At 34.1% G+C, this 144,179-nt stretch overlaps 5 protein-coding genes and 1 pseudogene across 14 annotated transcripts; 5 read left to right on the top strand and 1 right to left on the bottom strand.

Moving 5' to 3' along the window:
• The first annotated feature begins 9,329 nt into the window (after positions 1 to 9,329).
• On the top strand, positions 9,330 to 18,411 carry LOC143253522 (cell adhesion molecule DSCAM-like; annotated as a pseudogene). Its single transcript, XR_013029682.1, has 15 exons — positions 9,330 to 9,736; positions 10,811 to 11,095; positions 11,369 to 11,487; positions 11,789 to 11,959; positions 12,329 to 12,473; positions 12,574 to 12,722; positions 12,952 to 13,080; positions 13,414 to 13,584; positions 14,072 to 14,142; positions 14,232 to 14,478; positions 14,622 to 14,717; positions 15,150 to 15,335; positions 15,504 to 15,647; positions 15,862 to 16,007; positions 16,822 to 18,411. The product of XR_013029682.1 is annotated as a cell adhesion molecule DSCAM-like (transcript).
• Positions 18,412 to 28,162: 9,751 nt separating this feature from the next.
• On the top strand, positions 28,163 to 41,960 carry LOC143253519 (cell adhesion molecule DSCAM-like). Of its 3 annotated transcripts, XR_013029680.1 has the most exons (16): positions 28,163 to 28,501; positions 29,092 to 29,376; positions 29,649 to 29,768; positions 30,503 to 30,673; positions 31,034 to 31,178; positions 31,279 to 31,427; positions 31,659 to 31,787; positions 33,662 to 33,832; positions 34,139 to 34,209; positions 34,299 to 34,545; positions 34,689 to 34,784; positions 35,217 to 35,402; positions 35,571 to 35,714; positions 36,045 to 36,193; positions 37,167 to 37,278; positions 41,828 to 41,960. XR_013029680.1 is itself a non-coding variant. In XM_076507531.1 (15 exons), exons 1-15 carry the CDS (start codon positions 28,438 to 28,440, stop codon positions 37,215 to 37,217), a joined length of 2,178 nt encoding a protein of 725 aa, XP_076363646.1. In that variant the 5' UTR covers positions 28,163 to 28,437; the 3' UTR covers positions 37,218 to 41,265. The 3 variants fall into 3 exon arrangements, 1 of the variants encoding a protein (XP_076363646.1); XR_013029681.1 differs by lacking the exon at positions 41,828 to 41,960 and having other exon boundaries at positions 36,013 to 36,193; positions 37,167 to 41,265; XM_076507531.1 differs by lacking the exon at positions 41,828 to 41,960 and having other exon boundaries at positions 37,167 to 41,265.
• LOC143251703 (cell adhesion molecule DSCAML1-like) lies at positions 41,834 to 63,199 on the top strand. Its single transcript, XM_076502952.1, has 29 exons — positions 41,834 to 41,960; positions 44,287 to 44,571; positions 44,840 to 44,959; positions 45,266 to 45,436; positions 45,809 to 45,953; positions 46,054 to 46,202; positions 46,451 to 46,579; positions 46,910 to 47,080; positions 48,301 to 48,371; positions 48,461 to 48,707; positions 48,852 to 48,947; positions 49,366 to 49,551; positions 49,737 to 49,880; positions 50,209 to 50,357; positions 51,782 to 51,923; positions 53,755 to 54,039; positions 55,307 to 55,426; positions 55,733 to 55,903; positions 56,270 to 56,414; positions 56,515 to 56,663; positions 56,913 to 57,041; positions 58,288 to 58,458; positions 60,350 to 60,420; positions 60,598 to 60,844; positions 60,990 to 61,085; positions 61,504 to 61,689; positions 61,876 to 62,019; positions 62,348 to 62,496; positions 62,822 to 63,199. The coding sequence occupies exons 1-29, from the start codon at positions 41,897 to 41,899 to the stop codon at positions 62,870 to 62,872; spliced, it is 4,383 nt and encodes a 1,460-aa protein (XP_076359067.1). The 5' UTR covers positions 41,834 to 41,896; the 3' UTR covers positions 62,873 to 63,199.
• Positions 63,200 to 63,345: 146 nt separating this feature from the next.
• On the top strand, positions 63,346 to 106,316 carry LOC143253520 (cell adhesion molecule Dscam1-like). Of its 5 annotated transcripts, none has more exons than XM_076507535.1 (19): positions 63,346 to 65,277; positions 66,242 to 66,368; positions 66,842 to 66,997; positions 67,768 to 67,888; positions 82,560 to 82,721; positions 83,228 to 83,512; positions 83,977 to 84,096; positions 84,195 to 84,365; positions 86,384 to 86,528; positions 86,837 to 86,985; positions 91,527 to 91,655; positions 91,849 to 92,019; positions 92,261 to 92,331; positions 98,690 to 98,927; positions 99,251 to 99,346; positions 99,710 to 99,895; positions 100,485 to 100,628; positions 102,109 to 102,245; positions 102,497 to 106,316. In XM_076507535.1, the coding sequence occupies exons 5-19, from the start codon at positions 82,661 to 82,663 to the stop codon at positions 102,545 to 102,547; spliced, it is 2,154 nt and encodes a 717-aa protein (XP_076363650.1). In that variant the 5' UTR covers positions 63,346 to 65,277; positions 66,242 to 66,368; positions 66,842 to 66,997; positions 67,768 to 67,888; positions 82,560 to 82,660; the 3' UTR covers positions 102,548 to 106,316. The 5 variants fall into 5 exon arrangements, with proteins under 5 accessions (XP_076363650.1, XP_076363648.1, XP_076363649.1 ...); XM_076507533.1 differs by having other exon boundaries at positions 82,555 to 82,721; XM_076507534.1 differs by lacking the exon at positions 67,768 to 67,888.
• LOC143253521 (synaptophysin-like protein 2) lies at positions 104,657 to 124,394 on the bottom strand. 3 transcript variants are annotated; one of them, XM_076507540.1, is made up of 7 exons: positions 124,276 to 124,394; positions 122,010 to 122,083; positions 121,515 to 121,581; positions 114,797 to 114,918; positions 113,697 to 113,892; positions 111,237 to 111,425; positions 104,657 to 105,933 (listed from the first exon to the last, which is right to left on the bottom strand). In XM_076507540.1, the coding sequence occupies exons 3-7, from the start codon at positions 121,575 to 121,577 to the stop codon at positions 105,904 to 105,906; spliced, it is 600 nt and encodes a 199-aa protein (XP_076363655.1). In that variant the 5' UTR covers positions 121,578 to 121,581; positions 122,010 to 122,083; positions 124,276 to 124,394; the 3' UTR covers positions 104,657 to 105,903. The 3 variants fall into 3 exon arrangements, with proteins under 3 accessions (XP_076363655.1, XP_076363653.1, XP_076363654.1); XM_076507538.1 differs by having other exon boundaries at positions 104,657 to 106,315; positions 124,276 to 124,393; XM_076507539.1 differs by lacking the exon at positions 124,276 to 124,394 and adding an exon at positions 123,850 to 124,094 and having other exon boundaries at positions 104,657 to 106,315.
• Positions 124,395 to 128,190: 3,796 nt separating this feature from the next.
• On the top strand, positions 128,191 to 132,881 carry LOC143253518 (zinc finger protein 639-like). Its single transcript, XM_076507530.1, has 2 exons — positions 128,191 to 128,401; positions 130,447 to 132,881. The coding sequence occupies exon 2, from the start codon at positions 130,975 to 130,977 to the stop codon at positions 132,226 to 132,228; it is 1,254 nt and encodes a 417-aa protein (XP_076363645.1). The 5' UTR covers positions 128,191 to 128,401; positions 130,447 to 130,974; the 3' UTR covers positions 132,229 to 132,881.
• The last annotated feature ends 11,298 nt before the right edge of the window (positions 132,882 to 144,179 follow it).

Below are 144,179 nucleotides of genomic sequence, written 5' to 3'. Positions count from 1 at the left end.
TAAGACTCTTGTATAATGCACTACATTATTTTAATAAAAAAAATAATTTATTGTATGATCTCGACAGATACTACGTACATGATAAGCATAGTCCTAAGTGCCTCTCTCCTATGAATATATATTTAAGAAATATAGATCAAGCTGGCGACCATGCACTAGACGCTTAAAACTAGTATAATATTCGTGTGTTTTTTTCGAGAAATATATATAGAAGAAAATTAATATATATATATATAAAGATAAAATGAAAAAGGGGACAAAAAAATAAAAAATTATAAAAAAGGGCAAATCAAGACAATATATGGACACTGCCTTGAAAAGGGCCGGAGTACTGTGGAATACTCTGGCCCAAAAGCACTACAACAACACCATAATAGTAGCCGACATGAAAGTTAGGGATGGAGGAAGAGGTCTTGTGTACCTGATCCTCCTGGGTATTTAAAAATTCAACATACCCAAATACCCACAAAGAATAAGCGAAATAAATAAAATACCATAAATACGAACCTGAATAATTACCGTATCATAGAAAGTTCTTCACAGTATATTGTTAATTTTTATATACAAATATGCAGATCATAACAGAGAGACTCTTGCATAATTCTCTAACTTACTTTAAGAAAAAACTGGCAAAAAACAAACCAAAAACAATCTATTATGTGAACTTAATCGCGACTACATAAATGATGGAATTAGGCCTAAGTACTTCTCTGCTGTTAATATATACTTTAGAAATAAACACGTAATAAGGCTATTTATCACAAAATTATAACAACCACACAAGTTTTGGACTAATGTGATAAGAAATACAATAAGGTTTTTATATGTAAAATGTTTTTATGTTAGTCAAAAACTAGTGAAATGTGTTGTATGTCTATACCGAACCGTTCGTTTAAGTAAGACGTTTCAAAACTAACATTGGATATCTTACACGCAACACAAGATGTTAATATGGAAACCTACATGAACATTTGTCCTAAAAGGGGTCGGAACAAGTGTAGTTTACTCTAACAATGTTGCAGTGATAATGATTATTCAACAGTACAGACAGAAGGAAGATGTCAAAGCGAACCTGACCCTTCCTGAACTTTTAGACCAGACTTTCAAGAATAGGAATACAAGAAGTATATGTAAACAACAATTTGGAAACAAATAAATTATGCAAGAAGTCTAAAGTTCCAAAACAACGGAACCATAGCATACAACATTATCAAAATATACAAAACATACATAGAACACGTATTACCAGTATGGTTAAATAAAATACTGAAACAGTTAAATAAATCACGCACAATACAAAACTCTTTATTTATAATAGCACACGTAACACATCATCCAAATTCATTACATGTTCATTACATGAAAGCTATCTCTGATAGACTCTGGTTCATAACAAGTACATTACACGGAAACTATCGCCGATAGACTTGTATAATTCCCTAAATTAATTTATGAAAAGTTGTCATAAAATAAACTAGTGAGTTTACATTGTAACTAATACATACTTGATGTAAATAGATCCAAACACCTGTCGCCATTTTACTTTTATTTTAGAAATAAAGAGTTAATCAGGTCTTTTAGCACTAGACTGAACAAACCACATTAGTTTTAGACCAAGTTGAAACATTTAAAATATTTTTCAAATGAGATTATAACTAGTGAAAAGTGTGTGTAACATACTAAACTGTTCATTAAGTATGGAACTTTGTAATATCGAACATAAGTAATGGTGTACACCACACATGAATGTAACTAACGACCCATACGTGAACATTGCTCTGAAAGCGTTCAGTATAAGTATGGTTTGCTTTGGCCCTCATGTTCTTTCTACAACAACCATACTACCTATCAGAGGAGCGAGGAAAAGGTCGATGCACTTGACCCTCTCAAGTTCATGTGGATCTGAATCTGTGTGAAACAGAAAAAAGAAGAAACGAGGGGGAACTGATCCTTCCAGGTCTATAATACTTAAATTCTGATAAAGATCACAAACAGTGGACACAAACAGATGTATTAAAAGGAAATAACTACGTGTCGAGTAATAATATGAAGTGATAAGTGACGTTTACCAAGTAAATGTTATGTATCTGTGTAACTTGGTAAACAGCACAAAACTCTGTTGAATAAAATTTAGGGAGACAGGCTTGAAGACGATAATATGAACTGTGAAATTAATTTTACCACTTGTGCACAAATTGCCACGTTTCAATAAATTAAGAAAAGGCAAGATGGCTCTATTCACCTGATCCTAGTACGTCATCCACTATGACATTACTAACAGTTGAAGAAAATAATGAGAGTCAAAGTGATTTTATTTCCAAGTGTTCTGATCAGACTGTCAATGTGTAACTTTCACCACAATGTAATTTGGCTTATTGTAACCGTAAAAAGTTCCTAACGAAAACTAAACAAGTTACAAAAGTGAAGGAAGAATGGTAAAGTTAAATTGATCACGTTGGAAACAATTATATATATTATATTAATAATTGTTCCTTGTCTATGTTGACTGATTAAAAAATAATAATATTTATTCTAAAATATTTACATTTTAGCTTTATCCTAACATTGTTAGTTTTATACTTGAGCTATATTTAATCGTTCCTTGTTTACAGCCACTACAATGTGTTTGGTACTGTTCAAGTAATAGTTTAGATGCACTGCTGGCCAAAATCTTGAGACCAATGAACATAAAGAAAAATATGCATTTTGTGTTGTTAGAATCAACCACTTATTTGATTAGAGCTTCGAAAGATGAAAATAAGAAAAGGGAAAATAAAACTAAAAACAAAATCTTCTTCCACTTTTCTACGTCCCATGTTTGGTGCTTCTTAGTAAAGTTTAACAAAGTTGTTTCGTGGTGTGGAAGAAGACGTGGCCTTTGAAGACGTTTACGGTTTTTAAAGCCTTTTTCTCGTAGATGCCGTCTTATTGTTCTTGAGCTGCATTCTGCGTCCGTAGGGTCTGGTTCGACGATCGGCCGGTGTCTTGCCAGACAACCCGTCAAATCCTCCTGCTCAACGCCGGCGTAATTTTCTTGGGCCGACAACTTGATATTCTCGTTTCGTATCCCTCAGGATCCTTTAAGAAGTTTGCAACGGCAGTTTTACTTCGCCCAATCTCACAAGCGTTGGCACAAATCTGAGAGACCTTCCTTTTGCAGCTCGACAAATCTGCCACGTTCAAACTCTGTCAACTTTTTAGCCTTTGCCATGTTTTTATCCAGTGTAACACAGGAAATGTCAGTGAGAGATGTTGACAGCGGTAATGCTTGAACACAAATGACTAAATTTCGTTTCGTGTTTACCGATCAACGCTTCGTTTCAGTATAGTCTTGAACGTTTGAGCAACTAGTATTTAGGCTAATTTCATAGTGTTCACATTTTCCCTATTAAATGCGAAAAAAGTTTTTCATTTTTATTTTCCCTTTTCTTATTTTCATCTTTCAAGCTCTACTCAAATAAGTGTTTGAGTCTAACAATGCAAAATGCATATGTTTTCTTTCTGTTCATTAGCCTTAAGATTCCAGCCAGCAGTGTATATGAAAGTTAAAACCAAGACAGAATGATTTTTATACATTAATAATGTAATGTTTTAGATTTTCTTACGTGAAATCATTAGGTGGCGTTGTTTCATCTGTTTAGTAAAAGACATTTTGTTGCTTTGCAAATCGTATAACCAATAATTTCTTGATGAAAGTAATGTACGTAGTATTGGATTAGAAATTCTATTGTATTTATAGTATCCATAAGAAGTTCCTAACAAGAATTAAACAAGTTAAGGAAGCAGAGAAAAAACGATAGAGCTTAGACTGAACGTAAGATCTACAGTAACAGTTATGCTTAACACGGGTATCTTTCTGCAACAAAGAGTGTGGACTCACGGGAAGGTGGATGAATGTGGAAATGACGGGAAGTTCGATCTGTCTAGATGCTTCATTGTTTCTCACAGTAATATTGGCAGTTGTTAAGTTTTTAAATATCCATGTTTTAGTTTTATAAAATTTCAGGTTTTATAATATTTGTGATTTAACAGTGTTCTTTCTTTTCTTAATAAAAGTTATGCGTTTCTATTATAATAATCAATATTTTGTTATATTTTTAACCAAGAAATGTAATTATTTATTTATTTAGTTAATATTGTTTTTGCTTAACGACACATATAAAACAGTAAATAACGATGGTGTCATCAAGTGGGTACAAGGAACTAGTTCGCACAGATAGGTACTCTGCATCTGGTTCACACAGGGACGAAATAACAGCTTGTCACACAGATAGGAACTAGCAGCTTGTTCCCAGTGATTAAATTAAACTTTATTTCTTACAAATATTATCTTTAGAATAAGAACAGTTTTAAACTATAAAGTACAGCGTCAACTTGTTCCTGGTCCATGGCCCACCGCTAATACAGCGGTATGTCTTCGGATTTACAACGCTACAATCAGGGGCTCGATTCCCCTCGGTGGGCTCAGCAGATAGCCCGATGTGGCTTTGCTATAAGAAAACACACACACTCCTGATCCATGAAACTAATACAACTTCAACTTCTCCAAAACACTCACGTTCGCTCATTTGAAATGCTAAAGGATTTTAACACAAAAGGAAGGATTTCAATACTCGTGATGCAAACAACACAGATAACTTATTGTGAAACATTGTTTCCAATAAGAAATATGCAGACATATTCATGTTAGATTTTAATTGAAATCTGTGACAACGTCTATACAAGATAAATCATAATTCAGACGCTCTGGAAAAGTTTACTAGTGTTATGTCAAACATTCTTCTACAATGAGTTGGATATCACTTATCAGTACTTCATCATTTCTTCTTTCACACAACAGGCGATCTTACACCCTGATGAGTTTTCTCTTAACATTGAGATGGGTTCGAGAGTACAACACGTGTGTTATCTCATGAAAGATGGGAAACCTCTACCGAACAACGAACGAATTACTGTCACCAATTCAAATTCTATCTTAAGTAATATTAGAGTCCAGAGGGTTATTCCAGTAGACGTAGTCAACTACATCTATACAAACACCACTGTAGCAGGATCTGGTACTTTTACATCTGCTCTTATCGTAAGAAGTGATGTTACCTAATTTAACATACTGTAATTAAGCAAGTTTTGACTGTTTTACAGCTGCTCTGATTGTCAGAGATAATATTTACTCATGTAACATGCTGTAGTTAAGTAACACCAGACGGTTTTGCAGCTGCTCATATGTTATCAGTGTTAACGTTTTCTGGAGAGACATATTCTAATTTTGTTAACAGGTTTGTATTTGTCTTTTGATCGTAAGTATAGTAAGTGGTTATATAGTTAATTATTCTTCATCTACGTATAACTTACAACAATATTATGGTTACTAAAATAACTTATGTTTTCATTAATGTTACCAAAATGTTGTCCAAGTCATCATAAACTTAGTTTTCTCCTGAACAGCGCCACCTTTCTGGAATCAACGACCAGAGAACATTGTCCAGGCTATCTTGGTACACGAACGTTGATTGGTTGTTCTGTCGGGGGATATCCTGCTTTTAGAGTCACCTGGAAAATAAAAAGTTAGTTATTACAAAATATTGTTCTTATATTTAAGTTTACATTTTACATTTCTGTAACAATAAATAATTACTAAATTACATTTAGCGATAATTAAATTATAACATAATACTAACGTGCCGATTTTTAACTTCTTTGGAATGGGTGTTGGAAAACGTTTGACTTCAATTAACCTTTTCTTCAATTTTACTTTAAAATTGTTCATTAAATGTTATCTATGTGGCATTACAAAATAACTTACAGAACCCAATATTCTTCAGGTACTTCAGGCTCCTTGACCCCTGTCTCCAAGAGCTACAAGGTGAAATTGTTGGACAGCGGAATACTGTTTACTAACGACGTTAAGGAGACAGATTAAGGAATGTACCTGTGTCAGGCTGATAACAGAGGAGGAGAAACGTTGGAGAATGTTACATATAAAAACTCTATTTTTCTCCTGTTATTAGCCACAGAATGATTCCAATATTTTAAAATATCGTGATTAGAAACTTTTTTACATAGCTTACGGGTGCAGGTCATCCTACGAACTTCCTTTAACCATGTAGGGAACACAGAAGTCACGTGACAGTAGGAACCTTAAAAATGGGTACGTCATTCTCTGCAACGTTTCAGGATAAAAGTGAGGTGAAGTGGTTAAGAAAGATTTCTATTATAATTTGATTATAAACCACACATAATCTTAAGGAACTATGTGTTATAACTGTTAGGGTTACTTCATTTCTGTGACAATAAATAATTAGTAAAACGTATTTAGCGGTAATTATTAAACAGCATAATGCCGACGTGTCCTGATATTTAAAACAAATATTTTATCTTCTTTGGTGCAAGTATTAGAAATAGTTTCTGTTCAATTAACCTATTATTCCAATTTTTAATAATCGTTCCTGCTGGAATTTTAAAGTAACAGGTGGCTTTGCACAATAACTTAGAAAAACTACCAATATTCTTCAGGTTCTCTGACTCCTGTTTCCAAAACCTTCAAGATGAAAGTGTTGGACAACGGAACACTGTAGATTAACGAAAGAAGACAGATTCAGGAACTTACCTGTGTCAGGCTGAAAACGGTGTGGGAGAGAAGTTGGAGAAAGCTGTCCGTCTGTCTGTCCACGGTAACACTTATTGTTTAGTAATTCTCTGAGTATTCAAAGATTATTAAGTGTAATGGAAATACCTTGTTAAAATAACTGTTAAGTATCATTATTTGATACCGGTAATAACTTTATTTACATTATTAGAAATTATCTTGAAGTTTGAAATAACTAATAAAAGTAACCTCAGATCTTTATATCGTATCGAGCATTTTTGTCGTGAATGTTTTGGTAACAAAATATCCTTCATTACTAACAGAATAAAAAATATCTGTTGTAGGGATGAGCATTTATATTACCAAACTTTGTTTCTAAGTTTGTTTAAAATTATGAATGTTTTATACTTAAGTTATAACTGAATTAGGTGTTATGTGTGTTTGTCTATAGTGCCTCCATCTATTGAGAGCTATAGTGAAGCTGTAACTGTGCAGCAAGAATATACAACAAGAAGTGTATGATGTATTGTAAGAGGAAAACGGTCTCTTCTAGCTAGATGGTTGAAAAACAATCACGTGTTAGAACCTTGATCGAACCGGTATGATTATTTAACATTTATTGTTTGACGTAAATGTCAAAACTTAATAAAGGTTTGAATTTAACGTTCTCTCTATGGCTACATCCATGAAAATTACAGCAAAGAAACAGCAGTTGGGGTTAACTCTACTCTCGGTATCAGAAATATTCAAACTCAAGATGCTGCCCTTTATACATGTTATGTAGAGAACTGGTACGGAAACGATAGCTAGAATATTAAGATGATTGTGAATGCTAAGCCTTATTTTATATAGTGTTTGTGCATCACTTATTGTGGTATAAAAATGTAAAACATTCTAAACAACATAAGCCAGAAACCCTAATTTAGTAGTATAAATTTTGTATTTATATTTTGAAATGTTGAAAACCTAGTCATTCTTTTTTTTTTTCAGTCTTAAGTATTATGGTTGTTTTTGTATATAATACCCTTAATGATATATATATATATAACACGTTTAAAGATTTAAACCAACAGAGCTACAGGTATGGACTCAAGATAGGCTTAAACAGTTAGGTTTTGGTTAGTGAATGTAGATCGTGTTATATATTAATTATTTTAAGAAGCATTAATTATCTCTTTCTCTCAGTAAACTTAAATCCACAGATGTTTTCTGCTTAGAGAAGTAAAGCCAACTTAGAAAACAGGTTATATTTCATAATTCCTGTTGCTGTTTACGTTGAGGTTCTGCTTTGTGTTGTGGTTGTTGCTTGGGCTTGTCTGAAAAAGGAACGCATTGTGGAAAGTAAGCGAATCACACGTTACGTTATTTTACGTTATATGTTTACAGCCTTCTAACCAGTAGAGGCCGCTCTCTGCTAACGATACATTGTACATTATTCGTTTCTCATCGCTGCCCAGTTATAACTTCGCCACATCTCTCAATAGATAGAGATACCGTCGTGAAACTAACATAACATCACATGCAAACACAACTTATGTATAAATTATTCATGTATCGAAATGGACACAAAGAACACAAAGAAGGTGAGTATCGGACGGAAAGTTCATACTTGGAGTTAAAGATTCAGTCCACACTGACGTCAGAAGACCATAGTTTCAGGAAATGACGTCATCTAAGGTATCATCTAAGTGTTAAGGGTGACCTGTTTTAGTTAGATACAGTTTCCCACAAGGGTGGAAATTATAAAGTTAAGTATCAGTTCTTCATAAGATTCAAAATATGTGACAGTACAAGAATATTTAAATACATGAACATTAAAAATACAATATGACGTTGTTTTATTACTGTTTACTATATTCACCAGAATATACAAACAATGTATTTTATAATTTAAAAATCTTTAAACTGAACGATATTATGGATATTTTTATTTTAGAAAAGTGAAACTGAGTGACAAATTCATTGTATTTATTTTTACATGAGAAATAAGAGCTAATTGTGAAAATGGATTGAGGCGTCATTTGTAATAACTGCAGGATAATTTAATACAAATTATCAAAATTGTCATTTAAGCGCATCAATTGCTGCTTTAATAAATCATTTAAATATCGCCATTACTGTTCTAATAAACCATTCAAAATTGGCCATTATTGTTTTAACAAATTATTCAAACATGGTAATTACTGATTTAATAAATTATTCACACTTCTCCATTAACATCAACGATCTAAAAACCTGGTGTCGAACGTGCGAACGAAGAACTGATCATGAACAGTTAGTTTTGACATAAACTTTAAAGCGGGACGAAGAATTACAAAGTAAACCTGACGCCACCTCCTCCAAAGGTTACGACCTAAATGCCGACGCTGATTCATTGTCTTTAAAAATGTTACTTTCAAGTGTTCCCATTAAACTTTCCGTGTCCAACTTTCACTAGATGTAGCAGAATGTTCCACTTAAGGAAATCACTTGTTTAAAGTTTATTTTTATTAATTCTTTCTTTTCTATGTAATAATATATATTTTCATTGAAACAACAAGAATGCTTCAATATTTACATGATGCTAAAAACTTAATCTCGTTCTGTCTTTATCCTAATTTTATTATGTTATTATATTTGATATGCATGTATAATAATAAACGTGGGTATATTCAGTTTTTATTGTCTAAAATTTTTTTATTGTTATCGTAAAGTGTTAGGAAATAGTTGTATATCTACTTGTATATATTTAAACCAAAATACTACATATTTTTTTACATTAATGATGTAATATTTTTAGTTCTACAAAAGCACATCCGTAAGATGGCGTTGTTTCTTGTGTTTAGTGGAAGATATTTTGTCGCAGTGCAAATCCTATAAACAATAATTCCTTGATAAAACTAATGCTCGTAGTGTTATTTTAGAAATTCTGTATGATTTATTGTATACACAAGAAGTTCCTAACAAGAAATAAACAAGTTAAGAAAGCAAAGAAAGAACGGTACAGCTTAGACTGAACGTAAGATCTACGGTAATAGCGACGCTTAACACTGGTATCTTCCTACAACAAAGACTGTGGCCTCACGGGAAGGTGGGTGAGTGTAGAAATGGCGGGAATTTGGAACTCGCTAGCTGTTCTCTTTCTCTTTCTCAGATCGGCGTTCGCAGTTGGTAAGTGAACAATTATGTTACTTTGTCTTACTAGCGGAAAAATGTAAAATCAAATAATTTTATGAATTTATCCAATTACTTTAGATACTTTAAAAGAGATGGCTGAAATACAAAGTGACAGACTATATCCGCAAAGTTGGTAATAAATTTCTATTGAGAATTGTAAGTCATTGAACATATGTAATCCAAAAATAAAAATCGTGCACACAACCTTAGAGGGATGATGGAGGAAAAGTATGTTTCTCTTTGCTACTTTTTAAACAAGATAAAATAATAAATTTATGTTTTCTACATAAGTTACCACATCTTATTATCGTGTTAGAATTTCTGTATCAGTTATCACTGTTATCAACCTATAAGCACAACTTCTACTAAAGTTATCACGTGTTACCACATGTAATTCAAAGATAAAAATCGTACGCCCAACCATAGATGGGTCATGTAGGATTAGTGTGTTTCTCCTTAATAATGTGTGAAAAAGATAAATAAGATACTTATGTTTTACAGATAGTTTATCACATCGCATTTACGTGTTAGAATTTCTACATCAGTTATTATGTGTTATCAACCTATCAGTGCAACTTCTACCAAAGTTTCCAGGCGTTACCACTAATTGTACATCAGTAATCACATGTTAAGAACCTGTTACCACAAACTCAACATCAGTTACCTACGTATTGTCAATTTGTTACCAGAAGTTTCAAACTAGTTATCAGGTCTGATAAGTTTGTTCTCACAATTACATCAGTTACCACGTGACATCAGTCTGTTAACTGAAGCTTTAAACTAGTTGTCATGTCTGATAAGGTTATTACCACATTTATCAACCCCATGTGTTATTAATCTGTTAACACAAATTGTAAGCTACTTACCATATCTATTTAGTTTGTTATCACAACCACATCATTTACTATATATTAATAATCTATTAACACAAGTTTTAAACTAGTTACCATGTCTGAGAAGTTTGATCTCACAACTACATCAGCTACCACATGATATTAATCTGTTAACTCAAAATTTGAACTAACAATAATATCTGATAAGTTTGTTTCCTCAACATTTCTTCCAAAGAACCACCAATATTACAACCTGATGAGTTTCCTAGTGATATTGAGTTGGGTTCCAGAGTACAAATCGTGTGTAATCTCAAGAAAGGAGATTTACCAGTTACCTTTACCTGGAAGAAAGATGGAAAACCTCTATCAACGAACGAACGAATTACTGTTTTAAGACTAGACACCTTTTCAAGCAATTTAAGAATCCAACGTATCCAATCTGAAGACGTAGCCAACTACACCTGTACAGTCGCTAATTCAGCAGGATCTGACAGTTTTACAGCTGCTCTGATTGTTAGAGGTAACGTTATCCAAATATCTAGTAATTAAACAAGATCTGACAGTTTTACAGCTGCTGTTATGGTTAAAAGTAATTTCTCCTGTTGAAACTTTCTCTGAATTAATTGATTCATTCATGTTTATCTTGATTTTAAAACAAATATTTTCTGTTCTTAATCAATTATTCTTTATCTACCTACGACTTACAACAATAATCTGGTCACCGAAATAATTTTCCTTTACTTGCACATTGTTAAAACTTTCTACAAGTCATCGCAAGTTTTCTCCTGAACAGCGCCACCTTTCTGGAAACAACAACCAGAAAATAATGTCCAGGCTATTTTGGGTACACGAACGTTGATTGGTTGTTCTGTCGGGGATATCCGGTTCCTAGAGTCGCCTGGAAAATAAAAAAGTTAGTTATTACAAAATTCTTTTCTTATATTTAAGTTTACATTTTACATTTCTGTAACAATAAATAATTAGTAGACTGTATTTATCGGTAATGAGTAAACAGCATAATACTAATGTGTCAATCGCCCTGAAATTTAAAACAAATATTTTAACATCCTTATAGCGAGTGTTAGGAATAGTTTCTGTTCAATTAACCTATTATTCCATCTTTTAATAATGGTTCCTACTACAAGTAATAGTTCACAGCATGTTATCTAGGTGGCTTTACGGAATAATATTTACAAACCCTTATATTCTTCAGATCCATCAGGCTCCTTGACCCCTGTTTCCAGGAGCTACAAGTTGAAAGTGTTGGACAATGGAACACTGTTGATTAACGACCTTAAGGAGACAGATTCAGGAACGTACCTGTGTCAGGCCGATAACGGAATGGGAAAAAAGTTGGAGAAAGCTGTCCGCGTATCTGTCCACGGTAACGTTTCTTATTGTTTAATAACTCTCCGAGTATTCAAAGATTATTAAGTCTGATAGAAATACCTTGTTTAAGTAATTTTTAAGTTTATCTTTACTTGATACTAGTAACAACTTTATTTAAATAATTAGAAATAAACTTAAAATTTGAAATAACTGAAACAAGAATAACTCGATCTTTATCGTATCGAACATTCTAATAATGAATGTGGCTTGAACAGATTATACTTCATTAATCTTTATTCTATTACTATCTCTTGTAGGGATGAACATTTATATTACAACACATTGTTGTTTAGATTATTTAAAATTATGAAGGTTTTATACATAATTTGTAATTGCTTCAGGTGTTATGTTGATTTCTCGACAGTTCCTCCATTTATTGAGAGCAAAGGTGAAGTTGTAACTGTGCAGCGAGGATATACAAAGAGCGTGCAATGTATTGTAAGGGGAGAGCGACCTCTAGCAGTGAGCTGGCTAAAAAACAATCACTTGTTAGAACCTTGGTCGAACCGGTAGGATTATTTAACTTTTATTGTTTGATGTAAATATCGAAATAATTTACTAATATAATATAAAAGATTATTTAACTTAACGTTTTCCGTATCACCACAGGCATGAAACTTACAGTAAAGAAACATCGGTTGGGACTAACTCTACTCTCGTCATCAGAAATGTTCAAACTCAAGATGCTGCCCTCTATACGTGTTATGTAGAGAACTCATACGGAAACGACAGCTGGAATATTAAGATGATTGTGAATGGTAAGCCTTATTTTATATCAGTTACTGTAGCATACAAAGGTAAGACATTCTAAAAAACATAATTAGTCACTAATTTTTTAAAGTAACTATAACGTAACATTTACATAAATCTTATATCTATGCTAAATTGTATCATATCTTTGTGTAAACTGTTAGTATAAAAATAATAACATTTCAAAGAAAGTAACCGAATAAAAATTCATTATTTTTTAATATTTTTGAAAAATAGAACCTCCTCAGTGTCCTTCCAATATTGTTGTCGGAGACGTTCGTAGCAGAGTTGCTAAAGTCAGTTGGAAGTCATCACCAACACTGTCAGCAGTCACTCAGTTCATTGTTCGGTTCTGGGAATCATCAAGTGAGTTGTGTTATATCTAAACACAAATTTAACAACAATTAAAATTACAATAATAAATAATGTGAAGTAATTGTTTGTTTATAAAAAAACGATAAAACCATATTTAATTGTAAACAGTGTCTATATAAAGTTGTTCATAAATATTGGACTAATAATAATCATAATGCGAAATTCAGTGAAATAATATCAGACATTTGTATGATATGATACGTTAAGCTTTGTTCTGTGTGAACGACAGAACAAGTTTCTAGAAGCATAATGATCATCACTAAAAGCTACAAAAATGGTAATTTTACACGATTATCGCCTTTAGTTCAAAGTTTATTTTCTTAGGATATTTCGGAGTGAAAAAACTAAAAGAACAAGTTTTATCATTTGGTGAAACAAACCTGTTGCTTCGAGATCTTCTTCCTGGCACAGAATACTCAATAGAAATTTAGGCAGAGAACAGTATAGGACTCAGTGTACCTTCTGACCCTGTTAAATTTACTACACAGGAGGAAGGTAGGTGTCTCATCTTTATTATTGTAAACAAATCTATATGCAAAAACGGCAGGTTTACCTGACGATGACCGAAGAAGGTCGAAACGTTGTTCGCTTTTCTATGTAAAATATTTTCTCAACCCAAACGAGCCGTTTTTGCATATAAATTTCTCAACAAGTGGGTTTCTTGACATCACTGTAAACAAATCTCTCTAACATAACAGAATTGTGTAAAGTACGATCTTAGAAAGATGTTTGTGGATTCATCTGTTTTACAAGTTATCTTTAGCTATGCAAACTTATTTTCAAATACCTACTGTAATACAGTAATTCATTAAGATAATCATACAAGTAAAGTATCCTAGAGTGTTTTATCACTCCATTTTAAATGTATTACATCTTGACTTGTCATAATATGTAGATGTGTTTAATCTTAATAAATTATGAACATAATTACACATCAATGTGTTAATTATAATGAATTATGATGGAGTAAACTATTTTACAGAACCAGAAGCGTCACCTGTGGATGTTAATGTTTTGGCTCTGGACTCAGGAACACTGTTAGTGAGTTGGAAGGTAAGTATTGTGACATTGAACTAACAATGTTAATATCTCGTAAGGTAAGTGTTGTGACTTTGGATTAACATTGTTAACAACTTATCTAGAGTCCACCTAGACACCAGTGGAACGGAGTTCTGAAAGGTTACTACGTCAGCTATAAGGTCAAGGACTCTTCAAGTAGATTCTCTTATGAGACTGTGACGACAGATGACGTAACAGACAAAGATGAAGAAGAAGTAACAATTCGAGGTTTGAACGTAGGAACAGAATACGTAGTTACTGTGAAAGCTTTTAATAGTGCAGGAACCGGACCTTCGTCAGAGGAAGTGACGTGTGCCACACTCAGGGGAGGTTCGTGAAATATTACATAAGATTGTACAATGTAGATGACTTATTTCTGTTTAAAACTAATACATAAAAATCAAACTTTCATGTTGTATATGAATCATTTGTTGCAGACTGATAGCTGATAAATAAATATGGTTCTCGTTCAGATCCACCATCAGCTCCTGACGTAAGACTAGTTGGTGTGGACACTGACTCCTTGACCTTGGACTGGAAAACCCCACACGAAGAAGGACGTGTTCTACGTAAGTTAGCTGTGAAAAGCTTTATATGATAATTTGTGTTATACTTTATAATGTATGTTTATTGGTAAACTTTTCATATCTTTAGATTTTTTACCGTTATCTGTTTCTATTATATCGATTATTAACTGTTGCTGTTATAACCATTACTAAATGTTACCATGATAGCCTATACCTACTGTTATTATGATATCTGTTTCTAACTATTTCCGTTATATCCATTGCTGTTAATTTAATATTCAGTACTAACTGTTATTGTGATATCCATTACTAACTGTTACTGTAATATTCATTACTGTTACTTTAATATACGTTACTGTGACTGTGATATAAGTTACTAATCTTTACCATTATAACCATTTCTAATTGTTATATTGATATCCACTGAACATGATGGGTTAAATCTGATGAAGTTAATATTTATTTACTGTTTAGAATACGTTCTGGAGTTAAAAAAAGATGGGATGATTAAACACCAGCGCCACCTGCCGGGATCTATCAGTAGCTACAAAGTAACCCACCTGCAGACAGGATCTCGTTATGAACTTAGACTGGCAGCCTACAACAAGTTTGGAAGAGGAAGTGCGTCGTCTCCTGTTGTAGCTTTTACTGAAGCACTTGGTAAGTTCAAAGATTTAAACTGAGATACGGGTATGGACAAAAGTTAGGCTTAAACTGTTAGTGAATGTGGACTGTAATATGTAAATAATATTTTAATTATTTTAGTAAACTTTAGTTATATCTGTTTCTCTTGGTAAACTGAAACCAAAAGCTGTTTTCTGTTTACAGGAGTTAAATCAGCTCAGGAAACAGAAGACGGACCTTTCTATATCCGGTTATATTTCATAATTCCTGTTGCTGTTTCCCTCACTGTTATTGTTTGTGCTGTGGTAGTTGCTTGGGCTTGTCTGAAGAAGGAACACATAGTGGAAAGTAAGTAAATCAGTCGTTACGTTATCTTATGTTGTCGTAATGATCGTTTATTTTAACCCTTCATGTTAGATACGTAATTCAAGTTTTTCAGACACTTGTCATCTGTAGATAAACCACTGAAGTATGATCAGCTGATGATGAACGAAAATATTTTACAATTGTAGCATTTTGATTGAAATGGACGCAAAAAATTATAGATTTCTTCTACGTACAGAAAATCAACCAATATACGTAGCTTATGGGTACAGATCATCTTACGAACCTCCAACCATGCAGGGAACACTGAAGGCACGTGACAGTAGGGCCCTTGAAAATGGATATGACATTCCATGGGACGTTTCAGGACACAGAAGAAGTGGGGTAAAGTAACCAATAAAAGTTTCTGTTATAAGTAGATTTTAACTCGCACATCACATTCAGGAACAGTGTAATATAACTGTTAAGGATACTTCAGATGAACCTTGTTGGATAAACCACCACCTCTGTTGTTCAGTAGCATTACTTTGGTTTATAACTCGAGGTTAGTGATTTGATTTCTACATAATCACCACATAGATATACACTATTGTTTCCAAATCATCTCAAGTAAATAATCGAATAAAATGAAAACGTGGTAAAATAAATTGTTCGGCTTTTGAAAGTGACATCTTTCGAGTGCTACACAGAAGCTAACACATTTTATCATTTAGTCATGTACAGAACATTATTAAATATGATAGATCTAACTTGGGTATATTTATTAATGGCGCGTATTTGCATTAATTTAATATTATTTGTCATTGGTGAATATATCCCTAAATTAGCTAGTAAAATATCTAATTGAATATTGCTCTAATTAATATAAATTTTGGATTATAGATTGTAATTTGATTTAAAAACGTATGGTAAAACGAATTTCACAATACCTTGAAAATTTTTCATTAAAACTAAATTTGTTAAACTTTTAGGCGGATATTTCTCAACTCTGCTAATATTCCACACGATAGAGAGATATGATGACAGGTTATATCTTGTTTTATATTTGTGTATCCGCTGATGGTTAATTTAAATTCATATAGAAAATTTCATATGACTGATATCAAATATTTACAAGATTTGTAATGATGCTTTTAGTTATATATTTCTTTTCAAAAAATATTAATTTTTTCAGTGTAATATATCTTTTTTCTTTCAGTCAATTGACGGAAACTACACAAAACTGAAGCAGGCAAACCTTAACATATAGAAGGCATTCAGTGACGTCACTTTCTTCAAAACCAACCACTGACGTCACGTGGTATAAAAGTGTTAAATTTCAATATTAGCACGTTTCTCACACATGTTTATTAGTGTTTTAATGTTTGTTATGGTCATGTAAGTACATTTTTACTCAATTTTTATCAGTGAGTTGTTCGTAACAGAAGATATATAACTTTTTATTATTACTTGTAGACGTGGATGTCACATGTTAAGGCCCGGCATGGCCAGGTTGCTTAAGGCGTGCGACTCGTAATCTGAGGGTCGCGGGTTCACATCCTCGTCGCACCAAACATGCTCGCTGTTTCAGCGTTATTATGTGACGGTCAATCCCATTATTCATTAATAAAAGAGTAGTGCAAGAGTTGGCGGTGGGTGGTGATGACTAGCTTCCTTCTTACGCTGCTAAATTAGGGACGACTAGCGCAGATAGCCCACGAGTAGCTTTGCGTGAAATTCAAAAAACAAACAAACAAGTCACATGTAAATATTTGAAATTTATTTGGTTCATTTTGTTGAACTCATGATGAATAACATATGTTGATTTAGTAAACTACAAGCTGTAATTATCTGTATTGTGTAAATTACAAGTTACAGTATCTGCATCCAGTGAATTACAACTTCTATTATCTGTATCCCATAATGACCATGTTTAAATGATTTGAATAATACGATAATGGCCATGTTCGAATGACTTATTAAAACAATAATTGCTGTAGTGTAAATTGTAATTTTGATAATTTGTGTTAAATTATCCTGCACCTATCACAAATGACCCCCCATTTTATTCCCACAATTAGTTATATAATATTTTGTATAAAAATAAACACGTTAAATTTGTCACTGACCTTCATTTCTCTAAAATAAAAATAACCATACCATCGTTCAGTTAAAACATGTTTGAGTTATAAAATATATTGTTTATTTATTCTGGTGAATATACTAAACAGGAATAAAGCAACGTCATGTTGTATTTTTAATGTTGTGTGTTCATATACATAATTGTACTGTCACATATTTTCTATCTTATAAAAAAACTGACACTAAACTTTTTAATTTCGTATCTACATTTTTGTTTTTTGATCTAATACGTGTACACAAAACGTAAAAAAAAACAACCTAAAACCGGTATAAACAAAAATGTTTAAAATAACTTATGCTTCTAATAAGTCTGTAAAGTATAAATTTATCTAGCAAACTAGACAAAATATAACAAGATACGAAACGAGAAGCCCCTCAGTGGCTCAGCGATATGTCTGCGGACTTACCACGCTAAAAACCGGGTTTCCTTACCCGTGGTGGGCAGACAATAGATAGCCCATTGTGTAGCTTTGTGCTTAATTCAAAACAACAACAACAAGAATTTAAATATAAGTTCGTTGAGTGTCGTAACTCATATTTGTTTATTATAGGATAGTGAATGTTTAACATCCTTCTTTCCTTTCATTGTTTACACTGATTAACATTCCAGCAAAGTTGTATTTTAGTTTATTTCTCTAAACAATAAAATAGTTTTTTTATATATAAACACCTTGTGAACTTAAAGGCGTTTTTGATGCTGTGTGGCGTTGCAGTCACGAGTGAGTTTCGGGGATTCAAAGTTGTATTTAGCCCTTAAACAAATAAATAAAAATTAACCTGGACACAGCATACTAACAATATCCTGACTAGAATCTGGAATAGAGTAAATTATGTAAGAAGTCTGTTAGGTAAAAATCGAGGTACATCACCTCATAATATAATAAAAAATCTACAAAATATACATGAGAACCATAATAGAATACGCATGTCCTGCCTGGATAAACATAACAAAAAACAGTTACACAAACTACAAAAAATACAAAATTCAATCTCAACTTCAGCTTATAAAGTACCACGTGGTATTTCACCCACATTCATCCACAAGTATGCAAACATAGAAACAATATGTGTAAGACTCTTGTATAATGAACTACATTATTTTAATAAAAAAAATAATTTATTGTATGATCTCGACAGATACTACGTACATGATAAGCATAGTCCTAAGTGCCTCTCTCCTATGAATATATATTTAAGAAATATAGATCAAGCTGGCGACCATGCACTAGACGATTAAAACTAGTATAATATTCGTGTTTTTTTTCGAGAAATATATATAGAAGAAAATTAATATATATATATATATAAAAAAAAAAAAAAAAGGGAAAAAAATAAACAATTATAAAAAAGGGCAAATCAAGACAATATATGGACACTGCCTTGAAAAGAGCCGGAGTACTGTGGAATACTCTGGCCCAAAAGCACTACAACAACATCATAATAGTAGCCGACATGAAAGTTAGGGATGGAGGAAGAGGTCTTGTGTACCTGATCCTCCTGTGTATTTAAAAATTCAACATACCCAAATACCCACAAAGAATAAGCGAAATAAACAAAATACCATAAATACGAACCTGAATAATTACCGTATCATAGAAAGTTCTTCACAGTATATTGTCAATTTTTTATATACAAATATGCAGATCATAACAGAGAGACTCTTGCATAATTCTCTAACTTACTTTAAGAAAAAACTGGCAAAAAACAAACCAAAAACAATCTATTATGTGAACTTAATCGCGACTACATAAATGATGGAATTAGGCCTAAGTACTTCTCTGCTGTTAATATATACTTTAGAAATAAACACGTAATAAGGCTATCTATCACAAAATTATAACACCCACACAAGTTTTGGATTAATGTGATAAGAAATACAAAAAGTTTTTATATGTAAAATGTTTTTATGTTAGTCAAAAAACTAGTGAAATGTGTTGTATGTCTATACCGAACCGTTCGTTTAAGTAAGACGTTTCAAAACTAACATTGGATATCTTACACGCAACACAAGATGTTAATATGGAAACCTACATGAACATTTGTCCTAAAAGAGGTCGGAACAAGTGTAGTTTACTCTAACAATGTTGCAGTGATAATGATTATTCAACAGTACAGACAGAAGGAAGATGTCAAAGCGAACCTGACCCTTCCTGAACTTTTAGACCAGACTTTCAAGAATAGGAATACAAGAAGTATATATTAACAACAATATGGAAACAAATAAATTATGCAAGAAGTCTAAAGTTCCAAAACAACGGAACCATAGCATACAACATTATCAAAATATACAAAACATACATAGAACACGTATTACCAGTATGGTTAAATAAAATACTGAAACAGTTAAATAAATCACGCACAATACAAAACTCTTTATTTATAATAGCACACGTAACACATCATCCAAATTCATTACATGTTCATTACATGAAAGCTATCTCTGATAGACTCTGGTTCATGACAAGTACATTACACGGAAACTATCGCCGATAGACTTGTATAATTCCCTAAATTCATTTATGAAAAGTTGTCATAAAATGAACTAGTGAGTTTACATTGTAACTAATACATACTTGATGTAAATAGATCCAAACACCTGTCGCCATTTTACTTTTATTTTAGAAATAAAGAGTTAATCAGGTCTTTTAGCACTAGACTGAACAAACCACATTAGTTTTAGATCAAGTTGAAACATTTAAAATATTTTTCAAATGAGATTATAACTAGTGAAAAGTGTGTGTAACATACTAAACTGTTCATTAAGTATGGAACTGTGTAATATCGAACATAAGTAATGGTGTACACCACACATGAATGTAACTAACGACCCACACGTGAACATTGCTCTGAAAGCGTTCAGTATAAGTATGCTTTTCTTTGGCCCTCATGTTCTTTCTACAACAACCATACTACCTATCAGAGGAGCGAGGAAAAGGTCGATGCACTTGACCCTCTCAAGTTCATGTGGATCTGAATCTGTGTGAAACAGAAAAAAGAAGAAACGAGGGGGAACTGATCCTTCCAGGTCTATAATACTTAAATTCTGATAAAGATCACAAACAGTGGAGACAAACAGGTGTATTAAAAGGAAATAACTACGTGTCGAGTAATATCTGTGTAACTTGGTAAACAGCACAAAACTCTGTTGAATAAAATTTAGGGAGACAGGCTTGAAGACGATAATATGAACTGTGAAATTAATTTTACCACTTGTGCACAAATTGCCACGTTTCAATAAATTAAGAAAAGGCAAGATGGCTCTATTCACCTGATCCTAGTACGTCATTTACTATGACATTACTAACAGTTGAAGAAAATAATGAGAGTCAAAGTGATTTTATTTCCAAGTGTTCTGATCAGACTGTCAATGTGTAACTTTCACCACAATGTAATTTGGCTTATTGTAACCGTAAGAAGTTCCTAACGAAAACTAAACAAGTTACAAAAGTGAAAGAAGAATGGTAAAGTTAAATTGATCACGTTGGAAACAATTATATATATTATATTAATAATTGTTCCTTGTCTATGTTGACTAATTAAAAAATAATAATATTTATCTTAAAATATTTACATTTTAGCTTTATCCTAACATTGTTAGTTTTATACTTGAGCTATATTTAATCGTTCCTTGTTTACAGCCACTACAATGTGTTTGGTACTGTTCAAGTAATAGTTTAGATGCACTGCTGGCCAAAGTCTTGAGACCAATGAACATAAAGAAAAATATGCATTTTGTGTTGTTAGAATCAACCACTTATTTGATTAGAGCTTCGAAAGATGAAAATAAGAAAAGGGAAAATAAAACTAAAAACAAAATCTTCTTCCACTTTTCTACGTCCCATGTTTGGTGCTTCTTAGTAAAGTTTAACAAAGTTGTTTCGTGGTGTGGAAGAAGACGTGGCCTTTGAAGACGTTTACGGTTTTTAAAGCCTTTTTCTCGTAGATGCCGTCTTATTGTTCTTGAGCTGCATTCTGCGTCCGTCAGGTCTGGTTCGACGATCGGCCGGTGTCTTGCCAGACAACCCGTCAAATTCTCCTGCTCAACGCCAGCGTAATTTTCTTGGGCCGACAACTTGAAATTCTCGTTCCGTATCCCTCAGGATCCTTTAAGAAGTTTGCAACAGCAGTTTTACTTCGCCCAATCTCACCAGCGTTGGCACAAATCTGAGAGACCTTCCTTTTGCAGCTCGACAAATCTGCCACGTTCAAACTCTGTCAACTTTTTAGCCTTTGCCATGTTTTTATCCAGTGTAACACAGGAAATGTCAGTGAGAGATGTTGACAGCGGTAATGCTTGAACACAAATGACTAAATTTCGTTACGTGTTTACCGATCAACGCTTCGTTTCAGTATAGTCTTGAACGTTTGAGCAACTAGTATTTAGGCTAATTTCATAGTGTTCACATTTTCCCTATTAAATGCGAAAAAAAGTTTTTCATTTTTATTTTCCCTTTTCTCATTTTCATCTTTTCAAGCTCTACTCAAATAAGTGTTTGAGTCTAACAATGCAAAATGCATATGTTTTCTTTCTGTTCATTAGTCTTAAGATTCCAGCCAGCAGTGTATATGAAAGTTAAAACCAAGACAGAATGATTTTTATACATTAATAATGTAATGTTTTAGATTTTCTTACGTGAAATCATTAGGTGGCGTTGTTTCATCTGTTTAGTAAAAGACATTTTGTTGCTTTGCAAATCGTATAACCAATAACTTCTTGATGAAAGTAATGTACGTAGTATTGGATTAGAAATTCTATTGTATTTATAGTATCAATAAGAAGTTCCTAACAAGAATTAAACAAGTTAAGGAAGCAGACAAAAAACGATAGAGCTTAGACTGAACGTAAGATCTACAGTAACAGTTATGCTTAACACGGGTATCTTTATGCAACAAAGAGTGTGGACTCACGGGAAGGTGGATGAATGTGGAAATGACGGGAAGTTCGATCTGTCTAGATGCTTCATTGTTTCTCACAGTAATATTGGCAGTTGTTAAGTTTTTAAATATCCATGTTTTAGTTTTATAAAATTTCAGGTTTTATAATATTTGTGATTTAACAGTGTTCTTTCTTTTCTTAATAAAAGTTATGCGTTTCTATTATAATAATCAATATTTTGTTATATTTTTAACCAAGAAATGTAATTATTTATTTATTTAGTTAATATTGTTTTTGCTTAACGACACATATAAAACAGTAAATAACGATGGTGTCATCAAGTGGGTGCAAGGAACTAGTTCGCACAGATAGGTACTCTGCATCTGGTTCACACAGGGAAGAAATAACAGCTTGTCACACAGATAGGAACTAGCAGCTTGTTCTCAGTGATTAAATTAAACTTTATTTCTTACAAATATTATCATCAGAATAAGAACAGTTTTAAACTATAAAGTACAGCGTCAACTTGTTCCTGGTCCATGGCCCACCGCTAATACAGCGGTATGTCTTCGGATTTACAACGCTACAATCAGGGGTTCGATTCCCCTCGGTGGGCTCAGCAGATAGCCCGATGTGGCTTTGCTATAAGAAAACACACACACTCCTGATCCATGAAACTAATACAAATTCAACTTCTCCAAAACACTCACGTTCGCTCATTTGAAATGTTAAAGGATTTTAACACAAAAGGAAGGACTTCAATACTCGTGATACAAACAACACAGATAACTTATTGTGAAACATTGTTTCCAATAAGAAATATGCAGACATATTCATATTAGATTTTAATTGAAATCTGTGACAACGTCTATACAAGATAAATCATAATTCAGACGCTCTGGAAAAGTTTACTAGTGTTATGTCAAACATTCTTCTACAATGAGTTGGATATCACTTTCCAGTACTTCATCATTTCTTCTTTCACACAACAGGCGATTTTACAACCTGATGAGTTTTCTCTTAACATTGAGATGGGTTCGAGAGTACAACTCGTGTGTTATCTCATGAAAGATGGGAAACCTCTACCGAACAACGAACGAATTACTGTCACCAATTCAAATTCTACTTTAAGTAATATTAGAGTCCAGAGGGTTATTCCAGTAGACGTAGTCAACTACATCTATACAAACACCACTGTAGCAGGATCTGGTACTTTTACATCTGCTCTTATCGTAAGAAGTGATGTTACCTAATGTAACATACTGTAATTAAGTAAGTTTTGACTGTTTTACAGCTGCTCTGATTGTCAGAGATAATATTTACTCATGTAACATGCTGTAGTTAAGTAACACCAGACGGTTTTGCAGCTGCTCATATGTTGTCAGTGTTAACGTTTTCTGGAGAGACATATTCTAATTTTGTTAACAGGTTTGTATTTTTCTTTTGATCGTAAGTATAGTAAGTGGTTATATAGTTAATTATTCTTCATCTACGTATAACTTACAACAATATTATGGTTACTAAAATAATTTATGTTTTCATTAATGTTACTAAAATGTTGTCCAAGTCATCATAAACTTAGTTTTCTCCTGAACAGCGCCACCTTTCTGGAATCAACGACCAAAGAACATTGTCCAGGCTATCTTGGTACACGAACGTTGATTGGTTGTTCTGTCGGGGGATATCATGCTTTTAGAGTCACCTGGAAAATAAAAAGTTAGTTATTACAAAATATTGTTCTTATATTTAAGTTTACATTTTACATTTCTGTAACAATAAATAATTACTAAATTAAATTTAGCGATAATTAAATTATAACATAATACTAACGTGCCGATTTTTAACTTCTTTGGAGTGGGTGTTGGAAAACGTTTGACTTCAATTAACCTATTCTTCAATTTTACTTTAAAATTGTTCACTAAATGTTATCTAGGTGGCATTACAAAATAACTTACAGAACCCAATATTCCTCAGGTACCTCAGGCTCCTTGACTCCTGTCTCCAGGAGCTACAAGGTGAAATTGTTGGACAACGGAATACTGTTAACTAACGACGTTAAGGAGACAGATTAAGGAATGTACCTGTGTCAGGCTGATAACAGAGGAGAAGAAACGTTAAAGAATGTTACATATAAAAACTCCAATGAATGATTCCAATATTTTAAAATATCGTGATTAGAAACTTTTTCTTCTTAGTAAAGAAAATCAACCAATATACATAGCTTACGGGTGCAGGTCATCCTACGAACTTCCTTTAACCATGTAGGGAACACAGAAGTCACGTGACAGTAGGAACCTTAAAAATGGGTACGTCATTCTCTGCAACGTTTCAGGATAAAAGTGAGGTGAAGTGGTTAAGAAAGTTTTCTATTATAATTTGATTATAAACCACACATAATCTTAAGGAACTATGTGTTATAACTGTTAGGGTTACTACATTTCTGTGACAATAAATAATTAGTAAAATGTATTTAGCGGTAATTATTAAACAGCATAATGCCGACGTGTCCTGATATTTAAAACAAATATTTTATCTTCTTTGGTGCAAGTATTAGAAATAGTTTCTGTTCAATTAACCTATTATTCCAATTTTTAATAATCGTTCCTGCTGGAATTTTAAAGTAACAGGTGGCTTTGCACAATAACTTAGAAAAACTACCAATATTCTTCAGGTCCTCTGACTCCTGTTTCCAAAACCTTCAAGATGAAAGTGTTGGACAACGGAACACTGTAGATTAACGAAAGAAGACAGATTCAGGAACTTACCTATCTCAGGCTGAAAACGGTGTGGGAGAGAAGTTGGAGAAAGCTGTCCGTCTGTCTGTCCACGGTAACACTTATTGTTTAGTAATTCTCTGAGTATTCAAAGATTATTAAGTGTAATGGAAATACCTTGTTAAAATAACTGTTAAGTATCATTATTTGATACCGGTAATAACTTTATTTACATTATTAGAAATTATCTTGAAGTTTGAAATAACTGATAAAAGTAACCTCAGATCTTTATATCGTATCGAGCATTTTTGTCGTGAATGTTTTGGTAACAAAATATCCTTCATTACTAACAGAATAAAAAATATCTGTTGTAGGGATGAGCATTTATATTACCAAACTTTGTTTCTAAGTTTGTTTAAAATTATGAATGTTTTATACTTAAGTTATAACTGAATTAGGTGTTATGTTTGTTTGTCTATAGTGCCTCCATCTATTGAGAGCTATAGTGAAGCTGTAACTGTGCAGCAAGAAGTGTATGATGTATTGTAAGAGGAAAACGGTCTCTTCTAGCTAGATGGTTGAAAAACAATCACGTGTTAGAACCTTGATCGAACCGGTAAGATTATTTAACATTTATTGTTTGACGTAAATATCAAAACTTAATAAAGGTTTGAATTTAACGTTCTCTCTATGGCTACATCCATGAAAATTACAGCAAAGAAACAGCAGTTGGGGTTAACTCTACTCTCGGTATCAGAAATATTCAAACTCAAGATGCTGCCCTTTATACATGTTATGTAGAGAACTCGTACGGAAACGATAGCTCGAATATTAAGATGACTGTGAATGCTAAGCCTTATTTTATATAGTGTTTTTGTATCACTTATTGTGGTATAAAAATGTAAAACATTCTAAACAACATAAGCCAGAAACCCTAATTTAGTAGTATAAATCTTGTATTTATATTTTGAAACGTTGAAAACCTAGTCACTCTTTTTTTTTTTCAGTCTTAAGTAATATGGTTGTTTTTGTATATAATACCCTTAATGATATATATATATATAACACGTTTAAAGATTTAAACCAACAGAGCTACAGGTATGGATTCAAGATAGGCTTAAACAGTTAGGTTTTGGTTAGTGAATGTAGATCGTGTTATATATTAATTATTTTAAGAAGCATTAATTATCTCTTTCTCTCAGTAAACTTAAATCCACAGATGTTTTCTGCTTAGAGAAGTAAAGCCAACTTAGAAAACAGGTTATATTTCATAATTCCTGTTGCTGTTTACGTTGCTGTTCTGCTTTGTGTTGTGGTTGTTGCTTGGGCTTGTCTGAAAAGGAACACATTGTGGAAAGTAAGCGAATCACTCGTTACGTTATTTTACGTTATATGTTTACAGCCTTCTAACCAGTAGAGGCCGCTCTCTGCTAACGATACATTGTACATTATTCGTTTCTCATCGCTGCCCAGTTATAACTTCGCCACATCTCTCAATAGATAGAGATACCGTCGTGAAACTAACATAACATCACATGCAAACACAACTTATGTATAAATTATTCATGTATCGAAATGGACACAAAGAACACAAAAAAGGTGAGTATCGGACGGAAAGTTCATACTTGGAGTTAAAGATTCAGTCCACACTGACGTCAGAAGACCATAGTTTCAGGAAATGACGTCATCTAAGGTGTCATCTAAGTGTTAAGGGTGACCTGTTTTAGTTAGATACAGTTTCCCATAAGGGTGGAAATTAAAAAGATAAGTATCAGTTCTTCATAAGATTCAAAATATGTGACAGTACAAGAATATTTAAATACATGAACATTAAAAATACAATATGACGTTGTTTTATTACTGTTTACTATATTCACCAGAATATACAAACAATGTATTTTATAATTTAAAAATCTTTAAACTGAACGATATTATGGATATTTTTATTTTATAAAAGTGAAAGTGAGTGACATATTCGTTGTATTTATTTTTACATGAGAAATAAGAGCTAATTGTGAAAATGGATTGAGGCGTCATTTGTAATAACTGCAGGATAATTTAATACAAATTATCAAAATTGTCATTTAAGCGCATCAATTGCTGCTTTAATAAATCATTTAAATATCGCCATTACTGTTCTAATAAACCATTCAAAATTGGCCATTATTGTTTTAACAAATTATTCAAACATGGCAATTACTGATTTAATAAATTATTCACACTTCTCCATTAACATCAACGATCTAAAAACCTGGTGTCGAACGTGCGAACAAAGAACTGATCATAAACAGTTAGTTTTAGCATAAACTTTAAAGCGGGACGAAGAATTACAAAGTAAACCTGACGCCACCTCCTCCAAAGGTTACGATCTAAATGCCGACGCTGATTCATTGTCTTTAAAAAATGTTACTTTCAAGTGTTCTCATTAACCTTTCCGTGTCCAACTTTCATTAGATGTAGCAGAATGTTCCACTTAAGGAAAATCACTTGTCTAAAGTTTATTTTTATTAATTCTTTCTTTTCTATGTAATAATATATATTTTCATTGAAACAACAAGAATGCTTCAATATTTACATGATGCTAAAAACTTAATCTCGTTCTGTCTTTATCCTAATTTTATTATGTTATTATATTTGATATGCATGTATAATAATAAACGTGGGTATATTCAGTTTTTATTGTCTAAAATTTTTTATTGTTATCGTAAAGTGTTAAGAAATAGTTGTATATCTACTTGTATATATTTAAACCAAAATACTACGTAATTTTTTTACATTAATGATGTAATTTTTTAGTTCTACAAAAGCACATCCGTAAGATGGCGCTGCTTCTTGTGTTTAGTGGAAGATATTTTGTCGCAGTGCAAATCCTATAAACAATAATTTCTTGATAAAACTAATGTTCGTAGTGTTATTTTAGAACTTTTGTATGATTTATTGTATACACAAGAAGTTCCTAACAAGAAATAAACAAGTTAAGGAAGCAAAGAAAGAACGGTACAGCTTAGACTGAACGTAAGATCTACGGTAATAGTGACGCTTAACACTGGTATCTTCCTGCAACAAAGACTGTGGCCTCACGGGAAGGTGGGTGAGTGTAGAAATGGCGGGAATTTGGAACTCGCTAGCTGTTCTCTTTCTCCTTCTTAGATCGGCGTTCGCAGTTGGTAAGTGAATAATTATGTTACTTTGTCTTACTAGCGAAAAATGTAAAATAAAATAATTTCATGAATTTATCTGATACACTTCAGATACTTTATTATATATATCATATATATATATGGCTGAATTACAAGGTGACAGACTGTATCCACACAGTTTGTAATGAATTTCAATTAAGAGTTGTAAGTGATTGAACATATGTAATCCAAAGATAAAAATCATGCACACAACCTTAGATGGATGATGGAGGAAAAGTATGTTTCTCTTTGCTACTTTTTAAACAAGATAAAATAATAAATTTATGTTTTCTACATAAGTTATCACATCTTATTATCGTGTTAGAATTTCTGTATCAGTTATCACTGTTATCAACCTGTTAGCACAACTTTTACTAAAGTTATCACGTGTTATTACATGTTCTACATCAATAATTACGTGTTATCAATATTTTATCACAAGTTTTAATCTAGTTAGTATGCCTGAGAAGTTTGTTCTCACAACTGCATCATCCACTACGTGTAATCAATTTGTTATCTCAAATTTTAAACTCGCTGTAATATCTGATAAGTTTGTTTCCTCAACATTTCTTCCAAAGAACCACCAATATTACAACCTGATGAGTTTCCTAGTGATATTGAGTTGGGTTCCAGAGTACAAATCGTGTGTAATCTCAAGAAAGGAGATTTACCAGTTACCCTTAGCTGGAAGAAAGATGGAAAACCTCTATCAACCAACGAACGAGTTACTGTATTAAGTTTTGATGCTTTTTCTAGTGACTTAAGAATCCAAACAGTTATTCCTGAAGACGTAGCCAACTACAGCTGTACAGCCACCAATTCAGCAGGATCTGACAGTTTTACAGCTGCTCTGATTGTTAGAGGTAACGTTATCCAAATATCTTGTAATAAAACAAGATCTGACAGTTTTACAGCTGCTGATATGTTGAAAATTAATTTCAACTTTTGAAACTTTCTCTAAATTAATTGATTCATTCATGTTTATCTTTATTTTAAAACATATATTTTCTGTTCTTAATCAATTATTCTTTATCTACCCACGACTTAAACAATAATCTGGTTACAGAAATAATTTCCCTTTACTTACATGTTATTAAAACTTTGTGCAAGTCATCGCAAGTTTTCTCCTGAACAGCGCCACCTTTCTGGAAACAACAACCAGAGAATACTGTCCAGGCTATCTTAGGTACCCGAACGTTGATTGGTTGTTCTGTCGGGGGATATCCTACTCCTAGAATCACCTGGAAAATAAAGGGTTAGTTACTACAAACTTCTGTTCTTATATTCAAGTTTACATTTTACATTTCTTACAGAATAAATAATTAGTAAAATGTATTAGTGGTAATTATTAAACAGCATAATACTAATTTGTCTGTTGTATTGAAATTTAAAACAAATATTTTATCTTTTTGGTGCAAGTGTTACAAATAGTTTCTGTTCATGTAGCCTAATATTCTAACTTTTAATAAACGCAAACTAACGTGGCAGGGGTTTAGTTTAGAAAGAGAGAAATCAGAAGAATTCTCTCTCCAACTGAGGTGTTCAGGAACGTTGTGGTTCCTCTTCGTCCCCTTTCGTGGAAGGTTATTGAATTTAGCTGGTTTTTTTTTTACTATTTTTTGGGTAAAGGATTGAATTTGGTTATAATTAATATTATTCATGAAAGAGAAAGGTAGCAGAAAACAGACAGAACTCGTCCCAAAAGGCGGATGGCAGAGTAAATGTGAACATAAACGCGAAACGAAACGACCCGATTCAGGGCATGGCAATAAAGTTGCCTTGGCTGGGATCTAAAGATCTAATGCCTGAGTTTTTGCTGTGGGGAAACGGGAGCGCCCCGAGAGAAAACCCACTTTCACAGGCGCCGAAAGATTTACCTGTCCTGTAAATGGTTAATAATCGTTTCAACTACAATTTTAAAGTAAAAGTTTAGAAAATGTTATGTAGGTGGCTTTACAGAATAATTTACAAAAACCTGATATTCTTCAGGTCCTTCAGGCTCCTTGACTTCTGTCTCCAGAAGCTACAAGATGAAAGTGTTGGACAACGGAACACTGTTGATTAACGACCTTAAGGAGACAGATTCAGGAACATACCTGTGTCAGGCTGAAAACGGAATGGGAAAAAAGTTGGAGAAAGCTGTCCGCGTGTCTGTCCATGGTAACGCTTTATATTGTTTAATAACTCTCCGAGTATTCAAAGATTATTAAGTCTGATAGAAATACCTTGTTTAAGTAAATTTTAAGTCTATCGTTACTTGATGCTTGTAACAATTTTATTTAAATTAACAGAAATAAACTTAAAATTTGAAATAACAGAAACAAATATATATATTGTATCGAACATTTTTATCATAAATGTGTTTGAAGCAGAATATCCTTCATTACTAACAGAATAAAAATTATCACTTTTAGTGATGAACATTTATATTACTAGACTTTGTTTTTAGTTTATTTGAAATTATGAATACTTTATACAAAAGTTGTAATTCCATCAGATGTTAAATTGTTTTCTCGATAGTGCCTCCATCTATTGAGAGATATCGTGAAGTTGCAACTGTGCAGCGAGGATACACAAAGATTGTGCAATGCGTTGTGAGAGGAGAGCGACCTCTACTGGTTAGATGGTTAAAGAACAATGAGGTGTTAGAACCATGGTCGAACCGGTAAGATTATTCAATTTTTATTGTTTGACGTAAATATGAAAATAATTTACTGATATGATATGAAAGATTATTGAAATTAATGTTTGCTGTATCACCACAGTCACGAAACATACAGTAAAGAAACATCAGTTGGGACTAACTCTACACTCGTCATCAGAAATGTTCAAACTCAAGATACTGCCCTCTATACGTGTTCTGCAGAGAACTCGTACGGAAACGACAGCTGGAATATTAAGATGATTGTGAATGGTAAGCCTTATTTTGCATCAGTTACTGTAGTGTAAAAATGTAAAACATTCTAAAAAATATAATTTAGTTATTCTGATTTATTAAACTAAGTGTTACGTAACATTTACATAAATCTTATATCTGTGTTAAATTGTATCATATCTTTGTGTTAACTGTTAGTATAAAAATAATGACAATACAAAGAAAATAACAGAATCAACATTAATTACTTTTATTATTTTTGAAAAACAGAACCTCCTCAGAGTCCTTCGAATATTGTTGTCGGAGACGTTCGTAGCAGGGTTGCTAAGGTCAGTTGGAGGTCATCAACAACACGTTCAGCAGTTACTCAGTTCATTGTTCTGTATTGGGAATCATCAAGTAAGTTCTGTTATATTTAAACAGATTTAATAACAATTAAAATTACCATAATAAATAATATGAAGTAATCGTTTGTTAAGAAACAAGTGGTTAAGTTCTATGTTTCATTACAAACTATGCGTATATTTAGTGGCTTTGCATTGACGTCACTAATCACGTGATTTCAATTCTGACGTCATATTGGTAGGCAGCATCACCTGGTAGAACAGTCGACCGTATGTATGGATGTATACATTATGAACTCTGACCGCGTGTTGTAAATGTTGTCAAAAAAACAGTAATTTGAAATGTTTTGTGTTTTCTCTTATGTTAATTACCATTGTACGGTATTTCAGTTTACTGCATATACTGCTCTTTTTGAATATTGAAATATTAAGTGATAAATGTGGAAATTGTAATATTTTGTGACCTGGCTGGGTATGACAATGTTACTTTTGTGAGCAAAAATAAATACATATGATATATTGCAATATTTAATTTTATTTGTGTATACAGGTTTACAGTTTTCTTTTCACTTGAAAAAATAAAAGTCAAATACCTCCAAACATTTACTTGGCACAAACATAACTAGTGAAGTACAACATATTACCGGGACATAAAACATAATTTACTAATCTTTCGGGATGACAGAAAAACACGTATTCACCAAAGCGCAGGAAACATGCACAATTTTATCAAGATTATTTATGTTGTCAACATCATCACCATGTATAGCAGTAATTGCAATAATTTATTCCAACATTGTGTATTTTTGTCTCGTAACACCTATGACGCGTTCTACGTGGATTCTAACTGATGCTATTTGTCTGTTTTTTTCAATATCCATAGCATACAGTTGCTTTTTACCTTTTGTAAATGCTGAAATTTGCAATTTAGCACCATAGGAGCCAAATGTATCTTTTAGATCAAACCCTCTGTCGGTCAATATTGTGTCGCCTGGATGGATGTTGTTAAGAAACCCAGAATCTTCTGTTATGAATTTGTCACTTGCTCTGCCTCCATAGCCTTTGGATATAAAAATTATTACTCCTTGTGGTGAAATACAAATAAAATATTTTGCTGTATTATGTGACTTGTAATCGGAACATATCTGAGCTTTAAAATCAGAGGGTCTCTCAATACAAATTTCAAAACAATCAATGATACATGTACACTTTGGGAATGTTCTCTGGAAACAGGTGGGGATAGTTTTACGAAGAAGATCACGATCTGGCCAGAAAATGGTTGCTGGAACAAAACAAGGATACATCACATCAGTAACTGAAACAACCTAGATATTGTTGAAGAATGCACACCGTACAGAAAACTTAAGTATTGCATATTCATGTTGAATCTCAATCATAACAGAGTTATCAGTATTTGTTGAAACACACTCAGAGATTCCATTGGCCTTAATACAGTACTCAGGAGATTATACAAACACATCTGAGTTTCATATAAGTTCAGACCTGTGAGAACATTTACCTTTTTGTCATCTTTTTCTAAAGATTTTTGATCAAATGAAATACTGACAAGTTTTTCACAGAGAGCAATATTTTCAGTTCTCAATTGCTGACACTCTCTCTGTAAAGCTTCAATATCAGTCATACAAAGATCAGTCTGTATGGAGATCTCTCTGACCATGTCTGGAATTTGAGGTCCACCTTCCTGTTCATCAGCAGCTTCCACACAGTACTCAGCAGGAGCAGAAGCAGACATGGACAGCAGAGACTGGTCAGTTTCACTCAGAGACGCCACTGTAACAAAATGAAAACTACTTGTGATTGATTTATATATATTCATATTTATTAAATGATTATCAGAAACTTAAACATAAAGTTACAAAGGACATACTTACATCATTACGGCCTATAATTCAAAGTTCATTTTCTTAGGATATTTCGGAGTGAAAAAACTAAAAGAACAAGTTTTATCTTTTGGTGAAACAAACCTGTTGCTTCGAGATCTTCTTCCTGGTACAGAATACACAGTAGAAATTCAGGCAGAGAACAGTATAGGACTCAGTGAACCTTCTGACCCTGTTAAGTTTACTACACAGGAGGAAGGTAGGTATCTCATCTTTATTATTGTAAACAAATGTCTCTAAGATGATGGAATTGTGTAAAGTACGACCTTAGAAAGATGTTTATGGATTCACCTGTTTTATAAGTACAGTATCTTAAGCTATAAAAACATATTTTACAAACACCTAGTGCAGTAATCATAGAATTAAAGTATTACAGAGTTGTTTTATCACTCCATTTGAAATATATTACATCTTGGCTTATCATAATACGTAGATATGTTAAGTCGTAGTGAATTATGAACGTAATTACCCATCACTCTGGTAATTATAAAGAATTATTTTACAGAACCAGGAGCGTCACCTGTGGATGTTAATGTTTTGGCTCTGGACTCAGGAACACTGTTAGTAAGTTGGAAGGTAAGTGCTGTGACTTTGAACTAATAATGTTAATATCTCGTAAGGTAAGTGTTGTGACTTTGGACTTACATTGTTAACAACTTGTCTAGAGTCCACCTAGACACCAGTGGAACGGAGTTCTGAAAGGTTACTACGTCAGCTACAAGGTCAAGGACTCTTCAAGTAGATTCTCTTACGAGACTGTGACGACAGATGACGTCACAGACAAAGATGAAGAAGAAGTTACAATTCGAGGTTTGAACGTAGGAACAGAATACGTGGTGACTGTGAAAGCTTTCAATAGTGCAGGAACCGGACCTTCGTCAGAGGAAGTGACGTGTGCCACACTCAGGGGAGGTTCGTGAAATATTAAATGAGATTGTATAATGTAGATGACTTATTTCTGTTTAAAACTAATACATAAAAATCAAATTTTCTTTTTGTATATGAATCATTTGTTGCAGACTGATAGCTGATGAACAAATATGGTTCTCGTTCAGATCCACCATCAGCTCCTGACGTAAGACTAGTTGGTGTGGACACTGACTCCTTGACCTTGGACTGGAAAACCCCACACGAGGAAGGACGTGTTCTACGTAAGTTAGCTGTGAAAAGCTTTTTATGATAATTTGTGTTATACTTTATAATGCATGTTTATTGGTAAACTTTTCATATCTTTAGATTTTTTACCGTTATCTGTTACTATTATATCGATTATTAACTGTTGCTGTTATAACCATTACTAAATGTTACTATGATAGCCTATACCTACTGTTATTATGATATCTGTTTCTAACTATTTCCGTTATATCCATTGCTGTTAATTTAATATTCAGTACTAACTGTTATTGTGATATCCATTACTAACTGTTACTGTAATATTCATTACTGTTACTTTAATATACGTTACTGTGACTGTGATATAAGTTACTAATCTTTACCATTATAACCATTTCTAATTGTTATATTGATATCCACTGAACATGATGTGTTAAATCTGATGAAGTTAATATTTATTTACTGTTTAGAATACGTTCTGGAGTTAAAAAAAGATGGGATGATTAAACACCAGCGCCACCTACCGGGATCTATCAGTAGCTACAAAGTAACCCACCTGCAGACAGGATCTCGGTATGAACTTAGACTGGCAGCCTACAACAAGTTTGGAAGAGGAAGTGCGTCGTCTCCTGTTGTAGCTTTTACTGAAGCACTTGGTAAGTTCAAAGATTTAAACTGAGACACGGGTATGGACAAAAGTTAGGCTTAAACTGTTAGTGAATGTGGACTGTAATATGTAAATAATATTTTAATTATTTTAGTAAACTTTAGTTATATCTGTTTCTCTTGGTAAACTGAAACCAACAGCTGTTTTCTGTTTACAGGAGTTAAATCAGCTCAGGAAACAGAAGACGGACCTTTCTATATCCGGTTATATTTCATAATTCCTGTTGCCGTTTCCATCACTGTTATTGTTTGTGCTGTGGTAGTTGCTTGGGCTTGTCTGAAGAAGGAACACATACTGGAAAGTAAGTAAATTAGTCGTTACGTTATGATATGTTGTCGTAATGGTCGTTTATTTTAACCCTTCATGTTAGATACGTAATTCTAGCCAGTGATTCAAGTTAATAAGACGCTTGTTATCTGTAGATAAACTACTGAAGTGTGGTTAGTTGAGGATGAACCAAATGTTTTACAATTGTAGCACTTTGGTTTAAATATATATAAAAAATTTAGATTACTTTTTAACCTTTTCCATTTAATAAACAATGAAAATATATTTTTCTTCTGTTGTTATATACGGAGTTATTCCAATATTTTCCAAAGTTGTGTATAGCAACTATTTCCTCTACGTTCAGAAAATCAACCAATATATGTAGCTTACGGGTACAGATCATCCTACGAACCTCCTCCAACCATGCAGGGAACATTAAAGTCACGTGACAGTAGAGCCCTTGAAAATGGATATGACATTCCATGGGACGTTTCAGGATACAAAGGAAGTGAGGTCTGGAAACCAATAAAAGTTTTTCTTATAAGTCGGTTTTAAATCACACATCACCTTGAATAACAATGTATTATAGCTGTTAGGGTTACTTCAGTTCACTTGCTAGTTTTATTGTGTAGAGAAATTTGAAACAGTGATTAGGCCTAGCTCATAGACATATTATTAGAAACGATTTTTACAATTGTTCACTTTGCTAAACGTCTTTATATTTTTTTCTCTGCGATGAATCATTAATTTTTATTCGTGGCTTATAACTAACCCACTTCAAAATATAATGTTGTTGTTCAATAGTATTATCTTTGGTAATAACTCGAAGCTAGTGATATTATTTCCTACACCATGGGTTTTTACGTTAGTTTCCAAATCACCTGAAGCAAATCGCCAAAGTAATTGAATAACATGAAAATATAGTAAAATAAACTGTTCTGTTTTTTACAGCGACATATTTTGAGTGCTTCAAAAATTCAGTGTTATTATTAATTCGTCTTACTGAACAGCACTAAATATCTCAGAAATAGCTTGACACTTTATTAATGACATATACCCCATTAAGTTAATATTAGCTGTCATAGATAAAAAACGTACTTTAATTTCGCTAGTGAAATATCCAATTACATATTGTTCTAATTAATATACATATTGAAGTACAAGTCGGAATTTTTATCAACAATAATTTAAAAAAAGTATCGTTAAACGAAGTTTACATCATCTTGAGAATTATTCATTAAAACTAAATTTACAAAACTTTATATCTGGCGTTTTTCAACTCTGCTAATATTCCACACAACAAAGAGAGATCATGACAGGTTATATGTTGTCTCATTGTATCTGCTGATGGTTACATAAAGTTCATATTAGAAAGTTTTACATGATTTACACCACATATTTGAATAGTTTTTAACTAATGTTTATAATTATTATATTTATTCTCCAGAATTTAAATTTTCAGATGTAATATTTCTTTCTCTTTCAGTCAAGTGAGGGAAACTACACAAAACTGAAGCAGATTAACCCTAACACGTAGAAGACATTCAATAAACATGAATGACGTTACTTCCTTCAATACGGAACACAGACGTTATACTGTATGAAATTATTAACTTTCAATATTAACATTGCGTTTCTCATGTTTATTGGTATTTTTTGTGTTTGTTTGTTCATGTAAGTAGGTATTTACTCAATGTTGATAGTATCACAAGATATGTAACATTATTATTACTAGTGGACGTGGATGTCTTATGTAAATATTTAACACTTATTTGGTGCATATTACTACAAGCTGTAAATTCTCTATTCTATAGATAACAAACTACAATATCTGTATCCAGCTAACTACAACTTCCGTTGCCTGTGTTTTATAAACTACAAGTTATAATATATAATAAAAAATTAAATACCGCATTCTTTCATTTGGGCCATCTCAGCTATCCCAACATTTAAGTCAAACTAAAGCAATTAAAAAAGTTAAAGCCAGCCCTTATCAATCATTTTTCAATCATTTTTTTCTTTTAAACTCACTCAAATTTTACTGCCTGCACAGCATCCGAAGGCAAACCTTTCTATAGGCCAACCACCCTATTTAAAATTAAGATTGTCTTAGCTGAAGACGGTTTCTTTCTTTCCTAAATCTATGTATGTTTCAATATTTCTGTAACTTTTAATGTTAAATATAAAAAAATTGTAGTGCATCAGCATTATATTTTACAATCTCAAACATTTCAATCAGACCCCTTCTAACTTTTCTTTCTTCAAGATAAAACAATTTAAGGATCTTAATCTCTCCCCCTATGACAACCCCTCCTACCCGTAGATTATTGTAGTAACCCTTCTCTGAACCCTTTCCAAAACATCTATGTCCTTCGAAGATAAGGAGCCTAAGACTGAAAAAAAACAACTCAGCTGTGATCTAACCAGTGATCTATACAATTAAATTATAACCTCTTTAGTCTGGTATTCAGTATTTTTGTAGAAACAATCTTATTCCTTCTACCACATACAACACTGTTTGAATGACTTAAGAGACTCATCAGTTACTACACCAAGATCCTTTTCTTTCATGAAATTGTAAAGGTTATTCCATCCAAATTATACTTATAATTGAAATTATGATAACCTACTACATTATCCCGCATTTATTATAATTAAAATCCATCTACCATTTATTTCCCAACTCACTAAATGATCTGATTCCTTGTGTAAATCAGCAGCATTCTCTTCACAGCCAACAACACCCAAGACCTTGTTATCATCAGTAAACGTAAGTAATTTATTGACCATTTCTTCATCTATGTCATTGATCCCTAAGTTACACCACTTACAACATTAATAAAGTTCTATTGAACTCCATTTATAATAACCCCCTGCTTTCTTCCATCAAGCCACTCTTCTGTCCAGTGAATTAATTTCTTCCTTTCACCTGTACAGATACGTTTCTTTACAAGTCTTTTACCTGGTACTTTGTCAAATACTTCCTGAAAATCAAATCTACACCCTTACCCTCATCTACATATGCAGTAACATTTTCAGTAAGATTTTTTTCTCAGTGAAACCATATTGAATATTAATAAAATTTTAAACTTTGTTAAATAATTTTGCAAAGTATAATGTAATATTAACAGGCCTATTACCTATATTGAAGAGAGGAGTGACATTATCTAATTGTCTCTAAATACACCAGCTGCCCAATTCACAAGAGATAATTCTCGTTGCATCCCTTTTAAATTTGCATTTTTGGAATTCGGAAACAAAATTTCATTATTCTCAATTTCCATATGCAGCTAAATATCAAAGCTAATACGGCAATGATCACTTGCACCTACATGCTATCCAATTTCCACAATTTCTACTTATTTCCTATGCTAAACTTTCCTCCACATTTAAATGTTATTTCATTTAGTTTATCTTTGACCTCACTACTATCTAGTCCTGGTTTACAAGTTCTGTTACAGCTGAATTGATAGCCTTTGTAAACATGCCAGACCTTTTCCAACTAAGGTGTAAACCATCCATTCCAGAATGCTCCCTCCTATACTGAACTGATCTCACAAATCCAACCATCTAATCTGTTCATATTGGTTTCAGCCTATCATTTAGTTTTTGTGATTTGTTTTGAATTTTGCGCAAAAGTACACGAGGGCTATCTGCGCTAGCCGTTCATAATTTAACAGTGTAAGACTAGAAGGAAGGCGGCTAGTCATCACCATCCATCGCCAACTCTCGGGCTAATCTTTCACCAACGAAGAGTGGGATTGATCGTAACATTATAACGCCCCCACGGCTGAAAGGACTAGCATGTTTGGTGTGACGGGGATTCGAACCAGCGACCCTCAGATTACGAGTCGAGTGCTTTAATCACCTGGTCATGCTGGGCCTTAGCTTCAGTGACCTACTCAAAATTTCATCTCTACAATTAATTTTTGGCAGTATCCTTGACATAATTAATTTATAGTCTTTATCTTCAGATGCTTTCATCAACCCCTTGTACTTATTAATTAGCTTCTCTGACTTACTCTACCTTATATTGTTATCCCCTACGTGTACAACAAAACTATATCATTGTCAGTCCCCTTCATTATATCTTTTTGTTCTGTCAGTTATGTGTTCCACCCCTGTCCCAGAGCAACATAATATTTTCTCTTTATTTACTCACAGACTATTATTTCCACCTGACTTATCAAGGAATCACCTATAACTATAACCTCTTTAAATTCATAATCCATATCCTTTGCCATTTCTCTTCCTTCAATAGTTTATCCTCTACATAATCCAAGTGTTGAACTATGTTGCTCAATAGAATATGGTCTTTACAATTAAATTCACTACTGTTAACCCTAATTCTATCCTTTTCCAACTTCCTGAATGTCATTGTTAACTTTAGCTGATGTCTTCCTTGTATGTAAAAACATAAGCTCCTCTTTAAGTCCTGCTATCATTTCGCACAGTTTATACTTCTCTTTGTCTATTTCCCCATCTTCTAGTTAGGATAGTCTCCAACTTGGAAACTCTACATATAAATTGAATACCCTCAATACTAGCTTCCTCAAAGCATATTGTAGTTCAGAAGTCCAGAGTTCCCAAATAAAACTCACTCTTCACACCTAACAAAATTATTTGTAAAATTAAAATTAACATTCAATACTATGATTAAATAGTAGTCGCCTATTGTTAACACTGTTGAGTCTAAGTGGGACAGTTAACTAGATTTTACACTGTATTTATTAGATAAAAACAATATATTTAATTACTTTTACAATCTAACTGCAAGTTGAATTATAACTAAGCCTAAAGCACTGTTACACGTACCAAAATTAACGTTATTACACTATCAAAATCTAAATTAAAAGCTTACACCTATACTTTTAATACCCAGTCTTAACAAAATCTAGTTATTTTTTGCTATCCTACTCCAATTTCTAAAGATAAAAATAATAAAACCAAATAACATTCAAAATTCCATATTATTATAAAAAGTAGCTTCTTAATTCTTGTATTTTCAAATATCGCCCTCTTTTCTCTATTAAAGCAATAATAAGTGTACCTGAATGCTTTACCAAAACAACAATGACGGTGTTTGGAAACTTTACCAAAATAACAATGACAATGTTTAGAAACTTTACTAAAATAATAAAGGACATGTTTGAATGTTTTATTAAAACAATAATAGCAGTGTTATAGTGCTTTAATAAAACAACAACGGCCATATTTGAATGCTTTATTAAAACAGGAATTGTTGTGTTTGAGTGTAATATTAAGCAAAGCGACGTTAAGATCTTAGAAATGTTCTATAGACAGAAATCAGGTATTTTGTTTGGCATTGAGTCCGACAACGTCTGAGAAGGTAAAAAAACATGTAAGCCTGTTTGTAAGATTCCTCAGGTGTCCAAAACACTACCTTAACATATACTAAAAAATGATGATAATATTATATTCCAAAGTTCTCTAAAGACAGATCACTTGCATAATATTTTTAAAAAATTATACATTTCCGTCAAAGTTACGTGGAAGTTTCAATATTTATTTAAATGTAAGAAACGAACATTTTCGAATGGACTTAATGGTTATTTTATTTCATTTGATTTGTACTTTTAATCACGACATGTTCGTTGTTTTTTTCTAGAGCTGTTGTTGATACTTGAATGTTGATTTTGTGATTGTGTGATTTTTTCTAAGTTTTTTGTTGAAATAATCGTTTAAACAACAGGAAAGTTATTATTTTTATTAAAAGTAACCGACGATTCATTTTCTGTAATTTTCTTATTTGACATGTACTTCTATTAATAACTGTGTACATTCAGTTTTTCTTGTTTCTCGCTATTGTGAAGTATTGGGTACTATGCAACTAACAATATTTTTAGACACATGAGTATATAATTTTCTACATTAATGATGTAATATTTTAGATTTTCTTACATGTTATCGCTAGGTGGCGTTGTTTTTGTGTTTAGAGAAAACATTTTGTCGTAGTGCACATCGTAGAAACAATACCTTCTTGTTAAAGTAATGTACGTAGTGTTGGTTTAGAAATTTTTTAAGATTTATTGTATCCATAAGAAGTTCCTAACAAGAATCAAACAAGTTAAGGAAGCAGAGAAAGAACGGTAAAGCTTAGACTAACCGTAAGATATACCGTAACAGTGACGCTTAACACTGGTATCTTCCTGCACAAAAGACTGTGGCCTCACGGGAAGGTGGGTGAGTGTGGATATGGCGGGAAGCTGGAATATATCGGCTTTACTCATTCTGTTTCTTACACCAGCATTGGCAGTTGGTAAGTAAATAATTTTTGTTTTGTATTGGTAGAGGAAAAATACAACATCATATAATTTATGAATTTATCTATTTGACATTAAATGTCTTAATATATTAGATAATATAGTTGACTGAAATACAAAGTGTAGTGACTACTGTCCACATTACTATGTTTTTTTAGGACCTGTGCTTTCATAAAAATGCATTTAAAATGGAACTTTATTTTTAAAATGTAGACAATCTACTACAAACTGAGAAAGCTAAAAAACGCTGATTTTATGTAAGTGAAATTTTCAACAACAGAACATTATAAACTGTCTTACTATTTAACCTCTTTACTACAGCGATCCTAAATTAATTCAGGTGCAAAAAATTAGTTTGAACGGTTTACAGAATTAGTGCAATGGTTTGTCTGTGCGTGAATTAAGTGGTTTAACTTGACGCCGATACAAGCCAACCATGAAGACCAAATTGCTTTCTAAATAAGTCAGGGATAAAGTGTGAGAGAAGCAAAAATCAGGAGAAGGTTAGAAGAAAATATTAAAGGCAATGATTAAGTGCGGTGAAGATAAGAAGTTTAATATACCACCCAGACGGGCCAAGCGTGTGAAGGCGTTCGACTCGTAATCCGAGGGTCGCGGGTTCGAATTCCGGTCGCACTAAACATGCTTGCCCTTTCAGCCGTGGGGCGTTATAATGGTACGGTCAATCCCACTATTCGTTGGTAAAAGAGTAGCCCAAGAGTTGGTGGTGGGTGGTGATGCCTTCCCTCTAGTCTTACACTACTAAATTAGGGACGGCTAGCGCAGATATCCCTCGACTAGCTTTGCGCGATATTAAAAAAAAACAAACCATCCAGATACTTTCCAGATTACGTTGCTTTTCCAAACAAAGCAGCCAGGAAAGCAAGAACGTAGTTAGGGATGCCATTATAAAGCCAACAGTGAATCTGAAAGATTTGCAAACTCTCATCATTCAAACATTACACCATCCCATTATACACCCTTGTGCAAATTAATTGAAACAAGACGGAAAATTGCGATTTTTTCAATTTTTTGCGTTTTATTTCTGAGAATCCATAAATTACAAATTAATACATGATATGACCGCCTTTATTTTTTAGAAGATCATTAATCCGCTTTGTCATCGAGTCCACGAGTTGACTGCAATTTTTACTAATATTTTGATCGCAGTTTCACACCTCAATTATGGCCTCAATTAGCTTATCTTTCGTGGTACAGTCTTTTCCCCGAAGTCATTCTTTAAAAATCGTCCAAAGATTTTCAATAGGATTTAAGTTCGGAGAGTTTCCAGGCTAGTCCAGCACCTTTATTTGCGTTGTAGTTATAAAATTATTCACAAGTTTGAATGTGTGCTACGAAGCCAAATCTTGCTGAAAAATGTCAGATCCATCTGGAAATCTTTTTTTCAATTCTGGAACGACTTTTTCTGCAAAACTTCGATGTACTGTGGTCCTCGCATCATACCTTCTCCGACGCCATAGTAGCTGAAAAAGCCCCAAAACGTCTTCTTCAAGGAATGTTTTACGAACTGATTGATGTGAGATTCTTGAAGTTTCTCATTTGGAGATCTGCGAACATGCAGACTTCTTTGATACTGTACGGAGAAATGAGTCTCGTCACTGAATAACACCTTCCTCCATTGTTCTTGCGTCCAGTTCTTGTATTTCAGACCCCATTGATACCGTTTTTTCTTCATTGCGTTGGTAAGAAGTTGTTTTTTGAGTGGTCTCCTTGCCCTTCTAACGCAATTTCGAATAACGTAATATTCCTCAAAATTTCGTCATATATCCCCAAAATAGATCGACGGTACTACAAAACACAGCTAATGACGCCGTCTGTGTGAAAAAATGACTATTAAAGGAAATCAGCGGGTCCAGCGAGCCAACACCGGCCGCCATGCTGAAAATATTGTAAAATGACTATTTGTTTCAATTAATTTGCGCAAGGGTGTACAAACACAGTACCACCTCATTGTACAAAACGACTTACACCAGTAGATGACTGCCAGATGTTCTTCCACCAAGTACTGACTTAGTTGACTGAATACTATCAGTAAATTTCATTTATATTTTGTCTTAGCAGATTTTGTTGACATTCAACCTCTTTTAAACGTAAGAGTGTTAGGTTTGATCATTAGAGTTTTGAATAAAACTAGTTAATCTGAAAATATTTTACTTTGTTTCTTTTCATCGAAATGTGAGATTTGTAGGTAATGAAACTAGAAAATTAGAATATTCTCACGGTATGTTACACCGTGGTCTAAGATTGGTACCAAGTGTTGGTGCCAGAGTTTTTAATGTTTTTGTTTCTTTTCTTCGTCAGAACCACCGAGTTTGAAGCCTGACGAGTTTTCTCGTGACACTGAGCTGGGTTCGAGAGTACAACTCGTGTGTTATCTCAAAAAAGGAAATTTACCAGTTGTTTTTACTTGGAAGAAAGATGGGAAACATCTGTCAACAAATGAACGAGTTACTATCTCTAGCTTAGATGTCTTCACAAGTAATTTAAGAATTCAGAGAGTTATTCCAGAAGACGTAGCCAACTACACCTGTACAGCCACTAATTCAGCAGGATCTGATAGTTTTACAGCTGCTCTGATCGTTAGAGGTAATGTTAACTAATGTAACATACAATCTTAAACAAGATCTGACAGTTTTACAGCTGCTGTTAGGGTTATAAATAATTTCTAATGTGACTTTCTAATTCAACTGATTCATTCATGCACAACTTGATTAAAAAAATGTATTCTTAATGAATTATTCTTTATCTACACACGACTTACAGCAATATTCTGATTACTGAACTAATTTATGTTTACTTGCATGTTATTAAAATATTGTTCGACTCATCATAAATTCAGTTTCCTCTTGAACAGCGCCCCCCTTTTGGAAACAACAACCAGAAAATACTGTCCAGGCTATCTTAGGGACACGAACGTTGATTGGTTGCTCTGTCGGAGGATATCCTGTTCCAAGAGTCACCTGGAAAATAAAACGTTAGTTACAACAAAAGTCTGTTCTTATATTTAAGTACTCATTTTACATCTCCGTCAGAATAAATAATTAGTAGACTGTATTTATCGGTAATTAATAAACAGCATAATACTAATGTCTCTATTGTCCTGAAATTTAAAACAAATATTTTATCATCCTTAGAGCGTGTGTTAGGAATAGTTTCTGTTCAATTAACCTATTCAACCATCTTTTAATAATCACTGCGGCTACAATTTTAAAGTAATAGTTCACAAAATGTTATCTAGGTGGCTTTACAGAATAACTTACAAAAACCTAATATTCTTCAGATCCTTCAGGCTCCTTGACTCCTGTCTCCAAGAGCTACAAGATGAAAGTGTTGGACAACGGAACACTGTTGATTAACGACCTTAAGGAGACAGATTCAGGAACATACCTGTGTCTGGCTGAAAACGGAGTGGGAGAAAATTTGGAGAAAGCTGTCCGTCTGTCTGTCCATGGTAACGCTTCTTATTCTTTAGTAACTCTGCCAGTATTCAAAAATTGTTAAGTCTGATGGAACAACCTTGTTCAAATAACTTTTAAGTCTATCGCTACTTGATACAAGTAATAATTTTATTTAAATTATTGGAAATAATCTTGAAGTTTGAAATAACTGAAATAAAAATAACTCTAGATCTTTTTATCGTATCGAACATTTTTATCATGAATGTATTGGTAACAGAATATGTTTCATTGCTAACGAAATAAAGATTATCTGTTTTAGGGATAAACATTTATATTACTAAACTTTGTTTTTAGTTTATTTAGAATTATTATTGTTTCATACATAAGTTGAAATTGCTTCAAATGTCAAGTTGGTTTCTCTACAGTGCCTCCGTTTATCGAAAGACATAATGAAGTTGTAACTGCGCAGCGAGGATACACAAAGAGTGTGCGATGTATTGTAAGGGGAGAGCGACCTCTACTGGTTAGATGGCTAAAAAACAATCGGATGTTAGAACCTTGGTCGAACAGGTAAGATTATGTAACTTTTATACTTTGACGTAAATATCAAAATATTTTTCTAATATGATATAAAAGATTATTGAACTTAACGTTTTCCGTATCACCACAGCCACGAAACTTACAGTAAAGAAACATCGGGTGGGTCTAACTTCACTCTCGTCATCAGAAATATTCAAACTGTAGATGCTGCCCTCTATACGTGTTCTGTAGAGAACTCATACGGAAACGACAGCTGGAATATTAAGATGATTGTGAATGGTAAGACTTGTTTTATATAGTTTTTGTACATCAGTTAATGTAGTATAAAAATATAAAGCATTCTAAAAAAACTCAAATTAGTTACCGCAATGTAGTAAAGTAAATATTGGGTAACATTAACTAAAATGCTACTTATATCTGTGTTAAATTGTATCGTATCTTTGTGTTAACTGTGAGTACAAAAATAATAGCAATACAAAGAAAATAACCGAATCAACATTAATTACTTTTATATTTTTGAAAAACAGAACCTCCTCAGAGTCCTTCGAATATTGTTGTCGGAGACGTTCGAAGCAGGGTTGCTAAGGTCAGTTGGAAGTCATCACCAACACTGTCAGCAGTCACTCAGTTCATTGTTCGGTTCTGGGAATCATCAAGTAATTTCTGTTATACTTAAACACAGATTTAATAACAAGAAAAATTACAATAGTAAATAATATGAAGTAATCGTTTGTTAAGAAACATGCGGCTAAGTTGTATGTTTCACTATAAACAGTGTTTGTATAAAGACGTACATAAATACTGGACTAATAATAATCAGAATACTAAATACAGTGAAATATTATAATACATTTGTATGACATGATACGTTAAGCTTTTTTCTTTTTCAACAACAGAACAAGTTTCTAGAAACAGTTATCACAAGTAGGAGCTATAAAAATAATTTTATACGATTATGTCATATAATTCAAAGTTTATTTTCTTAGGATATTTTGGAGTGAATAAACTAAAAGAACAAGTTTTATCTTTTGGTGAAACGAACCTGTTGCTTCGAGATCTTCATCCTGGTACAGAATACACTGTAGAGATTCAAGCAGAGAACAGTATAGGACTCAGTGAACCTTCTGACTCTGTTACATTTACTACACAGGAGGAAGGTAGATGTCTCATCTTCATTATTGTAAACAAATCTCTCTGAGATAATAGAATTTTGTAAAGTACAACCTTAGAGAGATGTTTCAGGACTTATCTGTCTGATAAGTAGAGTACCTTAAGGTATACAAATACGTTTCTTTGTTATTTAATAAATATATTAATATTGAAAAGCTAACATATATATGATACATTAAGATGATCATAGAATTAAAGTATCTTAACGTACTTTTATCTGTTTTAAATGTTGGAACTCTGAGATTATCATAATATATCGATATGCTGCTGGCCAAAATCTTACCACCAATGAACATAAAGAAAAAATGTGCATTTTGCGTTGTTAGACTCAACCACTTATTTGAGTAGAGCTTCGAAAGATGAAAATAAGAAAAGGAAAAATAAAAATAAAAACCTTTTTTAGCATTTAATAGAGAAAATGTTAACACTATGAAATTAGCCTAAATACTAGCTGGTCAAACGTTCAAGACTATACTGAAACGAAGCGTTAATCGGTAAACACGTAACGAAATTTAGTCATTTGTGTTCAAGCATTAGCGCTGTCAACATCTCTCACTGACATTTCCTGTGTTACACTGGATAAAGACATGGCAAAGGCTAAAAAGTTGACAGAGTTTGATCGTGGCAGAATTGTCGAGCTGCAAAAGGAAGGTCTCTCAGATTTGTGCCAACGCTGGTGAGATTGGGCGAAGTAAAACTGCTGTTGCAAACTTCTTAAAAGATCCTGAGGGATACGGAACGAGAATTTCAAGTTGTCGGCCCAAGAAAATTACGCCGGCGTTGAACAGGAGGATTTGACGGGTTGTCTGGCAAGACACCGGCCGATCGTCAAACCAGATTAAGGCCCTTACGGATGTAGAATGCAGCTCAAGAACAATAAGACGGCATCTACGAGAGAAAGGCTTTAAAAACCGTAAACGTCTTTAAAGGCCACGTTCCTTACACACTACGAAGCACCAAACGTGGAACGTAGAAAAATGGAAGAAGATTTTGTTTTTGTTTTTATTTTCCTACTTTTATGTTCATCTTTCAAAGCTCTACTCAAATAAGTGGTTGAGTCTAACAACGCAAAATGCATTTTTTTTTTATGTTCATTGTTTTTAAGGTTTTGGTCAGCAGTTTATATTAAGTTGTTGTGAGTTATGAAAATAATCACACATCAATATATTAATTATAATGAATTATGATGGCGTAAACTATTTTACAGAACCCGGAGCGTCACCTGTGGATGTTACTGTTTTGGCTCTGGATTCAGGAACACTGTTAGTGAGTTGGAAGGTAAGTGCTGTGACTTTGAACTAATAATGTTAATATCTCGTAAGGTAAGTGTTATGACTTTGGACTTACATTGTTAACAACTTATCTAGAGTCCACCTAGACACCAATGGAACGGAGTTCTGAAAGGTTACTACGTCAGCTACAAGGTCAGGGACTCTTCAAGTAGATTCTCTTACGAGACTGTGACGACAGATGACGTCACAGACAAAGATGAAGAAGAAGTAACAATTCGAGGTTTGAACGTAGGAACAGAATACGTAGTGACTGTGAAAGCTTTTAATAGTGCAGGAACCGGACCTTCGTCAGAGGAAGTGACGTGTGCCACACTCCGGGGAGGTTCGTGATATATTAAATGAGATTGTATAATGTAGATGACTTATTTCTGTTTAAAACTAATACATAAAAATCAAATTTTCTTTTTTGTATATGAATCATTTGTTGCAGACTAATAGGTGATGAACAAATATGGTTCTCTTTCAGATCCACCATCAGCTCCTAACGTAAGACTAGTTGGTGTGGACACTGACTCCTTGACCTTGGACTGGAAAACCCCACACGAAGAAGGACGTGTTCTACGTAAGTCAATTGCAAAACACTATAGGAAAATTTGTGTTATTCAGGGTGTTCGGAAAGTCACTGTGCAGTTTTGTAATCATATTTTATTCAGTCTATTTCAAGCCAGCAATTGATAGCGGTGTTTAGAAACAAAATAAGGATCTAGGCCTGTATTGATGCCAACGGGGGTCACTTTCAACATTGTTGATAATTGTTATTCATATTTACCTCCTGTATTTTATATTGAAACATGTCTGTTAAGAAATATACAAGTCCGCAGTGACTTTTCGAACACCCTGTATTTTATCATGTATTTTTCTTGTTTAACTTTTCATTTGTTTAAAGTTCTTACTATTATATCCATTTACAAGTGTTACTGTGATATCCATTCAACGTGCTCTGTCAAATCTGATTAATTTAGTCCAGTTTCACTGTTTAGAATATGTACTGGAGTTTAAAAAAGACGGGATGATTAAACACCAGCGCCACCTACCGGGATCTATCAGTAGCTACAAAGTAACCCACCTGCAGACAGGATCTCGGTATGAACTTAGACTGGCAGCATACAACAAGTTTGGAAGAGGAAGTGCGTCGTCTCCTGTTGTAGCTTTTACTGAAGCACTTGGTAAGTTCAAAGATTTAAACCAACAGAGATACGGGTATAAACATAAGACAGGCTTAAACTGTTAGGTGTTGGTTAGTGAATGTGGATCGTGTTATGTAAATATTTTTTTTAAATTATTCCAGTAAACGTTAGTTATATTTGTTTGTCTTGGTAAATTGAAATCAGCAGCTGTTTCCTGCTTACAGGAGTTAAGTTAGCTGAGGAAACAGAAGACGGACCTTTCTATATCCGGTTATATTTCATAATTCCTGTTGCGGTTTCCCTTACTGTTATTGTTTGTGCTGTGGTAGTTGCTTGGGCTTGTCTGAAGAAGGAACACATAGTGGAAAGTAAGTAAATCAGTTGTTACGTTATCTTATGTTGTCGTAATGGTCGTTTATTTTAACCCTTCATGTTAGATACGTAATTCTAGCCAGTGATTCAAGTTAATCAGACCTAGTCATCTGTAGATAAACTAGTGAAGTATGGTCAGTTAATGGTGAACTAATATGTTTATGTATTGTGGCATTTTGGTTCAAATGGACGCAGAAATTATGTAATTCTTTAAAACCTTTCTCTTTTAATAAACAGAAAACTATATTTTTCTCCTGTTATTAGATATGGAATGATTCTAATATTTTCGAAAGTTGTGTAAACCAACTGTTTCTCTATGTTCAGAAAATCAACCAATTTACGTAGCTTACGGGTACAGATCATCCTACGAACCTCCTCCAACTATGCAAGGAACATTGAAGTCACGTGACAGTAGGGCACTTGAAAGTGGATATGACGTTCCATGGGACGTTACAGGATACATAGGAAGTGGGGTAAAGTAACTAAGGTTTCTGTTACAAGTAAATTTTAAATCATATAACACCTTGAGGAACACTGTAATGTAACTGTTAGGGTTACTCCAATTTACTTCCTTCCTAGTTTTATTGTGTAGAGAGATTTGAAACAGTAGTGAGGCCTGTCTCCTGTAACATATTACTAGAATGTTTCTTTTAAACTGTTCAATTTTCTATACATCTTTATAAATATTACATTTAACTAGTTTCATATGTGGCATATCTATCTTCACATATTTGTATATTGTGATTATCTTCTGGAATACAATATTTCTACTATAATGGTAATCTTTGTTTTGTTTTTATAGACAAGCGATGGGAACTATACGAAACTGAAGCAGGTTAACCCTAACACCTAGAAGTAATAAAATGACGTGATTACCTGGTCTAATGAAGTCACAGTCGACAAAAATAATAATTTTCTATATGAATTTTCCCTTCCTTATTCACGTTTATTGCTGTTTTTGTTTTTTTTACGTTCGTTGTCTCTATGGAAATACATGATTATGTTAATGTTACATTTGAGTTGAAACTAATATAAAATGTACCATTAAAAATTTGTTGTTATTACATTTAGACGTGAGTGTAAAATAGATAATGTTTACATTGTTTAAATCGTAATGAAATGTATGTATCCAATTAACTGAGTCATAATGTGTGTTTAATCAGTTACAAGTCATTATATTTGTGTCCAGTAAACCACAAGTTATAAGAATTGCATCCCTTAAACTACAAGTTGGGATATATATAATCGGTGAACTACAAGTCATTATATCTGTATCCAGTAAACTACAAGTCGTTATATCTGTATCCATTACCTGAGAAGTTATAGTATTTATATCCAGTGAACTACAAATTACAGTGAGACATTAATATATTTGTTTGTTCATTATCCTAGCTAGCTGTACTGATATATATATATATATAAACAAATTATTAATGAAATTTCTACTCGTAGAATCTATAACGGTTTAAGAAAATTCAATAAAAAGAGAATTATGTTATAAAGAAATTATAAACAGAAAAATAAAAATACTTAGTGTAATAATTTAAGTTAAAAGTGTCAATAAACTATTTAGGGTTATTGTTGTTATGATAAACTTTAAATCGGAATGAAAAACTAATAAAACGTGAATAAGTTAACTGATGAGGTGTGATCACCGATTTCCACGTTAACACTGTCCATATTTATATTTTATTTGAAACAAGGAATTTTATAATGTTCTACATTAATTATGTAATGTTTTAGTTGTTTTAAAGTATTTCAGTAAGGTGGCGTTGTTTCTAGTGTTTAGTAGAAGACATTTTGGCGCATTGAAAATCATATAAACAACAACTTCTTGGTGAAAGTGGTGTACGTACTGTTGGTTTAGAGATTCTGTTACATTTGTTGTATCCACAAGAAGTTCCTAACAAGAAACAAACAAGTTAAGGAAGCAAAGAAAGATCGGGGTAAGCTTAGACTGGACGTAAGATCTACGGTAACAGTGACGCTTAACACTGGTATCTTCCTGCAACAAAGACTGTGGCCTCACGGGAAGGTGGGTGAGTGTGGAAATGGCGGGGAGTTGGAACTCTTTAGCTGTGTTCATTCCGTTTCTTACAGCAGCGTTGGCAGTTGGTAAGTTTGAAAAATAATTATATTTATATAAAGTATTGACAGCTATAATATTTTAATATATTTTTGAAATATAAAAAATTTACCACTCACGTTTATTCTTTAAATAACGGTTCATTTTATTGTATTTATTAGTATCATTAGATTGCATAACCAATATATTTGTTTATATGTCTCTGTATATTTTAGATAAATGGTTTATTAAAACATACACATGCTTGTATTTTGATAATTTAATCAAATATACAGTTGTTCAGGTACAGACTGTCTTCTTTTATGTGTAGTTGAAAAAGAGACGTGTAGAACATAGATTGTTGACAAAGTTGTACATTTTAATTTTAATTGTTTAATTGAAGTAAGGAGATTGTTGTACATTGAAACTTTAATTGTTAAACTAAATTAATGATATAGCTGTACATTAGAAATTTAATTTTTAAACTGAAATAAAGAGATTGTTGTACATTAGAAATTTATATTTTAAACTGAAATAACAAGATTGTTGTACATCAGAAATTTAATTTTTATTCTGAAGTAACGAGATTGTTGTACATTGAAACTTTGATTGTTAAACTGAAGTAATGGTATAGCTGTACATTAGAACTGTAATTGGAAATCTCTAAGTTATAAGCGCCCCTACTGCCACTTCCAAAGGAAACCGCCTCACGTCTCAGAAATGGTGTAATGAACGATGACGAGAAATGAGATAATTGTATAAGGTAACATTAGTTATTAAACTGGTATCATAGTTACAAGTTTTACCACCAGAAGTCTCGTCGTTAGGGGCATCTTATTATACCGCCATAACTCATGCAGTATATGACTCATGATGTCGATAATTAATGATTAATTATATCGTCTTAAAAAGGACACTCAACACTAATTCATTAAATCATTTATAAACAAATTGTCATAAAAACAAATTTAAGAGTTATTAATTGATTCTGAAAAGGGCAATACAATAATTAAAACTTATTATTTACAACATTGCAGTATTATATTATTAGGTAATCAATACAAGTATAATTAAGTCGTCCGAAAATGAATGGTAGAATAATTAAAAATTGAATGAATCACGCATTTTCAGTGACATGAAATAATATTTCACATCATCAGAACGTGTTTTACAAGGCACACAAAACGTGTTTTAAATTGATATTTAATAATTACTACTCTTTACTTATCATCAATAAAATTTTATTATAAATAATTTTACTAATTTCACTTTACAGAACAAAATAAATACATGTTATTTTATCTCATGTTTTACAAAGATGGAGTCCTAATAGTGGATATTGCTTATTACTTAGTCGTACAAGTTCAATAAGATGGTTAAAATTACTAAATTAAATGATTAAAGATTGTCAGTAAAGAATTGTTACATTTTTTGGCCTAGAAGGAATACATCGTACTCAATCTGATGCATATAATATATGACTATATGTTTAAATCCTGATTAATTGATTGAATAATTCAGAAACAAATTGTCATGAAAAGGACACTTAAGAATAATTAATTCTTTTTAAGAAGGTAATAAAATAAGTTACTTTCTAAAAGTTTCAATACCACATTATTAGTAATATAATTATAATTAACCAGTCCTGAAAAGGATGATATAATAATTAAAACTTAAGTAATTAGGTTGTTGTACATTAAAACAAATATTTAAAACTAAAATCTCACTGTTGCAACCCTTCGAACTTTTCAAGTCTTTTTTTTCATTCTTTTTTATAATGCTGAGAAATTACGTTTACATCACAGATCGACCAATTCTGCAACCTTTCGAATTTCCACGTGATATTGAGTTGGGTTCGAGGGTGCAGATCATCTGTAATCTCAAAAAAGGAGACTTACCAGTTGTTCTTGTATGGAAGAAAAATGGAGAACCTTTATCATTAGGCGGAGAAATCAACATTGCGAAGTTAAATGATTTTTCAAATGTGTTAATGATATCAAATATAGATTCAGAAGACGTAGCCAACTACACCTGTACAGCCACTAATTCTGCAGGATCTGACAGTTTTACAGCTGATCTGATCGTTAGAGGTAATATTATCTAATGTTAATGTAATTGAACAATACCCGACAGTTTTACAGCTGCTCTGAACATCAGAAGTAATATTTTCTCAGGAATTGTATTTTACCTTGACAACATGTTAGATATTTAAATTTGTCTTGGTCATTTGAGGTGAAGTATGTTATTCACAATGAAAGTCAACGCTAGAAACCGGGTTTCAATACCCATTGTGGGCAGAGCAGAGACGGCCCATCGTGTAGATTTGTGCTTGATTATAAACACACTTTCAGATCTACCATTTGAGATCTTTATATTTGAACAGTGTCTGTGTCTTTGTTTATTATGATTTATTTTAGTTCATTGATATACATGTAGGTATCGTCTGTACATATGTACTTTGGAATGCTTGTGTGTAGTACTTGAACAGTTTCTAGTTTATTCTGTTTTTAAATGATTGTTTTAGTGTAATTTTGTTTAGTTATGTCTTCTTCCTGCTCCCTGAAGGGAAAACAGTTATTTTTTGGACTTGTCACACAAAAATCCGGGGTTTGATTCCTCGCATTGTGTTATACCTGTAGCAGTCAGTATTCAGTTAAATCAGTTGCTGTGATTTTCATAAAATTTACTCCAGTCGTTTTGTATCTTCTAAATTAATGTTAAAATCAATTATAATAGGTTGAGGACAAACCTAAAATAAGAAGAAGGGGGAGGTATCTCTCTCTTCCTTGGTACATATACATCAGGTATTAATATGAAGTACTCTTCAGGACATGTAGTGTTACTTCATTGAGTAATGGAAGTCGTCTGATGTTTAATTGTATCTCACCTTACCATGGAACTGTCAGATAGAACATTTCTGTGCCAGGTTTTATTTATTTCAAACTTCATTGCTGTGTCTTGTCTCCTTTCACCTCATAAAATCGGTACCAGCATTCTATGTACCAGATTTTTCAGGTTTAACATTGAGGGTATTACAGATACAGAGCTCCCTTCTCTGACTTATAACCGCTTTATACACAATTAAAATAGGGAACTATTCTCACGAGTTTCGGATCTGATTTGAAACTATTACAACTTTTGTATGTAACTGTGTGCTATCTTAATCAGAATCATGTAACTCACAATAAATCAACAGGATCAGACAGATTTGTAGCTTCCTTGCTCTTGTAACGTGACAGTTCGTTATTGTTGGTATTACCGAGTAAAACTGGATTTTTAGTTAGGTAATTAATGTACATTTTCGTGACATTAAGACATTTGTGTTAGTTATCATAAATTCGGATTCATTCTTAACAGCGCCACCTTTCTGGAAACAACAATCGGAGAACACCGTCCAGGCTATCTTTGGTACTCGAACGTTGATTGCTTGTTCTGTCGGAGGATATCCTGCTCCTAGAATCACCTGGAAAATAAAGGGTTAGTTACTACACAATTCTTTTCTTATATTTAAGTTTACATTTTGCATTTCTTACAGAATAAATAATTACTAAAATGTAAATACCTGTAAATAATAAACAACATAATACTTATGTGTCTATTGTCCTGAAATGTAAAACGAATATTTTAACTTCTTTAGAGCAAGTGTTAGGAATAGTTTCTGTTCCATTAACCCATTCTTTCATCTTTTAATAATCGTTCCTGCTACAATTTTAAAGTAATAGTTCACAAAATGTTTTATAGGTGGCTTTACAGAATAAATTACAAAAACCTAATATACTCCAGGTCCTTCAGGCTCCTTGACTCCTATCTCCAGAAGCTACAAGATGAAAGTGTTGGATAACGGAACACTGTTGATTAACGACGTTAAAGAGACCGATTCAGGAACGTACTTGTGTCAGGCAGAAAACGGAGTGGGAGAAAGCTTGGAGAAGGCTGTCCGTCTGTCTGTCCACGGTAACACTTATAGTTTAGTAATTCTTTGAGTATTCAAATATTATAAAGTGTAATGGAAATACGTTGTTAGAGTAACTGTTACCTCTATCGATACTTGATACAAGAAACAATTTTATTTAGTTTATTAAAAATAATTGTAAAAGTTTGAAATATCAGAAACAAAAATAACTAGATTTTTATATCGTATCGAACATTTTTATCATGAATGTGTAGTTAACAGAATATTCTTCATTACTAACGAAATAAAGATTATCTGTTGTAGGGAAGAACGTTTGTATTACTAAACTTTGTTTTCAGTTTATTTAAAATTATGAATGTTTCATACACAAGTTGTAATTCCATCAGATGTTATTTGTTTCTCGACAGTGCCTCCATCTATTGAGAGTTATAATGAAGTTGTAACTGTGCAGCGAGGATATACAAAGAGTGTACGATGTATTGCAAGAGGAGAACGACCTCTACTGGTTAGATGGCTAAGAAACAATCACTTGTTAGAACCTTGGTCGAACCGGTAAAATTATTAAACTTTTATTGTTTGACATAAATATCAAAATATTTTACTAATATGATATAAAAGATTATTGAACTTAATGTTTTCGGTACCTCGACAGCCACGAAACTTACAGTAAAGAAACCACAGTTGGGACTAATTCCACTCTCGTCATCAGAAATGTTCAAACTCAAGATGCTGCCCTTTATACGTGTTATGTAGAGAACTCGTACGGCAACGACAGCTGGAACATTAAGATGATTGTGAATGGTAAGCCTTATTTTATATAGTGTTTGTACATCAGTTATAGTGGTATAACAATGTAAGACATTCTAAAAAACATAATATAGTTACCCTAATTTATTAAAGTAAATATTGCGTAACACTAACTCAAACGTCACTTATTATCTATATTAAATGTTTATAATATCTTTGTGTTAACTGTTGGTATAAAAATAATAACATTTAAAAAACCTAATCTAATAAACATTAATTATTTTTATTATTTTTCAAAAACAGAACCACCTCAGAGTCCTTCGAATATTGTTGTTGAAGACGTTCGTAGCAGGATTGCTAAGGTCAGTTGGAGGTCATCAACAACACGGTCAGCAGTCACTCAGTTCATTGTTCGGTTCTGGGAATCATCAAGTAAGTTATGTTATATTTAAACAGAGATTTAATAACAATTAAAATTACAATAATAAATAATATGAAGTAATCGACTGTCAAGGAACAAGCTGTTAAGTTCTATGTTTCATTACAAACAATGTTTATATAAAGTTGTACATAAATTCTGGACTAATAATAATTAGAATACTAAATACAGTGGAATAGTACATTTGTATGATATGATACATTAAGCTTTCTTCTGTGTGAACAACAAAACAAGTATCTATAAAATTGAAACACCAGTAAAGAATTCAAACAGTAGACACAAACACGAGTATTAAAAGGAAATAGCCACGTATCTAGTAATAAGATCCAGTGATAAGTGACGTTTAGCAAATAAATGTTATGTATCTATGTAGCATGGTAAATAGCATGAAACTCTATAAGAAGAAAGGGAGATAGCCTTGATGACAATAATAAGAACTGTGAACTTAATTTTATCACTTGTGCACACATTGCCACGTTTCATTAAAATAGCATGAGGCAAGATGGGTCTATGGATCTGACCCTAGTAGGTCCACTATGACCTAAATATAAGTTGAAAGAAATAAAGAGAAACAAAGTGATTTTATTTCCAAGTGTTCTTCTACAGACTGTCAGTGTCTAACTTTCACTACAGTGTAATTTGGTTTATTGTAACCAAAAAAGGTCCTAACCAAAAACTGAACAAGTTACAGAAATGAAGTAAGAATGGTACAATTAAATTGATTACTTCATAAACATTTATATATTACTATTTGTTCCTTATCTATATTGATTGATAGAAATATTTAATATTTATCTTATTTACATTCTATCTTTATCCTAACATTGTTAATTTTTATACGTGAGCTATATTTAATTGTTTCTTGTTTATGGCCACTACAGTAAAACATACAACGGTAAAGTTGTATGTTATGTTGTGAACAATGTTTGTGTAAAGTTGTATTTAAACAAATAAATAATAACAATTAATATTACAGTGATAAATCATGTTAAGAAATTGTTTAGAAACAAGCTAAAAAAACTGTGTTTTTGTAAAAATGTAAAATTAAACATGAACATTGAATTAATAACAATTAAAATCAGAATACTAAATAGAGTAAAATAATATAACACATTTACATGCCATGATACGTCAAGCTTTCTTCTATGTGAACAACTTTCTAGAACCATATAGATCAGAAATACAAGCTACAATAATAATATACGTTTGTAACCTTTAATTCGAGGATTATTTACTTAGGATACTTTGGAGTGAAAAAACTAAAAGAACAAGTTTTATCTTTTGGTGAAACAAGCCTGTTGCTTCGAGATCTTCATCCTGGTACAAAATACACTGTAGAGATTCAAGCAGAGAACAGTATAGGGCTCAGTGAACCTTCTGACCCTGTTAAGTTTACTACACAAGAGGAAGGTAGGTGTCTTATCTTCAACCTGGTACAGAATGCACTGTAAAAGTACAGGCAGACAAAAGCATAGGAATCAGAGAACCTTCTAACCCTGTTAAATTTACTACACAAGAGGAATTTAGGTGTGTTATCTTTATTCTTTAAAACAAATCTCTCTGAAATAATATAATTTTGTAAAGTACAACCTCAGAAAGATGCTTCAAAATTTATCTGTTTGATAAGTAGAGTATCTTAAGCAGGGCCAGATTAAGGGCAACTGATGACTTAAGAACAGCCCAATAATGGTGCCCCCCTTCAGCCTCTCCATTGCTTAACTGACAAGACATTAAGACTCAGTTAGTGCTGGAAGTGAAATAAAAGTTTGAAAATTTATAACCATTCAGTTTTCTTCCAGGTCAGACCCCACAACTATATTAAATAAAACTGTATTTATTTAGCAGATTTGGCATGGATCAAAATCAAGTGGTGACTGAGGGTTTTCATTTAGAAAATGATGAGGGAAATCACTTCTTTCATTAATGATAATTAAAAGGAATTATTTTACTGTATATTTGTTTGATCTTTGATGTTCCTAAATTCACACTTTGATTTTAACAAATATGAAAAATTTACTCAAAACACTTTTATTAAAAAATGTTAACATCAATTGTTAACAATTTCTCACTTTGAATTTAAAACTCTGTAAACAAATTATTTACTTATACCTTAATATTTATTTAAATTTTAAAAAGTTTTATTCTAGATTTTTTAATTGCAAAGTCTTTGATTAAGTCCTCAAAACTAATTTGGTGTAACAAATCTGCTTCTATACTTAGCAGAAACAAGGCATCCACCCTGTCTTGTCACAGTTATTCTTTTGGGATTTTTTAATATGCCCGAGTTGAGAAAATGAACATTCAGCTGTGAAATTTGTGACCACTAATGTTAAAAATACACAATGCAATATCTACATTTGGAAACACACACTCAGTTTTGTCTTCGAAAATTATTTTTATAAACTTCATCATGACTGAATCTAGTTTTTACAATTTTTGTAGCATTGAATTTATTGCGCACAAGAGTGAAACTGCTGAAGCTTGGCAGAGAGATTAATGTCCAAGTCATCTGGGTAAGCATCAATTAGCTTTCTGGAACACAGATTACCTTTCAGTTTCAACAGATGAAGTGACATCATTTGGCACATCACTTAGGAAAGAAAATCTGTTTGTTATTTCTTTGTACACCTCTCCTCTTCTCGTCAACAACTGTGTAGAAGGTGGTGATACGAAATTTATTTCTGACATTTAAATCTACATCTTGTGCATCTCCATCACTGAGTACATTCTTTCTGACATGTTTGTGAGTTTGAGCTGTATTGTAATCAACATCTGGTGGTATTTCCTTTGCAACTGCTTAAAATCTTTCAAAGTTATCCCTTAAAGTGCATAGTTAGTCAGCTAATGACCCATACAGATCTGTACAGGTTTTTAAGTTAACATCTTCATTCTGCAGAACTTGACTTGCTTTATGAGACTTTTCCAAAATCTCATCCCACGTGATCAAAATAAAAACAAATTACAGCTCGTGCATCTTATTTGTAATATTGTTTACTTCTCTTCTAACGTCTACTTAAGCACATGCTTATTTTTTATTGGTTGATTCATTTGCTGATCTTAAGCTATACAAATACGTTTCTTTGTTATTTAATAAATATATTAATATTGAAAAGCTAACATATATATGATACATTAAGATAATCATAGAATTAAAGTATCTTAACGTTCTTTTATCTGTTTTAAATGTTGGAACTCTGAGGTTATCATAATATATAGATATGTAAGTTGTAGTGAATTATGAACGTAATTACGCATCATTATATTAATTATAATGAATTATGATGAGTAAACTATTTTACAGAACCCATAGCGTCACCTGTGGATGTTAATGTTTTCGCACTGGATTCAGGAACACTGTTAGTAAGTTGGAAGGTAAGTGTTGTGACTAAGAACTGACACTGTTAGTAAGTTGGAAAGTAAGTGTTGTGACTTTGAAGTAACATTGTTAGTAAGTTGGAAGGTAAGTATTGTGACTTTGAACTAATAATGTTAATGTCTCGTAAGGTAAGTGTTGTGACTTTGGACTTACATTGTTAACAACTTATCTAGAGTCCACCTAGACACCAATGGAACGGAGTTCTGAAAGGTTACTACGTCAGCTACAAGGTCAAGGACTCTTCAAGTAGATTCTCTTACGAGACTGTGACGACAGATGACGTCACAGACAAAGATGAAGAAGAAGTAACAATTCGAGGTTTGAACGTAGGAACAGAATACGTAGTGACTGTGAAAGCTTTTAATAGTGCAGGAACCGGACCTTCGTCAGAGGAAGTGACGTGTGCCACACTCCGGGGAGGTTCGTGAAATATTAAATGAGATTGTATAATGTAGATGACTTATTTCTGTTTAAAACTAATAGATAAAAATCATTTTTTTCTTTTTTGTATGTGAATCATTTGTTGCAGACTAATAGGTGATGAACAAATATGGTTCTCGTTCAGATCCACCATCACCTCCTAAGGTAAGACTAGTTGGTGTGGACACTGACTCCTTGACCTTGGACTGGAAAACCCCACACGAAGAAGGACCTGTTCTACGTAAGTCAATTGCAAAACACTATATGATAATTTGTGTTATGCAGGGTGTTCGGAAATTCACTGTGCAGTTTTGTAATCATATTTTATTCAGTCTATTTCAAGCCAGCAACTGATAGCGGTGTTTAGAAACAAATTAAGGATCGAGGTCTGTATTGATGCCAACGGGGGTCACTTTCAACATTGTTGATAATTGTCATTCATATTTACCTCCTGTATTTTATATTGAAACATGTCTGTTGATAAATATACAAGTGCGCAGTGACTTTTCGAACACACTGTATTTTATAATGTATTTTTCTTGTTTAACTTTTCATTTGTTTAAATTTCTTACTATTATATCCATTTACAAGTGTTACTGTGATATCCATTCAACGTGCTCTGTCAAATCTGATTAATTTAGTCCAGTTTCACTGTTTAGAATATGTACTGGAGTTTAAAAAAGACGGGATGATTAAACACCAGCGCCACCTACCGGGATCTATCAGTAGCTACAAAGTAACCCACCTGCAGACAGGATCTCGGTATGAACTTAGACTGGCAGCTTACAACAAGTTTGGAAGAGGAAGTGCGTCGTCTCCTGTTGTAGCTTTTACTGAAGCACTTGGTAAGTTCAAAGATTTTATCCAACAGAGATACGGGTATAAACATAAGACAGGCTTAAACTGTTAGGTGTTGGTTAGTGAATGTGGATCGTGTTATGTAAATATTTTTTTAAAATTATTCTAGTAAATGTTTAGTTATATTTGTTTGTATTGGTAAATTGGAATCAGCAGCTGTTTCCTGCTTACAGGAGTTACGTTAGCTGAGGAAACAGAAGACGGACCTTTCTATATAAGGTTATATTTCATAATTCCTGTTGCGGTTTCCCTTACTGTTATTGTTTGTGCTGTGGTAGTTGCTTGGGCTTGTCTGAAGAAGGAACACATAGTGGAAAGTAAGTAAATCAGTCGTTACGTTATGATATGTTGTCGTAATGATCGTTTATTTTAACTTTTCATGTTAGATATGTAATTCTAGCCAGTGATTCAAGTTAATCAGACCTAGTCATCTGTAGATAAACTAGTGAAGTATGGTCAGTTAATGATGAACTAATATGTTTATGTATTGTGGCATTTTGGTTTAAATGGACGCAGAAATTATGTAATTCTTTTAAACCTTTCCCTTTTAATAAACAGAAAACTATATTTTTCTCCTGTTATTAGATATGGAATGATTCTAATATTTTCAAAAGTTGTGTAAAGCAACTGTTTCTCTATGTTCAGAAAATCAACCAATCTACGTAGCTTACGGGTACAGGTCATCCTACGAACCTCCTCCAACCATGCAAGGAACATTGAAGTCACGTGACAGTAGGGCACTTGAAAGTGGATATGACATTCCATGGGACGTTACAGGATACATCGGAAGTGGGGTAAAACAACTAAGGTTTCTGTTACAAGTACATTTTAAATCATATAACACCTTGAGGAACACTGTAATATAACTGTTAGGGTTACTCCAATTCACTTCCTAGTTTTATTGTGTAGAGAGATTTGAAACAGTGGTGAGGTCTGTCTCCTGTAACATATTATTAGAATGTTTCTTTTAAACTGTTCAGTTTCCTGTTCATCTTTATAAATATTAAATTTAACTAGTTTTATATGTGGTATATGTGTCATCACGTATTTATGTATTGTGATTATCTTCTGAAATACAATATTTCTACCATAATTGTAATCTATGTTTTGTTTTTATAGTCAAGCGATGGGAACTATACGAAACTGAAGCAGGTTAACCCTAACACCTAGAAGTAATAAAATGACGTCATTACCTGGTCTAATGAAGTCACAGTAGACAAAAATAATAATTTTACATATGAATTTTCCCTTTCTTACTCATATTTATTGCTGTTTTTTTACGTTCGTTGTCTCTATGGAAATACATGATTATGTTAATGTTATATTTGTTACTAATATAAAATGTACCATCAAAAATTTGTTGTTATTACTTTTAGACGTGAGTGTAAAATAGATATTGATGTTTACCTTGTTTAAATCGTAATGAACTGTATGTGTGTCCACTTAACTCAAGTCGTAATATATGTGTTCAATAAACTGCGAGTGATTATATCTGTATCCGGTTAACTACCAGTCACTACCTCTATCCGGTTAACTACCAGTCATTATATTCTTATTCAGTAAACCACAACTTATAACAACTGTATCCAGTAAACTACAATACATATTTGTATCCTGTGAACTACAAGTTACAGTAACACCTATTAATATATTTGTGTTTTTTATTTATCCTAGCTGTACTAATTTATATAAACAAATTATTGCCGAACTTTCTACTCGTAAAATCTATAAAGTTTTCAGAAAATTCAATAAAATGAGAATTATATTATTAAAAATTTATAAACAGAAAACAAAAATACTGAGTGCAATAAGTTGAGTTCAAAGTGTTCATATACTATTTAGGGTTATAATTGTTTTGAGTAAGTTTACATCGGTATAAAAAAAATAATAAAAAGTGATCACCGACTTCCACTTCAACACTGGTCATATTTTTGTTTTATTTGAAACAAGGAATTGTATAATGTTCTATATTAATTATGTTTCAGTTGTTTTAAAGTATTTCGGTAAGATGGCGTTGTTTCTTGTGTGTAGTAGAAGACGTTTTGTCAATGTGCAAATCGTATAACTAATAACTTCTTGATGAAAGTAATGTACGTTGTGTTGGTTTAGAAATTCTATTATATTTATTGTATCCATAAGAAGTTCCTAACAAGAATTAAACAAGTTAAGGAAGCAGAGAAAAAACGATAGAGCTTAGACTGAACGTAAGATCTACAGTAACAGTTATGCTTAACACGGGTATCTTCCTGCAACAAAGAATGTGGCCTCTCAAGAAGGTGGGTGAGTGTGGAAATGGCGGGAAGTTTGAACGTACTAGCTGTGCTCATCTTGTTTCAGTTAATGCATACAGAGTTCCAAGAACTATATCATCTCAGTTCATTCACAAATACTCGAACATACCAACCATACCAGATAGACTCCTACATATTACAATAATGTACTTTAATAAGAATTGGATGAATAACGAATTACTCTTCTAGACAGGTACCTCATACATGATGAAGCTAGTCCTAAATATCTCTCCCCAGTTAACTTATATTTTAAATATAAAAATAAATAAAAAAAAAATATATATATATATATATATAAATTTTAATAAATATATATATATATATATATATAAACAATAAAAAAAATGCCACCAACAAACTTGACATTCTGCTGATAGAATAAAATAATCACTATATATGAGCCACAATACATGGACATTGCTCTGAAAAGGATCAAAATAATATTCAGTTCTACAATTACAAATACCAATCCGTCAAGAACATTAGTACGAGGGAGGAGGAAGAAGTCATAAAGAACCTGACCCTCCAGGGTATGAACTTTTCTTACCCAAAACTGACAGACATTTGTGTCTTACACCAACAATGGCAGTTGGTAAGTTAGTAAATAATTATATTTATATAAAATATTGACAGCTATAATATTTTAATATATTTGTGAAATATCAGAAATATTATACTCATGTTTATTCTTTAAATAACGGTTCACTTTTATTGTATTTATTAGTTCAATTAGAATGCATAACCAATATATTTGTATTTAGTATATCTCTACCTATATTCTATGTATGTTTGCTAAAGCATACATGATTGTGTTTCGATAATCTATAAAGTTATCTACATTTGTGGATGTACAGACTGTTTTTGTTTTTTAAACATAGAGGTGTATTTAATATAGATGGTTGAGAAAGTTATACATAAGATCTAACTGTTAAAGTTAAAACTCACTATTAAAATCCTAGGAACTTTTCAAATATTTTTTCATTGGTTTTAATTATGCTGAGAAATTACGTTTACCTCACAGATTGGCCAATTCTACAACCTGATGACTTTCCACTTGATATTGAGCTGGGTTCGAGGGTGGAGGTCGTGTGTAGTTGTTCTTGTGTGGAAAAAGACTTGAGAATCTTTGTCACTAGACCACAGAGTCAACACTGTGAAGTTAAACGATTTTTCAGATTTTTTAATGATATTAAATTATAGTTTTTGAAGACATAGCCAACTACACTTGTACAGCCACTATTACAGCAGGATCTGATAGTGTTATAGCTGATCTGATCGTTAGAGGTAAAATTATCTAATGTTAATACTACACTACTAAACAATACTTACAGTTTTACAGTTGTGCTGATTGTTAGAGGTTATCCAATAAAACATACTGTAATTAAACAAGATACGACAGTAATGTTTCCTCGAGTAACATTTACTAATTCAAATTATTTTTGTAAGTGTCTTCCTCTGATTGCTAAATGACAAAGTGAATATCGCGTATCACGATAGTGGATCCTTATAGGATTCGCAAGGAACTCCACTTGCCTGCCTACAAATAGAAATTTGTTATATTGGCCCAAACCTTTTATAGAATACTAAGTAAGGTAATGTGAATATCATAGGCGTATTTAAAAGTCTATGTGTTTATTCTATATGTAACATAAGCAAAAAACATCATAATTCTAGTGTAAATAGTATTATCATTATCCCTTGAAACTAGCTTTCGTACACATATCTCATGTCCCTTTAAAAATTTAAGAAAGATGAAACAGGAACTTCCAGTCATTATGAAAATTAGGCGAGTGTAACATAGGGACACTTAATGCTTTGTACACTATACAATCAATGTCTATGGATCTAACCTCCATATTATATATGAAGTAAAAATCTGTACACATGCTATATTTTATTAGACAAATTTGTAGAATAATTACATTTAACAGGCAGAGAGGTTTATTTAAAGTGATTGTTAATATGTGTGTTTTATCTAAACATTTTCTAATAGTATTTTTTTCATTCTTAGTGTGGTGTGTCTTAGTCTAAGTATATCAGCCTATTTCTGTTCATTATATATAAATAATTTTTTACATTTGCTATGATCCTTATTTTAAGGTTTTTAGATTCCCATTTTATTACGTATCTTGTGTAGTTAATTAATCTACATCTACACAACTTACAACAATATTCTGGTTACTGATATAAATTTATGTTTATATCAATGTAACTAAAACGTTCATAAATTCTGTTTTCTCCTGAACAGCGCCACCTTTCTGGAAACAAATACTAGAGAAAACTGTCCAGGCTGTCTTGGATGCACGACGTTGATTGGTTATTTTGTCGGAGTTTATCCAGCTGCTAGATTCACCTGGAATCGGTTTTAAAATATAGTAGGTTTTATGACTAGTTACCAATATCGAAGAAGGAGGTTTCGATACATTACAGCCTTTTGTAAGGCCCCCTTAAAGTACATTAATTATTAGTTTATAACTTTTGTTTTACTTAAACTTATGTTCTGTGTTTGTGTAAGTCCAGCTTACAGTTCTCGAGCTAGTATGACCAAACCTGGTATGGGTCTTTACCTATACGGCATAGACCCGCTAAAGTGGAGATTAAAACCACTCCTAAAGGTCACCATGTGACACCCCTAGAGATCCCATTGTCGTCATGTGGAAACTGTTTTCAAACCCCCTCTCGCAAGTACACACGAGCTCTTGCCCTGTGCAATTGTCAGAACGGACTTGGTTTGGGGAAATTTTACAAACGTATAATTAACAAATGTTAATTAAATTGTTTAAAATTTTTTCGCATAACTTTGTTTCATTTTTCATCAACACTTCTGTAATAAAACTGTTTCGTTCAGACTCTGACTCCTGTTTCCAAAACCTTCAAGATGAAAGTGTTGGACAACGGAACACTGTAGATTAACGAAAGAAGACAGATTCAGGAACTTACCTGTGTCAGGCTGAAAACGGAGTGGGGTAGAAGTTGGAGAAAGCTGTCCGTCTGTCTGTTTACGGTAACACTTATTGTTTAGTAATTCTCTGACTATTCAAAGATTTTTAAGTCTGATAGAAATATCTTGTTTAAGTAACTTTTAAGTCTATCGTTATTTGATACTAGTAACAACTTTATTTAAATTATTAGAAATAATCTTAAAGTTTGAGATAACTGAGACAAAAATAACTCCAGATCTTTATATCATATCGAACATTTTTATCATCAATGTGCTGGTAGCAGATTATCCTTCATTACTAACAGAATACAGATTATCTCTTGTAGGGATGAATATTTATATCACCAAACTTTGTTTATTAGTTTGTTTAGAATTTTAATTAAATTATTAATACTTTATATGTAAGTTGTAAATTCATTGGGTATCGTGTTTAAATTTCTATATCCGGTTATGTTTAATAATTCCTGTTGCCGTTTCCCTCACTGTTGTTGTTTGTGCTGTGGTTTGTGTTTGGGCTTGTGTGAAGAAAAAACACAGTGGAAAGTAAGTAAATCATTCGTTACGTTAGCTTATGCTGTGGTAATGGTCGTTTCTTGTCAGGTACATAATTCTAGTCAGTTTATCGTGGGAAGGTTAGGTTATGAAGGAAAGTTTGATATTAAACTGATGTTTAACATTTTACACGTTTTTGTTCTTTTTGTTTCTGAAACACTTTTTATTGTATGGCATTCTTGCAATGTATTATTGTATTTTTACGTAATTAAACTTCCAACAGTAGAATATGATGACAGTTTAAGTTCTGAAAAGCCCTTACATTACACTAATCTATACAGAAAATAGAACCAACTACGTAGCTTACTGGACTAAGATCATCCTCCAATCATGCAGGGAACACATCAGCCACGTGATACCGAGGTCTTTGAAAGGGATACGATATTCCTTGGGATATTTCAAGTGAGAGAATATGGGGTAAAAGTAACCAAGAAAACTTGTTAGTTATTGGAAACAATGTCTTAGTAGTGTATAATGTACTAACCTCCTTGTTACGTCACTGCGCTCAGAAGTCGAGCACGTGCGTTGTTTGAGATGAAAAATCGAAAGGTGAAGAATAAAGACAGAGGAACGTGTGTAATTACGTGTTTTTACACTTTATCGAGACTCTCGAAAGAAATTGGAAGTTAACGTTAAAGTAGTTAACTCATATTTTGTTTGAAAAAGTGTAAATGGACAAGTTTCCATGATGAATTATTTTAACATGTTTAATTATACGTGTTCTGTCACATAATTTGAATCTTATAAAGAGCTGGTACTTTTTAATTTACATTTAAACGATGGACACTGCACGAAACTGAAACAGGTTAACCCTAATATCTAGAAGTCACGTGGTAATATTTAGTGACGTCACTTCCTTACCTGCGAGTCATTGACGTCAAGAATAATTAAGGGAATTTCATTATAACTTTCCTGCTTTTATTCATCTTTGGTGTATTTGTAATGTACATATTTACGTGTTATTTGTAATATGACTCATATCTGTACTCAATAAACAAGTAATCATAATTTCGAAACGATGGAACATGAATTATGATGAAACAAACCTATGAAAACATTAAAGACGATCCAGATTGCTAGCATGAGGTTGTGCTTGACATAATAACTGCTTTGCACGTAAGCTTCACGTGTTAACTGGAATATTATTTTGCAAAGAAAGTTTCGTGGACCTATTCCCCACCTCTCTGTACAACGTGTCTAATTTTTTTTTGTTATTGTTTTTTGAAAGCACGAGATATCCCACAACCAGGGCTTTATCACGAAGTATTCACTTCTCTGCGTAATAGTTTAAGAAAGTGACACACTAATGAACAGGCTTTAAATATGGAATTCTATGAGAACAGCATGCTTTGAACCCAGAAGAGGGTAACATGTTCATAACTGTAGAGGTGCTTACTTCAACCCCAGTTTCCCTACTAGTTTCTGTATGTCATTACGTGTTAAACGAGGGTTCCTACTAACTTCTCTGAGAACCTTCCTCTTGGTTCTCTCTGGAATTTTGGTGGGGCGTCCGGAACGAAGGAGGTTAGCAGTTGATCCTATAAGCTTAAACTTGGCAATTATGCTTTGAACAGTAGATTTTGGCACATTAAGTTGTGTAGCAATACCGGAAAGAAACACACAAGACTTGTATTTTACAGTAATTCAGTTTTTTAAATCACTAAACAGTTGTTTCCTGTTCGCCATGATGACCAAGCAGATAATGACGGAGACGGCACTAAATTGCTGAAAGAACATTTTTTGCTGACTAAATTCCAATAATTATGAACCCAGTGTCTAGTTATGGAATGGTATAATGTAGTTTATTTGCCAAACTAAACAAAATTTGAACAGGAATATCAGTTTTTTCACACGTTCTGAAATATACAAACACTTTCTGCTCCTCCTAGTTTTGGTTATTTGTTTATAAACAGTTTATCTGTCATTTAATTTACATAAAAATTTATGTAGATGTGTGTTAGTATAATATTTATAATATATGATACATCTATTAGCCTAATCATGATAGATTTTAAGTTAGGAGCAAAAAACTACTCAGGATGCAGGGGTACAAACACTTTCTGTCATAACTGTACATTCCAAATCGTGTGATAAACTGTGAAAAATGGAAACCCTATAGGTTTGACAAGTGAGTTATTAAACCCCCTCCTGAGAGCTTTTTATACTAACAGTGGGGCTTCGATACTTTCACTGGGCAGAGTAAAAATAAGTTGTATAAGAAATTACATATTCGCTTTTCAAGGAAACTTTTCACGCATTGTTTTAAAACGAACTTGTTTGATGTACAATTTGTCATTTTAAACTTTGAAATTTTCCGACATAAGAAATGAAAGTACAAAAAAATTATCAGGTCATCCCATAAGTAATGTCCTTTGTAACACTATGATTTAAAAGGAGAAAAAAAAAACTCAAACAACAACTTTAATCAATTATGTATTTTCCATCACTTTCAATAACAGTCTGCCAACATCTCGGGAGTTTCAGTACCATGCTTATAAAAATCAGGTGGTTTTAAATAAAAGGTACAAAGGCTATTTTTTAACTCGTTCATAGAAGTAAACTATTTTTCATTCAGATGCTGCTGCAAGCTTCTGAAAAGATGGTAATCTGAAGGAGCAAGATCAGGAGAATCAGGATAATGGGGAAGTTTCTCTCAGGCAAGCTTTTCAGTTTTTCTGGAAGTGATCCTAGTGGTGTGAGGACGTGCATTGTCATGTGGAAAACAACTTATTTCTGATTCACCAAAGCAGGTCTCTTTTCTTTTTTCTTTAGTGCAGTGTTTAATCGATCCAGTTGCAGCGGTAATTGTATCTCCCAGCGGTAATTGACTGGTTTGGCTGTAACAACTCAAAGTGTGTTACACCGCCTTTATCCCATCAAACACTAAGGAAGACTTTCCAAGGGTGAAGGTTCGCTTTTGGCTGTGATGTAGCTGGATCTCCTGCACCAGCCGCTGTTGGCGGTGCTTTACGGTTTAAAAGAGTACCCATTTCTCATATCCGGTCACTAGTTGGTTCGAAGCTTGAAGTTCTCCTCAGATGACAACTCACTTGGTACCCATTTTCCCAACTTTGAAACTCGACCAAGTTGTTGCAAATGTCGATGGACAGTGGAAAGCACTCAACTTGTTATCCGAGGATCGCGTTTTCAAATCCTGTCACACCAAGTATGCTCCCTCTTTCAACCGTAAGGACATTATAATGTTACGGTAAATCCCACTATTCGTTGGTGAAAGAACAGCCCAAGAGTTGGCGGTGGGTAGTGATGACTAGCTGCCTTCCTTCTAGTCTTACACTGCTAAATTAGGGACGGCTAGCGCAAATAGCCCTCGAGTACCTTTGCGCGGAATTCAAAACAAATCAAACCTGATATTAAAATCATTATTTTTTACTTGGACGGAAAACGTGAAGCCCCAAATTTAAAATTTAATTTGTCTGTATTGGAAAGAGGGTATTTAAAAAGCAACAACTGTTCAAGCCTTTCTTCGTGAAAGTAACGATTTAGTTCTTTGGTTTACGTTGTTGATGCCAACGTCACGTTACGGTGAGTAATATGTTTTATTGTAGCTTAAGATATTTTTCCTACTCTCTGCATAAGACGCCCTCTCTATATCTTTCTCCGTACCCCATGCTACGTGCTCAGTAATGTCTAATAGTAATAACTTTGTACACTATGGCAACATAATCTGTAAAAAGAAGGGGTTTTATTGATTTTAAACAAAGTCTCAGATTGTTTAAAATATTATATTCTTCCACAGACAAACAACGTTTTATAGTACACAATTAGAATATTTTTGTAACCAATCGGCAGTCGTAAAAGTCGTTCTTTATATTTCAGTAGAGTTTCACCTAATCTTCAGGAGTGTGAAAAACAGTTGCTATGTGCTGTACACCAGCCTCTGTGAATGTTAGTTTACAATTAAAAAAAAGAAGATAACGCCATCTACATACTTTGATTTTCTTAAGTACCATCGTTTAGTAACTCTTCAGCATTCTTGATTGATATTCTTTATTATGGATGAATATTTTACCATCTTTATTAACTTTAACATTTACAACTTCAGCCCTTAAGTGTGGATTCCTGTACGTGGTGAGATGACCTCCCAAGGAAGGTTCTCTTTCAGTTTACCTTCACTGCCAACAGATATCCTCGTTTTGACATTTACATAACCATATGCACCTGCCACCATCAAGGCAGGTTATCTAAATTGCAGGGTATGACTGTACATTCTAAACCCTCACCAATGTTTCCAATGTCAGAGGTTCGGCCACTCAAAGACGTCATGTCGTGGTTCCCTGACATGTGCTCGTTGTGGTGGCAAGGACCACGATACCTATGAGTGTGACACGGACCCACATTGTGTCAACTGCAATGGTTTTCACCCTTCCTACTTTCTTTCTTGCCCAAAATGGTTGGAGGAAAAAGAGGTGCAGCGTTTGAAAACGACTCATAACATTAGTTATCCTGAGGCTCGGAAACTATTGTCTGCCACTTCATCTCGGACATATGCTGCTGCACTTCATTCCACAACTACAGTGGGAGTGCAGACAGATCTCTCTGTGTCTTCAAAAGAATCGTTTTCAAAACAAATGAAAAGCCTTTTGACCTCCATGGTTAAAAAGGTTGATGAATCAACTTCTACACCTATCTCTGTTCCTCCCATACCTTCCAACAAACCCCAAGATCCACATCCTTTGGTTTCAAATACAGGCATTGCTTCAGATACATCTTTTTCTCTCACCCCAAGATGCAAAACAATCATTCGTTCGCGTCCTCAGTCACTATTATAGACCTGCCCAATCAACCCAGGGCATTAATCGACCTCCTCCGATTAATGACAGTAAGGAAAAAAGACGTGGTCGTAAACAGAATGGTTCTCCAGCCACTTCATCTACCCGTTATTAAGAATGGCCACCTTGATACAATGGAACTGTCGAGGTTTACGTTCTAATCTGGATGATAACAAAACACTGATGCTTCTTACCATCCTGTATGTCTTTCCTTATAAGAAACATTTCTGAAATCTCCCAATACAGTCACCTTTCGGCAGTTTTCTCTGTACAGAAATGACAGGCTGTGCGATGGACAAGTACATGGAGGGGTGGCACTGTTGGTTGATCAACATGTGCCTACCCTGTCTTTGTCACTCAACACACCCTTGGAGGCCGTAGTCGTCCGTGTTTCCTTGGTCATACCATCACTGTTTGTTCTCTCTACCTGTTCCCTGGAGAGACATCTGATCAATCAGACCTTGATGCTCTTATTGAATAGTTGCTGTCTCCCTTTCTAATCCTGGGGGACTTAATGGACATCATCCCCTCTGGGGAAGTGCTGTTATTGATAGGAGGGGTTGCTCTGGAGAGCGTATGCTCTCTGATCAAAATCTTTCTCTTTTCAATACTGGTTCTTCCACTTATTTTCACGCACATAGTCAGTCCTTTACTGCTATTGATCTCTCGGTTTGCTTCCCTTCATTATTCTCCTATTTTTCATGGAGGGATGACAATAATCCACTAGACTGGAAGCTGGATCAGACAGACTGGTCCACTTTCACTCCTCTCGCAGAACTTGATCCTGCCATCGTCAGTCAGCCATCAATAGACGACTTTGTGGCAGCAGTAACTGACTGTATTATACAAGCAGCTGCTTAGTGTGTTCCTAAAACCTTGACATGTTTTCCACGATATCCTCGTCCGTGGTGGAATCCTGCCTGCCACATGGCACAGAAGGCTCAAAAACGGGCCTGGAATACTTTCCGTAGATATCCCACATTTTCGAACTGCATTGCTTTTCAACGGGCCCTGCACACGATAGATGGGTAAGACGTCAAAGCCAGAATGAATCTTGGATTAAGTTCAAAACTAGCATATCTTCTACCACCAGTTCCAAGGTCATATGGGACAGGATTCGAAAGGTCAGTGGGCACTACAATTCTGATCCCCTTTCGATCTTGCTCTCTGATAGCCTAGAAGAACCTGATACCCAAAGCATTGCCGGGTATCTAGCACTTCTGCTTGTTCCTCCACCTTCTTGGCCATCAAGACTCGGGCAGAGTGTTCACCTCTTTCCTTTTGAACTGACTGTCTCTTTGACTATAATTGTCTCTTTACACTGGCGGAACTAAAAATGGCCCTTCATCAATCTGGCAGTACATCTGTTGGACCTGATAATATACACTGTGACATGCTGCGCTATCTCTCCTGCTTCTCTTGATATTCTTCTAATTGTTTTTAACCAGATCTGGCAGGAGAATGTTTTTCCTAATGCCTGGGAAAGATCCCAAGACTCCTTCAAACTACCGTCCAATTACTTTGACGAGCTGTCTCCGTAAGACCTTAGAAAGGATGGTTAATACTCGTCCTGTTTGGTTCCTCGAATCAAACAACCTCCTCTTGCCCACCCAATATGGTTTCCGACGACAGTACTCCACCATGGACCACCTGATTCGACTTGAAACGTCAGTCAGAGAAGCTTTTCTCAAACGACAACATCTTGTATCAATATTCTTTGACATTGAGAAGGATTATGATACAATATGAAGTTATGGCATTTTACAAGACCTCTGTATAAATGGGTTATGTGGCCATTTGCCCATTTTTATTTTATAAAATTTAATGAACAGGAAATTCCAAGTTCGCACGGGCTCGACACTTTTCCGTTCTTTTCTATAGGAACTTGGAGTTCCTCAAGCCTGTGTTTTGAGTGTCACACTTTTTAGTATAAAGTTTAATGCCATCACTGAACAACTCCCTCTCACTGTTGCAAATGGGCTTTATGTCGACGACTTTTAGATCTCATGTCAGTCATCAAACATGATGTATATTGAGTGGCAGCTACAGACTGCGTCAATCGTTTACTGAAGTGGACCACAGCAAATGGCTTTAACTTCTCTCTGTCTGCATGCACTTTTGCGACAAATGGGGTATTGACCCTAATCCTGAACTCCATATCAGTGAAAGAGTACTGCCTGTGGTCCCTGAGACAAAGTTCTTCGGATTTATCTCTGACCTTAAGCTGACCTTTATACCACACATCAAGCAGCTACAGGTCAAGTGTACAAGAGCATTGAATATCCTCCATGTCCTCTCTTCCACCACTTGGGGAGCAAATCCATGTTCTATGCTAAAGATATATTCTGCTCTTATTCGATCAAAACTCAACTATGGATCACTGGTCTATGATTCTGCTAGGACCTCGGCCTTAAAGATGCTGGACCCCATTCATCATTTAAGGACTTCGGCTTTGCACTGGGGATTTCTGCACTTCTCCAGTTCAGAATTTATACTTTGAGTCTCATGAACCTTTTTTGCACCTCTGCCATTTGCAACTGTCTTTACTATATGCTTCGAAACTTCATTCCTTACCAGAGCATCCCACCTGGGGTTGTTTTCCTTCCTTGGTGAGCCATACTTTTTCGGAACAGACGATCTGCCATTCTTCCTTCGTATCCAGATGCAGTTGCATGAATTGGGTTTGTCCTTGGATAACATTGCTGTATCCACAGATCAGCCCATCCCACCATGGCTTTTTACAGCCACCAAATTTGACCTATCTTTTAATCATCTGAGAAAAGCAGGCACTCCTGATTTAAAATATTGTCTGTTATTTGCTGAATATCTTTCGAACCATCCTTCCATTCCTATATATACAGATGGTGCATTTGATTGTGTGGGCTCTGCCATGTTTTGTTGTGGTTCGGTGATTGCGTGCAGAATCCTCTCTACAGCTTCTGTGTTCACTGCTGAACTGTATACCATTTCTCTTGGCCTGGATCATATTGCAGCTAAGCAGTACTCAAACTGCACTATTTATATTGACTCGCTTAGTTCTCTACTGGCCTTGGAATCCCTTCACGTTAGTTCATACCCTGTTCTCGCTAATATTCAAAACCGACTGACGCATATTCTTTAACATCTACTTCTATCCAGTTTTTCTGAATACCGGACCACGTTGGTATTAGTAGGAACGAGCTCGCTGCCACCGCAGCTAAGTCTATGTGCTCTGGCACTATCACCGTTGTGCCTGTCCCATACATGGACCTATGGACCTGTATTCAAGGCTTGGCTCCATGCCAGCTGGCAGTCAACTTGGAGTGAGCAACGTGAAAATAAGCTTTTCCAAATAAAACCCTATATTGCACTTTGGCCGTCTTGCTTCACAAGGATCAGAAAGAGGAAGTTATTCTTACTAGACTTCACATTGGTCACAGTTTTTTAACTCATCGTTTTTTTTTATCTGGAACTGATGCACTAGTGTGTAGTCTGTGTAACACTCAGATCACAATGAGCCACATTTTACTTTCTTATCATCGTTACAACTCTCGACGGCACCATTTTAAACATCTCCTGTCCCAAGGTTTGTTCATAACATTAGACAGTGTTATTGGTGATGGTGATACTTGTCTACCTTGGAAATGTTTTTAGTATTTTAAAGGCCATTAATTTTTTTTAATTTATACAATAGACCTTTTTTTAATGTGATTCCCTTTTAAGAATCAAAGTGCATCTAGTTCGAGCCCCTCAGTGGCTCAGCGGTATGTCTGCGGAGTTACAACGGTGAAAACCGGGTTTCGATACCCGTGATGGGCAGAGCACAGATAGCCCAATGTGTAGCTTTGTGTTTAATTCAAAACAACAACCATCTAGTTCGATTTGAAATTAGAAAATGGCCGTAACATCAAATAACTCGAAAGCGGAACTGGAAAGGCCAACTTCAGGTGACTAACGCTGCTATTTGAACTACCCGTTTGTCATCCTGGCGAATTATTATTAAGATTTTTCCACAAATCTTTTAAAACTTTTATTACCTTACTTTTTGAAAATGGCCATAACGTCAAATAATTCGGAACCAACACTGGAAAGACCAACTTCAGGTGATTGACGGTGGTTTTTATACTTACCTGTTAGTCTTCCTGGTGATAATTACAGTTATGCTACAGAAAGTCCTTTAATCCTTGTATTACTTTTGTTGTTTTTTACCACTGTAGACTACATGTAAACATTGGTTTTATGCTATTTATGTTTTTTAACGTTGTTTTGTTTTACCTTAATTTCCTTTTATGAATTTTACTAAATTCACTTTAATTTTAACTTTTTACCTGATGTTTGGCACAGATAGCCAATCTGCTTTGTGCAATAAAACACCAAGTCAACCAGCCAATCAACATCTTCAATTTATTTACCAACCATAAGATTGGCATTAAAATTCTTATATTAGACTCGTTCTTCTGTTGTGTAGCTAAACTTTAAGGTGTGATAAAAAAAATATTAACACTATTAAACATATCAGTTTGTTAAACAAGAATGTGAAGTGAATGTAAATTATACTGATATGTTTTAATATATTATATCACTATTCACGGAAGTGACTATTCATACAGCTATCCTTTTGAAGACAAATGTAAACAATGTACCAGTTTTTGATATTTTAGGCGATAAAAGTGATAAAACTCGTGTTGAAAACTCATATTTTCAATTTAGTAAAAGGATCTATAAATAGACTAAAGGTCTAGCTTCGGATACTCTTATTATCTCTTTTCTTATGTGATCTTTTTATGGAAAAGTTTTGGACTTGTGATTTACGAAACTCCACACTCTACTCAGAAATGCAGATTAGGTATGTCGCAGTGTAGTGGCGTAGTAAAGAAAACTTGCTAAGCAGCTAAGAGTTCGCTAATTTTTTGAAAACAACATATTACCGTGTTTGGACATACTTGTTAATAAAAGAATAAATTTGATCTATCTTTTCTGTTATCACCAAGAATCATGTCATCCAACGTATAAAAGATGCCAGCTTTTTTTCTTATGTTTACAGGTCTTTAAAAGTATGTTCTAATTTAGCAGTTTTAAAACAACAACTGTTACTTATTAAACATTTAACATTAAGTAGAAGTTCTCACCTCATATTGTTGACAGAGCTATGAGTAAACAAAATAAATGTTGAACACAAACTAAACTTAAAATCATCATTTGATAAAATGGATAAAAAATGGTTTTTATTCCAGGTTTATCATGTACTTTCTTTAAAAGTTCAAAAGACAAAACAAAAATATTATAGCTATTAACAGACCACTGAAAATTAAATCAAATATTAAATAAAACTAAAAGGTGAAATAAATTTGAAGGAAGAAACAGGTGTATACAAGTTCAATGTGAATATGTTCGTGCATAAATTGGTTAAACAGGAAGAAACTTAAAATTTAAAATTAATAAAAGAAAGATAAATGTTAAAAACAAAAGTGAAAAACTGCGTTAGCTGAATACGTAAATTATACTGGACATATCCAGTGGGAAAAATAAGTTATTTTGGTTCAACCAAATAACATGGCTTCTAGGAATATTAGAGAACCCAATGAATAATGAAACACAGAATAAACAACTTAATGAAGGGTTAGAAAATCAGAAATTGTGTAGACAACGTGATCTTTTTTAAATTGTAAATTAACAGTCACATGACCATGGATTTTGTACTCGTAGAGCACACGGTAACTGTTTTTCCCACTCCTGAAAATAACTTGATATTGAAACATGTAGAGTAACTTTTTGAACTGTTGATTGAAGATCTTAATTTTATATTATAAAACGTTATTAATTTATGGATTTTAATATTTTAAATGCGTACACAAGTCCCCTGAATTTTTGTCATTTAATATTATGTTTACGATAATTTTCAGTTGGTTACACCGTCGGTTGACAAGGTAATTTCTATCTGTACCGAAGATTTTGATCAATTTCTTTATTGATATACAAAGTGATTGTTGCAGGTTTTGTGCTATAAACTTTATCTTTGACGTATCCCGTAAAAAAAAAAAAGAAAAAAAAGTCTAGAGGTTGTGAGGTCTGGTGAACGTGGGGAAAATTCAGTGCTACTTCTTCGCCCAATGCATTTGTTCGGCAAATTTTCATAAAGATAGGCCCTCACGTTACAATGGTAGTGGAGAGGTGCTCCAAATTGCTCTCGAATACATGGCATGACAAATTCTTGCAAAAAGTTCAGATAAACGAGACCGGTAACTGTGTTTTCGAAAAAGAATGGTCTAATTGACCCCGACGCTGATAATCCACACCACACTGTACCACTGGTAAGTTTATGCGATGTTCAACTGTAGCGCGCGGGATTGAGGTGCCCACTAGGTGCAATTGTGGCGATTAAATGAGCCATTTAAGTTAAATGTAGTTTCATTGCTCCAGACAATCTTGTTTGGAAAATGTGCATTTTCTACAGATTTTTCCAGGTACCACTCACAAAATTCAACTCTCCAGTCAGGATCATCTTCATTGAGGGCGTAAACTAATGCTGGAATAAAACTTTTACTATGAACACGCTTCAATTTGCGATGGACGCTCGATTTTGGGATTCCTATCTCACGGGCTGTTTGCCAAACATGTTTTCTTAGAGATCAGTGGAGACTTTCTAACAGCCCTTCTTCTCGTATGTGACAGGTGGACGACAGTTTTTCAGCGCCCTTCATGGACGTTTTGAACAGTTCCATTTGTTTTAAACATCTCTGATGCTAGTAATGGTATGTCGCGTTGGTGGATCTGTTTGAAACTCCCTCTTAAACCGTCTTTACACTTCAGCTACGTTCTCACATTTCCAGTAGCACTTTAAGATAAATTTCCTTTTCTCAAAGCTCAGTCTTGCTTCTGCCATTACTTCAAATCAGTTGCACCTGTAAAAAAAAAAGAACGTTTGAGTGAGTTATAATGACTCAGAGTGTGTATACATGTTTTTGGAACACTGTATATTATAAGTTCACGCGTTTATATATTCGTGGTGGGCAGAGCGCAGATAGTCCATTGTGTTGCTTTGTATTTTGTATTCCAATCAAACAAACAAACAAGTGCATATACATATTAAAGAAAGTATCCGTCTTTGTTCTGGTTCTTAGGACGATTTATTCTAAGTGTGTGCATTATGAAATCATTTTATCATAAAAGTATAACTTGTATACTTATGTTTCCCCTCTATGGAATGACACCTGTTTATAAAAATAACCTTCCCTGTGAATAGTCGTCACATCTTAAACTTAACTACTAACCAACAAACCTCTAATTAACGGAGCCTCTAAATTAGAAAACAACAAATATATTTTCAATTTTATAGTTTATACATTTCGTTTTCTACTTAGAACATACAGATTAAACAACAATATTAGGTTATACCCGATATAACATGATATAAACGCCATTGTTTAAACCCATGGTCACCAAAACGCACTAGCTTTTCTATGTGGTATTTTTCTAACTTGCCTCATTAAAAAAAATTGCACACACACAGAGAGATAAGATTAATAATACCCAGGTGCGCACCCTCCAGGATCCATACTATTCTGAACCACATTGTAAAGTACAGTCGTGCCCAACTTCAAACCAGTGTTGTAATTGACAATCTATACTATGTTCTTAACTACTTTTTTAAAGTAGTCTAACCCAACTTTAAACTAATGTAATTCAAGATCTATACTATATTCTAAACTACCTTGTCAAGTACAAACTTACTACTTATTTAATATGTTTATCTGAAAAATACTGTTTCAACATATATTCTTCAAAATTTTGTTTCATAGTTTTTACTATTTTAATACAATCATCTAGAGACCTAGGCAGAACTGTTTCATCAAGTGTTCTAAAAATATTTCATAGTTTCTACTACTTTAATACAATCACCTAGAAATCAGATGTTGTGGAAGCAATAAATTTAGGTGTGTTTAACAGAAAGCATAACTACATGAATGATAAGGGTTGGATTTAAGATTTTAATTTAATTAATTTATTCAGTAGTTTAATTTAAAGTGTAGAAGAGTCTAGATGGATCAATAGGTTTCTTGTCCCTAAACAATATGTTGTATTACAATAAATATTCTAAAACTGGGTTTCAATATTCGTTGTGGACAGAGCACAGATTTTCCATTGATTTATGTTTAACAACAAACAACCTGTAAACTTAATGCAGTATCTGTACAGCAGTGTATGTTAGGACAAGGAACTGGCCTAATTTGATTGATAGGATGCTCCACTCTTTTCATGAACTCGAATCACATACGGACATTGTCAATCACGCTATTCTTTGGTTAAAGGGTATTCGAAGAGTTGACGGTTGTTGGTATTGACTAGCTGCCTTACCTCTAGTCTGTCACTACTAAATTAGGGACGCTAGCACAGATAACCATGATGTAGTCTCGCACGAGACTGAACAAAAATAAACAAACGATAGGAAAATAGAAAAGTAGGAGAAAACCCAGATCCATCAACTTGTTTGCCAAATATTTCTTTAAAATTTGAACAAAACATTTTTTCAATACAAAAATATATTTACCTAGATTTGGCTAAATATAACTATGTAATGTAGATTATTAAGTTTGAGGTTCTACTCTTTTGTTACGTCCAGTTGTGACCATTTAGATTGTGTATGAGGATACCATTGCCGGTAAAAAGTTGTAAAAATATATTTATAAATATTTTAGTATCATGTTTGTTTGAGATTCAGCTCAAAGCTACACAATGGACTTTCTGTTTCGAAACCCAGTTTATAGCGTTTCATGTCCTTAGACTTTCCACTGTGTTAAATGGGGGAAGGGGTACTGTAAAATACTATCTTTGTAAGACTAAAATTAATTTCGAAGAAATTATACAGTTTTGTTTTAAGGATTACATGTAAAGGAATCATAGTGTTCTTGTAACTGGATAGAAAAATAGTATTCCATGCCATTTAAATTAAATAAAAAAATTCCATGTTAAAAATTTTAAAAAAATCATAGTTCTGAAATCAAATATTGTAAGTATTGTTAAACAGTTCATTATTTTTAATACACTGATGGTTACCCATCAGTTACGGACTTACAGTGCTAAAATCAGGAGTACACAAGCAGAGATAGTCTATTATAAGACTATAGTTAAAACTTATACTGTTTGTATAGAAATATACGTTTCGTTTTATGAATACTCCAAAATCTCGGAAGTTATGGTTATTATTAGCAAAGGCGTTGACAGTGTCTTTCTGGAGATGTGGATAATGTCTCATCAGGTTTTGGAAAAAAGGATGATGTTTCACCCAAATATTTTTTTATATAGTCTACCTTTTTATTTATTTTTGCTACTTTTTGAAGATATCTTGAAAGTTTGTTAGTTTGCAAAGTGAGAATCTAATTATATATGTAATTTAGTGATTATAGCTTGTATTTTTCAGATGCAAATTACACATTGTTGCAAATAATTGTTCTGTGCTGTATAAAGTTGGCGTCTCGTTAGAAAGAAATGGTTCTATTTCAATAAAACAATTGTCAAACACAGTTTTGAGTTGAATACAAGGGACTAGACATTTTTTTAATTATTGTAAAATACAAAAGACACATATGAACAAAAAATATTTTTTTCTGAACACCAAACTAAAATATGACGATTCAATTCATGTAAAGAAAAACTTAGAGCAATTATCCACAAACTGAAGCATTGTTTAAAAAACTTCTCGAATATTTATAAAAAATAGAGATATTCTGGTGGTTAACTTTATTTGATTATCGCATTCAAGTCTTATAGTTGTAATTGTTCACAAAGTATACATTTTATGCTTTATCAGACTAACGCCAAATTTTTGCAACAAAGTACCAAATTTTTTGCAAAACTGTATTTATGAATAGGAATACACCATCAAAATTTAGTTTGTTTTAACACGAGAGTCACTAATCATGAAGGTGAGACATTGTCCTGGATCCATCTTTCTGCTCTCATTACATCGATATGTTATAAATTCTTAGGTAATTTTTTATGGTGAATTTAAAAGAAACGATTATGATGCATCATATTTCCTATATTTTTGTACATACAAACTCAAGAGTCAACTTTACAACAACTATTTGTAATCCTTCTGAAATATATTTTTTTACTTTTATAATATATTTCGATATGCTATGGTCGATAATATTAGATGGCGCCACGTATTGTACTGTTCTTGCAGATATCGTGTGTAATCTATTCTTTGATATAGTACCATTCAAATAACGCTTACATTTTGAATATTTCACGATTTACACGTTAATATAGACATTAATTCAAGTTTAATTGTGATAGAATAGAGGGGAATATAAAAACAGCGGCACGGAATATTTTGCAAGTGGAACGTTTCAATTTAACTAACGAAGACAACTAGCTCATGGAGATCTGTGGCTGACGAAAGATGAAAGGCACATCGATAATACTGGTGGTTGTTTCCATTCTGCAATCTACTTTTAGTATTGGTGAGTTTTATTCTTTAAACTTTACATATATAATTTTATTAAAGAATTTAATAATTCCTATTAAATATTGACGGAATAATACGTGTGTGCGTTGTGTTTTTGGGAAATATTTATTAAGATTTCTAATGTTTCCTTATTTACAAATAATAAATATTAGTATTATTTCAGTATTCAAATTTCAGTTTGTTAATGTTTGGACTTTAGGAATATGTTTTATTACTTTATTGTTTGAGTAATTTATTGTTTTTACTTTTTTTTAAAATAGAAGACTATTATGAATGTATTTTTACCTTTATGCTTAGAAAATCGTTTTTGACTAATATTTGATCGAAGATTTATTCAGTAAAAAGATGGAGTTACATTATCTAATATATATATATATATATATAATTTTTTAAGTATAACTTATACCTCTAACTGTCAGATACGACCACGTACGACGTTTAAAGTACAACTTGCATACACATTCAGTCAAATTATTTTTTACGTATTTTACTGTATTTTAGACCCTCCACAACTCCAGCCATTTGAGTTTCCTAATGACCTAGAAATGGGCTCAAAAGTCGTAGCTGTTTGCATTCTTCGGGAGGGAGATCCACCAGTTACCATAGTTTGGAAAAAAGATGGACAACAGTTGTCTCATGGTGGTAGATTAACCATTGAACAAGTAAACATTGACATCAGTAATTTAAAGATTAGCATCATTTCTCCAGAAGATGTGGGTAATTACACGTGCACAGCCACCAATTCTGCTGGTTCTGATAGTTTTACAGCTGCTCTGGTTGTTAGAGGTAAGAATTACAAACTGTTTTGCATCCGATTGTTTTACAATTAGTTAGAAATAAGAACCACGTCCTTGGGAGTGAGTGGTGACAATTAATCTAACAGGTAATCCCATTATGTGTGAAGAAGATTATTTGCTAATGATACCACAATGTAATTAGCAGTTTGTTTAGGTTGAAAATCATTTGTTTGGTTTTTGTTTATTTCATAAAAGTCCGAAGGTTGTTGTGAGTGTATGTTGATATTCATATTTGAGATAAAGTTGCAATAAAGACATTATTGATAAACCATACCCCTGTAGCCGTTCCTGATAAACCCTACCCCTATAAACATTTCAAATAAATTCTCCGCCCGTAACCTTTTCTCTGTAACTTTTCCTGGTAAATTTCTCATTTTCTCTCTGACACGTGCAGTGAAATTCTTAATGTAACCCTTCTTTTATTTTATTTTTTTCCACATTCTATTAAACCAGGTCCACCTTTTTGGTTACATGAACCAATAAACTCCCAAGCAGTGTTAGGAGCTTCACAAACAACCATACACTGTTCTGCTGGTGGTTATCCTAGACCTAAACTCCTATGGTTTAAGAAAGGTAAGATTATTAATTATTGGATTTAAAGCATCTTGTTGATATTTCTTTGAGTCATTTTTGGCGATGAGGAACGTCAATAAAAACCAAATATTCTTCAGGTCCTTCAGGCTCCTTGACTCCTATCTCCAGGAGCTACAAGATGAAAGTGTTGGACAACGGAACACTGTTGATTAACGACGTTAAGGAGACAGATTCAGGAACGTACTTGTGTCAGGTCGAAAACGGAGTGGGAGAAAGCTTGGAGAAGGCTGTACGTCTGTCAGTCCACGGTAATAAAGAGATGGCGTTTAAGGCAAAAAATAAAAACCCTAAAAATAAAATGTAATAATGTGAGCGAAAATTCAACGTATAATAATTTTTAAAAGAATGCTCGAAAGATGATTTTCACTGTAGAATGTTTTCTGAAAACGAAACATCATTTATAACTTTGCACAAACAATTAATAAAACGTCCGTTCACAGGAAGAGAGATAGAGAAAGGTAAATAGGTTACCGACACTTATTTTCATTTACTTGGGTATACCGCAGCCATAAAAAGGTTCTAGGATAAATATTCTAAAACGTTCAGTGTAATGTTGTAATATTATGTATTAACGTAATATGGACGAATGTATTAATGTTATGATATTATGTATTAACGTAGTATTGACGTAATATGGACGGATAGATTTGTACCATAAAAGTAAGTGTGAACGTGTAGCCTACGTGATATTTGTAGTTCGATTAAAACATATGGTACCAGATAATTGCTCTTTGTCATAATTTAAAGGGGAATACACATTAATATGTGGGTGGAGCTCCTCATGAACTAAGTGTATTTACAACTTTCTTGTAGTTTAATATTGCTTCACAAAGGTAGGTAATTAAGCTTGATGTTTTTTAGTCTTTTAGTTTTAGCGAAATTAATTGAAATTAGTAGAATTCAAGATCTGTCATTAGGGTAGTCGACTTGTAAACTGCTGGTCACGAGTAGGAAACCATTCCCATCTGTGGAGGCATTATGATGGCATCACGTTTTATTATTATTTGGTAAATAATAGCCCAAAAGTTGACAGTGGGTGGTGTTAACTAGCTGCCTTCCATCTTGTCTATCACTTCAAAATTAGGAGGTAACAATTAGCACGAAATTATACAAACAAATAATACAGATAAGTTTGTTATATTCAATACTCACTTAGTCTATTTGTTCGACAATACCGGTAAGTGTTATATTCAATACTCACTTAGTCTATTTGTTCGACAATACCGGTAACTTTGTTATTGTCAAGACACTTGTAGTTGATTTGTTGGATAAGTATCGTACTGTAATGGAACTCTTGCTTATATGATAGTAGAAAAAAATATTTTTGTTATGCTGTGTGCAACCCCCAACTTCGTAATATTTTTATGCTGCGTGCTTGTAGATTTTCAATAGGGATCACGATTTTCCCGTTTCGTCTTCGTTTCCCATTATGGAGAACTTTATTTTTCTCCATTTTCAGGGTATGTATATGACGTTATAAATATGTCACACGCGAATCCAATGCACTGGCGCCACGGGTAATTAAAATTAATCTTTCTACTGAAGAAATAGTAGAACTGGTTTTCCAAAAAGTAACATTTAGACTAAATAGGTAAATCTAGAAATATTATTACGATTACTTGAAACTCGCCGTGTCAAGTAATATAAAGGTTTTAAACCCAAAATAAAGTTATTTACTTTCATTACGCAAGTGAAAACACGTAAATCTTCTTAGTTTATGGACAACACAGATAAATTTATCTTCAAGATTCTTATAGTTTATTTGCTGGATAATTGCTACAGTAGAAGGCACTGTTTGAAAACAGATGTAATTAAAATATATTTTTCTGGGGTTTAAAAACTGGAGACGCTGAATATTTTATAAGTTTAAATAACATTTGTTGGTTTAAAAGTTTGTTTTTTTCACAATAGACGGCGCCTGCGGTGTGAATTGTTTTAGCGTTGTATATCCGCGCGAATAACATTTTCTTTGTAATGTAAGTTGAATGTACATGTGTCATTTGTTATATAATGGGTAGAACATACCAAATAAAAATCGAATACAACCTGGATGTTTTCATTATTTTGTTTTAAATATAATGTACTGGTCAAATTATTCATAAAAATTATGTTCTTTGATTTTCAAATCGCCACCGGGTGGACTTATCATCGGATAGATAAAATTTCAAAGAGGTTTAATGTCCTTGAATAACCCTATCAAATAATGATTAGCTTTTAAAGATTTAATGATCGAATACTTTAAACATTTGTGTGTGTGTGTGTGCAGCACCACCATTGATTCAACGAGAAAGAGAGACGCTAACATTTAAACGTGGAGAAACTGGGCTACTGAGTTGCGCGACAAAGGGCGAACTTCCGCTGATTGTGAAATGGCTGAAAAACCACGGGAATCTCGAACCCTGGTCAAACAGGTACCAATACTATGTCAAAAATTGACATGGTTTAGCGAATTATATTTTAATTATCTTAAATTCCATTGATATGAAATCTTTTTTGTCAATATTATAAAGTATTGTTAATAAGATAATTTGTGATTTTATTGAGACCAAAAACATGTTTTTGAGAAACTTTGTTTAATATTTCAGTAGAAATTATTACAGTTTAAAAACTGTTACATTGTAAATTTATATAATAAATATTGTTCAACTTTCATTTTGCTTTTGTTTCAAAGAAAAAATTCGTTGTATTTCTTAAAACTTTCTTTTCTTCGAAATAACAGCCATGAAACATACACTGAAGATACCTTTGAAGGAATTAAGTCTATTCTAGTTCTCAGGAATATTCAGCCACATGATTCTGCCCTCTATGCCTGCAAAGTTAGAAATAATTTTGGGACTGATGAGCTAAGTTTTAATGTAATTATCAATGGTAAGAAGTTAATCAATGCTAAATCATTTTATAATCAGTCAGATTTAATGATGAGACATTGACTAAAGAGGTGATGAGGTTAAGCCTATTTCGATAATGTATAATGTATGAAAATTGCAGTTTTAATTAAGCTAAAAGTTATGAACATCAGCTAGATACTACTACAGAATATTTCAATAAATCACTTAATACTGAAATAACAATAAGAAGATTTAAAACTGTTTTAGTTGTCATATTGCAACATCTTGTGATGTTATAGCAAACCAGGTCATATAACTATTTTGTTTTTATTTCTTTGTAACTTAGCAAACTAACTGAAGTATTTTGGAATGACAAGAAATACACTTGAAGTAAAAATATATCAGAACAGCTGGTATATTTTTACGTGAAACATTTTTGTTATGTTTTTACTTTTAATTTTGTTCTAGTTGTCTTGGTGAATTTTGTTTTTTAACATTTAAATTGGAATTTCTCTAAATATCAAATTTCAGGCATGCTTCTGAGATTTTATCACTTAGACAAAAACATTAACCAATTCAAGAATACATGTATATTGAAAATGCTGTTTCACACTGGGACAGCAGTAAGTCTACAGATTAACAATGCTAAAATCAGAGGTTCAATTCTTCACGGTGGAACAGTAGATAGCTTGATGTGGCTCTGCTATAAGAAAAACTCGCACACACTTTTGGAAATTTTTGTTTTGCACATGATGGTAAAAGATAAGAGACAAGTTAATAACACTATGTAACCCAAATTTTGTTCCTGGATAGTATATGTTATTTCTTAATTGCTTACGTTGTAAAAGCACAGAAAATTACCATTATTCCCTTCAAACTTTGCTTTTGTGACCTGGATAATGAAATTTTGAAATTAACCTATTTTCTGTGTAAAAACGGGCAAATCTGCACATTTTCATTTACATAAGGTCTGAATAAAACACATGAATCAAGATTTATATGTATTTTTACTAAAGTTATACAAAAATGTTTAGAAGTGAGTAGTTTTTGAGATTTGTGACTGTTATGTAAACCACTTTCATGTATCAGCCTCCAAATATAGTCTCCCATTATGTTTTAGTTATATGCTCGTTGGTAGCGGAATTCAAAGTTCAGTATATCTTGGTGGAAGTGCTCGTCTTGCCCCTCTGAGTATGCTCCCATGTTCTCCTTGAATTTATCAAAGATATGGACTTTCAGTGACATCCTGCAGCTCATTTTGCCGTAGTTCTTCAATGGAGCCTCAACCAGTTTCACATAATTTTTGGCCTTGTGAGTGCCCAAGAAGCTCTGAACCACTGTGACAAAGCTGGCCCAAGCTTTTTTTTCGTCCCTACTGAGCTTCTTGGGAAATTCTGTGCACTCCAGGATCTTTTCTATTTGTGGTCCAATGAAGACACCAGCTTTGACCTTTGCCTCAGACAGTTTAGGGAAGAAGTCACGAAGGTACTTGAAGCCTGCAGACCCCTTATCAAGAGCTGTGACAAATTATTTCAATGTGACAAAAACCCAGTTTTATGTGCAATGGTGGGAACAACACCTTTTTGGCTTACACTTGATGTTGTACCTCCCCACGGAGAACTTGGTCCATCGTGGCCAGTGCTTCCTGTTGGTAGTGTGCTGCAGTGTCTCTGCTGTCCAAAAGGCAAAGACAACAGGGAAACTTGGTAAAGCCTCCTTGGAGACCCATCAGGAATGCTACCATTTTAAAGTCTTCAATAAGGCTTCTAGCAAGGTCTTGATGCTGTTATATTCCTCTTTGAGGTGCACAGAATGAGCCAAGGGAAGAGACGAATATTTATTCTCATTATGGAGAAGCACAGCTTTGAGGCTTCTGGATGAGCTATCAGTGAAGAGGTGCCACTTGTTCTGGTTACAGGCAATTCCAATTGCCTTGCACAGAGCAGATATATTGTGGCAGGAACAGAGCCCATCTTGACAAGTGAAGAAGCTTGAAAAATGTCAGTGACGCTTCCTCTGACTTGCGACTTGCACATTTTCATCTAACAAATCCTACTACCCTGAGCCTAATTTCAAAAGCTCGGCATTCAACTTTGTTAGACCAAGATCTCTGATCAAGTCATTGAGATCTCGTTGGTTGGGGTAGTATGGATTTCTCTCACCAGCTGCACCTCTGAAATTGTAATCTGGATCGTCAATGTCTACCTCCTCTTCTGATTTGCTGCTCTCTGGCAGAGTGGGTACAGGAAGCTCAGGGCAGTGTGGCACTGGGGCGATGGATGATGGAAGGTCCGAATACATGATAGCAGATGCATTCTTGTCAGCCCGACGTTTGGAAGAGTCCACCATGCAGAAGTAGCAATTGCTAGAGTGATCAGTGGGTTCATGCCAAATTCTTGGAATAGCGAACTTCATGTTTCTCTTTTACTCTGTATCATTCTGCAAAAGAGCAAAATAAAATTATTATGAAAAATAAATTTATTTCATTCACAACTAATGTGTAAGAGGTTCATGCAAAATATTTTATATGTGATATTTTTTCTATACTATTGGAAATTAAAAAAAAAAAGATATTTAAATGTTAAAAGGTCTAAAATTTGTATGATATAAAATCTTACTATTCAAGCAAGCAAAAATTATCCGTCTTACCTTTTAGAGTTTTTTGTATTGCTCGCAGGTAAAATTGAGGTGCCCAGGGTTTTGTCTTGATTCCCAATAGGCATGCCGAAATATGCCTTGTAGGCTTCACACATTTTAGCAGATGCTGTCACAGAGTTCTTTTATGCTCTTGTCTTGATAAATTGGCCACATACATAGCATAATGCATTTGGAGAATGCTTGCAACTTCTTGGTGCCATCTCTGATAAAATCAACTAGGTCTATGTGTTCACATAGGCAGCTAAAACTAAACTGAAGTTGTGAGTGGTGAGACCCTGTATGCATATTACAATGGAAAATTCTAAAAGGTTCTTGAAAATTCTCTTAAGTTCTACAACATTCTAGAAAATTCTTGTAAGTTTGAGAAAATTCTCTATCGGGAAAATGGGTAAATTTGAAAATTTCATTACCTAATTCACAAAAGCAAAGTTTGAAGAGAAAAATAGGTCTTTTCTATTTACTTTAAGCATAAGCAATTGGGAAATAACACTTTCTGCCCAGGAACAAGAAAAAGTAAAAAATTTTGTTACATTGTGTAATCTTTGCTTACAAATGACAGTAAGGGCATATGTCATAACAGTAGAAAGAAGTAAGCAACAGATTAATCATTAAAGTTACCATTTTCAACTTACTTCAGTCAACATTTGTAGCCAAGGTAAGTGAACATTTCATAGTTAACCTTTTAACTGTTCCAGTACCAAGGATAGCTTGTTCATTTGAAGATTCATAGGAAATGGGCTCACTGACTATTACAAGTGTTAATATGTTCTTTTGGAGTGGCTAACTATTGCATCAATTTTAATGCTTTTTTTAAGAGTCTCTAACCATTACATCAGTAGTAAAACTGTTATTTTGGAGTCACTGGCCATCACATCAGTATTAGTGTGTTCTTTTGGAGTCACTGATCATTACAACAGTTTTAATGTGTTCTTTTGGAGAGGCTAACCATTACATCAGTTTTAATGTGTTCTTTTGGAATCATTGACCTTTACATCACTTTGAGCGTGTTCTTCTGATGTCACTGACTATTATAAAAATAAATGTGAAATGTTGAAAAATTAAAGTCATGAAATGTATGCATCACTTGGTTTGAGTAACTCAGGTTTTACTTTGTTTCTAGTGAAACCTAAGTTATTCAAAATGAGTTTGCATGTTATGAAAAAAAAAGAAATTGAAAGAAAGTTATAACAACCAAAGAAAAGCAACTATTTTAAGATTCCTGGATCCACACTTGTGCATAGAAGTTTCCATAATTACATATGTCTTATGTTCTGGTACAAGAATGGCTGTGTATAGTTCAATAGATTACTTAAAACTTTGAATTTTATAGAAACATTAAAGTGTCTTCAGTGTTTTTTCATTTAGAAATTAATAAATATATTAATGTATTCACAGAAGTATCATATAGTTGTACATGGATATTTCTTTAGACTTGTTGTAACTCATAAATAATATATTATTATTTTGTTACTTTGCTCTACACAGTACAAGTGAAAGTTAGTCTATTATCTTAAATTATTTCATGGACTTTAAAAGCACTGAGAGCTAAAGTTCTGTGCTACTTATACCACCTACCACAAAAAATAGAGTATTTCAATCATGCTAAGATGATAAGAACTGTCGAATGATAGCATATGGTAAATCTACATTTTTATTATTAAAGTTGCATCATATTTTGAAATGTGAATTATCATGTGATTAATTCCCAACAATTTAGTGTAGAATACCCTGCTTGTGAAATAAAAATTCACCCCAACATTATATCTGTTCTCTCCTTATTTCAAAAGTGAATGTTAAGCTTTGCCTGCATGCACTAAACAGGAGACAAACGAAATATTCAACAGACATCACAGTTCACGATGTATAAGATAAAAATGAAGTGATTAACCTACTTTCTCTCACAAGTTTCACTATTCTGAACAGAACCACCCGAGAGTCCGTATCAGGTTGCACTCAGTGACATCCGTGGTCGAACAGCCAGGGTGACATGGCAGATTTCTACCACTCTGACAGCAATTACTCAGTTCATTGTTCGGTTTTGGCCAACAACAGGTGATTCAACTTATCATCAGTTCATTAAAGTAAGACAGTGTGTTATACCATTTTTATGTAGTTATGTTTGTTTTTGAAGTTCGAGCAAAGCTACATGAGGGCTATTTGCGTTATTTAGTTATGTTTCAAGTGCACTTATATATTGTGCCTCCAGACACTAATATACTAATTTTATTTATTTACTTATATAAAGGTAAAAAAACAACTCGCAGACTTCAAGAAGAAACTTTATCTTTTGATAAAAGAACGTTATTGCTTCGAGATCTTCATCCTGGTACAGAATACACAGTAGAAATTCAGTCAGAGAACAGTATAGGGTTCAGTGAACCTTCTGACCCTGTAAGGTTTACCACAATGGAGGAAGGTAGGTTTCTGATTTTTGTCACATTATAGAATACCTTGAAGAAATTTAAGCAATGAATAGGAGTTAATGAAATATTTGGTCATGTTAGACTCACAAACATTAAGAGAAAGATGGTTGTACTGAAGAAACAGAATTCCTATGGAGAAGTGATTTATATAAGTGATTTTAATAAACTAAAATAAATATTTACCCCATAATGTGTTTCAAGAATCTGAATATAATCCAGCCTACTTTTTAACAGAACCAAGCTCAGCCCCTGTGGATATCAAGGTGGCAGCTGTTGATTCACAGACATTAATGGTATCTTGGAAGGTGAGAAAAGAAATTGTTGAAATACAGAAAAGATACAATGTACACAATAGATCACGTTCATACAACGTATGCAATATATGTAAAAACAGCTGGTATGGGTAGAGAAAGCACTATGTAGAAGAGAGAATAACGTTTTGTAGAGAAAGCACTATGTAGAAGAGAGAATAACGTTTTGATCTTCTTCAGTCATTGTTGTTCACTCCTCTACATAGTGCTTTCTCTTCCCATACCAGCCGATTGTACATGTATAATTTTCTCTACAAATGGGTTTTCTCGTTATCACGAACATACACAATAGATCACTGAGGCACAACAAACACAAGGACAAAGATTTGTATCAATGTTTAATGACCACTGTCTACACAGTAGAGTAAAAGATTTGTATTAGCATTTAAGGACAACAGTCGACACAGTAGAGTAAAAGATTTGTATCAACATTTAAGGACCACAGTCTACTGGCTGGTGCAGACCCTGAAGAAGAATGAAAATGTTTCTTTCAGCTTAAGGACCACTGTATAGTGTGATATTCTTGAAACATAAGTGTTGAAGATCATGGTCCATCTTGGTACTCTTCAAACATAACTGATAAGGACCATAGTACACTTTGATACTCTTGCAGCATAACTATTAAGGATCATGGTATACTTTGGTACTCTTGAAACATAATTGTTCTTGTTCACATAGTGGTAGTTTTCTTTTGTCCAAACCGACTTCCTCATTCACATGGTGATAGTTTTCTTGTACCCAATGCTATTTCTTTCCTTGTTCATTTAGTGGCAGTTTTGTTGTACCTAAAGCTACTTCCTTCCTTGTTTACATGGTGATAGTTTTCTTGTACCCAATGCTGCTTCCTTCCTTGTTCTCGTAGTGGTAGTTTTGTTGAACCGAAAGCCTACTTTCTTCCTTATTTCACTCAGTGTGGATTCCTGTACGTGGTGAGGGAACCTCCCAGGAAAGGTTCTATTCTGTTAGATTATCTCCTCTGGGATCTAAACATCCACCCACGTGTTTGCCGTGCGTGGTGACCCGTGAAGGGGAGGAGAGGATCCTGGTGGTTGAGTGGTCCAACCCTAACACACCACTTTGACCTTGAATTTCTCTAGACGGGAGGCCTTTGGGTAGCCTCCTTGGGTCAATCGGTTGGCCCACTCGGGCAAGGGCCAACCAAGTACCAATGTTGGATGTTCTCAACAGGTGTTGTGGACATTGTATCTGATGCTGGTGTTTGGGTATAGTGCTCACGAAACCCTGACATTGCTGCAGTGTCATTGTTTGACATTGTAGTGCATCCCCTCATAGGGCTTCATGGTAGGTGGGGTCAGTGAGTACCGAAATATTTCTTTTTTTTATTATGGATTCTCCAAATACTTTAAATAAAACAATGAAAAAACAGTTTGTAGGTTAGCGACCACATCTTGGAGATTCTGAACAGCAATCTTCAACACCTGTAACACCTGTTGTACCCCTTTTTCTTATGCTGCATTCTCTTTCAGACAAACCTTTAGGGCAGATGTCTCCCTTTTTCATTCAGAAGGGACCATAGGGACTTGTTTGCTCACCAAAGTCAGTAAAAAAGCTTTGATCTGGTGACATATTGGTGGAAACATCCACATCTCAACACAGTGAACTCCTCTTGCATTCAAAGGCAATTGAGGATATACCTATTGAGGTTACACCTCATGCTACTTTGAATTCATCACGAAGAGCTATTGTTGAGAGGGACTTGAAGAACATAACTGAGTCTGAGATTCTCACTGGTTTTTCCACCCAAGAAGTTTCTGCAGTGAGGCTATCTACAATTGGAAATATGGAATTACAGTGCAGACCAGTGTCCTCATTCTGACATTTACATCACCACATCACCCTGCTACCATCAAGGCAGGTTGTCTTAATTGCAAGGCACGGCCATACATTCCAAACCCTCTTCAATGTTTCCAGTGTCAGCAGTTCTGTCACTTGAAAATATCATGTCATGGTTCCTTGACATGTGCTCATTGTTGTGACAAGGACCATGATGCCTTGAGTGTGAAATAGACCCTCATTGCATCAATTGCAATGGCTCTCACCCGTCCTACTTTCGTTTTGCCCTAAATGGTTGGAAGAAAATAAAAATCAGCATTTGAAAATGCTTCATAACATTACTTACCCTGAGGCTTGAAAGTTTCTGTCCACCACTTCATCTTGGACATATGCTGCTGCACTTCATTCCACTACTACAGTGGAAGTGCAGGCATATCTTTGTGTGCCTCCAAAAGAATTGTTCTCGAACAAAATGAAAAGTCTTTTGACCTCCTGGGTTAAAAACGTTGATGAATCAACTTCAACACCCATCTCTAACCCTCACATACATTCCAGCGAATCCCAAGATCCACTTTCTTTAGTTCCAGGTACAAGCATGTCCTTTGGTGCATCTTCTCCTTCACCCCAAGATACAAAACGATCATTCATTCATGTCCTCAGTCGCTGGAATCCTCTTCCAACAGCAAAGACCTCCTCAACTGACCCAGGACAGTCAAAATACCTCCTTTGAATAGGCAGTAACGAAAAAAATGTGGTCATAAACAGAAGGGTTCTCCACCCAATTCACCATGGTCTGAGTCAAAACAAAAATGGCTATTTTGATACAATAAAACTATCGATGTTTACATTCTAATATGGATGACATCAAAACACTTATTGTTTCTTACTATCCAGTATGTCTTTCCTTACAGGAAACATTTCTGAAACCTGCCAATACAGTCACTTTTCGGCAGTTTTCTTTGTACAGAAATGGCAAGCTGTGTAATGGACGAATGCATGGATGGGTGGGCACTGTTGGTTGATCAGCATGTGCCTATCCTGTCTTTGCTACTCGACATACCCTTGCAGGCCATAGCCATCTGTGTTTCCTTGAATAATACCATGATTATTTGCTCTCTTTACCTGTTACCTGGAGAAGAGACCTGTGATCAATCAGACATCGATGCTCTCGTTCAACAGTTGCCATCTGCCTTTTTAATCCTGGGGGACTTTAATGGATATCATCCCCTCTGGGTAAGTACTGATATTGATAGGAGGGGTCGCTCCGTAGAGCATATGCTCTCTGATGACAACCTTTTTCTTTCCAATACTGGTTCTTTTACTTATTTTCATGCACCTAGTCAGTTGTTTACTGCTATTGATATCTCTATTTTCTCCTCTTCACTATTCTCCCTTTTTCGTGGATGGTTCACAATAATCCACGAGGCAGTGATCATTTTCCTATAATTTTGAGAGAGACTGGCTGTAGTCAATGCCACCTGACTTGTGTGCACTGGTGGAAGCTGGATCAAGCAAACTGGCCCTCTTTCATTGCTCTTGCAGAACTTGATCCTGCCATCGTCTGTAACATATGACAATATGGGCAGCATTAACTGACTGTATTATACAAGTAGCTGCTGAATGCATTCCAAAAATCTCGACACGTTTTCCATAGTATCCTCATCTGTGGTGAAATCCTGCCTTCCACATGACATGGAAGACTCAAAAATGGGCCTGGGATACTTTATGTGGGTATCCCACATTCTCGCACTGCATTGCTTTTCAGCAGGCCCCTGCACATGCTCGGGTAAAACATCAAAGCCAGAAGGAATCTTAGACTAAGTTCACAACCAGCATATCTTCTACCACCAGTTCCAAAGTCATATGGGACAAGATTCGAAAGGTCAGTGGGTAATATAATTCTGTCCCCTCTCGACCTTGTACATCAAGCAGCTATGGGACAAATGTTCAAGAGCACTGGACATCCTCCGTGTCTTCTCTGCCATCACTTGGGGAGCAGATCGATGTTCTCTACTCAACTATGGATCACTGGTCTATGGCTCTGCCAGGACCTCAGCCTTATAGATGCTAGACCTCATTCATCATCAAGGCCTTTGGCTCTCACTGGGGCTTTCCATACCTCCCCAGTTCAAAGCTTATACGTAGAATCTTATGAACCTTCTCTGCTCCTTTGCCGTTTGCAACTGTTTTTACTATATTCTTCAAAACTTCCTTCCTTACCAAAGCATCCCACCTGGGGATGTGTTTTTTTTTCCTCAGTTGGCCATACTTTTTCAGAACAGACGATCTTCCATTGCTCCTTTTAGCCTTTGCAAACCGACTGGCCCATTTTTCTTTAACGTTAATCTACTTCTATCCAGTTTTTCTGGATAACGGGCCACGTTGGTATTTGCAGGAATGAGCTCATCGACACCACAGCTAAGTCTATCTGCTCTGGCACTATCACTGCTGTGCCTGTCCCATACATGGACTATGGTCCTGTATTTAAGGCTTGACTCCATGCCAGCTGGCAGTCTACATGGAGTAAACAACCTGAAAACACGTTTTTCCAAATAAAACCCTATATTGGACTTTGGCCATCTTGCTTCTATAAGGATCAGAAAGAGAAAGTTGTTCTAACTAGACTATGCATTGGTTACAGTTTTTTAACTCATTGTTTTCTTTTATCTGGGACTGATGCACCAATGTGTAGTCTGTGTGATACTCAGGTCACAATAAGCTACATTTTACATTCTTGCCGTTGTTATGACTCTCAACGACGGCACCATTTTAAACATGTTCTGCTCCAAGGTTTATCCATAATGTTAGACAGTGTCAATGGTGATGGTGACACTGTACACCTTGGAAATGTCTTTAGTTTTTTAAAGGCATTTAATCTTTTTAATGCTATTTAAGTTTTTTAATTTATATTTTAGACCTTTTATAATGTGATTTCCATTTAAGAATGGAAATCCATCTAGTTCGATTTTAAATTAGAAATTGGCCTTAACATCAAATAACTCGAAACCAGGACGGGAAATTCCAACTTCAGATGACTAACGCTGCTGTTTGAACTACCCATTAGTCATCCTGGCGAGGTATTATTAAAATTTTGCTGCAAGTCCTTTTAAACTTTTATTACTTTTTGAAAATGGCCATAACGTCAACTAACTCTGAACCAGGACTGGAAAAGCCAACTTCAGGTGACTGACGGTGGTTTTTGAACTTACCTGTTAGCCTTCCTAGCGAGTTATGATAATTACATGTACGCTATAGAAAGTCCTTTACAACTTGTATTATTGAAGTTTTTCTCTTACTGCTGTAGACTGGATGTAAACATTGGTTTTATGCTGTTTATGTTTTAACTTTGTATTGTTTTACCTTAATTTCCTTTTATGAATTTTACTAAATTTACTTTAATTTTAACTTTTTACCAAATATTTGGCACAAATAGCATAGCTGCTTTGTGCCATAAAACACCAAACCAATCAACCAATCCTTTGTTCACATCGTGATAGTTTTCTTGTACCTAAATCTACTTCCTTCCTTGTTCACATAATAGTTTTTTTGTATCCAGACCCACTTGCATTTTCTCAGTCTTGTTTGATAGTATAAGTTCATGCAGTTTGTTTACTTCTTATATCTTTGACTGAGGACCACTAAAAATAAACAAGTCGGTATTGTGCGAGAAGTGTATAAAGAAATCTAATAACAGTAATATAATACAATAATATATCTCCAAAATGGTTTGTGTAATGTAAAAAAAAAAAAACAAGTAGAAGATTAATATATGTGTAAAAACGGCTCATTGTTCGCTCCTCTACGTAAAATATTTTCTCAACCCAAACGAGCCGTTTTTCCATATATATTTCTCTACAAGTGGGTTTTCTCAACATCACTGAAATAGAAGATTGTACTGGTAAGAATTCCTCAAGATTCAGTTCTCATCAAAGGTATTTGTGGTCAAATCGATCAACTAGATTCTGCTATTTCTAATATCAACTATAACTCCACGTTAACCAAAGAACTTTTTGCAAACTATTTATTATCCTGGACAGCTCAATATAAAGGAGCTCAGCAACCTATGTTACACACACACACACACACACACACACACACACACACATATATATATATATATTATTTGAACATATTTTATTAATGTATGTTTTTCTCCTCAAACATCTTGCAAATAATAAAGGTTTTACTCTGTTATCTTTCCAAAACAGTGAACCATAAAACAAGGCATGTGGTGTTCTTTCCTTTCATTGATTAACCCAAGTGGAGAAACTTTCACATGAGGCTTATGGTAAACTGTGAATTCAAGTGCATGAAGTCTCTACAATTGATTGAATCTTATCAAACTACTAACACTTTTTATCAACAAGATGTTTGTACATTGAGTGTTATGACTGTATTCAGTACCCAATTTTGTAGCTCTAAAACTGAATTATTGACGATTTTATTAATCCACAATGAATTTTACAAACAACCATTGTTTAAATATTACCTTCTTATTTGTTTGTTGTTTTATGATCATCAGTAGATCATTAATTTATAGTATCTGCTACTTTCTCAGAGTCCCCCAAGAGAGCACTGGAATGGAGTTCTTAAAGGTTACTATGTCAGCTACAAGGTCAAAGACTCTTCAAATAGGTTCTCTTATGAGACTGTAACGACAGATGATGTCATAGACAATGAAATAGCAATTCAAGGTTTGAACTTTGGAACAGAATACGTAGTGACTGTGAAAGCTTTTAACAGTGCAGGAACTGGACCTTCCTCAGAGGAAGTGATGTGTGCCACACTCCGGGGAGGTGAACTTGTTTATAAACATAGTTAGATAGTTTTAAGTTCTAAATTTCTCATAGCCTTTATCAGCTGTTTCTGTTGAATAAACTGGATATCTAAAGAACAGTTCAATGCTGGGATATTGGTAAGTCTATAGATCCAAAATATTAACACAACAGACAGTCCAATAGGCTTTGCTATACAAACACACATCTAGAGAATACTGACCTGCAAAAACATTATATCTCCATGTAATGGATTAAAACAGTCTATTGCTTAATGTATTTATTTTTATTAGATTTTTCTCATAGAGTAAAATTGTATGAAACATTTTATCTTTATCATACAGATCCACCATCTGCTCCAGACCTAAGACTTGTAAGTGTAAATTTTGATGCTCTGAAGTTAGACTGGAGAACCCCACAGATCAACTTACCTGTTCTACGTATGTATGTTAAAGAAATCTCCGATTACACAGTTAACCACTAACTTGATAATTACATTATTCTGTATTTTGTCTTTGTTCTCATGAAGTTATTGTAACACTTTCAGGGATATCAATGAGTGTCTACAAAATAAACTTAGTGTAGCAGAAATGTTTTACTTATTTTGTAGCATGTTTATCAGTCATGTAACTTTTCATGCTTACAATCCTTCTTTGGTTCTCTATGGGTGTTTAAGTGTCATTGAAGTATCTGGTTATGTCTTTCCTCACTTTATGACAACACTAATGGTTTGTAAAGTAAGTAGTAATGCCTTGCTCATGGTCTGGTTCTTTGTGTCACTCATAGAATCATGTGATTTTCAGAATACAATTTAGAAATTAAAGAAAATGGCAAAAGCAAGCAGCAGCTCCACCTTCCAGGAACAATAAACAACTATCAGTTAATGCATCTGAAGGCAGGATCAAAGTACGAGGTCAGTCTGGCTGCCTACAATACATTTGGAAAGGGCAGAGCTTCAGCACCAATTGTGGCTTTTACTGAAATTACTGGTAAGGAAGAAAGACAGGTTTACATGCTAATTGTCGATATGAGTAACTACTTTTATCACACCATGTTGTGATGATCAAACTTAGAAACTACTCACTTTATTTGTTGGAAAAACTAACTTTCAAATAGTTATGTAATGGGTTTCTATAGTTACACTGAATACAAACTGATCCTTGTGTTTATTCTTCCTCAACAAGTTAGTGTAGTGAGTTTCTATAGTCACAGTGAACACTAACAGATCCTTGTGTTTGTTCTTCCTCAACAAGTTGGTGTAGTGAGTTTCTATAGTCACAGTGAACACTAACTGATCCTTGTGTTTGTTCTTCCTCAACAAGTTGGTGTAGTGAGTTTCTATAGTCACAGTGAACACTAACTGATCCTTGTGTTTGTTCTTCCTCAACAAGTTGGTGTAGTGAGTTTCTATAGTTACAGTGAACACTAACTGGTTCTTGTGTTTGTTCTTTCTTAACAAGGTAGTGTAGTGAGTTTCAGTAGTTACAGTGAACACTAGTTGGTCCTTTTGTTCTTCGTTAACAAGGTAGTGTAGTGAGTTCCTGTAGTTACTCTAAAGTGTTGATTTTTTTCTTCTAGGTGAATCCTCAGATGAAAATTCTAACACTGAACCATTTTATCTTCGTTTATATTTTATAATACCAGTAGCAACATCTGTAACTGTTATCATCTGTGCTGTTGTAGTTGCTTGGGCTTGTCTGAAGAAAGAACATATTGTAGAAAGTAAGTGTTGGAAGTACTTTATTGTCTGAAGAAAGAACATATTGTAGAAAGTACATGTTGGAAGTACTTTATTGTCTGAAGAAAGAACATATTGTAGAAAGTACATGTTGGAAGTACTTTATTGTCTGATGAAGGAACATATTGTAGAAAGTACATGTTGGAAGTACTTTATTGTCTGATGAAGGAACATATTGTAGAAAGTAAGTGTTGGAAGTACTTTATCATCTGATGAAGGAGCATATTGTAGAAAGTAAGTGTTGGAAGTACTTTATTGTCTGATGAAGGAACATATTGTAGAAAGTAAGTGTTGGAAGTACTTTATTGTCTGATGAAGGAACATATTGTAGAAAGTAAGTGTTGGAAGTACTTTATTGTCTGATGAAGGAACATATTGTAGAAAGTAAGTGTTGGAAGTACTTTATTGTCTGATGAAGGAACATATTGTAGAAAGTAAGTGTTGGAAGTACTTTATTGTCTGATGAAGGAACATATTGTAGAAAGTAAGTGTTGGAAGTACTTTATCGTCTGATGAAGGAACATACTGTAGAAAGTAAGTGTTGGAAGTACTTTATTGTCTGATGAAGGAACATACTGTAGAAAGTAAGTGTTGGAAGTACTTTATCGTCTGATGAAGGAACATATTGTAGAAAGTAAGTGTTGGAAGTACTTTATTGTCTGATGAAGGAACATATTGTAGAAAGTAAGTGTTGGAAGTAGTTTATTGTCTGATGAAGGAACATATTGTAGAAAGTAAGTGTTGGAAGTACTTTATCGTCTGATGAAGGAACATACTGTAGAAAGTAAGTGTTGGAAGTACTTTATTGTCTGATGAAGGAACATACTGTAGAAAGTAAGTGTTGGAAGTACTTTATCGTCTGATGAAGGAACATATTGTAGAAAGTAAGTGTTGGAAGTACTTTATTGTCTGATGAAGGAACATATTGTAGAAAGTAAGTGTTGGAAGTAGTTTATCGTCTGATGAAGGAGCATATTGTAGAAAGTAAGTGTTGGAAGTACTTTATCGTCTGATGAAGGAACATACTGTAGAAAGTAAGTGTTGGAAGTACTTTATCGTCTGATGAAGGAACATATTGTAGAAAGTAAGTGTTGGAAGTACTTTATTGTCTGATGAAGGAACATATTGTAGAAAGTAAGTGTTGGAAGTAGTTTATCGTCTGATGAAGGAGCATATTGTAGAAAGTAAGTGTTGGAAGTACTTTATTGTCTGATGAAGGAACATATTGTAGAAAGTAAGTGTTGGAAGTACTTTATCGTCTGATGAAGGAACATACTGTAGAAAGTGTTTGAAGTACATTACTGTCTGATGAAGAAACATACTGGAGAAAGTAAGTGTTGGAAGTAGTTTAAGATCTTTAACAATTTTGTTATTTCACACAAAACAAGTCTTTTAGTGTAAATTTCAATCAAATTAGAATGGAAATTATTATTTATTATACTTAAGTTGTTCATTACATTTCAGAAAATCAACCAATTTATGTAGCGTATGGAACACGTTCTGCTTATGGTCCTCCCCCCATTTTAGATTCATGTAACAGCAGGATTCTTGAAAATGGATATGATATACCATGGGATACACCAGGATACAGAATTAGTGGGGTAAGTTCAATCTTTATTTCTTACATAACATGACTTATGCTGTCTTGTCTGTGTCTAAATTTTAATGTTTCCCTCTTAACCTATTTTTTACACAACTGTTATTACATTAAGTAATATATACAAGTACTTTTAATTAATGCCTATGAAGAGGAGCCCATATTTCATTATTGTTAGTATTTGGTACTGAGTAAATTATGATTTAGTTCTATATGTTTTGTGACTTTTATCTGAGTTTTTCTTTTTTTTTTCAGTCAAATGATGGAAATTACACAAAACTGAAACCTGGCAACCTCCAGACATAAACACCTTTTTGTGCTTATAAAACTTTATTTTTAATTCATTAAGTGTATACTGGTAAGAGAATGTGGTGAGATTTTCTATGTATGGAGAATTAATGATGTCATCATTAATTCACTTTGTACTGAAGCCACCCACACTTCACTTCTTATTCTGATGTAACCTTCACTATTCATGAAGCTGTTTACAGAAACATGTTTAATGTGTATAATCCGTATTATTTATACGTTACTACCATAAAATAACCTTTAATAAGATGAGTTTGTGTCACTATGAATGATATAACATTTACAATGTACCACATGAAGTATAATTAATTCTGTATTTGAATTTTTCTTCGTTTTAACACCTCCACTTGAGGATATTACCCTACAGCATATCTTGGTACACAATCTTGCAGTAAGGACATGTTAAGGTGGAATTTTTAACCCTTAAACAGCTGTTATCTCAAATATTCCTGCTGTTTAAGGATTAAATACATCTCTATACCTAGTGTTTCTTACTACATTCTGATTGTTTCAATTAAAGAGTCGGTACAATATCTTGTGCAAAGGCTTAAATACACTTCTGGTATTAAAGAGAATAAAGCTGCTTTGTTTCTATTACAGTAGCAGTGGTGTCAGAGAAACGATCAAACAAAGATGTTGGATGATATGTTCTCTTAAAATGAATCCAAAGTCACTGTTTGATAGCAGAGTTTACCAACAACATAATTTATGAAAGTATTTTAACAAAAACTTTCCAAGCATTACTAATGGAGTATACTAAGTGACTGATATTGGCAACAAGGTTTTACATACTAACATAAACTAGTATCAACAGTGATAATATACATTTTTGTTACTTCTAAGACAAGATTATAGGATCCACATGTATTGTAACTTATTTTAGTTCTAAGTTGTATGTTAAAGAATCATTATAACAGTTCTCAAACACAGCTTTTGTCTCACATTGTGAGAGTAAAGGAAAATCTATATATCATACTGGGCAGCTTTCACTTGACGTATAAATTACAGTTTTAATACTACTGATTTATTGGGGTAAGGGTTCTCATTACATGATTCCTTCAGGGATGGCTGTTCTTTAAACTACCCCCTTTAGTAGCTCTTGGGTTTTTACCATTATGTGTAAATTAATAGCGTTTTTGCATGGACAAGATTAATGTTCATGAATGCCATACTGGTTATCTTCAATATTTCTATTTATAATGGATAACTGACTTCATTGGAATCTCTTAACAAGTAAAGGGCCAGAACCTTAATTTCATAATGATGTTAGATCCATTGAGAAAATGTGGTTAAACACTTCTGATAATCTCTGAAAGAATACTTCTAGTCATGTATGGCAGAAATACATAAATTGTTCTAACATCGCTTTACTTATGAATAATAAAATGTTAAAATTGATACAAACCTTCAAGGCTTGAGTTTAATACTTTGCAAATATTCTCCAACATTATTGAACTCTGGGCAACTTATTTTAATTAATGGCTTCATTAGTGGTAATTAGACTTATAAAACTACAATTGGTAAAGATTTTTAAATTTTGAAAACTTCAATATACATAATAATTTCATGGGGAAGTTATCACTGAGGTCACCAATTTCTTAGCTTAAGTGACATTTACATTACACGATTGTTCACACATTTTTACTGTTCTTAAGTACATTAATGGTGTTAAAACAGTTGTCTTTTTATCTGTGCCATATTAACTACACATGTAATTCCAAGTGCACTTTCAAAGATTGGATATCATACTCAATAGTTATATGAAATGTTTAACTGTCCCCCACTATGTAAATTTGCCCAGTTTTAAGGATGAATGTTAACATGTAAGGGCTAAAAACTTCTAGACTTTATCAATAATGAATGGGAACACCAGATTTATAAATTGCATTATGTTGATAAGCTAATTCAGTTTAATTACACAACTTTGACAATCTGTTAATTATAAAAGCAATATCGATTATTCCCAGAACAACAATGAATCATATTATTAGTTAGTTGTTCTTACTGTGATTAAACATTTGTTATTAAATATCAATCTGTCTATGTATTGAAGTAATAAAAAAGACCTAGTTAAATGTGTTTCTGTACTTAGACATGCTCACAACATTCATATTTAAAATCAGTTCTTTAATAATCAACACACCCATATATATTATTTGTATCATCTGATTTATCTAAAAAATGAAAAAAATTACTTTCACGTTAAATTACTAAGTACAAAATTATAGTTAGAAAAAGAAAAAGGTATATCAGCCATAGTATCTATTCACTAATCAACAAAGCTGGCTATAGGGTGAAAGTTTAAAAGGAATATAATTTGATGTGGGATAGACACAACTGATCTAGTACTAACCAGTAATAATGTGATGTCACATTTTGAAACAAGATACTGTCTTTGGGCCTCACAAACTGTATGGTTAACCCTGTTAATTAGTCACCAAGGAACTGTTGGGTTGCATCCTTTCTTAAAATAAAATTGGAAATTTTTCCAGTTTTATTTGTATTTTAAAACAACAGACCAAACTGAGTTACTTTCTATAGTTATACCCTAACCCTACTAGAAATATTCTTCACATTGAAGAGTGTTATAACAACAATTAACACACTGGAAGGCATTAATAAAATCACACTTTTAATGACCTAGGGTAATGGAAGATGTTAAATCATTTTTAATGAAACTTGAATACAAAACATTCAATCTGAAATCTTTTGAAGTTCTCTCTCAAAAAAAATCCAAATGTGATCATTTGATGAAATTGCATTAGTAATTTATAACTGACCAAAAAACAAGATACAATGTAGGAAACTCATGAAATAAACCTTGTCACAGTAGAAGAAACTAGCAAATATAATGGGTATGTCACCAACTTTAAACAAATGCTTTTAAGTACAAACAAGATGCTTGTGTATGTTAAAGTATGCTTCACCAGAAAGTACAGATATCAGTATATAACAAATATTTAAAATAGTTATATATAGATAACTTCCAATAACAAATGAAAACCAAAATGTATTTGTTCACTTTAAAATGTGTGGGAGGTACAAGGAAAATTTGCAACTCTATCTGGAAACTTTATTACTAGCTATTGTTACAAAAGAAATATATTCACATTTTTTAAACTAATTCCAAGACTTCCCAGCCACGTTAAGCTTACTTAAACTTGCAGAAAGGTAGAAATAAATCTTTCAACTATGCACATGTGGTTGTTCTACTATGAATGTTTTATGTTGTAGAAATGAAAACTTGAGAATTAAGAATAGAATGGATGAACTGAATAATTAACAAAATAAAAACTTTACAGTGGATGTTATCTGATTTTAAATCATACTGTGAGGTCGCCATTGGATAACCTTTAACTTCTACTGTACGCTCTAAAATTAACCTGTATAAACAGTAAAAAAAATGTTTGGAATAACAATGGTTATCAATAATATTAATTAATCCAACACAACAAAGCAAAAAATACAAGTTTTCAAACAATCTTAGAAAAATATATTGAATATAAAATACTAAAAATTAATGATAATCTTAAAATCACACTTTGAATTAATATAATTGGTCCATAATATTTCCTTTAACCCACATAATTATTGTACAAGTTAAGGTACTCTGACCACCTCAGTCATTTGTTTGACACTAGCTCCTGGAGAACTGGTTGAAGGGGGGGACTGCTGCTGTTCATCAATCACTTTGTGAAATTTTGTTTCTTTAAATATGAACCAAAGACCTGCAGTCCACACAAGGAAATTTGCAAATCCAAATATCTGTTTAAATAAAATAAATGTAACATTGTAGAGTTTCAGAAATATGTGGTTAGATAGTTCTGAGATAGTTGTGCAGTTCGTATAAGGTCCCATTATAAAGTTAATAAAAATTAATTATTATTTTTCAACTTTGTTTATGGGTTAACGCTTCAAAATTGTTGGAGATATTAGGATGAATGACTAATCACAAGAAACTATAAAATTAATAAGAAAGAGTTAATTGTAGATTGAAACAAATGTTGTTCAGCCCGTTTTCACAGCTTTACCAGTGTTCTGTAGCCCACTGATGTTCCTTGATTCATTATATTTTTATTCCACTTTATTTCAAAAGAACATAAATTTTATGCTAAGTAATAGTAAATACAGTGGACTATATTAAAACCATAAGGAACAGAACAAAGATGTGGAAGCTGTTTAAAGAATATATAATCTAAACCTGCTTGAATGTTGTTTTATATAATCACAAATTTACTGTTACATCATACTGTTTTAATAAGATTTTTTGTACAATAGACATATTGTAATCTGAAGAGGACCTGACACTGTGGTCAAACAGAAATTTCACTAGAAGTTACAATTTTTCCTATAATGACTTACATCAACTCACAAGATTAGCTATTCTTACTGCCCTTTATATGTAAACACTGTCTTTACTTACACCACAATGAAAGATTCCAACACGTCTGTCACATAAAGCATCATGCATCACAATCATGTGACTTCCTCTATGTGCCGCCACTAAACCATCATATCAAAGTCTGGCAGATGGTGGTGGGAATACATTTTCGGTAGAGGAAACTTATAATTTCTGGTACAGTACTTCCCTTTTCTTTCAATAATAACTTAAATCCCACACTGATTTGAAGGAAGGACTGATACAAGGGAAGAACAGATATGTCCCCTGAAAGCATCTGAAGGATATCTCCATAGATAAGACAGTCAGGTCAGATTTAAATAGGGGAGCCACACCACATTTGTTCTTCGCTCATCCATGAAGAGTGAAGTAAAAATGCAGAAAAAGATACCAGCACATCCAAGTGGGAGAGAACTGAGGGAGGATAAGTATCCAAATTCTTAAAAAGTCAATCTCATGAAGCAAAAAAGTGGGTAAACAAACAATGAGCCCCACTGTTTAAAGTGGCTAGGACACGAAAGATTGTACTTGCTAAGTCAATATCCACAAGGAGGTAGGATAAGAATCATACCAACTTCATCTCAAGTTCAAGAGATAGGGGTGAGGAAGGAATCTGGAACCACTCCAACTTCTGAGCATGACTAGCTGCTCTATTGATCTGGGGACCTGACATCCAATATCAAAATGATGTCTACATAATATAAATAAACTACCATATCAGCATAGCCAACTGTAAACATCCAATAAGAAATAACATTATTGGACCAAGGTACACAAGGGATAGTAAGAGGACAGAACCAGAAAAATTCTCTTGTCCCTGCTCTAACTCACAATACAGAGGAGGAAGATAACCTCGAACATGCTTGGGGACTTATATTGATTGGCTCATTCAAAATCCAAAACCCAGCTGTGAGGAACCAACATCTGCACTGGAGTAGGATGAAGACTTCCATTTAAAGGGATGAACTGTAATTTGGCATCTTACTCCATAGCAATTGTATAATGCATAATGAAGGATATCATGTAATCAACACCTTCAGAACACCTACTCTGTACCAAATGGTATTGTCTTTTTTGTGTGGAACACATTCAGCAGGGCACCTCTATGGTCAATCTCCCCAGTGGCTTGGATCTAGTAAGTGATAAAGTCTCCCATACTCCACTTGAAGAAAAGAGGGGTGTGGTGAAAATGCATAGCAGAGTCCAGAAGAACATCACCTGAGACAGTGAAATTGGTGATCACAATACCCTATTTTGAAGAGAATATCATCCCAATCAATAAATGACAGGGTTGGGCAGCAATTCCCTTCTGCTTTACCCACGGGTAGTATGATCAGAAACAGGCAAGTGTATGAAGCAATCTTGCAAAACACCCCATCTAAACGGTGAGTACTGTGAAGCCACGGAATGGAAAGCCTGAGTCAGCATGGTTGTACAGTGCAGATTTTGAATTGTAGAATACATAGCTGGGCATCACTCATCACAGAGTAGGATTCAAGTCATGAAGGTATAAAGGATGGGCCCATGAAATAAGAGAAAGATTCACTGTAGACTTACCACCATGTTTTAGTCAAACCAAAGCTCCAAGGAACAGCCACAGAAAGCCAAACTCATGGGAAATGAATATATTAGGTGTGGTCCACATGCCCAATTACAGGATTTCTTCCATTGGATGGTAAAGATGGTGTCTAATTGGAGGAAAAGTTACTCAGAATAAATTCCTGTGGGAAGAGGACAATCAAAAGTAAGCCAACTGGATCAAATGACAAACCAACTGGTTAGGAGAGAATGGGATGGATCTCTAGATGAAAACTGTCACAGTACAGAGTAAAGAATGGGAACCAAAGAATGAAGTCACTTGGCAATATAGCAATGAATTGCACATACCAGACATAGAAATCTATCCAGATCAGGATGAGGGAAGAGAAATAGACAAAAAGGAGTTACCCTCTAGTGCCACCACAGTTTTTGGGAGGAAGAAACAATCCTGATAAAGGAAAAGGTAGGTAGAGTGATAAAGTGTGCACATAACATTAACAGTGGACAAGTTAGACTGTCTATGATCACCAGCCATGAGAAGAATGAAATATGCTTTAAAGAAATGGTTAAACACAGAAAACAAGAAAAGAGTTATGAATGGAGGTCAAGTAAGAGAATGGAGGATCACATTAACATCCCATTCCAGAAGAGTATGTTGTCAAAAAGGATGATGAATCCAAGAGAAATGGATTAACATAGAAAGGACAGGGAATGAGAAAGATGAAAGGTATGGGTCAAGATTGCTCAATAACCCAAAAGTGAAGAGACCTGAAGACCCCTGGTCAAAAACCCACACCAAAAGCTCAGACATGTCAGCTACAGTTGGTCAACCAGCTGGTAACCCCTGAGAATAGGACCACGCATGAAAGACTATCCACTTAAAATTTATATACCTCAATGAAAGAAGGAAGTATGGACTGAATCAAATGGAAAGCTATGCAACAGAAGAAACCCAATTTCATAGTCAAGGACTAAACATAGCCAGTCATGAAGATGGAGGACATGAACTATGGGATGTAGAAAGGAGGGCAGAGAATAGGGAAAGGGATACAGGAGGGAAAAACTGGAGTTGGTGAAAACAAGAATACTACAGTTGAGTCAGCCAATAAAGAGCTATTAGAAGGACCTGGCAAGGAATAGTATGAATCAGGGAAACCACCCATTGAAGCAATCAGACAGACATACAGAAATATCTGTGACCAATCGTGGCTGAAAGTATCGACATTCAAGTCCTAGGGATGAAGCACAAGGGACCAAAAGAGGGGTAACTTGTTATTTAGGGTGATGACATGTGCATGTGAGAAAAACCCCGCCAACTGCAAAGCCATAAGAAAATGAGAGGGAGAAAAAGACAATCCACCATAAGAGTGAAAGCACTGGAATGTGACACAATCAAATGAATGTGGGCCCAAGAGAAAATTCAAGATACAAAAACAGAGAAGTCTTTGACCAGGTGTCACCTTGGTGATTGATATATGCCACCACTGTCAAATTGCCTGTATGAATCATCACCAGACAATGTCTGGTTGGAGGTAGGAAGTGAGCCCAAAACTTGATGGATAGCTAGAAGTTCAAGGACATTGGTAAGTGAGGACTGCTTGTCAATAGACCAATTATTCAATGCTTCCTGGTGATAAACTCATGCATCTCAGCCCTGAAAAATGCATATCTAAATTCAAATGAGGAGGAGGAGGAGGTGGGATACCTGCTAATGTCTGAGTCTTGTTAAACCACCAAAGCAGATCATCCAATAAGAAAATAAGAAGTGTAACAGGAGCAGCCAAAGAATCCAGAGTAAGGTTCAGTGTGGACTCATATCTCAATAGGGGAGAAAACAGCAATGGTAAAGCTGTTCGTATAGTAAGGAAGGACATGGGTCATAAGAAATAGGGATAAGAGATAAACATCACATATCTGAGAAAAACTGTGGAAACAAGTGATCAAAGCCCTTGTCAGCCTAAACAGGTACAATATGTTCGGGAGGAAGTGGGGCAGCATCCGAAACTCAAGATGGACCCAAATAACATTAACCTCCTTGCAAATAAGTATTCATAAATCTTCTGTCCAGTTGCCTAAATTAGAGGTTTGAGGTAAAGCAACTGTTGAAGTTAAAACACCCAGAGAGGTGGCACTGACTTCACAATTCATGCTTCAAGAGTCAAGAAAAAAGGCATATGTATATACATATATAAAAAGGCAACTATAATGAGGTTAAATTAAGGTCATTCTAAAGAAAATTAGATAACTTAGAAAGTATAAACATTTCATGAAGAAACTGTATCTCAAACTGAAATCAGGTCTAAAAAGAAACTTGTCCAAGTATGAGTGCTACTAAATGAGAAATGACAGTTCAGTGGAGGCACATAGGTGGGGTCACATGTATCATATGAGTGTACTGTGTTCCTATTAGTGAAAAGGTGATATATGATGATTTATATGAGACATAAGTTAGAATCACTTCATTCCAATATGGGGGAGCAGAAGGCTTGTGGCATGCATGAAGAAAAAATTCACATATAGGGAGGAAAGTACCGTATCAAAAATAACCGTTATCAAATAAAAATCTTACTAGAAGAAACCATGTTATAAAAGAGGCAGAAATTATATTTACACTCCTAAGGCCCATGTACAAGTAAAAACTTACACGATGTTTTTACAATAACTTCATAATACATATGAAAGAAATATTCACCTATATGAATAAATATATGTTGTTTGAATATGAAAAATATAAAAAATAAAACTCACCAAAGAAACATTTAAGGAGGCAAAATTTCCAGTGAATTTTGTCTTACACTCACCAACATCATTACAAACAGTTATAAGTTTCATGAAGTGGTCAGGGTTTGTATAATACTTCAGATAACTGACTCCACTTGCCCAAGCACTAGATGCTGCCAACCAAAATATTGTCAAAACAAGCGACACAGCAAGGTCCTGAAAGTTAAAACAAATGTTTCATAGATGTATAATAAATCCAGCAGGCATTAGAGTCCAAAGTGTGGTTTTTCAATACCACTCACAAATAACCACCACCACATAAAAGCACTACTTATATTAACTCTCTCAACACGGGTTCAACATGACCTCCTTCTACTTATTTAGTCTTTATAAATTTAATACTTCTAACTTTCAATATAGTGTGTGTATCTTCATTACATTTGTCAGTCTTTCCCTTAACATTATAAATCTTTCACTGAAATATTTTTAACAAAATAAATTTCATGTTAAGATTAAAAATACTTTTTCTCATCTCAAAAATATCAAGTTTCTTTTGTGTAATCCATTAAACATCATAAATACATTTGAAACGATTTTGTTGCAGTAAAACATTACACTTTATCTGCTGTTTTCTCCACCCTAATATAAAATGAGCCACCAAAAGTAAAAAAGAAAAAAAAATTCTAAATTACCATTTTTTATCTAGAATGAATTCAAATTGTAACATAACACTATATTGCTTTACCCCAAGTAGCTCTAAGTTTGTAACAATATACATTTATAATTAAATTTTATTGTATTATTACTCTTTGAACTGTTACCAGCTATTATCTGCACCATTATAAGTTGTAAATAACTTGGGACACGTTACACTGTTAAATTACATTACCCACCTGCTGTTCGCATGCACATTTCATTAAACATTTATATTATTTATTTTACCTAATCTCATCTTAACCAACCTAAAAATATCCCTATTATTATATTCTAGTTACTTTTATAATAATAAATAAAGAACAAACAAGAAATAAAGTACTTAAACAATATTTGGTTCTCTTGTTGTCAAAGGCATTTAAGACTACTTTTTACACTAATGGTAGTATTGCACTAAATTTTTATTTTCATTAAATAATGAACTAAAAATAGACTAACAACATGCAAAAAGTACACAATTTTCCCTAAATCTCAAAATTTTTCTGGCTTTCAAACTATGAGGTAAGAGCTATAACAAATTCATCCAAGCCAGTCATTGTCTTTCCTGTGGGAGCAAAATTTGTACTAACAGATAAATTGACAATTCTACATTCAGAATACAAAGTAATATGATACATCATATGATAGATGAAAAACTTTGACTTTTTATTACTTATAGGTAATATATAATTAAATGTAAGAAAGAACTATTAACAATCCTATAAGAAAGAATGTGACAGATGAATGTGGCAAAAGGGGTGTGACTTTCTGTTTGATAGCTCTGTAATTCAACAAAATTGAAGGCTATAAAAATTATGGTTTGTCTGAGCAATGACAACTTTACAGTGAGTAATTTATGTTTAATTTTGTAGTATTTGAAGGGACGGCAGATGAAATACAGAAGAGAGTAAGTAGAGAAAATATACCTTGTAAGTCACACAAGAGGATATTCAGGGTTTGTTTTTTAATACTACCTTATACAACTAAGAACTTAAAGCTTACTTACCATTAAAATATGAATTATTAGAAGAGACTTTATGCTCTACTAATTGGTATAACAAACACAGTTTAATCAAATTTTCAAAGTCACTAAAACATCATGTGTGTGTATAAAACTCTCTCTAGTTTATTAAAAATATTTCACCTAAAAATATGTTTTTGCATATGAAAGACTTATGATGTTAACTGAAAAACTGTGATATTTTATGAAAGTATACACACTATACTGAAAGTTAATAAAATGAAATCTATAAAGACTTTAAACACAAAGAGGTCATGTGATCAGTTACAGCAACCAACAGATTTGTTTGGTAAATTAAACATTAGTATGAGGCAATTATATTTTTAAATACTACATTTCTCATTTAGAAATATTTTGTTTGTTATCAAGCACAAAGCTACACAAAGGGCTATGCTGCTGTGCCCAATATGAATACTGAAACCTAGTTCTTAGCTTTATAAGTCCAGAGAATAATTGAATGCAAGAATATAATTTTTTCTAAAAAAAGAACTGAAATAGTGTTAAGTTCAAACACTGGTACCCAATTGAATTTTGTAGTTTCACATAACTCAGACAATCCATTTCACTCTCACAGTTGCCAAATACAGTGGGCCTACATAAAAATTAGTTGTGGGAACAACTGTGGGCCTACATCAAAAACAGGTGTGTTAATATTTATTATGAAAAATCTCTGAAAAACAAAGTTGTATTTTTTTATCTTAAAACATACCAAATTGAAAATATTAAAATACAAGTTAAAATAATTTAATCTGCATTTTAAAATGTATACTCACAAAAATAGGTAAAAACTGTTTATTTGAATAAAGTGACCAGAAAAAAATATACATGATGAGGGCACTTAAACTGAACAAGAATGCCAGCACTCCAGTTGCTACAAAATATTCTGCACTACTTGAAAAATCCCACACCAGAGTTTCTGCTGTTTTATTACCATCACACATGGTAACACTTAACGGAATGTCACTCAATCTGTACAAAAATAAGAATTGTGAAGACTTCAAACATATTAATTTCTTCCATTATCTAGATAAAATAAAAATTCAAATTGACTACAACCTGATAATTTCCTAGTCCAGGGATAACAGCAACCTGCATAAGTTCCAAAAATATTTTATCTGATATATTTTTAAGTTCAGTGAAATGCATCTTTCAGGTAGAGTTTACCCTAGTATTTGTAAACAATTACAGAATTTTGTTTCTCCTGTTATAATATAAAACTATAAATCTCACAACAGAAACATACAATGAAATACCATTTCCAGATATTTTAACTAGATTAACTATATATACCATTTCCAGATATTTTAACTAGATTAACTATATATACCATTTCCAGATATTTTAACTAGATTAACTATATATACCATTTCCAGATATTTTAACTAGATTAACTATATATACCATTTCCAGATATTTTAACTAGATTAACTGATATATTCAAGAACTTCTACTACAACTAGTCATTCAATAAGGGCAAAAATAAAAACTACTCTACTTTTAAAAGTTTTAAAACTTGTATTAAACCAATGTTCAGTTATAACCAATCATATTCCATTATATTAAATTTAATTTAGCCCTAAATATTCCAGCAGTTATTCTCTCTTCTAAATTATACCCTAACAATACTTTTTACACTTTTATTTACCATAAGAGGTTAGTGCCTGACAACCATTCCCTATTATAGTTAAACAACATATATTATATACTGTGTAACACTAATCATAAAACTACTACCATTGTTCCACTTAAATCTTCATTGTCTTATTAATAAAATAAGCACAGTTAATATGCATGTGCATTACTTTGGGAATACATCTATCAACTTGTCTGCAATTACCTGTACCCCTTTCAATACAGAATACTAAAACCTTACCTGAAGGGATATTTAAAGATCAAATCCACTTGTTTGATTTCAGCTGATTTATTACAGGAAATACCAAAAGAACTGTGGCTCTTGAAGTCAGCTGTAGTTGCAAAAGCAAAGATGGACAGTATCTGTTAATAAAACAGAAAAAACACAGCAATAAAACTGGTAAAAATATCAAAATATACTCATTAAAAAAACATTTAAAAATGGAAGAAACATTATACTAAATAGAGTTAATATCAGATGAAAAATAAAACAGACAGTTCTTTGTTTACTGTTACTAAACACAATTATCAACAGACGACAAATAACCAAAACAAACTTGTGTTTTTACTCTTACTAAATACAATTAACAATAGATCACAAATAACTAAAACACAGTTCTGTTTTAACTATTACTAAACAGTTATCAACAGAAGACAAATAACCAAAACATACCTCTGTTTTTACCGTTACTAAACACAGTTAAAAACAGATGACAAATAATTAAAACACAGTTCTATTTTATTGTTACTAAACACAATTAACAACAGATCACAAATAACCAAAACACAGTTCTGTTTTGGTTGGTTGATTAGTTGATTTAGTGTTTTATGGCACAAAGCAGCTAGGCTATCTGTGCCAAACATCCAGTAAAAAGTTAAAAGTAAATTTAGTAAAATTCATAAAAGGAAAGTAAAGTAAAACAAAACAAAGCTTAAAAAAAAAAAAAAACATAAACAGCATAAAACCAATATTTACATCTAGTCTACAAAGTTAAGAGAAAAACTACAGTAATTCAAGTTGTAAAGGACATTCTATAGTGCAACTATAATTATCATAACTCACCAGGAAGACTAACAGGTAAGTACAGAAACCACCGTCAGTCACCTGAAGTTGGCCTTTCCAGTCCTGGTTCTGAGTTATTTGATATTGTGACCATTTTCAAAAAGGAAAGAAATAAAAAGGTTTTAAAAGACGTGCAGCAAAATTATAATAATAACTCGCCAGGATGACTAATGGGTAGTTCAAACAGCAGCGTTATTTACCTGCAGTTAGCCTTTCCAGTCCTGGTTTCGAGTTATTTAATGTTATGGCCAGTTTTATCTAATTTTAAATCAAACGAGACGAACTGTGATTTTTAAAAGGGAGTCGCATTAAAAAGGTGTAATGTATAAAAAAAAACTTAAATGGCATTAAAAAGATTAATGGCCTTTAAAAAACTAAAACCATTTCCAAGGTGGACAGTGTCACCATCACCAATAACACTGCCTTATGTTATGAACAAACCTTGGGACAGAACATGTTTAAAATGGTGCCGTCGTTGAGAGTCATAACAATGACAAGAATGTAAAATGTGGCTTATTGTGATCTGAGTGTTACACAGCGAGTCAGTATAAATAGTGCAGTTTGAGTACTGCTTAGCTTCTATGTGATCCAGGGCAAGAGAAATGGAGTAAAGATCAGCAGTGAACACAGAAGCTCTAAAGGGGATTCTGCACGCAACAACCGAACCACAACAAAACATGGCAGAGCTTACACAGTCACCTGATTTCGAACCATCTGTATAAAAAGGAAAGGAAGAATGGTTTAAAAGATATTCAGCAAATAGCAGACAGTATTTCCAATCAGGAGTGTTTGCTTTTCTCAGATGACTTAAAGATAGGTTACATTTGGGGACTCTAAGAAGCCATTGTGGGATGGGCTGACCAGTGGATACAGCAATGTTATCCAAGGACAAACTCAATTCATCCACCTGCACCTGGATAAGAAGGCCAAAAGGAGCAATGGCAGATCATCTGTTCTGAAAAAGTATGGCCCACCGAGGAAGGAAAACACAACCCCAGATGGGATGCTTTGGTAAGGAACAAAGTTTCGAAACATATAGTAAAGACAGTTGCAAACGGCAGAGGTGCAAAGAAGGTTCATGAGACTCTATGTGTAAACTCTGAACTGGGGAAGTGCAGAAAGCCCCAGTGCAGAGCCAAGTCTTTGATGATGAATAGGGTCTAACATCTTTAAGGCCGATGGTCTGGCAGAGCCATAGACCAGTGTTTCATAGAAGAGTTTCAATCGAATAAGAATGCGATATATCATTAGCTTACAGAGTTCAAGATTAGGGTAAATACCCCATTGGTGGCAAAAGTGCATGCTAATGGTTTTAGAAAGAGAGAAGTTAAAGCCATTTACTGTGGTCCACTTCAGTAAACGATAGAGGGCAGTCTGTAGCTGCCGCTCAATATACCTCATGTTTGACTGACATGAGATGTGAAAGTCGTCGACATAGAGCCTGTTTGCAACAGTGAGAGGGAGTTGTTCAGTGATGGCATTAATTCTTATACTGAAAAGTGTGACACTCAGAACACAGCCCTGAGGGACTCCAAGTTCCTGTAGAAAAGAATGGGAAAGTGTTGAACCTACACGAAAAGGGAATCTCCTGTCTATTAAAAAAATTTTAATACAAATGGTCAAATGGCCACGTAACCTATATATGGAGGTCTCACAAAATGCCATACCTCCATGTTGTATCATAAGCCTTCTCAATGTCAAAGAATATTGATACAAGATGTCTTTTAAGAAAGACTTCTCTGCTTAACGTTTCAAGTAAAATCAGGTGGTCCATGGTGGAGCGCTGTCGTTGGAACTCACACTGGGTGGCCAAGAGGAGGTTGTTTGATTCAAGGAACCAAACAAGACAAGCATTAACCATCTTCTCTAAGGTCTTACAGATACAACTCGTCAAAGCAATTAGAAGATACTTTGAAGGAATCTTGGGATCCTTTCCAGGCTTAGAGAAAGGTAGGACAACAGCCTGGCACCAAGCATCAGAAAAAACATTCTCCTGCCAGATCCAGTCAAAAACAATCAGAAGAATAGCAAGAGAAGCAGAAGATAGATGGTGCAACATTTCATAGTAAATATCATCAGGTCCAACCGATGTACTGCCAGACCGATGAATGGCCAGTTTGAATTCCACCAGTGTAAAGGGACGATTATAGTTATAGAGACAATCAACTCGAAAGTAAAGAGGTGATTGCTCTGCCCTAGTCTTGAAGGTGGAAGAAAAAACAGAAATGCTAGATATCCAGCAAAAGCATTCACCTAGAGTATCAGCGACACTCCGGGAATCAACTACTTCCTGGCCATTAAGAGCAAGATTGAGAGGGGGACAGAATTATATTGCCCACTGACCTTTCGAATCTTGTCCCATATGACTTTGGAATTGGTGGTAGAAGATATGCAAGTTGTTAACTTAATCCAAGATTCCTTCTGGCTTTGACGTCTTACCCACAGAGCAAGGAAAGGGATGCAGTTCCAGAGTGTTGGATATCTACAGAAAGTATCCCAGGCCCATTTTTCAGCCTTCCGTGCCATGAGGCAGACAGGATTCCACCATGGATGAGAATTTAGTCAAAAACGTGTCAAGGTTTTAGGAATACATTGAGCAGTTGCTTGTATAATACAGTCAGTTACTGCTGCCACATAGTCATCTATTGATGGTTCACAGAGAATGACAGGATCACATTCTGTGAGAGCAGTGAAAGAGGACCAGTTTGCCTGATCCAGCTTTCACTGGAGCATGCAGGTCGAGTGGCATCGACCACGGCCAGTCTCTCTCAAGATTATAGGAAAATTATCACTGCCTTGTAGATTATTGTCAATGCTCTATGAAAAATGGGAGAATAATGAAGGGGAGCAAATTGAGAGATCAACAGCAGTAAAGGACTGACTATGTGCATGGAAATAAGTGGAAGAACCAGTATTGAAAAGAGAAAGGTTGTAATCATAGAGCAAATTGCTCTACAGAGAGACCTCCTGTCAATATCAGCACTTCCCCAGAGGGGATGATGTCCATTAAAGTCCCCCCAGAATGAAAAAGAGAGACGGCAACTGTTCAACAAGAGCATCAAGGAGTGATTGATCATATATCTCTCCAGGCAACAGGTAGAAAGAACAAACAGTGATGGTATAACCCAAGGAAACATGGATCGCTACAGCCTCCAAGAGTGTGTCAAGTGGCAAAGACACACTCTTGAAGGCCGTAGCCATCCACGTTTCCTTAGGTTATACCATCACTGTTTGTTCTTTCTACCTGTCACCCAACCTCCAAGAGTGTGTCAAGTGGCAAATACAGGGTGGGCACATGCTGATCAACCAACAATGTTACCCCTCCATGCACTCGTCCATCACATAGCTTGTCATTTTTGTACAAAGAAAACTGCTGAAAGGTGACTGTATCGGCAAGTTTCAGAAATGTTTCCTGTAAGGAAAGACATACAAAATGGTAGGAAGCATTCAGTGTTTTGATGTCATCCAGATTAGTACATAAACCTCAAGAGTTCCATGGTATCAGGATGGCCATTTTTATGTAGGTGTAGGCAAATTTGGTTGAGAACGCTTCTGTTTATGACCATGTCTTTTTCTTTACTGTCCTTATTCGAGGGAGGTCTATCGACCTCCATGGATCCTGCCCTGGGTCGATTGGACAGGTCCTTGCTATTGGTAAGGGATTCCAGTGACTGAGGACATGAACGAATGATATTTTTGCATAATGTGAAGGGAGAAGAAGATATATCCGAGTAAATGCCTGTACCTGGAACCAAAGGATGTGCATCTTGGGATTTGTTGGAATGTATGTAAAGGACAGAAATAGGTGTTGAAGTTGATTCATCAGCTTTTTTAACCATGGAGATCAAAAGACTTTTCACTTGTTTGGAGAATGACTCTTTTGGAGGCAGAGAGATCTGTCTGCATTCCCACTGTAGTTGGGAAACAGAGTGCAGCAGCATATGTCCAAGATGAGGTGGTGGAGAGCAATTTTCGAGTCTCAGGAAAAGTAATGTTATGAATTGTTTTCAAATGCTGCACCTCTTTTCTTCCAACCATTTAGGGCAAGAACAATAGTAGGACAGATGAGAGCCATTGCAATTGATGCAACGAGGGTCCGTTTTACACTCGTAGACATCATGTTCTTTGCCACTGCAATAAGCACACGTCAAGGAACCGTGACACGACGTCTTCAAGTGACTGAACCGCTGACACTAGAAACATCAGAGAGGGTTTAAAATGTATGGCCAAACTCTGCAATTAAGATAACTTGCCTTGATGGTGGCAGGTGAACGTGGTGACGTAAATGTGAGCACCATAATTCCATCTTTGTGAGTGAATATATGCCTCACTGCAGAAACTCCTTGGGTAGAAAATCTCAAACTCTAGGATGTTCTTCAAATCCCTCTCAACAATAACTCCTCATGATGAATTCAAAGTAGCATGAGGTATAACCTCAATAGGTATATCCCCAATTGCCTTTGAATGCCAGAGGAGTTCACTGTGTTGAGATGTGGATGTTTCCACCAATATGTCACCAGATTGAAGCTTCTTTACTGACTTTGGAGAGCCAGAAAATCCCTCTAGTTAATCCATTCTGAATGAAAAAGGGAGACATTTGCACTAAAGGTTTGTCTGAATGTGAATGCAATATAAGAAAATGAGGTACAACAAGTGGTACAGATGGTGAGGATTACTGCTCAGAATCTTCAAGACATGATCGCTTACCTATGGACTGTTTTTTCACTATTTAAGTTTTTATTTGGAGGATCCATAATAAAAAAAGAAAATTTCAGTGCCCACTGACCCCAGCCACCACGGAGCCTTATGAGGGAATGTACTACAATGTCAAACAAGGACACTGCAGCAATGCCAGGGTTTCGTGAGCACTATACCCAAACACCAGCAAAAGATATAATATCCACAACATCTGTTGAGAACGTCCAACACTGGTACTTGGTTGACCCTTGCCTGAGTGGACTAGCTAACTGATCGAAAGGGGCCACCCCAAGGCTGTCATTCTACAGGAATTCAAGGCCGAAGTGGTGTGTTTGGGTTGGACCCCTCAACCACTAGGGTCCTCTCCTCCCCTTCACAGGTTGCCATGCATGGCAAACACATTTGTGAATATTTAGATCCCAGATGAGGTAAACTAAAAGAACAGAACCTTCCCTGGGAGGTCCCCTCACTGCATACAGGAATCCCATACCGAGGGGCAGTTATGTTTTACTGTAACTAAACACAACTAAGAGAAAATTGTAAACATTTACTTGAAGTTGCTGTAATTCAACAATGTCTCATGTTCTCAATAGAGGTGAAGATTCAATGTCTCATCTTCTCAATACCGATGAATATTCAACAATGCCTCTTATTCCCAATAACTGAAAACATTCAACCATGTCTCATCCTCTCAATAATGGTGAACAGTTAACAATATATTATCCTCATAACTGAGCAGAGCAAACAAGACAGTAGAAAATCTCTACATAACTGAGGTGAACAAACAATAGAGTTAATCTAGGTAACTGAGGTGACAAAGACATTATTACACATTTACCATTAACATTATTACACATTTACCGTCACTACACATATATATACACACTAACATTATGACACATTTACCATCAATACACACAAAGATCATTACACATTTACCATCCCTACACATACACACTAACATCATTACACATTTACCATCACTACACATACACACTAACATCATTACATACCATCACTATATATATATACACACACACACACACTTTTAAGATTACATAAGAAACATAAATATTCCATGTTGCCCTCTAATTAGAACTTACTAGGAAATCACAGAAAGCTACAACACTATATATCTCAGAGAATTTCCTGTCACACAACAACATCTACATAAAGTCATTACACAAATCCTACTTACAAACTGTATGGCCCTTATTAATCCCAGTGGTTCTTTCAGCACTCGTAGATTAAAGTTCTCCATGAGACTGAAACATGAGATTCATTGCTGTATAAACAGTTTCTTACAAATACTCAGCTGTGAAATTAATTTACAAACATAAATACACATAACAATAACAACTAAAATATATTTAGTTTCTTCACCTACCTTTGGTTTCCTCCAATAAGATGTTTCAGAACTGGGTGATCATGTGGTTAACATGAATACTTTATTACATTAACAATAAAACAACTCACTAAGAAGTTGTCAGAATTAGAGCTGAGCTAGTGGTTAAGTTTACTAATCAATTTCTTTCAGATGTAGTTGTTTATTTTTTTGTCATTAATTCTAATTTTGGTTATTGAATAATTTGAATAATCAGAACCATTAAATTTCACTTTGTTATTTTCATGATATGAAAGAATTCTCCTAGATAATTGATTACTACTGAGTAAAAATAAAATAACAACTCACCCACGTTACACTTTCTTTCAGGCACTAAAACAGTCAAATTTTGTTGAATTGCCCACAAGCACTCGATTTCTGACCTAAACAAAACAAAACAGGTGACACTCTCAAACATGCACTTCGCCTTCAATTGAAAGCAATTGAAATTGTTACACTTCCATGAAACATAATATCCACACGACAATGTCCTATGTAAGCTAAATATTCAAATGTGGAATGGGCCTTTAAAAGAATTCTGACAGTAAGGTTTATGTTGATGATGTGATGGCTAATGTCTTAAATGTTCTCTTCTACTTTTCAAAAAAAGATGTTAGCAGAATTCCTGACCCTTCTACAGTAAGCATTAAAGCTGACCAGAATCACATAGGTATTTGTCCCTTGTTAGTACAAATAATGAAGGATTAAAATTAATGCACCAAAATTCAAAAAGATTTTCCACAGAGTTTAAAGGAGGTCAAAATTTAGATATATATTTTACTTTTAGTAAATCAATTGGTAATTGGCAGTTACTTGGAGAATGATAAATGTGGTGTGGGTTACCATGAAGACTACAGGCCAGTCAATCTTATTTCTACAATTGAGAAACTTCTAGACTTTCATAAAGGAACTTTACAAAAAAAGAAACATAAAAGAAAAACAACATGGAAATATTGTCTGAGCTGTTATCTTTAAATGAAAGTGACACTTGTCAGGTTTACCAAAACAGAGTGGATTTAAGAGTACTCAAACTTGCAAACAGTTTTTAATTAGGTTCCTCACAAAAAAATTTAACTTAGAAAATCAGTTTGGTATGGAAATGTATCTCAGAATGGCTGGTATGGGTATTAACACTTATATGAATTATAATACTGTCAAAAGGAAGAAAAAAAATTATTATTAATGGAGTTGAGACCCTGGTTACTAGAGAAATGCATCATAGGTCACTGCTTGGGTCTGCTTTTTCTTATCTACATTAACATTACTGATACTTCAGAAGTAACGTTTGCTAAAGATATTAAATTCTTAATCTATCTAGGTGTATTGAGGATACAGAATGATTTGGATCAAGTGGCAAGTTCAACAAATATGTGGCAATTGAGTTTAATTATTGTAAATATGAAATATTCCACTTAGATTATCAATATTTGAATTGCAAGTATAATATGGACACGAACCCACTCAAAATCATGACAACAAAAAAGAATTGTGTACAAATCACTTGCCATCAATTGTTACTAGCAGTAAAGCTAATATAATTTTAGACTGTATTTCTAAGAAAAAATAATAAATTACTGGAAGGGATTAGGTACACACCATCTGACAGACTCTAATATATTTTCTCTTAAGCAATGATGTGATCTCACCAATGTTTATGATTATCTCTAGAAGTGAAAATACTATACAGCTACAAATAATAGCAGGATCCACAATAATAGTACAGGGTGAAAAAATGAAAGATTATTATGTACAGTACTTGTATGTTCTCCTGTTTGCAGTGATAGTGGTACTAGTACTGTTTCTACCACATTGACTGAATTTAGAGATGTCACTACTTACTTTATCTAAACCACAACATAATCTAAAAGTCATTTTTAATGTTTTAGTTCAGTTGTTTGTAAGAAAGAACTTTTTATTACAATAACATCAACAATCTATTACTACCAGATTCATTATAGTTTAAGTGTTACTTATGTTAAATTCCAGACTTCTAATTTTAAATAAATGCTCCTTCAATAAGGTTTATCAAATTACTGTATTACTGATACAATAAGTTAGTTTCATAAGGAATTTAGTTGTGATAAATGGTATTAATAGTATTTTGATTAGAAAAACATAACTAGTAAGACAGTAATAAATATATTTGTACCAAAGAACAAAACAACACCAGTTCAACTTCAAGATGTGTTTACAGCTTCTCAGAAAGTTCTTACAGCTTTGGCTTTGCTTACATGTTCACCATTGACATATGTATTATTACTCCAACGGTAAACTTGAGGGGATCGTGCCTAAGCTTGTTTATTAATATTATTAATAGTGCATACAGTTAAGCCTAGGAGCAGTCCCAACAGTACTAAATATTATAATTTGTGGTAATTCAGTACTGAATAAATGGTTAGGCGTCTCTTCTCCGCTACAGACAATGAATTTAAATTAACACATACACACACCTTCGAATAAAAACATTTCAGTTTCAGAAACTTTTTTTTATTAATCATGCATAAACTTGTGTACAACAGAATCGTAAAATTAAACAAAAACAATATATATACAAATAAACCTCCCGGCAACTTACAATCCCAATTATAGGTTCTTCAACGCCCTCACAAAATGTTATTTTATCACGCGCGCACGTCTAAAGTTTTCGGTTGGCAGAGGACGAGTTACTCCAGTTTAATCTTTTTTTAGTGATTTATCCAAACAATTAATTTGCTCTGATAAATATATATTTTATTACTAATTTCTGCTTCTCTAAAACATATATTTTCTTAGAGATGTATCTAATGCATCGGTTGTGATTACATTACTCTTTTCGTGGTTTGATATGTTCCAGTTTGAAGTGTGAGTATACTTTTTATAATTTAGCTCATTCGGTGTGCTTTCGACACACGGTGATCTTAAAAACAAAACCTTATTTGGAGCCATGTGTTGTATTTCTTCATTTTCTTTATAGATTTTTAGCTTTGTAATTTCCATAGCCTTATGATGACAATGCTGGTTTAGCTGGTATGTTGTTAAATCTATCCAGGTTTCTGGAATCTCTTATTTGTTTATCCCTTGACATCCTCAACCGCTAAAGATGACATGCTACCCCACGCTTCATTTCTCTATAATTCATTAATATTTTTCCATTTTTTTCAATCCTATTTTCGCACTAGTCTCCCTTTAGAACATCAGATCCCACTCATTTAGTTTATCTTACTTAGTCTCTTTACGATATTTTTGACTACCTCAATTTTATAGTGGGAGAGCTATTCTACAGAAATACCTAACTGGGAATATCTCTAAATTTGAGTATTTGTTGACAGTTTGTATGACCTCTCAGGTGCTCTCTCAATTGGTCACTGATTAAGTTTATACACTTACAACATTTCAATCTGGAATTCAATCATTCGATTTCACACCGTGGACAGAAGATAAGTTGCTAATTGGATATCTTTGTACTAAGAAAACGTCTTCCTTTTAAGCAGGTCTGGCATAGTCAGGTAATTAAGGCACTCGACTCATAATCCGAGGGTCGTGGGTTCGAATTACCGTCACATCAAACATGCTCGCCCTTTCAGCCGTTGGGGCATTATAATGTGACGATCAATCTCACTCTTCGTTGGTAAAAGAGTAGCCCAAGAGTTGGTGGTGATGGCTAGCTGCCTTTCCTCTAATCTTACAGTACTAAACAATGGACGGCTAGCAGATAGCCCTCGTGTAGCTTTGCGCGAAATTCAAACCAAACCAAACCAATCCTTCCAAGTTGGTCTGACATGGCCACGTGGTTTGGGTGCTCTACTGGCAATTCGCGGGTTCTAATCCATATTCCTTGAAACAGTCAGCCCCACTATTCGTTGTTAAAAGAGTATCCAAAATGTTGGCAGTGGGTGGTGGTGGCTAACTGCTTTCCTTCTAGTCTTTTACTACTAACTTATGAGGGTCGCGGATTCGCGCCCGAGCCGTGCCAAACATGCTCGCCCTCCCAGCCGTGGGGGTGTTATAATGTGACGGTCAATCCCACTATTCGTTGGTAAAAGAGTAGCCCAAGAGTTGGCGGTGGGTGGTGATGACTAGCTGCCTTCCCTCTAGTCTTACACTGCTAAATTAGGGACGGCTAGCACAGATAGCCCTCGAGTAGCTTTGTGCGAAATTCCAAAAACAACAACTACTACTAACTTAGGGACAGCTAGCGCAGATAATGTTCGTATAGTTTTATCAAATTTTATATTCAAATTTTCAACTTATATGTCTGTTATAGCCTTTTTGGGGACATTTGTAGTTTTATTTTTGAGTTTGCAATCATACTTTTGACATTATCTTGTGTAACAGTGACAGGCCGGTTGGTTCAGCTTAGCCATTGGAATTTCGACTAATGCTGCCAGTTACATCGTTATTTATATTAGTTGAGGAATGCAGTGGGTAAGTGGAGTACAGAAGCTCTAACTCGAGGTATTTACAGTTAAAATAAATAATGTGACTCTAAGACTAAGATTCAAAAATAAGCACTTTTAATATGCCTTCCAAATGTCATATGTTTACAAACACCATACCATACTTTGATTAGTCTAGCAAAACTACACTTGTGTAGATGATAGTAAGGGTGTAGATTTGGTGTATTAAGATTTTCAGAAAGCATTTCACAAGGTGCCATATAAAAATATTGTAAAAAAATCTTTATATGTGTGTGGGATGATTTTACAAAATTGAATGGAAGAAAGTAGAAGGTTCTTACAAATGGTATTCAATAAAACTGGATTTATGTCACAAGTGGAATATCTCAAGACTCAGTATTAGGACCTTTGATCTTTTTCAATTATATCATTGATATAGAAGCAGGTAGTGGTAAATAAATTACTTAAATTTAATGATGATATCCAGGTCATAGGTATTGGTAGCTGTGAAGAGGATGCTGCTGATTTACAAAAGGATTTAGATAATTTAGTGAGTTGGGCATATAAATGTCAGATGGGTTTTAATTATAATAAATGCAAAATAATGTAGTGGGTTATCATAATTTGAAATGTAGATATTATTCCAACGAGAATAACCTTAACAGTGTTATGAGTGAAAATGGTTGACCAGTCTCTAAAGCCACACAAGAAATGTGCTATTGCTAGTGGTTCAGCAAATAGCATTTTAGATTGTATCTATAAAAAATTAAACACAAGAACATAGTGGTTATAATTTCATTGTACAGGTCACTGGTTAGGTTAAATTATGAATATTATGTACTATCGTAAGAATCTAACCTTAGGGAAGACATTGAATTGTTGAAATGGTTCAGAGAAGAGTTACTCGAATAGTGCTTGAGATGGAGGAGTTGTCATCCGAGGAGAGGTATAAATCTCTCGATTTGCTTACTCTTGAATAAAAGAAGAGTTAGAGGGATGTAATTGAGTTGTTTAAGGTTGTAAAAGGAATTGATAATGTTGGTGCATCGTATTATTTCATATTCATCAGTGAAATTTCCGGCATGACAGAGTGATTAAGGCGGTCGACTCGTAATCCGAGGGTCGCGGGTTCACGCCCGCGTCGCGCCAAACATGCTCGCCCTTTCAGCCGTGGGTGCGTTATAACGTTACGTTCAATCCTACTATTCGTTCGTAAAAGAGTAGCCCAAGAGCTGGCGGTGAGTAGTGATGACTAGCTACCTTCCCTCTAGTCTTACACTGCTAAATTAGGGACGGCTCGGTGCAGTGGGCTAACAACCTACTCACTTAAATACTTGTTGAAGAATCCGCAAGCGATTGCGGCCCTATGTTCCTAGATGGAATCTAACGGTGCTAACTAACTAACTAACTAACTAATATAGTTAAGAAGAGGGAACAGCCTAAATAGAGTAGACCAAAAGTTCCATGTTTCTTCAAAACGTTATGTTATGCTTCAAATTTGGTCAAATGATGTCACTTTGTTATCCTTTATGCAGAAAATCAATACATATATATTTCTTTCAGGTCTCACCTATATTAAAAGAACACCAATGTCTCAAAGACACACTTCTTTGTTAAGTTATACATGTTCTTTTCTCTACGTAAAAATACATTTATTTGTAGACTTTCGGAATCTTCGAGTACATTGTCACCCGATGAAGGCACCTGTAATTCTTGATATAATTCTCCATATCAATTAACCTACGTTGTGAGTTTTAACCAGCAATTAACGACTCACTTCCTTGCTAGTAGGAAGTTATGTATCTTTTAGTTTAGTATCTGGTGTTACTAATGGTGCTTCTTAATATGATAATATGTCTCGTCACATTTAATATACTTGTAGATTCTCTTTAGGTTTGTCGCTTATTTGTTTAGGTAACATAAGACTTTTAATGTACATTAATATGTCCTAACTTGATAACACTAAGACCATAATGAAAAGGAAGAAATTGTTTTATTTTAAACTCTTTAATAGAAATTGAATGTTTACTGGAAACGATAATATCTTATAAAGAACATATTAAAACTTAGCGAAATGGGTTATGTGGTTAATTTTAAAAAAAATCAGTACTCTCTTTTTACAACAGGCGGCGTAATTTTAGGCCTAAATAAATGAAATGGGCTAAAGTTTATTCTTAAAATCAAGTTATAAAATTACTGTGTATGTTAAACTTTGAATGGTACTTTTAGTTTTAAGTTGAGAAGAGATTGATATGCGTGTAATATACTTATATACCCAGTATATAAAAGTATATGTTTTGTGAGCATGTAATATTGGAGAAATGAGTAAGTTCAGTAATGTGTAACAAACTGTGTATGTTAATGAAGGCTCGGTATTGAGCATAAAGCCTCAACACAATGTTTTACGTACAGAAGGATATTAGTAATACTAAATCTGTATAATAGTAACAAGCTAGCTTTGTGACTTTTATGTTAAGACTAGTTTTCTATCACTTTTTAAATTAATGATTGTATAAAATTTAAACATGAAATATGAGTTTTCCTATTGATATGTATGTAATTTTAATAGTACTATTAGTATTAGAATTCGTTCAGAATTTCTGTACTTTCCTAGAATTGTATAATTAATATCACACACACACACACACACACACACACATATATATATATATATATATATAAACGCACACAGACAAATATATACCGTGAAATATGATTTTAGATGTATAAGAACATTTGATAACATACAACAAGCATTTGAACAAAATTATTTTATAATTATACAGGCCTAAGTTTGACAACCTTGATAATGTTTTAACAAACAATAATTAAGGTTGCTAAATACCTTGATTAATTTAGTAACACACAATCACAGTGCTGCAGAAATGTTATTGCTGACTGTAGCTCTAAATGGAGGTTAAAGCTCCTCTCCTATTCTTTCCTACTTTATCTTGAAAAGGCACTGACAGTGATACATTTCTCATATTTGAAACAACAGCACAAAGCTTTCACAAAAATTCTTCCACATTAAGTCTTTCTATTTAAAATGTTTTAATTTACAAACAAAACTGTGACTTAGTCTTGGAATTTGCAGGTGAGAATATTTACATTTAGCAGTGTTTTCATTCATCTTAAAGTTATTTTAATTTTTCTTATTAGATAAATTAGCATTTTTATGTTTATAACAGCAGAAATTAACTTTATATCATGTTATAGCTGTATTATATAATACTTTCATCATTAATACAGCTATAACATAAACTTATACTTTCATCATTAATACAGCTGTAACAAATTTATACTTTCATCATTAATACAGCTATAACAAATTTATACTTTCATCATTAATACAGCTATAACAAATTTATACTTTCATCATTAATACAGCTATAACATAAACTTGTACTTTCATCATTAATACAGGTATAACAGTAACTTATATAATACTTTCATCATTAATACAGCTGTAACAAATTTATACTTTCATCATTAATACAGCTATAACAAATTTATACTTTCATCATTAATACAGCTATAACAAATTTATACTTTCATCATTAATACAGCTATAACATAAATTTATACTTTCATCATTAATACAGCTATAACAAATTTATACTTTCATCATTAATACAGCTATAACAAATTTATACTTTCATCATTAATACAGCTATAACATAAATTTATACTTTCATCATTAATACAACTATAACAGTAACTTATATAATACTTTCATCATTAATACAGCTATAACAAATTTATACTTTCATCATTAATACAGCTATAACAAATTTATACTTTCATCATTCATACAACTATAACAAATTTATACTTTCATCATTCATACAACTATAACAGTAACTTATATAATACTTTCATCATTAATACAGCTGTAACAAATTTATACTTTCATCATTAATACAGCTATAACAAATTTATACTTTCATCATTCATACAACTATAACAGTAACTTATATAATACTTTCATCATTAATACAGCTGTAACAAATTTATACTTTCATCATTAATACAGCTATAACAAATTTATACTTTCATCATTAATACAGCTATAACAAATTTATACTTTCATCATTCATACAACTATAACAGTAACTTATATAATACTTTCATCATTAATACAGCTATAACATAAACTTGTACTTTCATCATTAATACAGCTATAACATCAACTTGATATAATACTTTCACTTGGAGAGTATTGTAACCATACTTTTATATTTTACAGAGCATTGTGACCATACGTTTTTATTTTGTAGAGTATTGCAACATTAATTCTTTATTTTGGAGAGTACTGTAACCTTACATCTTTATTTTGGAGAGTAATGTAACCTTAATTCTTTATTTTGTAGGTCATACTTGAAGTTGTCAGTGAAATAAGTGTGAAGACTAAAATATAAAATTTTTATTGAACTTAAGTGTAAAAACATTTCATTGTGGTGCTGGAGTCATCAAGCTGGCATGTGAGAGAGAAGTAGTGCACGTGCACTTCAGGCGCCCTGTGTTTTTTATAGCTGGTTCAACCTGACATCTGAGAGGAAAGTAGTGCACATATTTTGTAAAGCTGGTAATTTGATATTTTTCTAAGTATTGTACAAGCAGCAGTTAATGTTGTAATCCAAGCCAACACAAAGTTCGAGATATTTAATAAAGAAAACATTAAGAGTTTGTCAGAGGAACTTTGTATCATGCTGTAATTTCAATAGCCAGAGTAAATTACATTTTGAGTTAGTTTAGCATCAGCACTATTGTTTTTGGTATTATTGAATCTAATATAAGTAATATAAAGTTATTAAAAAGATACTGAAATATTCGAGGTGTAACAGCTCAGTACAGTGTTAGCTGTTTGGAAGGTTTTAAACACCAGAGACTAAGACATAATGGAAGAGTTTGAAAATGGTTCTGATAATGATGATGAAAAGTACAAAACTCCCCTGGAACTAGTTGAAGTACAGTATAATGATCACGATGAGTTTGACAAGTTTTTACCAGTGCTTGGTGATAGCAATTCACAATATTCTGTACATTTTACCAGAGGTTACTCTGACTGTAAAAGAAAGTATGGAAAAACATACAGAATCAACAAAAAGGGTCCATACACTTGTGAGGAATGTGGGAAGGTTATTCGCTTTAGACAGAAGTTTGATCAACACATGTTACGAGACCACGGAATTGCTCGTCCTTACTCGTGTCCAACTTGTGGCCAACAGTTTAAAGAACATAGATCGATGGAGAAACACACAGCACTTCATGAAATGGAACTGACTGCAAGTGAAAACTTTGAAGTCATTCATCATACTCTCGGTACCAATTACACAAGAGACGAGATGAGCAGTGGGTCATGGTCTGCTTTAAGTCACTGCAAGATGTGTGCGAAGCCTGTTGTTCTTATGGAGGGGGGCAATCCATTTAGAGAATTATGTCAAGTATGTAAACAGAAAATTCTACAATCTCAGTTGTACCAAAGTAAAAAGTTTCAGTCAAGTGAGGTGGACTTTTACAAGTGTGAAACATGTAGTTTAGAATTTAAAGACAAAGACAGCTTGAAAACACATTGCCTAGAACATACCAGTACAGAGAAGTTTATAAAAGTATGTGAAATATGCTCAAAGACTTTTGTCAGCAGTCGTTTGAAGGCGAGGCACATTAGATCAGAGCATATAAATCCTGAACGTAAGGGTTGCCAAGCATGTGAAGCAGGATGTGTTTGCAAAAAGGTTGCAGCTAATAAAACTAAAGAAATCCGTGGAAAATCAAAAATTCAGGCAATGCCAAGGAAGATGTCATATGCTTTTGAGTTAAAGACCAAGTCTGAAGAGAAGCCTCAGATGAAACACTTGCCCAGCCAGCATCCGAAGATTTTTCATTGTATGTATTGCAAATTCCGTCATGATGACAGAGAGAAGTTAAACCAACACATTAATGAGAAACACATCTCTAACAGAATTATTCATTGTGATGAGTGTTCCCATACTTTTTTTCGAGAATCAAGCTTAAAAAACCACAAGAGATTTCACAGCGGAGAATGTTCTTACCTTTGTCCAATTTGTGGTTTGTCCTTCATAACACAGGGAAATGTATTTAGTCACTTGCGCATTCATCCCAACAGTACTAAAAGCTTAGTGGAATTGTGAAAGGTGTTTTTATATGCATTTTATGTGATTCTGAATGTTTTTTTGGTTGTTATGTAATATTTTCAGGAAAGATGTGTCATTATAGCTTTATGAGGTAATCTTGCATTGGAGAACAAGAGATATGGGGAATCTAAGTCAGCTTCATGATTTATGTAGAATGGTAGGAAGACATTAATACGTGTAGGGATCAATCTTTGAACCTCAAACATCATTTAGGAGCATTGTAAAGTCATGTTGTAAAATTAACTTTTTTTTACTTTACACCCAGGGGCTCTTCTTTATTGCAATTATTCAAGATTTTTTCTTGGTGTGAATTTTTCTAAAGTTCAGTTACAGATGGAGCATTTAAATTTATTATTCTGATAATGTTGAATGTAAATTATGAAAACTTGCTAGATTTCTGTTTTTAAGTTTATTTTTATGGCCTTCTGTAACTTCCAATTACTTAAAATGTTCTTTTTACATTCATTGTCACAATGTTGTCCTAATTATCAGATATTTCATTTTTTATCTTCCTAAAATTGGGAACTATACAAAATAAAGTACTGTGAAAAGAAAATTGTGGTGTAGCATATTTAACCTTCTGTAAGTACAGTGTCACTACTTGTGTTTATCTAACTATGAAATAAATATCACTTATTCAGAGGCTCGCATGTTATTTCCATGAATCCATTTTTTTTCCTTAAGCATATTCTTGTAAATATTGAATTTTCTCTTAATTTATTGTTATATTTACAACAATTAAAGTGCTGTCAGGAAATTATAAAGCAACACTTAAATGCATTTTTAACACACAACTAGATTACTTATTAATTTTTACACCTTATTTTTTTTAATACAGTTGTGTAGGTTATACTAAAGATATATGTGTGATGTTTCAAGCCAGTCTACAGTCTGTGTTGTTACTGTAAAGTATGAAGTATAGGCTATCCTAAATATGTATGTGTGATGTGTCAAGTCAGCCTGTATTCTTTGTTGTTACTGTAAACTATGAAGTGTGGGTTATCTTAAAGATACATGCATGATGTTTTCAGTCAGTCTACACCTTTGCCACTCGACACACCCTTGGAGGTCATACCATCATTGTTTGTTCTCTCTACCTGTTGCCTGAAGAGACCTTGACACTCTCATTGAACAGTTGCCGTCTCCCTTTTTAATCCTGGGGAGCTTTAATGGACATCATCCTCTCTGGGAAAGTGCTGCTATTGATGCTATCTCCATAGCATGTATGCTTTCTGATCACATCCTTTCTCTTTTCAATACTGGTTCTTCTACTTATTTTCATGCACTTAGTCAGTCCTTTACTGCTATTGATCTCTTAGTTTGCCCCCCTTCACTATTCTCCCACTTTTCATGGAGGGTTGCCAGTAACCTATAAGGCAGTGATCATTTTCCTATAATTTTGAGAGACACTAGCCATGGTTGATGCCATTTGACCCATGTGTGCCAGTGGAAACTACATCGAGCAAACTGGTCCTCTTTCACTGCTCTCACAGAACTTGATCCTGCCATAGTCTGTAAGACTGTGTGGCAGCAGTATCTGACTGTATTATACAGGAATCTGCTCAATGTATTCCTAAAACCTCGACACGTTTTCCACGATATACTCATCCATGGTGGAATTCTTCCTGCCACATGGCATGGAAAGCTCAAAAACGAGCCTGGGATACTTTTCTTAGGTATCCCACAGTCTCGCATTGCATCGCTTTCCAACAGGCCCGTGCACATGCTCAGTAAGTCAGACATCAAAGCCAGAAGGACTATTGGATAAAGTTCACAACCAGCATAACTTCTACCATCAGTTCCAAGGTCAGTGGGTAATATAATTCTGTCCCCATCTCGATCTTGCTCTCTGATGGGCAAGAAGAACCTGATACCCAGAGCATCGTCGATACTCCTGGTGAAAGCTTTTGCCGGGTATCTAGCACTTCTGCTTGTTCCTGACCCTTCTCAGTCATCAAGACTCAGGCAGAGCATTCACCTCTTTCGTTTCAAGCTGATTGTTTCTATGACTATAATCTTCCCTTTGCACTGGTGGAACTCAAACTGACCCTTCATTGGTCTGGCAGTGCATCAATTGGACCTGATTATGTACACTATAAAATGCTGCGCCATCTATCTCCTGCTTCTCTTATTATTATTCTGATTGTTTTTAATTGGATTTGGCAGGAGAATGTTTTCTCTGATGCCTGCATCTGGCTATTGTCCAACCTTCATTGAGGCCTGGGAAGGATACCAATATTCCTTCAAACTACCGTCCAATTGCTTTGACGAGCTGTCTCTGTAAGACCTTAGAGAGGGTGGTTAATGCTCGTCTTATTTGGTTCCTCGAATCAAACAACCTCCTCTCGCCCACCCAGCGTGGGTTCCAAAACAGGGCTCCATCGTGTATTACCTGATTCGACTTGAAATGTCAATAAGCAAAAAATTTCTCAAACGATAATATCTTGTATCAATACTCTTTGATATTGAGAAGGTTTATGATACAATATGGAGGAATGGCATTTTGCGAGACCTCCATACATATGGGTTATGTGGCCATTTGCCCATTTTTTTAAAAAAAATTAATAGGAGATTCCACATACGTGTGGATTCGACACTTTCCCGTTCTTTTCTACAGAAATTTGGAATCTCTCAAGGCTGTGTTTTGAGTGTCACACTTTTCAGTACAAAGATAAATGCCATCACTGAACAACTCCCTCTCACTATTGCAAACAGACTATGTCGACGACTTTCACATCTCATGTCAGTTGTTGAACATGAGGTATATTGAGCAGCAGCTACAGACTGCTCTCAGTCATTTACTGAAGTGGACCACAGCAAACAGCTTTAACTTCCTTCTCTCTAAAACCGTTTGCATACGCTTTTGCTACCAACGGGGTATTCACCCTGATTGTGAACTCCATATCAGTGAAGTTGTGCTGCCTGTAGTCCCTGAGACAAAGTTCTTGGGGCTTATCTTTGACCATAAGCTGACCCTTATACCACACATCAAGCAGCTACAGGTCAAATGTACATGAGCACTAAATATCCTCCTTGTCCTCTCTTCTACCACTTACGGAGCAGATCGAAATTCTATTCTAAACTCAACTATGGATCACTGGTCTATGGCTCTGCCAGAACCTTGGCCTTAAAGATGCAGAACCCCATTCATCATCAAGCACTTCTTGAACCAACTTTGCACCTCTGCTATTTGCAACTGTCTTTACTATATGCTTCAAAACTTCGTTCCTTACCAAAGCATACCACCTGGGGTTGTGTTTTCCTTCCTCAGTGGGCCATCCTTTTTGAGAACAGACAGTCTGCCATTGCTCCTTTTGGCATTAGTATCCATGCACTATTGGATAAATTGGGTCTGTCTTTGGATAACATTGGTGTATCCACTGATCAGTCCAACCTACAATGGCTTCTTACAGTCTCGAAATGTCATCTATCTTTAAGTCATCTGAGAAAAGCAGACACTCCTGATTAGAAATACTGTCTGTTATTTGTTGAACATGTTTCAAACCATCCTTCCATATGGTACAAAATCAGGTGACTGTGTGGACTCTGCCATGGTTTGTAGTACTTCTGTGGTTGCACGCAGAATCCCCTCTACAGATTCTGTGTTAACTGCTGAACTGTACGCCATTTCTCTTGCCCTGGATCACATAGAAGGTAAGCAGTACTCAAACTGCAGTATATATACCGACTCACTTAGTTCTCTACTGACCCTGGAATCGCTTTATGTTAGTTCACACCCTGTTCTCCCCAATATTCAAAACCGACTGGTCCATTTCTCTTTAACATCTACTTCTATCCAATTTTTCTGGATAACGGGCCACGTTGGTATTTGCAGGAATGAGCTCGTCGACACCGCAGCTAAATCTATCTGCTCTGGCACTATTACTGCTGTGCCTGTTCCATACATGGACTATGGTCCTGTATTCAAGGCTCGGCTCCGCCCCAGCTGGTAGTCGACTTGGAGTGAGCAACATGAAAACAAGCTTTTCCAAATGAAACCTTATATTGGACTTTGGCCATCGTGCTTCCATAAGGATCGGAAAGAGGAAGTTGTTCTAAGTAGACTACACATTAGTCACAGTTTTTTTAACTCATCTCATTCTTTTATCTAGAACTGTTGCACCAATGTGTTGTCTGTGTAACACTGAGGTCACAATAAGCCACATTTTACTTTCTTGCCGCCGTTATGACTCTCAACGACAACACCATTTTAAACATTCTCTGTCCCAAGTTTGTCCATAACATTAGACAGTGTTATTGCTGATGGTGACATTGTCCACTTTGGAAATGTTTTTAGCTTTCTTAAAGGCCATTAATCGTTTTTATGCTATTTAAGTTTATACATTAGACTTTTTTAATGTGATGTCCTTTTAAGAATCAAAATGCATCTAATTTGAGAATTAATGCATCTAAAATGACTGTAACGTCAAATAACTCGAAACTAGGACTGGAAAGACCAACTTCAGGTGACTAACGCTGATTTTTGAACTTGCCCGTTAGTCATCTTGGCAAGTTATGATGATTGCAATTATGCTACAGAAAGTCCTTTACAACTTTATTACTGTAGTATTTCTCTTACCGCAATAAACTAGATATAGAAATTGGGTTTAATGACATTTATATTTTTAGTTCAAAGATTAAACTTTTTGTTTTACCTCAATTTCCTTTTATGACTTTTAATAATTTTACTTTAATTTTAACCTTTTACTGGATGTTTGGTGCAGATAGCCTAAATGCTTTGAACAATAAAACACCAAGCCAACCAACCAGTCAGTCAGTCTACAATCTGTGTTGTTACTATAAACTATGAAGTGTAGATCATCCTAAAAATGTATGTATGATGCTTCCAGTTAGTCTGTAGTCTTTGTAGTTACCGTAAAATACGAAGTGTAGGTTATCCTAAAGATGTATGTATCATGTTTCTAGTTAGTCTTTGTTGTTACTCTAAACTGTAGGTTGTACTAAAGATGTATGTATAATGTTTCAAGTCAGTGTGTATTATTACTCTAAACTATGAAGTGTAGGTCATCCTAAAGATGTACGTATGATGTTTCAAGTCAGTCTGTAATCATTGTTGTTACTGTTAACTGTAGGTTATACTAAAGATGTGTGGATGCTTTTTCAAGTCAGCCTGTGTTGTTACTCTAACGTATGAACTGTCGGTTATCGTAAATATGTGTGTATTATGTTCTCATACATTCTACCGCCTGTGCTGTCACTGTAAACCATAAAGTGTAGGCCATCCTAAAAATGTATGTATGATGTTTCCAGTTGGTCTGTAGTCTGTGTTGTTAATGTAAAGTATCAAGTGTAGGTTATCCTAAAAATGTGTGTCTGATATTTCCAGTTTGTGTGTGTTGTTGCTGTAAACTGTGAAGTGTAGGTTATACTAAAGACGTATGTATAATGTTTCAAGTCACTCTGTAGTCTATGTTGTTAGTATAAAGTATAGGTCATTGTAAAGATGAATGTATCATGTTTCAAGTTAGTCTGTAGTCTTTGTTATTACTGTAAACTGTAGATTGTACTAAGGATCTATGTATGATGTTTGAAGTCAGTCTATATTGTTACTGTAAACTATGAAGTGTAGGTTGTACTAAAGATGTATTTGTGATGTTTCCATTCAGTCTGCAGTCTGTGTTGTCACTGTAATGTAAGCTGTGAAGTGTAGGTTATCCTAAAGATGTATGTATGTCAGTCTGTAGCCTTTGTAGTCATTATAAAGTATGAAGTTTCCAGTAAGTCTGTAGTCTTTTTCATTACTGTAAACTATGAAGTGTAGGTTATCCTAAAGGTGCATGTGTGATGTTTCAAGTTAATCTATAGTCTGTGTTGTAGATTATCCTTAAGATGCATGTATGATGTTTCTAGTCAATCTGTAGTGTGTGTTGTCACTGTAAGCTATGAACCGTAGGCTATCCTAAAGATGTATTTATTACATTTCCGTTCAGTCTACAGCTTGTGTTATCACTGTAATGTAAGCTATGAAATGTAGCTTATCCTAAAGATCTATGTATGATCTTTGAAATCGATCTGTAGTCTGTGTTGTTACTGTAAACTACGAGTTGTAGGTTATCCTAAAGATGTATGATGAAATTTTGTAGATGGACAGCAACTGCCTGTTGTGGAGACACAGGTGTAGAGGACAACGTTTCGAAAGTCTTCCGCCTTTCGTCTTCAAGTCAATGTGTGTAAAACACAAACGACTTGGCAGGGGTTTAGTTTAGAGAGAGAAAAGTCTGAAGAATTATCTCTCCAACTGAAGTGATCAGGAGCGTTGTGGTTTCTCTTCGTTCCCTCACGTGAAAGATTATTGAACTTTATATGGAAGTTTGTCTGTATTTTGTTTTAATTTCTTTAAGGTGAAGAAGTGAGGTGGGAGATAAGAAAGTGACGCGAGAGAAGGGAGACCTGGTCAAGAGTGGCATAAGGAAAGTAAGACAGGCCAGAGCCCGTGGTCAGAATAAGCTGACAGCTGTCAATTATTAAACATTGACTTGAGATTGACTCCGGCGCCTGTCCAGCGAAAGTGGGTTTTCATGGGGCACTCCCGTTTCCCCCCACATCCAAATCTCAGGCATTGGATCTTTAGATCCCAGCCAAGGTAACACTATTGCCAAGCTTTAATCGGGTCGTTTTACGTTGATATCTGCTTGTCGGACTCTGGCCTGACTCACTTCTCCAGTGCCGCCTTTGTTTCGCTCTTTCTCACCCGTTAATTTTATAATGCCCCATAGCACTTCATCACCTTAAAGAAGTAAAAGTTAAATACAGGCAAAGTTCCAAGCACAGTTAAATAATATTTCACGTGAGGGGATGAAGAGGAGCCACAACGTTCCTGATCACCTCTGTTGGGGAGGAAATTCTTCAGACTTCTCTCTCTCTAAATTAAACCCCTGTCAAGTTTGTTTGTTTGCACACGATCACACTGATGAAAGAGAAGCAAGATTTTCTGGCCGCCCTGGGTTATTTTTCGACCCCCTTCGGGGGAACGAAATAATAATTTCACCCAAATACCTACCAAGAAATCAGACACACTGACTGGAGGTCTTTCTGTTGCCAACGGTTCCAATGATGTACCCGATTTCATCACAGCTCACATGGACACAGTAAATTGGATCTCTAACTTTAGCGTTCATGACGAAATCACCAGCGACCACTTTCCTGTATTATTCATCCGCGCTGCCCCCTCCAGCGAGGCACGTGACTCCCTCAGTGTACAGGTATACTAAAACTGACTGGCTCACTTTTAACGCTTCACTAGATTCCTATCTCCCACACATACTAACAATGAAACGGACTTAGATAACTATGTCAAGCAAATTACTGAGGCCATATACAAAGCCATTAAAAACAATTCCAAAAACAAGGAGAAACACTCCTGTTATCAAAGGATATCAAAAATTCACGCTCTTATAATCAAACACAGGCAGTTAAGACGAACTCACTTTGCAACATGCGACCCGACCATCAAAATACAGATCAAAAGAACAAACGCAAAAATTAAACAACAAATCAAATTAGCAAAAGAAACAAGTTGGTTTAACTTTTGTAAAAACTAAGAACAACCCAAAAGAATTTTGGAAAATAATGTAAGAGTATTTCCTCGAGCAAAAACATGAATTACTTACTCCAACACAACAACACAGTCGCAACGACGGACTCGGAGAAAGCCGACTATTACGAATCCTCCTTTAGTGACCTAAACTCTGCTGACTTTGACACACAACACCAACAACATGGTAACAACTACAAATCAATCTTCTTTTACACCACAATTCCCCGATAATACACAGAACAGCTATTCCAATTCAATCAATAGAAAAATCACCACCACTGAGCTCAAAATTAACATTAAAAACTTGAAAAACACTTCCCCCGGACATGATCAAATACCAAATATTATTATCAAAAAAGGCTCCAGTCTCTTATTACAAAATCTCACAAACATCATAAATCTCTCACTAACAACAGGTTATTTACCCCGATACATGGATAAAAGCCATTATCACCACTATTACCAAGAAACAAACAGGACTAATCCTGACAACTTTCGTCCCATCATTCTGTTGTCTTAGCAAACTGATAAAGAAAATAATTTCAAATCGTCGTCTTCATTTCTGCGAAATAAATAACATTCTCCCTCAGTTTCGAAACGCTTCCAGGTAAAATAGACCACTTCACACGACTCACTGAATCAGTTTACAAAGTATTCAATAACAATCAGGTAACCATAGGTGTATTTTTAGATGTTAAAAAAATCATTTGACAGTGTTTGGCATAACGCCATTAAGTAAAAATTAACTAATTTAAAAGTAAATCAAACTATTATCACTCGGATATCAAACTTCTTAACAGATAGAACAGCCAAAGTAAGAGTTAACAAAACTTTATCAAAATCACTCCAGGAGTGCCCAAAGGATCCGTCCTCTCGCCACTCCTGTACATTATTTTCGTTAGTGATATACCTTTCCCTAGCTTAACTTACAATTCACAACACACAGACGACATTGCTATCTGGAGTATTTCTATAAACCCGCTAATGGTCATGTCTCGCGTTTAGAAAACACTACATACTGTCTCGAGCTGGGGCAACAAGTGGAGAACGGTTTTAAATCCAACACAAACACTCACTTTTTATAGGAAATTAAAAAGGTACAGAAAAACTAGAGAAAGTAAACATCTCACTCGGCAATACGTCTATCAACATGAGCAAGCACATCACATTGCTTGGCATCACTTTCGACTCCAGATTAACATGGAAAAAACACGTTAACAACATACACTTACCATCAAAAAACACATTTCGCATTTGATGACCATAACTAGCAAACACTCAAACTGCTCACCATAATCCAAATATACAAGGCTTACATCCGTCCGTTGATAGAATATAGATGTCAAGTCACATACAATATGTCTAACAACACACTACAGAATATTCAAATACAACAAAATAAAATATTAAGAGCAGCAAACAGACTACCATCACACACACCTGTAAACTATGTACATACAATCAGTAACCTACCCACCCTTAGAAACAAGCTTACAGAAATATCATACAAATATTACTTAAAGCAGAACTTAGAAACCAACTAACTGCATCATAATGTAAACTAGCCAGTGGACATACAAAATACATTTCACCATACAACATATTTCAACAATTACAAACCATTCAACAAAATAGATAATCACAGATAAGGTGATTAAATGTTTATGTTTATATGTATTTCTTTTTAGATTCAGACACAGGGCAGGTAAAACTTTCGGCGCCTGTCCTGTGAAAGTGGGTTTTCTCGGCTATCATGCTGTTTAAGATGCCAGGACCCGTCACGCAAGTTCCCCCAGCGGTCTCTCTGGTAATCGTCGACGGCCTACCGCCTAACCTCACGCCGCTACAATTAGCCACGTTCATCGCCCAAGCCAAGCAGGGCGCAATAATCGACCCGTCTAGGATTCAAATCGTTTGCTAGGGCGGAATTTTGATCCAGTCCTCTACACCCGCGGATTACGTATACTTATATCAACCATGTATTCAACATTACTTGTTTCCCACCAAAAGTTCTGTTAGCCTTCTTCTCTGTGTTCCACCCAAGCATTGAACCCAACGAAATCAAAGAGGCCATTGAAAGTCAGACCCAAACCAGGCTACATGCAGTACATCGTATATTTTCTAAAGATACCAATCGATCTACCTACTTCATCAAGATAGTGACATCTTCGAAGCATAGTGCTGACTGCATTTTGCACAACGGGTGTTTCTACCATATCTTTTATCTCAGCGCCGAACGCCCACGTTGCCGCTCCACCCATCCACATTCATATAACACTTCCAGACGAAATAGACAACCTGAGGCAAACTTTCTACAGTCAAGCACCGATTTACCGCCTAATCCAGATCCAATCAGGAGAAACACCCAAACATCCTCTTCCAGCTCTACATCGACGTCCTTAACTTCCACTACCAGTAATATATCTGGTCTTACTGATCCCAAGAAGACACACAACAAATCCTGCCAGACCACAACTTTTAATTTCAGGTACTACAACCTCAAACCAGATACAAACCACAAGAGCTAAAACTACAAACGCATCAGTTCAGACAGACAAACGCTCAGAAGTTACAAACTAAGGCTGTAAGAAGTCACAAATTAGTCCAGACCATCAAAGAACAACACATTCAAAGATAACAACCAGAGAACTCATGTTCACCCTCACCACTTCTATGCATCTCTGAACCACAGCCCACACTGAATTTCCTCGATGGTATACAAGTGAAGTGCAAGTTGTTCATCCAAGCCTACAAGAAACCAGCTACTTCTCCAGTTCCACCTTAAGCTTCTTATATTTTCACGTTTGTTTTTTCCATACGTTTTAATCCTGTATGCATTATTAACCTAGATTTTCTTTCCCTACAGTTAGATCCCCGCTAAGGCAACATCCTTGTCCGACCCTGAATTGTGTCGTTTGAGTTGATATTTTGTCCAGTGTGCCGACAACTTGCTTCTTTGCCACTTTGTCAGCTGTCACATCTACCAGACTCGCATTAACAAGATTCATGTTAAAATTATCAACCCTTTTAGCCCAAAATTATCAATAGTCACAAAGTCAAAATTCTTAACTTCTACCAAGGGCAGGGTTGAAGGAGGACTGTTTAGTCTTCGAACGCCCCTGGGGGTTAATGTTTCCTCAGAATATTAACCTTATTCCAAAACAACTGCCAGAATAGAGAGAGACATACACTGGCTTGAAGACGAAAGGCGGAAGACTTTCGAAACATTGTCCTCTACACTTGTGTCTCCACAACAGGCAGTTGCTGTCCATTCTACAAAGTTTCATCAGGAATACTTTGCCTAAAGAGTCTATCAAAGAATGTAAGTATGATATTTCAAGTTAGTCTGTTGTCTGTGTTGTTACTATAAAGTATAAGTAGAGGTTATTTTTAAGATTATGATGTTTCTAGTCAGTCTATAGTTTGTGTCGTCACCGTAAGCTATGAAGTGTAGGTCATCCTAAAGATGTATGTATGATGATTTCAGTCAGTCTGTAGTCTTTGTTGTTACTGTAAACTGAGAAGTGTTGGTTATATTAAAGATGTATTTGTGATGTTTACAGTCAGTCTCTAGTCTGATTTTTACTATAAAGTATGAAGTGTATTTTATCCTAAAGATGTATGTATGATGTTTCCAAGTAGTATGTGTTGTTCCTGTAATCTCTGAATTGTCATGGTGCATGGAGTGTGTTAGTTAATCCTGTATTCAGCTGTTAATTCCATTAGACATGTGTATTTCATACAACTTGAAACTGCCATGAAACTACGAATATATACGTACTAGAACTGTAAAAATTAGTCTTTGTATTTGACCAAAATGTTGCAAGTTGTCATTAAATATTACAAGTGTTTTGAAAACAAATATTTTTATTCACTGAAGACTTCTCCAAGAATATATGGAGTCCATGTTTTGAGAGCTGTAAGTGCAAAGTGATTTTTCATGTAAAGTCAAAAACTATTTTCTTCATCCAATTAAAATTTTATTAGCTTCTTAAACCTCTTAAATATAACAAATATTTTTAAACACAATTTGTATTTTAATATTTTTCCATAACTCCATATGGATGTGGTTGATTTGACTGATCTCATATCAACCACAAAAAAAATTGAAATACATTTAAATTACCGTCTATTTTGATGATTGCAGATTGTAACAGAAACTTACACTTATTTATCTTAAACAGTATAAGATTTGTACCACCTTACTTTTTTCATTTAAATTTCTTGCTCTTTGACTGGAAGTATATTGCTCAGCATGAGACCTGCGTGTTTAGTAAAAACACAATTTCAGGTCATGTGACATATAAATTAATAAAGTTGTTAAATTTTTAATAATTCTTACACATATTTTTCATTAATTACTTATTCTCAGTAATTAATTATTCTCTTG

This window comes from Tachypleus tridentatus, chromosome 6, assembly GCF_004210375.1.
Source record: "Tachypleus tridentatus isolate NWPU-2018 chromosome 6, ASM421037v1, whole genome shotgun sequence".
Lineage (NCBI taxonomy): Eukaryota > Metazoa > Arthropoda > Merostomata > Xiphosura > Limulidae > Tachypleus > Tachypleus tridentatus.
The sequence above is the reverse complement of the archived record's forward strand: the minus strand, read 5'-3'. Positions and strand labels throughout refer to the sequence as shown.

What these genes read in the sequence shown, in the direction of transcription:
- LOC143253520 (XM_076507534.1), top strand. Translation starts at nt 82,661, where the DNA reads ATGAAAGGCACATCGATAATACTGGTGGTTGTTTCCATTCTGCAATCT. An exon ending in AGCTGCTCTGGTTGTTAGAG is followed by an intron (nt 83,513 to 83,976) that starts GTAAGAATTACA and finishes CTATTAAACCAG; the next exon opens with GTCCACCTTTTTGGTTACAT. An exon ending in ACTCCTATGGTTTAAGAAAG is followed by an intron (nt 84,097 to 84,194) that starts GTAAGATTATTA and finishes AATATTCTTCAG; the next exon opens with GTCCTTCAGGCTCCTTGACT.
- LOC143253519 (XM_076507531.1), top strand. Translation starts at nt 28,438, where the DNA reads ATGGCGGGAATTTGGAACTCGCTAGCTGTTCTCTTTCTCCTTCTTAGA. An exon ending in TCTGTATTGGGAATCATCAA is followed by an intron (nt 31,788 to 33,661) that starts GTAAGTTCTGTT and finishes TCATTTTCTTAG; the next exon opens with GATATTTCGGAGTGAAAAAA. An exon ending in GTTTACTACACAGGAGGAAG is followed by an intron (nt 33,833 to 34,138) that starts GTAGGTATCTCA and finishes ATTATTTTACAG; the next exon opens with AACCAGGAGCGTCACCTGTG.
- LOC143253518 (XM_076507530.1), top strand. Translation starts at nt 130,975, where the DNA reads ATGGAAGAGTTTGAAAATGGTTCTGATAATGATGATGAAAAGTACAAA.
- LOC143253521 (XM_076507538.1), bottom strand. Translation starts at nt 121,577, where the DNA reads ATGGAGAACTTTAATCTACGAGTGCTGAAAGAACCACTGGGATTAATA. An exon ending in AACAGTTTTTACCTATTTTT is followed by an intron (nt 111,426 to 113,696) that starts GTGAGTATACAT and finishes TTTAACTTTCAG; the next exon opens with GACCTTGCTGTGTCGCTTGT. An exon ending in CCTCCTTAAATGTTTCTTTG is followed by an intron (nt 106,316 to 111,236) that starts GTGAGTTTTATT and finishes TTATTTAAACAG; the next exon opens with ATATTTGGATTTGCAAATTT.
- LOC143251703 (XM_076502952.1), top strand. Translation starts at nt 41,897, where the DNA reads ATGGCGGGAAGCTGGAATATATCGGCTTTACTCATTCTGTTTCTTACA. An exon ending in TTAGAACCTTGGTCGAACAG is followed by an intron (nt 45,954 to 46,053) that starts GTAAGATTATGT and finishes GTATCACCACAG; the next exon opens with CCACGAAACTTACAGTAAAG. An exon ending in GTGTGCCACACTCCGGGGAG is followed by an intron (nt 48,708 to 48,851) that starts GTTCGTGATATA and finishes GTTCTCTTTCAG; the next exon opens with ATCCACCATCAGCTCCTAAC.